Here is a 144,179-nt window from a genome sequence, read left to right as displayed (position 1 = left end):
CAAAGCAAGAATTGAATGCAGTGTGTTGTTTAAGGGCCCACTTTATTATGTGCAGGAACAGAAACGTGGGACAAGAAACATCTTCAGAAACGTGCAAAGTGACAGGACTCCCAAGCAAAAGAAAAGAACAGAGCCCCCTTTGCATTACCAATATCCTTCGAGAAAGGGTTTATTTTTCCTTTTATGGTGTGGTGTGATATCACCCTAGGAAAACAGTGACAGGATTTGTTATGCAAAAGCTTACCTTGAATTTCCCCTGCTCTGTGGCTCTCAGCTCTGTGCCCCTCCTACATAATGGAGTATTGGAGTTGTAAGTGGAGACGAAAGGACCATGGCCTGATATTACACCCTGTTCCACAGCGTCCTATTCCAGCCACAACAATCACATTGCTACTGAACGTAGACAAAAATAATTGAAAACGAACTGGGATCGTGTCGGCAAACACTGCTGATACAAAGCCACATTGCCTATCAATGAGATACAGTCATCTGGATCCAAGCCCCATCTCCATTAATGAAGTCCTATTAGTCACTCACAGCTTGGTCTTGGTGAAAGGCCATGATTAGTGTGGAATAGGATGAGTCACTGCACCCAACTTAGTAGTGGAACAGGCTGGAAAAGGCTTACGAACAAGGTCCAACTTTCTCTCTGTCTACAGGTTAGGTTTTGGATTATGAAGACAACTGAGGTTATACTCATGAAACACAGGCCAGGTAACACACTCTGCCTGAGGAAGAAAGGGGAGACAGTGAGGAATCTTCTCGAAACAATGGCGATTCATAATTAACACTGTAATATGAAAGTCTCCATTGTAACCTTCAGCATCAAATGTGATTTAACTCGGTTTAACCTAGTGTTTCTCAAAAGAATTTGACCAGATTTGACCAGAAATCAATTTTGGGTTTGCGTGATGCTTCTAATACTCCACAGAAACAGACAGAACAGTGTTGGTACTGAGATGACAGCTTCTGGGAGGTTTCCATTGAAAGTTTTAAACTGCCCCTCGGGGAGCCACATTATCCTCAGAAGCATTCAGTATTATCCTCCATTTCATGGGAAATCTTCCTTGTGGCAACCTGGTTTACATGTAGAGAAAGAGGGATCTCCCGGCTGCTGATGTTGAAGGGGAGGGAGTGGCTGTTATCCATCAACCTGTAATTTCTTCAGACAGCCAAACCCCGGGCTGCCCCGGAGATGCACTCTATCCCTTCATCTTTCTCCTCCAGCTTCTTTCCTCTTTACTTCCTCTTGTGTTCTCCCATCCCACATCTCTCTCTCTCCCTCCCCAAACTCCTGCGCTCCCTTCCACCTACCCCCTTTCCCTCTCTCTTTCTCTTCTCTCTGGTTAACAGAATCCCTGGTCTTTCCTTGCCCAGTAGGGACAGCCAACTGAAAATCTTCCCCAGGACTGTGGATGTCTTGCCCTGTGGGCACTATGTTAGGTGAGACCAAAGACTGAAGTAATGGGAGCTTTATTTTGTGCTCAGGCACAGTGTACACCCTTTGACAAGGCAAACAAGCAGTCAAGAGAGAAAAGAAAAAAGGAAGGAAGGAAGGAAGGAAGGAAGGAAGGAAGGAAGGAAGGAAAGAAGGAAAAGGGGAGGGAAGGAAGGAAGGGAAAGAAAGAAACAAAAGCCATGTTTTTTGGAAGTACTAAAGTTAATTCTATCTTTGAGTGCTTTGATCCATTCTGTTCCGTTCTGGAATTTGGAAACCGGAAGTGGGGAGGAAAATAATTAATTGACATGCTCATTCCCCAGCACCTATTATCCTTATGAGACCACTTCATCAGCCGGAAATGATCACGAGGTCACCCTGCAGCAATTTCTTCTCCGGCTCAAGTAATTCCAAGTTCTTTTCACTTTTGTTCCCCATAGGTCCATTTGCCAACACTAATTATTTTTGTTGCTCTCCGCTGGTTCATTTCCAACTTTCCAAATCACTTAAAAAAAATATAGGCCCTCAAATGGGACAAAGCCTTCCATGGTGTTGGCTTGATTGGAGCTTCTAGATGGTACGCTAGCCACTGCAGCATTTTGTGCTCAGTGGAGATTTGGGAGCATCCCCATGTTATATGAGTTTTCATAACCAGAAACTGACACCAGTGACCCCACTCTAACAGCTTGCTATAATTTGCACTCCTGCTCCAAAGAGATGTTTAAGAACCATGATATTGTAATGGTGGGAATCAGCTAAGCATCTCCCACTAAGTGTTGACATCGCTCTATTGTTTCTATGGATTTCACATCGTATCTTACTCGACTGAAGTCTAGTGAGTTTCTCTTTCAACATGACTTTAAAATACAATGTTTGCTTTCACTTTTCTTTGTGGTTTAGGTTAGGAAATGTTGTTCATTTTTGAAAACCTCCAGACTGTTTAACCAAGCTTTCAGACTTAAGGTGAGATGGTTCAGCGAGTAAGAGTATTTGCAGTGAAAGCCTGATGACCGGAGCTCAAGCCCTAGAATCCGTGTGCAGGTGAGAGGAAGGAATTTACTCATAAACTTGTCCATGCACACATGTACACCCCACATACTGATACATACACAGTAATATGTACTTTATATATACACATACTATATATAATATATATAATAACTTAAGATGTGTGATTTGCCCGTACAATCTTGACCCTTTCACTACATTGAATTGCTAATACAATGAAAAGAGTTTCACCTATATGGAGAGTACTTACTTTATAGTGCATTGTTTCCACGGTACACACTCTCCAGTTAATCACTGAGCAGTATTTACTGACTGCTGCAGAGCTTGTTGTGCTAGACATTCATGGGATAAAGTAAACTAACACATAACTGGCCTCAAGAGATTCACAGTGTGGGGAAGGGGCGTGGGAGCAAAGCACGTTGCCCTAGCATGTGGTAAGAGCTATAAAATATGGGCAATGCTTTTTTTTTTTTTTACAAAGGTCGGGAGGAGCCTTTGCAGGAGTGGTAGCAGGATGTGTAAGGTTCACACAGAAGACCCAGATCAGTGGGCTGCAGGAAGAGGAGTGCAAACAGCAAAAGCTTAAAGTAAAAGGTAGCCACAGAGTTCGCGTGCTGAGACTTGAGACAGAACCCTCATTCGCCAGTTAGAGTATTTGTCGTCACTCTCATAGATGGCAAATCTGGGGACTGGAAGAAACAAAAAGAAGACTTTGAAGAACGATCATTTCCAGCCTTTACCTTCCTAGGGCAGTTTTTTTTTTTTTTCCGTCTTTATGAAATGTCTGCTATAAAAGCGAATGGACACCTATTCTCGATTTTAGCATCCAGTATTTTCCTGTATTTCATTTTTTTATTATGGAAATTTAAGCATGTTTATATCAGGACATTTTCAAAGTAGGTATGCAGGAAGAAGTAATAAACATCAAAGGTAGTAACAATTAAAAATATTTTCTCTGTCATTTCTATATATGAAGTGGTATGCATATTTTACAAAATTGGCAATATTATGTCTCTATATTATATCTTGTTCTGTTCCTTGAACAAAATATATTGTGAATATTTTCCTTGTGCACATAAATAGGATTCAATAGTATAACTTTTAATGTCTGCAAAGTATTCTATTTTTTAGTGATTGTCGGATATTCCATCGTGTGGACATAATGACAATAATTTGTCTACTTCACGATTGTTGGAATTTAAGACATTTCTAGTAGTTTGTATTATGAATAGCGCTGCTGTTCACAGTGTTATGGGGTCATGTTTCTTAGAAGTAGCAGGTTTATGGATAGGTTTATTAGGGCACACGGAGATGTACCGTCTTGCCAAGCAAAAGGCCAGAATTTCTGTACTCTTCAATCCTGGGAAAATGCCTCCTTCCTCCGGGGGAAATTCCCTATGGCCATTCAGTATACTTCTTTTCCTCCACACACAGCTCACCCTACCAACCAAGAACCACAGGTGTCTCATCTCCACTGTGACCCAGACCCCCGAACAAACACATGGGTTTAGTCTCCCTGACCCAGTTTGACAGGATGGTTTATCAATAAAGAAGCCATTTACAATCATGAAAGATTGGAGGCACAGACAACAAAGGTCACTTCGGTTTGCTTCTAGGTGCCACATGCCAGTGTTCTGTTTTGCACACTCTCCTCGTTTGCTTTCATCACTAAACATGATTTTTAAGTTTATCCACGCTGTCACCTACAAATCTGCTTCCTCTCATGGGACTGCATATGGAGCTCTGTCGTAGGAATATTCTCGCAATTTATTTATTTTCTTACTGCTGTATGTTCAGATTTTCCAAGTTTTGCTATCTAAAAGCAATGCATCATCGAATGCAATTTTCTTCCTTTGTAACCGATAATGAACTTGTTCATTGTAGGACATACACATACTCTTAAATCCAGTAGCTTGTATTAAATTAACCTTCAATGCTGTCCAACAAGTGTATGGACCCCAATAGTCCCGCTTCACTCATCTCCCTCAACCATTGATGATATAACCTGACCACCCAGTCTACATCAAGCCCAGAAGGGGGGGGGAATAAGAGAAAACAAAAACTAAGAAATATGGGCCTGGAGGGATGGCTCAGCGGTTGAGAGCACTGGTTCCAATGGTCCTGAGTTCAGTTCTTAGCACCTACATGGTAGCTCATAGCCATCTATACCTTCCGGTAGTCTGATGGTGAGACAACGCACTCATTTCCATTAGATATAGAAACAAGTAAATCACTAAAAAACAAAAACTAAATAATTGAGTTTTCCTTCCCTTCAAGGAGAGTCAGTAAGCTTCCAACAGCATTTCCGGAACAGAATTGCTACATTTTTTCCTTACACATTAAAAGATAAAAGCCATACGTATGGGTCATTTCCACATTAACGTGAACTAAATTAACCACGGCCTTAACAACTATTTTAATTCTGCATAAGACGCGTAAAAGTCAAAGGAAACTGCAAACTCCTTTGTCCTGGGAGGAGCTGGTCCATCATTTCCTAGTCACGTGGCTGATGCATGAACTAGGCAGCAAGGGTCTTGTTCTTTGCAAGAGTTGGGCTCTTACTGAAAATTAAGCAAGCAAGGAAGGAGAGTCAGATGAGGCCTTGCTCATGTCTCTACCTGACTACCATAACCCAGGAAGCAACAGAGCTGTTAAACATCTGCCTGTTTCATTAGGGCTGGAAAATTATTAGAACTACAAATCTGGAAGAGCCTTCAAAAGTGAAATAATCCTAGTTGCAAACGTGAATGTTTAATAATAAATCTATAAAGAACATTCAGTGTTTTGGTGATATCTTAAACTGGCAGCAATCATTTCTGATGATGTCATAGATAATATAGGTAGATACTCATGCCACAAGGTTGAATATTTTCAAAGTTTTAAGAATAAAATTGATAAACTGCATATATAATATAAAACATATATACATATGTACTGAAGTGCACACATAGCTAGCTAGATAAGTTATGTAGATAGGGGCCATTTTGCTTGTATTTTTGTGTGCATATATCTTACATAAATGTTGAGATTAAAAAATGAGCTAAACTGTTAATTATTTGAATAACAAGTTATATGTAGGCTTTATTTTCTTTATTTTTCCTAAGTTTTTTGAGGTTAGACAGATTAATTTTAAGTATGTGTGTGTGTGTGTGTGTGTGTGTGTATAAAAGAAGCTAGAAGTAGGTTGAATGTTGTAATTTGATTCTGCTGTAAAGACAACCTGACATTCCGTTGGCAATTTGAAAAAAAGAGCAGCTCACCATCCAAGGTCTGCAGTTATAAATGTCAGAAAATATTTGGTACATATAAATGACTGGCTGAAGTGTCGACCTTTGTCCTGAGTTGATAGGGAGGAAAGCCCATGAATATGCAAAGCATCTCATTTCAAAATTCCAATGGTCTTTTTACAGAACCAAATAGAATACGTTATCGCCATTGACTGAAACCAACTAAATGATTAAGGTGGCAAAAACAGATTCTGCTAAAAATCACTGATCTGGTGGCCATGGACAGACATACACAGTCAGTATCAGGATCAAGATAATGAAATAACATTTCTGAGTTTTCAGCTTAGAAATTCCTCTAACTCTTAACACCTACTTTTATTTAGAAACCTGTGGAGAGATAACATATATTTATAAATCTCAGTTGCTTTTGTTGTTTGCATTTCATTTCTTCAGTTTTGAATGACTGTAAATTGCCTGTAGCCTCTGAGTGCCTTGTATCTGTCATGATAAACCATTAGGCTCAGCTGAGTCAGGAAACCCAGATCCTCAGAAAATTCCCTGTGACTGGGGGAGAAGCTATTGTTTTCTAGTCTAACACTTTACTGTTGCTGAAGAAATTCTGTTAAAAAAAAATTAGTAACTTAATTTGAAAGTGAGAAATTAAGTTAGCTAAAGGTAAGTGGGAAACTATTTATAAAATAAAATGTAGGCTGCAAATGATAGCTGTGATCTCCCCATCCAGCGCAAAGGAAAATCCCTGTGGAGATGACATGTAAAGTTCTGCTATCACTCGCGTATTAACAGGCGGTTGTGTGCATTGATAAGATCATAGTGTCTTACAGGAAAGAAACGGATCAGACATTATGCTTTTCCATCCCTCTTCCTGTAAATAAGAAAGTAAAAAACAAACAAGCAAACAAAAACCAGCAGCCTGCTTGCATTGTGACTCAAAGCCCTAAATCTCAATCTACTCTTTTTTTCAAAAAAAGATCAATCAGGCAAATACACAAACAAAACCCAATTCTTCCAGGGAATCCTACATGGTTGTCCTGTCTTTCTGCTGACTTCACACACTAAATCCCAGGAGAACAATACCAAGCAGATGCTGCACTGCATAGAGTCAGGCTGGCCCAGAGGAGCAGATGCCTCTCTGAAGAGTTCTCTAATCCAAGGACCTTTTAGCTATTCACTCTACACTTCAACTGACCAAGCCAATTTTATTTGGGCAGCAGGTGACTACAATGATGTAAAAAAATAAAGGGGGGGGGGAGAGTGAGGGAGAGAGGGAGAGACCACTTAAAATACAATTGCTTTTGGAAGGGCTATTAATATTGGAGTCCACTATAAAATTGGTGATTATTTTATGTCATTATGAGAAGCCAAGTTTTGTGTGAAAGATCTATTCTGTTGATTAAATGACATTCTTTTTTGTGTGTGTGTCATTGGGTCACATATAACATATGTCCAGTCAATTATTTTAGCAGTAGTCGAAGATTTCTTTTTTCATAGTAACAGTTTTTTTTGGCAATCAATAGAACTTTGAAGAACAATTTTTCTTGATAACAACATAGATATTTTCCATAGAAGTTTCCTCTCCCTAAGAAGAATAAAGTTGGATCATCGGAAAGGTGATGAAGTATCCTTTATTGTAATTTTCCAGAAACATCAATGGTTTTGCATTCTGAAGTGATAGCAAAGGCAACAGTTTTTAATAACTAAATGACTAAAAACAAATGGGAATTTGACTTGACATATGTCAAGTTAAAAAATATTGATAGTAAAAAATAGCCATCCTTTTTCCAGGAAATTTCATCTCTTTTTATCTTAGGAGATCAATAAGATAAATTTAAGTTCTGCCATGGTCAATAATCTAACCAGGCAAAAGATTCTGTATTAGCTATTTGAGGATTTAGTTTCAGGTCTTATTCTGATGCATAAACATTTTGCAGAATGATCTCTAACTTTTAGCATCTCTACATGTAAATTGCAAGTTTTCGATTAACTTTTGTGCTTTCTAAAGCAAAATTACATGCTTACTAAAAGAGACACTTGCATTTATCAGTATTTCTTTGCTTCTAGTTTAGTGCTCAAATTAAAGTAAATAATTCAGGAAGCCCATTGACCTCATGCTTAGTTCTTTCCTATGATTTACACAGGGGGCTGTGTAAAACAGCTGAAGGACCTAAACAGAATGGTTTACCTAGCAGTGCCTATTGACATAAACAATACTTATACTAACAATTTGGTTAAATTTGCCTGCCAATACTATTTTAGAACCATTATCCATTATGTGTGTGACGCAGTGAACTTTGGTGACCTGCCCTGACCCCTTCATGCCATTGTCTGAGCACAATTCTTGAAATTGTAGCCCATTTTCATGCCTTTTACCTTAGGGTGTGAGACACCAGAGGACAAAATTTGAAAACTGTTCATTACAGTCAGTGTCTAGAATTTATCAAACCAGGATGTGCTATGTGTACATACATAATCCAAGGGCCACTTGGCCTAGGAGGAAGAGTACAGTGCTGACTCTGTTCAATGTTTGATCACACAGCAAATGGGAAAATAAAACAAAAACCCTGTCCTGCACTGAACTGAATCTAGAAAGAAGCCACAAACAATTCTGGACCCTGACATATGGAGAATTATCAAAAAGTTACTTTTGTTAAAGAGTGATTCACTGGAACAAGTGAAAAATTCTGAGCCAGTCCACTCCAAGCGATCAGGCAATGATAAAAGGCTCCCAGATGGGAACTTTTATAAGACAAGCTGTGCATTGGGACACTCAGTCAAAGTTCATTTCCTATCACAGGAGTCTCTGTTTAGAAGGTACAATAGCACTCCATGTAGCCAAAGTTCCGTAGAAGCAGCTATCTCTTAAAAAATCTTTAAGTCCCACAGCACCCCTTTCAAAAATTACGCAAGTCTGTTTTCTGGTATCACTGCTGAGACTGTGAAACAGGGTCATGGTTGATGGATGGGGACCAGCATTATGGCAGTTTGGATTCTTTGCTCCCTCCATCTTATTCCTCAGTCTTTGGAAATTGAACCTTGATCTGAGAAGATGCCAATGGCAGATGTTTTCCCAACTTTTGAGTGTGGTTGAATTAATTGTCAGGCAGTTGATGCTAAGGATTCTAGACCAAGCAGAATCATAAATGTTGATGTCTTCTGGACATACATATATAACTGAGCTCGTTGCCTCAAGGTCTTGTTTAGGACTGTTGTAAAGATAATTTGAATATAATGGATCTCTTTACCACTAACACACATGAAGCAGTTTGGAGGTAAAGACTAGAATGTCGCAATATTTGCAACCATGGTGGGGTGTAATAGCTAATAATATATAATTCTTTCCATTTTCTAGAAACCAAAGACATAGTTTGTGCCCTACTTTATACTTTGCTACCCCAAATGGTTATTAAAAGAGTAATCCAGTCCATGGATGATCCATTACTAGTCTACCCATCAAAAACTCTTGACAGATATGCTGACACCACCTGGCACCCCAATAATAGCATAAAAGATTCTGCAAGAGCATCATGGTAAAGAAATCAACACTGCATATGGGACAGGAAGTTCTGACAATTGATGCCAAGTTTCAGTCAAGTCTCCAGACAAGTGAAGGCAAGATGAGCAAACATTGTTGCTAAGGACAGCTGAGGCAACCAAAACACTGTAGGTAGATGGGATGGTTGGTGTTCCTTAGGTATGCCTACTCACCTATTGCCTTACTCCTGTGTAGTCAGCAGAAGCAGATAACCAGTTCATAGAATCCAGTAGATCTCAGGAAAACAGGTATGCCCAGTTACCACTCTATGACCTGGGACCTTCTGGCCCAGCAGACTATTGAGCAACTGATGGAGACGATTTATTTTGGACGGTCTATTAATGCCTGAATCAATGCCTGGTCAAGGTACTGCCCAGAGTCCTTCCCATACTTTACAGGATCCCTATTATCTTAGGAAAGTGGCAGCATATCCCAGCAGAACCATTAACAATAGCTCCTTATTCTAGGCATGTCCTGGATTGCTGCCCAATCCCTGATCTATTACTCTGCTCTTTGTCTCTCTGGTTCCATTTTCTAGCTTTGGTATTTGTAACCCTTATCATTTTGGCAGCTTTCCTTTTGACATTTCAGGTCTTAGGTTCATTCTCATTGTAGAAAAATGAGGGAAAGAAACCAAAAGCAAAATAATCCACTTTCTCTCACATGGATTGTCATTGTAAGTATTTTAGTGCCATATCCTAGTAGACTTATTATGGATTTACCAATACACACTGCATAAAACACACACACACACACGAAAAGTTTGTATCACAGTGATTCTCTGCAACACAATAACTATCCATATTTATGACTTGTTCTTTGCATCACTCAGCAGCATGGACCAAATATGTTCAATGCAGGGCAAATTGTTTGACATTACACTTTTAAAGTACTGAATACATAATAGCTTTGTGCATCCTTATTATTTGCTAGTTGTCTACACTACTTTGCTTTTATAAACATAGCTCCATGAAAATTATTCAAGTTCAATTTCTATACTCTAGGAGTAACTCCCGACAGTGAAATCATTGTTTCAAAGACTTTGCATAGTTAGGATGTTTGGAATAAAAGTCATAAGTTCATAATAAGTCTATATCAATTTCCATCTTCTCCTCAAACTTGTGTTAAATGCTACAGATCTTTTGAGAATCAAACATGTAAGATTCTTGCTTTCACAGTATTGATTTTAAAATATGAGAGAATAGACATTAAGTAAGTACCAGAATAATCAATGACAAAGTTCAAAATGTACCATGATTTAAAAAAGCAAGATACTAGGGAGGCCTAGTAGCTGCTTCAGAAGCTGAGGCAAGATGACTGCTAGTTTAAGGCTAGCTTCAGCTACAGACTGAGTTCAAGGACTGTCTGAACAACATAGCAGGAAATGGTTTTCAAATATAAAGTTAAAAAAATAGAAAGGTCAGGAATGTAGCTAGAAAAGCACTTTGATGTATTGGTTATATATCAGTATGTAAGAAATTACCATATTTATAGTGGCTTAAGCAATCTTGGAGGAGCTTAGCCACACCTTCTGGAGCTATCTACTATATATATTTGGAATTAGAATTTACTCTTAGATTTCTGCCCTTGGCAAATTGACCACCGACATTAATATTCTATATTGCTACCTAATTGTTTTTGTTCTTTCTTACATATTTAATAGGTAGCAATGATTTTCTTATTTAGGTTTTAATTGGTATTTCTTTCCCTTAGTTTATAGATTATGGTGATGTTTGTTTAGAGGGTTTTATGCCTACTATACCAGCAATGTTAAGATCATTTTTATAAGTGTTAATGTTTATACTAGAAAACTGAATCAAGCTAAAGATCTTATTGATATATATCTAGAAATAGTTGATGTATGATAATAATAAATAAAAATAATGTGCATGCTTTTTTAACATATATAATGATACATTTGTATTTCTAGATGTACACATATATTAAAATGCTTATATTATAGTAGAAGACATTCTAGACCCAGGAACAATTTTCCTGAAGACAACTAGGTAGCTGAGAGACAGGGAGAAATTTATTTTCCACATATTCCTTGTCTATAGTATTTTACTTATAAGTACATATGATAGGGTTCTTAAATGAATATATGAGCTGCAGGCACTCTAGTCATTGCCTCATCTGCTTCCCCCTTTTACAATAAATAATGTTCTTATACTAGTTAAAAAACAGCAAATAATAGATTTTAGAACTTATTCTGTGGTTACCTAGTGACCATTTTATGGAGTGATATAGGAGTGTAAGTATATGTCCATCCAGAGGCAAAAAAAAAAAAATCATCTTAGAACATCCCATCTAAGAAACACGGATTTTCTTATCACTAAGAACTGAATATAAAAGTTATTGGTGGCTGGTGGCTGGGAACCTGAGTCCACAAGTAACAACAGGACTTTTATCTGTGTAACACGGTGCTTTGTGAACTGTAAACACCAGTAGAGGGTTATTCAGCATCCACTGCTGACTATGTGCCTCATCTGGACCGTTTGACTTACACCCTAAGTTCCCCTGACATCCGCCACTAAATTATTTCACTATCCCTTATCAGTTCCAATGTGCATGGCCATAAAGGGGAAGCAAAACCCAAATATATTTAATTACTTACACATGTTGAAAGGTCTTTTAAAAAGTGGGTAGTGATTAAAATACATATTTTCAATGTTTATTACTTTATTTTCATTTGAAATTCTTTACGTCAATTCAGAATGTTGCCTTTTCTCCTTTGTTACTCTGTAAAAATATTATCTGCATAGAGCATAGCCACTCATTCAACTTTCTAACCCAAGTTCCTAAATATAAACCATAAAAACTGAAGAAACAACACAGTAGCAGGTAGAGAAAAGACAGATATTCATGATCCAGGTTGTAGTGAAATAAAACAACATTAAAAAATTAATAATGTTTAAAAGGCACAAAATTATGTGGAATAAGCATGGCCTGGGGATGAATATTAAAAGGCCAGCAATAATACTGATGCTAAAAAGCAGCACCATAGAAAAACAGAGATGGCATTTCACTGGACAGCTGTTGTTCATTAGGTGACTACTGTTGTTCATTTTGATGAATGTTTTCAGATCGTATATTTGAACTCATTGGCACAAGAAAAGAATTTATGAACAGTATTGGCAATAACCACAACTAATAAATGGAATCTATTTATTACTATTGTACAACAAAGGATACCATCGGTTAAGCAAAAAGGCAGTCTACATAATGAGATTTTTTTTTAACCATTTTTTTTTCATCTAAGAGAAGGTTAGTATCTGGAGTATACAAAGAATAGCAACAAAAAACTTAACCTGAACATAAGAAAACAAACAATCCCAATTTTAAAATGGGAAATAGAAGCTAAAAAGTAAGAGTGTTCAAAGGATCAGGCACAGATGGATGAGGAACACAATAATAATAACAATCACAATAATAATAATAATAATAATAGTAATAATAATGTTATATATCCTTAGCCATTATGGCGCTGCAAAGTAAAAGTACTTTGACATTTCATCCCACTCTAGTCAGAATGACCAAGCTCACTAAAACAAATGACAGCAGATGCTAATGAGAATGGAGGGAATGTGCAACACTCTTCATTGCTGGTGGGAGTGCCAACTGGAAATGCTGCTGTGGGAATCAGTGTGGGTGTTCCTCTGGATGCTGCAAGTGGACCTACCACAAATATACCACTCTGGCACATATACTCAAAGGACTTTACATTTTACTACAGAGACACTTGCTCTTCTCTGTTCATTGCTGCTCTATTCATAATAGCCTAGATGCCGGATAACTGATTAATGGATTAAGAAAATGTGGTAATTTACACAATGCAATATTATTTATCAGTTAAGAAAAATGAAATTATGAAATTTGCAAGTAAGTGAATGGACCTATGGAGCATGATCCTGAGGTAACCCAGATCCAGAAAAGCAAACATTGCATGCTTTCTCTTAATGCGGATATTAGCTTTTAAGATTTAGATATGTGTGCTTCATTAAGAATATCCACAGAGTTTATTTAGGAAGCTAGTGAGATATTAGTGGGGAAGAAGGGAACTTCTGAGGATGGAGAAAAATAATGTAGTGTTATAAAGGAATAAATATAAATTAGAGTAGGGGGATTAAGTTCAGAGGGTGATGGGTAGGAGGGCAAGAAAATGGAGGGCAAACAGGAAGAGAGATATAGGCCTTTTAAAACACCACATGGAAACCTATTACTGTAAAGGCTTCTTAAAATATATACAAATGTTAAAGGAATTTAAATGGAGTTACCATACAATGGGCGAGGCAATTAACTAGATATCACAAGCTAACAAATAAGATATCCAGTACCATGAATGCATTACATCTTTTTGCATCATTGGCTAACAGGGTCCTGTAGATCCTCTCCATACATTGCAGGTTATTACCAATGCTCTTGGCTATTCTCCATAACCTGGTGGGAAGACCCCGACACTGAACATACCTACTTAATTATGTAATTGAACATGGAGAACTTCAGTTGGTACTCAGGTAGAAGCTTCACCCCTACTGACTAGTGTTTCTAGTGTTGAAAGGTACTATGCATGTTCCTGGAGGAGAAAAGTAATGGTCTTACACAGCTATGAACTTGGTCAGCTATATAATAACCTGCTCGTAAGATATACCCAATGGTGTGATAATGGCACATGTGTTACGGCAGTAACCAACCACTCTTTTGATTCTTCTTTTTATGTTACTTTTATTTATTTATTTATGATTTAAGACCTATTATATGTGATAGAGCTGACGCTTCTAACAAGGCCAAGAATCTGAGACTAGATAGGGCATGGGCCTATGGAGAAACCTGTTACTATTATTCTGCTAAATAAGTATAGCAGTAAAATAATTCTTAATGAAACACTTCTATACCCATAGATCAGTGCTTTGCTCGCTGTTCATCAGAGAAGCTTCTTATAGTACACAGTAATTAACATAGAGAGGCCCAAATGGACAACTGCAGAGTGAAAGACTTTGGAGTACTGAGCCCTGAATGAGATGTATTTATCATATCCGTTCCTTCAACACCCAGGGATCTAGGCAGAAGATGAGGCAGAAAGGTTATAAGAGCAAGAGGTGATACATGACTCCAAAGAAACAGAGTTTTCCAGACACAGCAGGACTGGGGTGAGGCATTTATGAACTCACAGAGAATGTGATAGCACATGCAAGATCTGCACAAACTCAAGCCAGGCAAAATCTCCACAGAGCCGGGTAAGTAGGCACAAAGCCCCACCTGGAGCCAAGATGCTGTTTGTGATTGATGACTGCTGGGAACGAGAAAATGAGTTTTCTTCAGTACAGTAGCATGCTGGACCTCAAGTCCAGAAGCAGTCAACCAACCCAAAATGGACTCCATGGTTTTGCTTTGTGTTTGTTGTTCACTTAGTTTGGTTTAGTTTTGTGTTTGTTTGTGTCAGAGAGATGAAGAGCAAGAAGTTGGTTTGGTGGAGGAGGGAAGACAAGAAAGAAGTTGGGAAAGGGAGGGATGTGATTAAAATATAGAGAGGAAAACTTTTAAAAGGAATAAAGAAAACCTTGGAAAATCTGCATTTCCCTGGCTCTAACTTCTTGTGTGGTCTCTGTGGAGGAGAAAATGACATCCTTACTTTAAAGGGAGTGCCTGACTCCAAATTGACCATCAGAACACACCACATTTGTTCCTGGTTAGCTCAGGGGACAAGTGAGGCCAATCAGAGCCACTAACGCTGATTGGAGGGAATGTTTATTGCCTGTTTGAGATATCAGAGTAATTCTTCTCAGGTGGACTAGGTATTACTGCATTTAAAGTGGGGGACACTTTTCTGTCTTAATGCCTCTATCAATGAAGCCGAGTGGAGAACAGGGTCGGCCAAGAGAACTGACTGAAAGGCACCAAGACCCACAGGGCACAGTCTGAGCAATTACCCAACCCGAACCCATCATACTCTACTCTTGCCATCTTCCAATGTAAATTCTGCTTCCACCATATGAAGGAGAATATAGATGAATGTGTGTGTATATGTTACATAGAAAAGGCATTAAAAGAAATATGGTCCTTAACAGGAAATTGTCTTACACAGATAATTTACCACTTCTTTCCTTTGAAGATTCAGTCCCAACTCCTGTGCCAGCAAAGGGAACTCTCTCTTCTACTAGGCAATGATTGCTACTTAACGGTTTTTAAAAGTGACAGACCTTTCTGTGACATCGGCCTCTTGAGAATTTATCCATAGGAGAACACTGACATATGAAAGAACATATATTTGAGACAGAAGAAAAACAGGTGAATAAAGTTGGGGTTAGTACAGAAAGAAGTGACAGTGGATTTCAGAGCAGAAGTTTGGGGAAAAAAGTATTTTCTTCTCTAATGTAATTGAAATCTCTCTCAATCTGAGAATGTGACATATGCCAGGAAAGCATTGCAAATTTTACTGTGGCCTTGCAACTTGCTAGGCGGCAACTCTCTCCAGCCATCACACTTTGAAGGCATCATCCAAGACCTGAACTGGGAAAAGTTGAACAAGATCGAAAACTCTGAGTCACTGTGTGATGCTAACTCAATGCCAGGAAGCAATGACCTTTTTGGACAAAGTCTACAGTGACATCAGTTTGCAGTGGGTCATTTAGGATTGCTCAGGGTGACAAGGTTTTGTGCACCATCCTGTAAGAGGCTTCTTACATGAAACACGAGACCTCTAATTCTAACAATATTATAAACAAACCTATACAATTAAGGCTCAGTGCATGACTGGAAGTCGAGATAAGCTAATACGATTATGAAGCAACTAAATAGCTCCTGAAGCCATATGATGACATCATGAAATTTTAGAAGCTACAGCTGGCTTCTAGTGATATTTTTGCAGTTGAAACTATGTAGCATCTGGTCTTTCACTTATCATTCTTTGCTGAAGTCGTCGTCATCTTAAATTTCCTTTTATCATGTAGATGGGGTAAGTTTAAAAATAATGTTGGAAATTTTTGATAGAGCATGTTATCCAAGTTCAAGTAAACTGCAAGCAAAAATTATTTGCTATTTCAAAACAAATTGCTTATAAAAATGGGATGTGCCCAGAGTCCCTGTAATTGTACTAACCAATTTTGTCCTCATAAAGAGTCATTGACCTAAAGCATAAATGTCTCTTATTGAGTTATGAAAGTCTAATTTTTCTTGGCATGTGTGCATTGTTGAACAAATCCGTTCTTGTGTGTTTTCAGTGGTGGATCCTGTATCCTCGCATAATAAACAGTTAAGACATCTGCTGTGGATATAGGTCTCTTAGGTTCAAATCCAATTTGCCACCCGCTATCCACATAAGATTTAATGAGTTATTTAATCTCTCAAGTTCCAGATTACTAATCCATAAAATAGGAATAATAATGATTGCTATTAAATGACACAATATTGATAATGTATTACATTTCTTCTAAATGATAGAAAATGTATAAAATTTTGCATTGTGTCTGACATCCATAAGCTCCAAGTAAGTATTATTCATTGTTAGTTGATTACCTAGCAAATATTTATTTATTAACAAATGTTTATATGACTTGAGCACTGTGCTAACCTTGGGAATTCTTGGCCAAGAAGAGAGAAATGATCTGTTAAACAATTAATTTGTACATAGTGGCATTCTCTGGTATATATCAGAGAATATACACGTATATTGGTCCACTAGAGTATCTGATTCTCCATTTAGTAGATTTTGGAGAAACTACCTTTTCACTTTTGAGAATGACACAGGATTCATCCAGAGAAATAATATTGACATTAATTAGTATTAACATCACTATGACAAAAGTACCCCAACTGCCTATGTCACATGTCATTTTTCATGCTGAGGGATGACTTGGAGGGACACACTAGAATCTGATTCAGTTCCTGCTATTGGACTAAACCAATCTCACTGGCGGCTTCTCTAGCCCTAAGTCCCTTACATGTCTGTCTTGTGGACTCCTAGCCTACAGGGATGCCAGCCATATTTTCTCTACAGCACCCTATCCCTGCCATCTCTTCCTCGGATGTCGCTTCCATTCTCCTTTTCAGAACTGTCAAAGCCCCTGACTCCCAGGAGCTTAGACTCTAACATGGCCAAGGTACACAGAAATGTGACCTTGTTGCAGCCTAGCCAAAGTAAACACAGACAGAGAAACGCAAGAAGCAAACGCAGGAAAAAAGACCACGTGTTGATAGGATGCTGCGAACACACTATTCACGTAAAGATTTTAGTGACAAACACTGAAAGACCATCACAGGCGATGACAATGGCAAAGCTTCCTAAGAAGGTTGTCATTTTGCATGTCTTCTGGAAGGACATGGCAAGTCAGTTTTTCCAAATGGATGCATGGAAGAGTCTGTATTTATAATGAAGTGCCAGGACAACTGAAGATAGGGCCTTTGACTGTCTCACTTAAGTACATTAGATTTGTTTGCCTAAGTTTTTGTGAGTGGTATCATAAAGCACACACACATGCACACATACACACGTGTATAGGCAAAACACCCATACACATAAAAATAAATAAATAAATAATATCTTAAAAAGAATTTTACAAATAGTATATTGTGGTAAAATGAGTTCTTCCTGCTTTCTGCTATTATACACAGGATTTATATTGTTTCACTTGTCATAAATATTGCATTTGCATACAAACTACTGTAGACTAATTCAAAGGGCATTTAAGCATTTGAACATTAATGACTAACTTTTATGTGGATGACTTGGTTAATATCATGCACCCTCATTATTCACCTGAACCTTTTATGGGCTTGGTGCCTTTGATCTAGCAGATATCTAGAAACATCTAGGACATGATGAAATGAGACTGTTCCAGCTCATGGTGTTTAGATATGTCAATGGGAGACCTTTAATACCATCACAATAGCAGTCCTTATCTCCCTTCACCAGAGTCGAATACAGCAGAGCATGAGAAATGCATATGCCTAGGTCTCAACAAAGAGCTCATTACCATATTAGACTTAGCTGTGCTCAGTTAACTCTGAAGGCTCAGAACACAAGCAAACGAGCCACAGAGTACACTTTATTGCCAAATGTTGTCCAAATTAAAGAGGCTGTTTTAGCAAATGTTTCATTAGTGTTTGACTTCACAGTCAAACCACTCTTTTCCTTGGGAGCATGTATGTTTCCATGAAGATGGAGAAGGCCGCAGATGTTTCCAGAAAGTTTTCAAATCTATAGGACAATTTCTCCCAACGATCAAATATACTTCATGTTCCTTTAAAGAGTATATCGAGAATGCTCATGAGCAAATTACATAGTTCAGTTCATGTCAGAGCTTTCTTTGTATTTTATATCAATTCCCTTCCACACATCATTCAGATAGGATTAAATTATACATGCTCTAAACATAAGACGTGTTGAAATGATAAGAGTCCACCTGGCTTCCCGGATGGATTAATTAAGTGTAGCAACAATCTCTAGGGTAGGAAGAACTATAAATTTGGTTATTTGATAAAAAAATGGATATTCCTGTCTTCCAAAAAAAAATTGTTCAGGAAAAGCGTTAAGACTATCTTAATCTTAAAATTTTTTATTCATTTTTTGTGTAATTGAAATTGTTTAAAATATAGGCGGCAAAGGATAGGTATTCTATTGTCTTTTGGTATAGCTATCAAATTCCTACTTTTCAAGACAGTCTTTACAATTTCCTAGAGACTTTTAATAAGGAGTCTAAAACAAAAATTTGCCACCTTGTTAACAGAGATCAGCAAATCTACAGCCTGGGTAGGCTCCCTGAAGAATGAGTGAACTCAAAGTTTCTTAAATTTTCTCAAGAAACAAAACACTTGTAGAGCTCTTACTCCAGAATCTTCTGAGAGCTAGTTCTACTAAACATGACTCTAAACTTTCTGTAAATGTGATACCATAGGAAACAAAATTCTAGATTCCCCAGTGGTAGCACAAACCATAGACAAAACATGAGAAAATGGTGATTTTGAAGGCTACCTGGGAGCTACCTTTGTCTACTATTAACTCATTTTGAGGAATGGAAAGTTTACTAAACGCAGATGTTTTTACAGTACAACTTGTGAACTGTTGAATTAAAATTTTCAGTAAGAAAGAGGTTGAGTATGATAATGTGACCTGTGAGGAGTCAAGAAGTATGATGAGCTATATCATGAAACTCTGAGAGAGGCTTGAATTGTCTACCAGTATGGAGACTATAGCTTTGCTTCCTTAACTTTGTCATTGGGGCAGGGTATTTCATCTTGGGCCATCCAGCACTTCGTCTGTCAAATGAGTTTCCAGGTCTACCTGACATACAATATACAGTGTACGCACTAACATTTTGGAAATTCTCAGTTGATATTACATCTTTATTTTTGATTCTACCTCATAGAGCATTGGTTCAGCAGATTGTATTTAGAAGTGCTGCATTAGCAAGATGCCTCGACAGACAAAGAATTAAGTGTTATCTTCAAGAGGACTAAACATTCAAGTTTAAATTTAGAAAGGATCTCCTGGGAGACAAGCTAAATGTGACAATGTTTTAGGAATATTTTTCAGAGGACCTTTTACTTACATTGTCCTTGCATCTTTATGGAAATGTGCTATAAGATTGTGTGTGTATACATTTGTATATACATTTAAAAGAGCCTCCTTCCCCCCCCCCAGTAAAATTAGAATTCTATGCCATAAGAAATAGAACCGTAGCATTGTTTAATTGATTATAATCTTCTTTCTGAGGAGTCCATGAAATATTTGATGGTGTGTTAAGGTCAAAAAAACATGATACATAGATTTACAGTGCCATTATAGTTACTGGGCAGCTAAGAGACTTGTTCTAGAAGTAAATTAGAAATATTATGCATTTTGGCATCGAAGTTAAGTTTAGAATGTTTTCCAGCTTTGTTTAAGGCCAGCCTTATAGCGAGGGAAAGCAAGGGTGATAGCAGCAACTCCTGCTGGTAAACACACAAAGTTTGGATGTGTACACAGTAATGGAGATGTTAAAAAAGATCTCTTTTTCGAAAAGAAATAACAGCAAGGAACTCCTGAGAAATGCTGTATCAATGGCAGTCTTTCCCATGGCCTAAGGGACTAAACCCTATGTTTAAGAAGAACGAAACTTTCATTTTAATTGAACATATGCACTTCATGGGAATAACCTTCTTGCTGTACATTGACACACTGGGAGGGAAGGAAGGAAAGGATTAATAACTCCAGCAATGCTTGATGGGGGAAGATGTCAGAGGAACCGTATAAAACCTGATTAGCTCTAACTGTAAGAATAAAGTAGGTGAGTAAACTCATCATTCACAATCTTGTTCAAAAGCATCTACTTAAAGCAAGAAAAGCACTGCTCTAATTCCGAAACTAAGGCTGTCTTTTTTTCCCCAATTCCCTATAGCACCTACCCTAACTACACCTTTATTAAAAAAAAAACAAACTTATCAAGGTAAATATTACAAGTATCTTCCTAGTGGGGTACCACAGAGGAAGTAACTGTGATTTGTTTATTGGGTATCAAAGAAACATGATACCGTGTACTCTTCAGATTTCTTAGGCAATTAGCAAATACTTGGTAAAAGAATGACTACATTTAGTGTATTTTGTATAGAAAAATCGCCACATTAACTCTCCAGCACATAGTTTGCAAATAAGATAGACGATGCCATTTCAGTATCATAGATCCTAGCTTATATGGACTAGAGGATAATGAGTATGCTGGGGAATTGGTGTATTCATCTGCCACATTCATCCTATCTTTATTTTTGGTAGCCCTATGTAGTGGCTTGGAAATGGCAATCATTTGCACTAAGTGAACCTTCCCTCACCGTCCCTAAATATGGTTATGTAGACCAGGGAAGACACCTGGACACAGAAGAGATGCACTGGCAAAAACTGCAGAAGAGCTGTCTATGAGTAAATTGAGTTTCTCCTTTGGAGACTTAGACAAATAACCATGGACCAAGGCAACAAAGAAGCAAGGTTTCTGCATGATGCCAGTACCGCTGATTTAGTGGGCCCACGCAGTAATGAAGACCCACTTTTAATGTGGTAGGTGGTAAACAAACAAACAAACAAAAAGACAAAACGAAAACATTTGACTGTTGTTTTCTTACCTTGAAAAGCAGGTAGTTGGCTAACACAGGCTATAACATTAAAAGAATTGGCATAAAAAAAAATCACAGTGTGGGTAGGAGGTGGCTTATAACAGAAGTTTGCCATTTCCTGCAGGTGCAGGTAAGTTGGGTGCAGTGTCACTAGAAGTGTTCTGGAATCAACAGTGGAAGAAAGCATTCGCTAGGAAGGGCATTCTCTCACTAGCTGCTAACTGCTCTGATGGAGAGCCCAGCGATGTGGGTCTTGCAGTGCTAAAAAGTGATCTGCTTTGTACCTAAAATTGAAGACGTTCTCCGCAGTGACCATGAAACTGCAGGCGTGGTGGGAGGCAAGACTCTTGCCTTGTCATAAAGCAGCAGTGAGTTTGCTGGCAAGAGGTGATAAATTGTGTTGCTCCTCCACCTAAGCCTATTATTTCAGATGATTTCAAGGTAGCCACCATTAATTTCAAGACCAGAGCATGGGCAGAGTCCAAAGCCTACTAAATAAAAGCAGAGAGTCTGTAGGCAGGAAAGGCACACTTCGCAGGATTTTCAGCTCTGGTAGCTTGTCTATGGAGTGGAAATGCATCAATCTGGCTATATGGTTGAAAAAGCTGTCTTGACAAAGGAATCTCCCAGTTTTCCTGATGCAGTTTGTGATTGTGAAAACTTAAATATACCCGTGTTGCAATACTTCAAAACCGGTGAGCTCTCCAAGGTCAAGTATGCTCCCCATGCCCACTTCAGGCATAATTGCTGGGGGGAAATTGTGGAGGATGAATTTCCCAAAGGAAGATCCCGAGACATCAGAGAGAAAGAGTATCTGGGAGAAGGACTTGGTGAGTATGAGGCCGGTCTAGTAAGACAGGCAGAGTCTTGAGTATTCCTGCTCAGTAGGTTTTGCTAATTATCATAGACTGGTGGTACATTCTTCTCCATTGCAAATCGATAGGTTTAATGAAATGATTCTCTTCATTTTCCACCACTGATAATTTATATGCTGGAGGCTGATAATATCTTCAGTTTTTTGGTTGTCTGTCCACATGGACCCATTGTGGAAGACTGAATATCATCCTATAATCTTGGCCAGCTTGATATGGTGCCATATCAAGAAGAGATTTGTCTTTTTCCCTAAAGGTGGCAGGGAGCCTGCTCTGTGCATGTTTGTCTGCTTGGGAAAACAAAGGGGTTGACCACAGCAGAAATACCACCCAACTGTGGTGGTTCGAAAACATGTCTACAAATTATTGGATCCTCCTCCCTTCAAGATGACTTTCCCCTTGAGGATGGAATGAACCCAGTGACACACTTCTAATTATAATAAAATGGAAGTAATTGCGTGTGAATTAGACCAGGTCACAGAGGACACTGTGACTTCATCATTGTGCATCTTGGATAACTCGCTTTAGTGGAAGTTCACTTGCACGGGAACCTGTGGAGACATCCTTGCTGTCCTGACTGTAGGCAAACAGTCATGCAAGGGAGGCTTCTTTGCAGTGGGTCCTCCAGACCCAAGTAAATCATCAGAGACAGCATATCGTAAGGGCATGAAGCGAAGTCATTCCTGCTGTGTTACCCCTAGAATCTTTGATATAACCATTTGTTATAAGACACTATAATTTGAGGCAACTTGTTATGCGTCACCAAGGAATAAAAACTCCAGTTGCTCCCATGTCTTTGGTAGCACTGTTTTTATCCATCATTACAGTTCTTCCTACTGAGTGTGAAATTCTGTCATGTTGTTTTGATTTGTATTTTCTTAATAGTTAATTATATGGAGTATGTTCCCATGTGCTTTGTATATATCTTCTTCAGAGAAAAGCCTATGCTGATACTTTGCTTATTAAAAAGCAAAACAAAACAAAAATAACCCAAAAAACAAAACAAAACAAAAAAAAAACCCAAAACCAAAATTTACTTTCTATATTTTTGAGTGCTAAGAGTTCTTTACATTCTCTTAAAAAAAAAACTTATTTTATATTTTTATATACTTGAAAATACTTTTTGCTATTCCATGTGTTGTCTTTTTTATATATTCTAAAACCACAAAATATTTAGCTGTCCATCTGGGTCTAGCATGCTTAGTTTCTTTCTTTCTTTCTCTCTTTCTTTTTTCCTTTCTTTCTTTCTTTCTTTCTTTCTTCCTTTCTTTCTTTTGTCACTAGTGATTTTTGTCTGTACCTCACAAGATTTTGCCTCATAAGGATTTACTAAGCCGGATTTTCTCCAGAGTTTTCTAGGTTAGTCCTTACATTTAGTTCTCTGATCCATTTTGAATTTGCTTTAAATGTGAGATGAAGAACAGGTCCAATTTCATTCTGTTCACATGCAAACATGCACATATATCTCCAACTGTCCCAACATCCTTTGTTGAGAAGGATGTTACTTTTCCATTGGACTGTCTGGAATCTTGATGAAAGGTGTTCACACACATGTGCCTGATCTGGAGAACATAGGTATCACGAGTGAGGACAATTTGGCTTGGATTTGTAAAAAGATGATTTATATAAGATTCTTTCTTAACAAAGTAAATCTGGAGAGTATATGTGCGTATCTATTTCCATTTCTTTGGAGAATTATGCAACTGCACAAATAATATGTGTATATTACAGTTCCTTTAAGCTTTCTTCACTACAGACAACTGAATATTTTGGAAAACATGATATGTAATTTGTCTTAGTTGAAAGTTAATTTGAATGTGTGTTAAAAATAAATGTAATTTTTAAAAGGTTATATCAGATTTTTTTTAAGCAAAATAAATCTAGAGAATATATGTGCCTTTCAATTTTCATTTCTTTGGAGAATTAAACAATTGCACAAATAATAAGTGTGTGTATTACAGTTCCTTTATGGCTTTTTTTCACTATAGACCCTTGAATAATTTCAAAAACAAGACATATATTTTGGTTTAATCGATCGTGCAAAATGTTAAAAAATTAATAGGATTATGTTTTTAACCGAATCATATTTCATGATACATCCCATCACACGCGCTTGTGAAATCCTGAAAATAAACTTTGGTGCAATATTTACTTTAGTTGTTTATACACAATAAACTGATTTACCATCAAAACTGGCAGACTTCCCTGGCATACGAGGGAACCTTGGCTTTCTGGCCTGGTAAACTATTCTCTGGACTTCCTTGTGGGGGAAGGAATGAGTGCCATCACTCACATTTCGTGGAAGTGTCTGCCTTTTTCTTGCATGCTTTCAGCTGACTGTAGATAATCATTTCCAGACTTGCCTTTCTTTGAGATTACGTTTTCGGGATACATTTTAGTGCAGAAATGGAGCGCCCTTATTTTGGCAGACATTGGGACTCATGTATCACGGAAAGAGAAAGGGCCCCAGTTCCATTAGGGAAAACCTCTGAGAAAGAAAACAGCCAGGGTGCCTGAATGTCTTCGCTCTGGTTCTTCAGATTTTACTCAGTACTCAGTGAGCTGCCACACATCCAAAGAGGCAGTTTGGGATGGCTGCTGGCCTCCAGCGAGGTTGGGCTGGATCCTGAAGTTGGCACGTAAGTGCCAGTAGAAGCAATCCTAGTGCTTCTGCAGCTATGATGATAACTGACAGGAACAAGGCCTGTGTTCTAGAGAAGTTTGTGGGGTTGTTGTTTTGTTTTTAGCTTACTTAACCCAAAATTTATAGCATTTTATTCTTGCTATAAGAAGTTTCCATTTATAGTCTTCCACCAAAAGTTAATAGAAATAGGAACAGTTGTAGCTACAGTGTGGTTAATGAAGACACAGTACATAAAACATCCACTCTGCTGATTCTCTGATTGGTATCAAAGCCTCCACGTAGCGAAGTGGGCTCTATTACACTGTATAAACACCAGTAACTGACAAATAAACGCTTATGCTTAACAAGCTTTAGATTTTCATTTAACAGGCTTTCTCCCCCTACCCCCTTGATGTCATTAACAGTTCCTGCAGTGGACCTTGTCCACTGTAGGACTCAATATGGCAGTAGGTGGCCACAGCAAAGGGCTGAGCATGCAAAAGCCCTTTAAACTGTGGAGTGTTGGGAGTTGAAAAGGCACTGTGATTTAGAGATGTAGTGTTCAAAAGAATAAAAGAGCTGGGCACAGTGGTGCATATTTGTAACCCCAGTACTTATCATGAGTTCCAGGCCAGCCAGGGCTACATAACAATATCCCGCTTTAAAAAAAAAAAAAAAAAGATAGTAAAATGTCTAATGTTTGTGGTGTACACATTTAAATTTTGTAGACATTGAGTTAGAGAATAAAATTCAAGTGAACAGCATTTCTTTGTACCTGTGAGGTGTAGCTACTGAACGTTTTAAATCTTACATGAAAATCACTTTTGTGACTCTGTGTTTTTGTTGGCAAAGCATGCTCAAGAGGCAAACTGCTAGTATAACTACACTTGTGGGTCCATCTGCATGTGATCAGTTACATGTATACATATAAGCACACAGTATGTGTGTGTGCAGGTCAATGGACATTTCTATTCTCTCATAATTTTCTATCGTTAACAGTCTATTTCCTTCCTAAGAAGCCCTTTCTCATTCTGCCTACTTAGCAAACTCTTTGAACCTTTCATCAGCCAGCTGAAGTATCATTTCCCCTGTAAGATGTTTTCTGGATTCCCTGGCCTCACATCCATACTTCAGATAGAAGTAAACATTCTGTCTCCTAGGGTGCAGTGACTTAGCCAGCATCTAATGAATGCCTACTATTTGCTAAGCACAGGGGTAAGTGTTGGAGGTATCTCAGTGTGAGCAATAGGGCCTTAGACCTTACACCTGCACACTCTCGTTCTAGAAGGGAATTCTGATAAGTGAATGCTCATAAATATGGCTTGAGGGATGCTGGACATGAGAGATGTAGAGAACACATCCACATTAGACATTTCTCAGACTACTTGTAGTTATGCAGAAGAAGAATAAGCTAAAAGTATTGAATTCCAGAGGAGCAAGGAATGTTTTATAATACATCTATGTTTAGCTATATAAAAGGAATGGCATCTTCTTACATTGCAAACGCTCCAAATGAGAACTGGCTTTCAAACACAAATCACGCTAGAGATGCTTGTATATTGCATATACCCCAACATCCATGCAATGACCACCTTAGCCAGGAAATTTAGATATTGTTTTTCTTTCTTTTTTTTTTTAAATTACTATTATTGTGTCACCACTGGGAGATGTCATTGAGTGAGAGAGACGTTGGCCGGCCAGCATATATGACACTTGATCCCTGAGAGCAAGAAAAAAAAATGAGCATGTATGTTTGGTGTGTGTGGATGTATGTGCTGTGCACATGTGTGGAGGTCAAAGGACAACTTTATGGAGTGTGTCCCAAGGAGAAAACACAGGTAGCCAGCCTTGTGCAGTGAGTCACTTTATCCTTGAGCCATCTTTTACTGACCCAGTACCAGCATGCTTTATTTATTTATTTATTTTGAAGAAATAACAAACATGAAATGGTCTTCACACCATGAGCATGGTACATTAAGATGAATTCCCCAAGAGGAATACAACTAATTTTTATACAAATGTGTTATCCAAAAGGCCCGGGATTTAAATGATTATATTAGAATGTGTTAGGACTGGGCAAGCAGCTTTGGTACACAATGTAACATAGAATAGCTGTTACTGTTTCACCACCGATATTAGACAGACAGGACAAGACCTGGCTTGCTGAGCAGTGTCAGCGATCTAGATCTAAAACCTGGTTAAGAAGTGAGAACATGCTTTTCAGACTGGCATTTGAGAGGCTCAAATATCTGTCCTCAGGTCTGTTACTGTGGTATGTGCACCTTTCTCCTTGGTGGGAGCATCACTGACTTTCTATTACTCAGTTTAACTTTACATTAATTGTGAAAGGGTATCTGGATTCTTAGTCTGTTCCAGGGAAGAAACTGCCAGTCAAAAGAGAGGAAAATGCTTGCCTCTTGGTAACAGAGGCTTGAAATAAAATACAAACTCAGGTGTGTGTGTGTGTGTGTGTGTGTGTGTGTGTGTGTGCGTGTGTGTTATACAGGGACTTTGCACATACTAATCAATTGCTGTAACTCTTTGTTTTATACCCAGCACTTAGTTTTATAAACCTGGTCTCTCATTTTGGAACTTAGCCCTTGAACTTGTTAAAAAGTTGTGGCTGGCCTCCAATGCTCCACTCCTTGTCTGGGCCTCCCAGTAACAGGCTAGTGCCACCATGGCTAACTAAAATCATTGGACGAGTCTACTACAATCTACCACAATGATGCTTTATAATGAGATCGACATTGAATTTTCAATAAAATGCCAAATAAAGCCCAATAAACTGCTTAAGAAGAAGGACACACTTACACTTTTGCAAGTCCCTGTGTAATATTTTTTAAAAAAATGTTTGTTTTTTTTTTAAAGATCCAAGCTCCAATTATGCTGCTCATTTAATTGCAATTATTTGCTTTTTGTCAATCCAAATAAATGATGCCCCAAAGATTTGCTGCCTTTACTAATTTGTCTTGAATAGATTTTTGAACTGTGGCATACACAAATACTATTCTGCTACATGAGATTAACACTACATTACATGACAACAGATTGCACAGGTGACTCACTGGGAGAGATAATATTTATCTTAAAATGTACCATCACCATTCCTAACACGGGCTCAGGACTGTGCTAAGATATTGCTTTATTAAGAATTAATTTGAAAAACTGCTTTCACTTTCAGGATTGGAAAGATACTCTAGACCTTGCTCATTTGAAGATTAGCTGGTTGTACAGCTGTTACATAACAGTAAAGACTACAGTTTGATCACCCGGGTAATCTTTGGTTTCTATGTGTATCAATAACTCTGTTTCCAACTGCTACCGAAAATGCATGAGTAGATAGCTTCACCCACAAAATTGTCTTATCCAGTATGTATACAGTATTTTAACACAGGCAAACACCACTTTAGAGTTCAGGGTGAACTGAAGATGTACTTTAGTGGTTTTTTTTTTTTATGACAAATAAAGCAACTTTTACAATCACTCTTTTTCTACTGGTAATTCTTTTCATGACGAGATACTGAAGTGAAAAAGGAACGTGACATCTAGGGGGGGCGCTTCACAAGCAATATTCATGAGGAGAGGATTTTAAAGCAGAAAGCACGAGAGGGCGAGATCACGGTTTCATGTTATTCTCTCCTCCCTCCACTTTCTCGCTTCACCAATCTGTAGCCCCCCTCAAATTTAGAGGCGGGTTCAGCGAGAGGAGGCTGCAGGAAACCCAGGTTTCACTGCGCTGGCATCCTGGCTTCGTGATGTAATTGTTATTTATTGAGACTCTGAACCGAGCACAGCTGCTTAAAGAAGTGTCAGCCCATCTCCTAGTCCCGTTGGGTCAGATCCTTCCTGGGGGTGGTGCAGCTTGGCCGGCAGACTCCGCTGGAGACTCCACAGTGACAAAGCAACGGAAGATAAACCCGGTTCCTGGGTCCTGCGTCCGTCTAGGGAGCCGAGCTGGGCACTCCTCAGGTCTCCTTCCCAGTTTTCCGCTTGGAATCACGCCACATTAATTACTGGGTCCTACTAGGTGCTGGGCATGGGGTCAAAATGACCTAGAGTTATAGCAGCGTCCCTTCCGGAATTTAAGCGGGACACCGATTCCTAGGAGGTGGAAAACGGAGGGTGGGTAAAAGGGAGCCAAGAGAACGCGTGCTGTGGGGTGAAATGGTTGGAAGGGAGACCCTTAAGGTGCCGGCCCCTAGGTGAAAGCCCTGGGGGAAGGGTTGGTGCCCTTATTCCTCTGCGGTGCCCCCAACGCTTGTCCAAGCCTGGGTGACATGGACGATCGCCTGGTCCCTAGGGACAATCTGTCCAGGCAGCTGGACGGTGCCGTAAAGCCAGGGCTCCGGCTCGGGGAGCAAGGAACCCCCCTCTCCCGGCCGAACTGTGTCCTCTCTACCTGCCAGGCCGCACAGCCCCGGGTCCCCCACCCGGAGCACCGGAGAGGAGGCCCGCAGAAGCCGGGTAGGCTGCCCAGCTCGAGCGAGCCGCCGGGTACGCGATCAGCCCGGGTGACAATGGGAGGGAGGGGCAGAAAAGGGTTAAGAAACTTGGCTGAAGAGCTGAATGGCGTGGAGCAGCGAGGGGAGGGACCCGGCCGCCGCGAACTCGGCGGCGGAGGGAGGAGCGCGGCTGCGGCGGGCGGGCGGCGAGCGAGGCGCTCAAAGTCAGCCTCGCAGACATTGCAGCAGAGCCCCGAACTCGGGAGGCAACGGCGATCGCGGCGCAGGCGGAGGACGAGCCGGCCCCAGCCCGCCGGTGCGCACCGCCCGTGGCCTCGCGCGGCCGCAGGGCACGGCTCACCGGGGAAGGAGGGAGCGACGCGGATCGGCGGCCCGGAGCCGAGGCGGCCTCGGTGAGTGGCGATCGCGGCCCGAGCTCCGTGCGGAGCTGGCAGAGCGGACGCCCAGCCGCCCGGGCACGGCCTGGGTGCGCGGCCCGGGGAGGTGGCGGAGGCCGGGGAGGCCCACGGGGGACGCCGGCGACACGGATCCCGGGGACAGCTTGCCGCGCCCGGCTCTCCCCGGGAACTCGCGCCCTCCCAACCCCCCCGCCCGGCGCGGCCGCCAAGTTGTGGAGTTCCCAGCCGTGGGATCGCCCGTGCCAGCCTTGGCGCGAGGGGCGCAGCCTCCCTGGCTGTGCTGTGCCGGGACCCACGCGGGTGGCCGGGTCGCGGGGCCCGGGTCGAGCCCGCTCGGCTGCTCCTGTTGGCCCCGAGCCCCGGGCGCTGGCTGCTGCGCCGCTCGGTCCCGCCGCCCAGCGGTGCCCGCGGTGGCGCCCGCGCTGCTCCCCGCCTTGAGCTGGTGCCTCCCCGCGCGGTGCTCGCCGATTCCCGGCCGGGAAAAGTGACTCGGACAGGGACAGCGCTGAGCCCCAGGCCCGGCCTGCTGGGCACCAGGTCCCCGCCTGCCGAGGGAGGGCGAGGCCCCTTGAACCCCAGGCCTCAGCCTAGTTTTCCCCAGCATCCGAGAGCGGGGTTTGCGTTTAGCGTGAGCCTGCTGAAGTCCTGGGAGACAGACGCTCCTCCGTCTGGTGCCACTCTCTCGCCTTTCTCCCGTTGTTTGAGGAAACCCTCTTCCGCGGCGGCACTCTGCACACCCTCCCATCCTTCCCAAAGTAGTTTCCAAATTTTAATCAGGAGTTGATGTTCAGACTGAGGGAACAAAGGAATCCACTGTGTTTAAAAGGCGGACAGGCAGTGTGAGCCTGACACATGTTGATCTCTGAGGCATTCCAGGAGTTTCTACCTTCCATCGTGTCAGTAATTTAATTGGACTGTGGCGGTCGTAAATGAAGAGCAGAATGTTAGGTAATTTATGTTAAGGTACTTTATTTATTATTTATTTATTTATTTATTTTTAATTAATGGGTCATTTTAGTTGGGGGAAAGTCCCGACGTTCTCAGGTGCAAGAACTTGTAACTCATTTTTGTGACACCAGGCTTGAGTTTGTCTGCTCATGTAAATGATTGTGACACTGAGGGAAAATCGTGTTTTAGAGGAAGAGAGAGACTGTCTAAAAGTAAAGCAAGATTGGTATGTGTGTCTGTGTACGCACATAAACATGCATAAATGATGTGTAGTCTGTATTTCCTGGGTTTTGTAAAGCAAGGGGCTTCAGAAATTCATTCTTTAAAGTTATGAATTACATTGAACCTGCTTATTAGTGAATCATAGGTTTTAGCGAGTGGGCGGCACCTTCCCGATGCTATTATTCAGTGCTCAGTCATCAGTTTGCCACCTTTGTCTAAGAGACAGTGAAGTAAGTCTACTTTTTAAGCAAATGGTGGTTCATGCCCATGGCCCCCGTAAATGTGGCTGCTGCCTGGAGTGTGTGGAAATGTCCTTCCACTTCCAAGTGAGTGTTGCCCTGGTTTTGCCTAGCCGTTCGGTAATGTCCATAGGGTTTTTATTGACCCGGGCTGGCTTCAACACCAATAGGAACTTTCTCAGCTTGGTCTTACTTAGTTCCTGTAGACAAAGAAGGAGAAGCAGTATGGAATGTAGCAGGTACTACTTGAGGAGTCTGGGACTGGATACTTAACTCCAGCCTGCTTTAGGCTCTGGTGGGGGCATTGCTTTCCAAACTCAGCCTGCAAAGTACAGGAGGAGCCTGAGGAAAACAGAGGTAAGAGGTAAATAAGGAGGGCAGTTAGCTGGGTTGCTGCTCTTACACAGATGAATTGCTGTGGTGCCTTTGAGATAGCTGAACAACAACATCAGGTTTAAGCCGACCAGAAGACTGAGAACGTGTGTTTTCCAAACTTTGTTGAATTTGAAATTTCTTAATTGAGCTATCTGGAAATATTGTGAATTAGCAGTGGAGAAGTGTCTGCGGACCAGGCTAGGGCTCCTCTGGGCCCACCAGTTTTAAGAGCAAAACATTGTGATTAAAAAAAATAACCTATACCACCACCTAGAGTCTGCTTGTTAGTTTATGGCTCCTAGAGTTTGCTTACATCCACATGTCCCTTATGGTTGCTGCATAGTCAAAACATGATTGAGAAGTTGAGGCTTCCCAAAGGTCATCCAGAAGAACAATTACTCAAGTCATAAACAGCAAGGGCCAATTTAAATTATCCATGCCACCTTCAGAATAGAAAATTATGACATATCAATTCAAGTGGGCTAGTCTCCAGAAGATATTAATTCAGAAATGTAAGGCAGAGCCTTCTAAGCTTAAGCCCTAGGGGTGGCTGTGTCTGCTGAAAGATTTTCTGTGTTCAGAGATTCAAGAAATATTACGAAATAAGTGTTCTTAGCGCCTTTTGTAGTTCCGGGGAAACAAAAGCAATGAATGAATATATATATATATATATATATATATATATATATATATATGGAGGGAGGGTGGGAGGGAGGGTGGGAGGGAGGGAGGGAGGGAGGAGTATTACCACTACAAAAATTTCTAGACGTTGAAAAGGTCAGAGAGAATGTAGACAGTAGTTGAATTTGGGTTTGGGTTCAACTATTGAGAATACAATCAATGTGAAACAAAGTGACAGTCTGCCCTTCTGGTGGTGGATCTGCAATAAGGCAGTCTGTTGAACAGGAGACCTTAGGGAGGCAGCCTCTGCCATGTGGCTCAGCACACTGTCCAAGGAGGAAGTAATGTTCCTCCTTTAAACGGGAAGCCTAAAAGATGGCCTCCAAGAACTTTAATTAAATATCAGTTGAACAGAGAGAACTAGAGCACTGGATTAATTCTGTCAAACATCACTATTTTAGAACATTGAGGACAACTAAAAATGAATTAACTCATATCTGAAAGCAGAGTTTTATGGAAGGTGACAGATGAGGCAAAATATGTCAGTCTAATGGAACACATAGGGAGATGAGGATAGATATGCCATCCTTGGCTCTCCAGACAGTTGAGGGGAGAGCAGGTTATTATTAATTGTGTAGATCTCATCGCCAAGCCAGCACGGAAGACCATGGCCTGGAGATCATTTTAAATCAGAGTAGCCTAGGATCTGTGAGGTCAAAAGTCATATATATATATATATATATATATATATATATATATATATATATATATAGCGTAAGCCTGAAAATTGTAAGCAACTTCTGTCTTCCAGAAGAGCAATAACACTTTGGTGCTTGAAGTCAAAAGATCATTCAACTAAAAATATGTTGAAGACATTGGAATTTTAATCAGCAAAAGTTACACATTTTCCATCGTGATGAGTCCTTTTATGTTTTAAAAGGTTGGTTTCCTGACGCGTTTTAAAGCGTAGGCTAGTCACTCAGTTTCTCTTTCTACCCCTACCCTCCTTCCCTTCCTCCCCCCCTTCTCTCTAAAATAAACAAATCACATGTCTCTAGCCATTTTCCTCTCTTCCACGAAAATCGTTTTTAATTTGTGAATTTTCCTTTGTGGCTGTGTAGTTTGTTTTGTAGTTTTTCCAGCCCTCCATTTCAGGTGACTGCTACACAGACACGAGTGGATTTTGTACTCTCAAGTAAGCATCGACTTCTAGAAGGGTGATGACTGAGGAAAACACATTTACTGTCACTAGCAAAACCCTGTGTGCCAGCGTCTTCCAACTGGAGACATATGTTCATTTAAAATATCTTGACTGCTGTTGAAGAGCTGAAGTATTTTCAACAGAACGTGGTAGGGTGGCTGTGGATGTACAAAGTTGAGTCCGTGGCTTTAACAGCTTGGGATTCATTTCCTTACATTGTAGTTTTTCAGGAACCAGGGGATGAGCATGTTCATTCTGTAGTATTTAGATAACAATGGTCAGAAACCTCACACCAGGGTGGACTTGAGGAAGGTGAAGACCAGGCATGTCAGAGGATGAGGCAGGCCGGTGGGATGGAGCTGGGACCTGGACAAAAGCTGGGATGAACAGAAAGTAAATGGAGGAAGAGGCCTTGTTTCCCATTCTGTTTGCGTCTGACGCTAACGCAGGGACATGGATTGCTGATGGTAATGGAGTCCCTTTTATGAGGCCAGCAATGTTACATAAATAGTGATTGTTGGAGGGAATGAAGTGGCATGTTCTCCATTTGTACAGATTCACAGTGAGTTTGGAAATGTTCCTTAAGTGTATCTGAAATGGAAGGAAAAAATTGGGTACCAGAATAGAACCAGGAGAGGTACAGTTTACTCAGAAGAAATGAATATCATCTCCTTTTTTGTTTCATCTTTTTTTTTTTTTTTAAGAGCTGTAGTTTTGAAAAGTATTGTGGACATGGAAAACTGAGTGCCGAGGGTTGGGTGATGCCATGGGCATCTTTTAACAGAACCTGTGATGGAGATGGCTTGGTGTAACTGCCTAAAGGAGAATGCTTTGTTTAAGTGCATTGTCTTATTATTCAAGGGGGAATGGACAGTAGGGAGACCAGAAGTCTCATCAGGGTTTTTGTACAAATAATTTATATAGTTGCCCATCATTTTTCTCTTTTCTTCCTTCATCACTGATATTTAATACTACATATATAGTGTAGAAATTCTAAAAATTGGATTGGAGTTTATTTCGAACAAAAACTTTTGTGTTGCTATGGGTATGAAAGATACATTTTCCATCATGAAAGCTGGTATGTAAACTACTAGGAAGTCATGTCTTTTTTTTTTTTTTTTGTACTATTACTATATATTCTGTATCATGGCCCTTGGCGCTCTAATTGGTCCCTATACTTTCTTGCAGTCACGTGAGTCAAAACATTATAAAGTTTGTGGTGTTATTGATCATCGATATGCCTTAAGACAAGGTTTATACAATGGAGAATAGAAGTGGATTTTCAAAACTGATCATTTTACAAGAATAGTAGGATTTTGAATCATGCTAGGGCTATTTATCCTAGAACTCTAGGGGCGCTATAGAGAGAAACAAATCTGAAGAACTTTGGCAACCCAAAGAGGGGGAAAAAAAAAAAAGCCACTTGGGTACCAAAGCAAAGCATATTATCTGCATTAGTAAGCTGAAAATATTTTAATGTTATGATAGTTTTTAAAATAGATCATTCTTGAAGGTAATCAGATGGATAATTAGAAATTATGATTCATTTGTTTTTCTTTTGTTTTTGGTTGAAATAATGCCCCGTAGGATGGCAGCATATATTGAAACAAAGGCTGGAGAGGTAATTGTGACATCCCCATACTGATAGCCCCTCCCTCTTTCAATTAATGGGACTGGGGTGAACCGAGGATTTTGTTTAGAAATTTGGAAACTGAATTGAATTAGCATTGATAGAGCAAATAGTTGTGTTTGAAATTTCAATCATGGTTCACTCTCCCCTCAAAGTTTTCGCTTATCACACTAAGAAATTAAAAGCTTTAAATCAAAAACCCAACTTCTGTTGTTGTGATGTAGTATTTTTTTTTTCCTTAAAAATTACCTTTAGGGTGAAAGGAAAATATCTTTTATTTGCCTTAAATTTTGAGTGACTAACCCAGGGTTTCAAGAAACATTCAATTAGAAGCCACTAGGTATTTAAGTCCTTGGCATGGGTTTCCCACCCATACTAGGCTGCTCTTGCTCGTGTTTACTGAGAACTTTGGTGGAAGGGAATCTCTTACTTTTGAACTTCTAATTAAGAAAGACCGTTTTATCATAGGCAGGGTTACTCCTTTTGTAGCCTGCAATTTCCATCTGCTGCAAATGATTGAGGGCAACTCCGAACCTATGGAGTTTGGAGCTTGTATTGTTAGTTTGCTTTGACAATTTTACTTCATGTCCTTTACCAGCTCTGTGAAGGTACAGGGTAGCATTGTGGTGATGGCTTTAGACTGAGCTAGAAGGAGCGTTTATGGCTGCATGCAGTGGTTAAGCTGGCTGCTGCTGGTGGTTATGCGCTTCCAATGGTTGAATTTGCCTACACATAATTGTGAATATATTAAATATCATTGCATTAAAAATGTCAGATGCTAATTTAGTATTACAATAATGAGGTGGGGAATTATGCTTATATACATGCTGAAAGTGACAATAATATTTATAACGTAGTTTTTTTTTAATGTGGACTGTTAATGGGGTGGGTGAGAGCCTGGCATATAATCTTAGGATCAAAACTTGAGATTTGGAAGTTCTGTACAAAATGGGGCTTCTTGAGGAATTTCTCTAACAATTGAGATCTCTCTCTCTCTCTTTCTCTCTCTCTCTCTGAGTGTGTGTGTGTGTGGTTGAGGATTGAACCTAGAGCCTTGTGCATGTTGGGCTTATATGTTCTCTATCACCTAAGTACATCTGCAACCTAAGAGATGATACGTTTAAGAAATGGATGGTAACTGGATGGGAAAAAACAAAGTTTAGGTTTTTGATTCCTGAACTTTGAGTTTTTGGTAATGTAGTGACAGGGACATTGATCTCTGTGCCAGCAAAGAAGCAAATTCCAGAAGGGAAGACGAAGGAAAAGTATTGGGAAGCATGAGAAAACTGTAAATTAATTAATTACCCTTAAGAGTATTTCACCCAAAGGACCATTTATGCCAAGGGTCATGCAGTTCCGGGTTTGATTTTTTTTTTTTTTTTTTTTTGGCCAAAAAAATGCATCAAAAATAGTACTTCTGTTTTCCGCTGTACATTTCTTTTACTAGTGCCATCTTCGACTAAGTCAGTATTGCATTCTGCTAAAAGGGAAGTCCTTTAGTCTCCCTGGGCAACAACATCGGTAGCACGAGAGGTCAGATGTGATTTTAAATTCCGAGGTTCTGTTGCTGTGTGTCAGTACATATTGTTCATGACTTCAAACTGGTGATTTGAGAAGGAGTAGAGATGATTGAGTGAAAAGTTGGCATGCGCAGAACTTGTATTGCTACATGCCTTTTGCTGTCTCCCACCCCCACCCCCACCCCCAGAAGGAGGAGGAAGAAGGCTTAGGGAAGGGAAGTGCACTCATCCTTAGGAGGCAACTGCTTTGTGCCAGGCACTGTTCTGGCCGATTTACATGCATTTTTCACTTCTAATCCTTGCAACTCCCCTAGGGACTCATAGAGATTATTTCCTCTAGTTTATAGATACAGAAACCCAGTTTGTGAGTTGCCAGAGTCACTTGCCTGAGGTCACACAGCTAATTTCATTTTCCACTAGAATATGCCATCTTTGGAAAGGGAAACTGGCGGCCAGCTGACTTTCAGGAAGCCATTAGGAAACCCTGCTCTTCTACCTGATAGCCACAAAACCCAGGTTCCAAGGACAGACCTCCCAGCTTGATAATCACAACCCAGTTTCTCTGGGAAGGCCTCTCCTTTGTGGGTTCCTCAGCTGCCTACCCTTGACCAGAGGGAAAGTTAGTCCCCCAACGCTAGCTCTTGGGATGTGTACCACAGAAGTACTGCAGTGTTCTTCAAGGCATGTTTGTTGTCATGGTCTTAGTCCTGGTGTTCCCAAGCTGTGTTTGTCCACTTTATGGAGATGATGTAGCAGAAGTACGTTAGCCTTCCTGGTTGCAAAATTGCAGCTCTTGACTCTGCTTAATGTGATTTTCTTTTTACTGCCTTTTCTTCAGCCACAATCGTTTTGTTAAAGACTATGATATGTTAATCAAGTACAGTCTGAGCTCCAAACAGGAAGTGGAGAATGCATTTGTGAGTTTATTGGAAGGACGGAGATAAGGGACAATTGGCTTCATTTGGGAAGTAGACCTTGGTGAGGAGGGTACACTTGGACCTAGGAGGCTGGTGGCACAGAGTGCATTTTTAAGTACACACCAGTCATGTGCTTTTATTGTTGAGGCAAAGAGAAACAGAGTTATAAACCTCCCCACCCTTTAAAAAAAAAAAAACTTGATTCATTTAAAATGTATGGTATTTGGAACCCCAAACTACTCTGGGTGGTTCCCTAATCACTGAAAGGTGCAAACAATATTGGAGATGTAGAATGAGATATAAAGTGAAATGCATATTTTTTGTATGCTTTGAAAGTTGAATTGCTAAATAAACGTTGGGCAACAAAGGATTCCCACAAAAGCTGCAAAAGAATGTTTGCTTGTCTTTTAGTAAGAGACTAGGTATTTTCTTCTGGCTAAGCAAGAGAGGGACTCTCAAAGTGAACAATCTGGCAAGGGAAGTCTTCTGTTTCAGATTATGTATTGATATTATTTCTCTAATTCTTACTTGCCTTTACTGAGTTAATTGAAATAGACTGGATCTATGTGATAGGAAGCATAAGGCGTGGACTAAGAGCTTTTTAATTTACCATCTGGTACGTTCTTAGTGTTTACATGCCTTGTATCAATGAGGCCAAACCCAAAGTAGAGAGCATAGCTCTGACTCTGAGGAGGAACCCCCCCTCCCAGTGTTCATCAGTGACACAATGTCTTCACTGAATTTTGAATCTCCACAAACTGAAATAATATCGTGTTGTGTTTTCAGGCTGGGAGAGGACCTGATAGAAAACCATATGGGGTGAAGTTAAGCACACCATCTAGAGTGTGTCTTGTCCTGCTTCCTGCTCGGAACAAGTACTCACATGTACTTGGTACTTGTGTGTGGTTTTTTCTTTTCCCTCCATCCAAATCCTTTCTGTTTAGTATTGTTTCCCTTTGATGCTGGAATTTCTCTGCTACCCACTCCCAGGGATCCATGCTCCACAACTGGACGAACTATTACTAAATCTTTTAGTACCTTTGTCATTGTTAACTTCAGAATGTCCCAAAGGAAGAAGCCAAGCCCGTAAAACTTTTAAGTTAACCATTAAGGGTTACTACGTAGTTGGAAGTGGGATGGACCCAGGATGAAAAGTCATGTCTTGATTTCTTTTAAACTCTTCTTGTTTCTATTTTTGTTTTCTTGATGAAGTTAGGAAGGAAAGAGACGAGTTGGGGTGAAGAAAGAGTAGCAGGTGTGATGGAACCAGTCTTTGGCAGTAGCCACATCAGTAAAGTGCAAGTAAGGCCAAGGCCAGTGCCGGGTCTCAAGCGGTCAGTAGTGGGCAGCTTCATCCCTGTGGTCTTGATACTTCATTTCCTTGTGGCCCTCTGAGTAGCCTTAGGATTTTTTTTTTTTTTTTCCGTAGTCCTATGACTTGAATATAATGTCCCAGCCATTTTGTAGTACAGGTATGTATGCATGTTCATGCAAATACATTGTTCTGAATCTTCATATATTTTTCAGTTCTGTTTAACTAGCAACAGGGCTGAGCTTTCCTGAGCTTTCTTCCTTCCACATTAGTGTGTCATTTGATATCATTCTTTTTCAAGTGTGTTTTAGGAAGTCCCGCTGGTGAGACTTCAGGGGGTAGCTTCTGTGACATTTCTAGGAGACACAATCTCAAAGCAAACTCCTCCATCCGTTGGCTTTTACAGCCTTTCTACCCGATCTTCCAAAATGATCCCGAGCCTTTGGTTCAGAGCTCTGTGTTTTCATCAATTGTGGTTTTCTGTGGGGGTCTGTGTCTGTTGCAAAGAGAAGTTTCCTTGTTGAGATGTGGGCACTACACTTATCTGTGGGTATCAGGACACATATTTAGGATGTAGTCGGCCATTATGCTGGCTTAATAAAGGGATGGCTGTAGGTTCCCCTAGGCAAGGAACTGTAGGCAACTAAGGAATGCTGAGAGATGAAGAAACAGTCTTTCCTAGAGAAAAGCATACCCATTTGTTAACCTATGAAAAATGGTCAGCTCTGAAAATGTACATGCAAGTACCGCTATATGGGCTGAGCAGGCTATATTTATGTATTTAGGAACACACACACACATTGGGATACATAACCCATCCACCACCGCCAACAATGGCAACAACAATCCAAGAAAATGAGGCTATGAAATTTAAAAGAGAGCAAGGCAAGATACATGGAATAATTTTAAAAAGCATCAGGGGAGCTTCCTATTTGCAGACTTAGCAGAACCAGGCACCATTAGTTGACTGGTGAGACCAGACTACACTCAACCAGCCCGACCAGTGTTCTAAAACTATCAAAGGGGCCGCTTGGGGTCTTTTCAGTATACTGAGAATTCAAAACCTGTGGTTTTATGTGCTTTGGGCCAAGTCTTCCCCTCTAGAAGAGAAGAAGGGGGCAAAGCTAACTGTGTCCCCTTCCACAGTCCACAAGCGGGCCGAGTGCCTCACCTTGGAAGGCAAATCGGACCATCTTGCTTATGGTGACAGTGGGCAAGACAGTTCAGAAGCTGCCTGCACCCCTGCAATCATGAGCTTTCCCTCACTCTGCAATATCTTCACCCATCCCAATGGCTGCATTTTGCTGGCGTCCCTTTTCTGTAGACTATGAACTTCTCGCAGAGGAGCAGAGCGTGTTCATTGATAGGGTGTTCATGCCTTAGGGCCTGCCACGAAACAGACTGTCCAGTCCACGAACATTCTTGACTAGAATCGCACCAATCTCAAACTTTTGTTCATGGCGGCTGTTAATTGTTATATGGAGCTTACGAACCGTGGCTGTTCTGCATTTCTCTACTCTATCTAAATTAGCACTTCTGAAAGGAAATATACTGTATGCTTAAAATATATCTTCTTTTCAGTTGTATTAATTACGAGAGAGAAAAGTGAACACAACTGTTGGTGACATTATAAGTGATTGACACTTGAAAGGAGAATTTGTTTTATAATAAATACTGTCTTCAAATCACACAAATTGGATTAGAAAAACGTTTAGCGAAATCTGTAGACAACATTTAATTTCTTTCTTCCTAATTTATTTTTGAGGAAGCGAAACAGTATTTCTGAAGCTTTTCAGTAGTTTCCTTAGTTTACTTCTAGTAGCCAAAAGGATGGACCAGCTGAGCCCATTCAATCATGGGGATTTAACTGCTTAGGAAGATGGACACGTCTTTAAAAGAGATCTCAAATTTTTATGTCTAGTCAGATGTCGTGATGAAAGAGATGCAGGGACAGGCAGATTTCTGGGAGTTCTAGGCCATTGGGGTCTACAAAGTAAGTTCTCCAAGGTTATAGGAGGGAGGCTTGTCTAAAACAAAAACAAAAACAAACAAAAAAAAAACAAAACAAAATGTAGGCATAGACTTAATTTTGAGGATAGGAATGTGGTCAATGGGACAGTACTTGCCTTGAGGTTTATTTTTTGTTTGTTTGTTTTTGTGTTTTTTTTTTTTCTGGTTTTGAGGTAGAGTTTTGTGTAACCATGGCTGTCCAGGAACTACACATGTACAGGAGTCTGGCCTTGAACCTCAGAGATCTGCCTGTCTCTGTCTGTTTAGTGTAGGGGTAATTTTGGTTTTTAATATCCTTACAAAGTTAACAGATCAAAAATGGTTGATGACGCAAAGACGTTGTAGGATGTTGTTAGCTTACGAAGCCGTTTGTAGGGTTTAAAGACAGACAGGTCTTTTCTTCTTTGGCCATGGATCCTGTTATAGTAGCGTGTGTTGACTGATAATTATTGCTGATGGGAGGCTGAAAATAAAATTATGTGAAAATGGAGTTTTAGGAAAATGGAGCCACTGAGAGATTTAGTTTCAAATGCTAGATAAAACATACATGATCTAGGTATGTACATATTATTAAAACATTGTTATTAGTGTGAGCGTGTGTGAGTGTGTGTGTGTGTGTGTGTGTGTGTGTGTGTGTGTGTGTACCAACAGGGCACACTTGTGGCTGTTGGTTTTCTTCCACTACTTGGGCTGCAGGGATTGAACCCAGGTTGTCTGGCTTGGCAGCATGCGATTTTGCCTGCTGAGCCATCTCACCAGCCCAAGACACAATGTTTAGAGAGCACAGCTTCACCTGTACCGGGCAGTGATTGTCAGGTATTTCTTGAGTTTGACCAGTTATTCATCCACAAGTTTTTTTTTTTTTTTTCACTCTTGTATATTTCTCCCAATGATGCTCAGGAATTCTTTCTTTGAGGGCATTTTTCAAATAATATGAATCCACTGACTATTTTCATGTTGTGTGGGATCCCCACCCTTAACATTAGAATAATTAGTTGTTTTGCACAAGTCTAAATGATGCTGCCTTTGCAACTTACATGTTCCATTTAATAGTAGGTAACCTTAAGCTTGTGAAGTTCAGAATTGAAAGTAGTTAATAATGTTACTTAATATAGAAATGAATTTAAAAATTGGTCCTTTTGGCCGTGATCAGAAAGGTAAAATCTTGGTTTTCGCTCTTTGAAAGGCTAAAGGTAACGTGTATTAATTTATTTTTATGTATGGCTATGCATGTGTGTCTGTGTGAGTTTATATGCACCATGCATAAAGGTAGAGGCCAAAGGGCACCAGATCCCTTGGAACTGGAGTTGCCCTGGCTTGTGAGCTGTCAGATGTGGTGTTGGGAACAGATATGGTGTTAGGTCTTCTGCAGGAAGTCACCTCTGCAGCCCCACAAAGCTAATCAATATGCATTTCCTCCTAGTTGCTATAGACATTTTAAATTGTATGTCATGGATTATGTTTTATTGTGTCACAGTGAGAGCAATAAAGAATTTATTTTCTGCAGTGGTATGAAGGCTATGGAAGGAGAATAAATAATACAGATTGCCAGGTGGTGATGGTGCCAGACCTTTAATCCCAGCACTTGGGAGGGAGGCAGAGGCAGGTGGATCTCTGTGAGTTTGAGGCCAGCCTGGTCTACAAGAGCTAGTTCAAAGAGGACAGCCTCCAAAGCTACAGAGAAACCGTGTCTTGAAAAGCCCCCCCCCAAAAAAAACAAAAATAATATAGATTACTATGTGATAAAACTAGCATGCCAGCTAGGACTGCATTTGAGTTTATTTTACTGTAGAGTTTAAAAGTTTTTGGTTCTGGTTTTTATAATTCTTGTAACTGAACAAAAATTATTTATACACAGACACACACACATACTATCCACTCAGAAATATATATGAGCGATAACGTGCTGTTGTGATGTTGCATTCTGTAGCTCAAGTTATTGGCCCATTTGAACTTGTCAATGAAGCCTCAGAACAAACTTACCTTGCACATATTGCCTTGGGGGTGTTAACAGCAGTCCTTGACAGTCTTTGGTTACCGTGGTCTTAGGTTTTCTAAAGTGGTAAAGGAAGTGGACACACAGAGGAAGTGTAGTCTTGGAGGAGAAAGGAAAAATCACTTCGAAACTATAGTGAAGTCATGGTTTATTTTGTTTCAGGAATATATATATATATATATGTTTTTTTTTTAAATGTAGCCTAAAGGACACTGAGAAGTAAAATAGCATTCTTAATGCTGTGCGGGGTAGGATAGTTGTTAATCATAGGCACCGTGGTGTTTGATAGCCGTGGCGAGGCTATGAAATGGGTGAGTCAGTTAATGTTTTCTGGCTTGTTCCTTTTATAAAATAAGGAGGTTGGGTGAGAATGGTAATGTGGTTCTTCTCAACTCTGTAAAACTCAGCGTGACTTCGTTCGGAAGGAAACTCAGAGCTTGGATTTTTTTTTTTTTTTTTTTTTTTTTTTTTTTTTTTTTTAAAGAATGTCAAGGTGTATAGAACCTAAAGCTAGGATGATGCCCCTTGTGATTTTTGGAGCTTGGCATTTAATATTTTACAGCAAAGTTTTTAGTTTAACATAATTGAACTTGTACTGGATAGGGTTAATAGGCTAGAACAAAAGGTCAAAGCATAAGGCATTAGGCTTAATTAAGGGAGAGCTGGAGTGGCAGGGGTGTGTGACAGTTAAATGGGTTTCCCACAGACTAATGTCGGTTACAGTGCAACCATGCCTCAACTTAAGTGGGTTATTTTGTGCAAAGGGCAGCGGTGATTAGCAGTTTGACATGCCAGACACTTCTGGCCAATCCCATCTGTTTTAGAGGTTAAAAAAGCACACCTCTGCGAGCTGATGGATTGATTTGTGTGCCCCGTCTGGTAAAGATTAGAAGTCCAAGGCCGGTGCTGTAAATGTCAGTTATGGAATATTGTACTTTCTTGGTTGGCTCATTGTCTTAACCGTCAACTGTTTTATAATGGGGGATAACGGCTGTTTATGGGGTTGCATGCAAAATGGGCGGGTGAACAGGTGAGGTAGGAAGGGAAAATATTTCCTAGGGGAAATTGTGTTTCAACACGTTCTGTAGCAGGTGCCTCTAACTGTATGGCGTGCCTTTGACCTCTCCTTTACAGTGTGTGTCATTTTTGTCCTTTTGGGTTACCTGAGCAACACTGTCGGTCCTGGATTTAGAGGCATGTGTATCTCGGCGCCTCTTTTTTAAGCAGGCGGATGGCTTAGCCTCCTATCATTATGTGCATTTTACAAGGTGGAAAAGGAAGAGGAAAGAGTGAAAGGAGCCACACAAGCGTGCACATCCTGCACGTGCACACACACTGGTTTACATCGGGGATGTACAGAAAATGAAGTTACTGTCCTCAAAGTCCCCAGTACACAGCAGGCCAGGACCCAAGGAGGAGCAAGTGGGGAGCCTGGGCTTTGGTCTTTATTAGAATTCCCATGGGACAAGCATTGCAGGGTTGGGCAGAAAGTAACCAAGTTCAAGATGAGATAGTTTTAGCAAACAAAGGTTCGATACCAGTGAGCTACATCTTCTTATCATTAACAGTATAATCACCGCTATTGCACAGTAGCTCTGAATTAGCTCTGCGTATACAACTGATATACAGGAGTAGCTTTAGTTTGCTTCGGTGGTGTGAAGAAAGCAGGAGAGTGTTGCCCCTTAGACTGTGGAGCCCCACAGACTGGATTGATCACTGCATAGAGGAGGTATGCTGGGATTGAGGCCTTTGCTCCTCCAAGGGGACAGACTTTAAGATAAAAAGATCGTTAAGATGTTGCAACCTCACAATACACAGAAAATGAAGAGTAAGATGTGTAAGCTTTGTGCACACATGCTTTACCAGGGTGGACTTCCCTAGAGCCATTTGAGAAGGAGGTAGAGAATCTGTGTTTCTTTACCTTCTCTCTGCAGAGAAAGGCCAGAACGATACCTGTGTTATGGACCCCGCCCACTTCAGCTGACAATTCTCCACAAAGAACATGGGAGAGAAGGCATACTTAAGTTACATTTCTAAATACACTCCAATACCATGAGATCACTTGGATCTCATATTATTTTTCATTTTGTGTGTGATTTTGTTTTCAGAAAGCTGTGTGATACTCTTAATACAGTTGGATTTCAGTTCAAGATTATAGCAGTATCTCACAATAAATGATGATGAAATTGTGATTATAACAATTGGCGTCTGCTTGTTCTAATAGTCAAGGAGTGGAAAAATCTGACTGTATGTAGATGTTTTAGAACTTAGGATAGTGTCATCATTGTAATTGATGTGCTAGAAAACTTGAATCACTGTCTCATGAGATGGGCCGTGAGAAACAAGATGGCCTTTCTATCAGAAGCCAGTGTCCCATCTGAGGTGTTAGTTCAAATAAAGAAATGTAATCAAGGACATTGGAAGCCATGCTGGACTTTCCTCTTCAGCCTCATACTCTTTCTGATAAAAGAATATGAACCAGAAGTCCCTTCTACAAAGCTACAAATAGTCTGACCTTGAATTGTATTTCAGAACCAAGCTCGTCCAATGTGACTTAATGTATAGATATAAACGAAGCCCTTTAATTTATTATTTTAAAAGGATAAGGTTGGGGGCAGAGAAAAGTCTGGCGTGTTTACTGTGTAAGCAAGAGGACTTGGAATCAGAGCCTTGGTTGGATCCTGCTGTCATCACCCTTGGGATATGGAGGGTTCATCCATGGTGTTCTAGGACCAGTTAGACTTGCTGGATGAGTGAGCCATGAGTTCAGTGAGAGACTCTGTCTCAAAAAGCGCAGTGGAGAGTAATAAAGGAGGACACCCAGCATCAACCTCTGACCTCCACACTCGCGAGCACACAGAAAAATCAAAACTATGCAATCTCATGGCATTGGAGTATATTTAGAAATGTAATAGTAAGTAAGTAGTCACTCCCGTGTTCTTTGTGGAGAAGCATCGGCTGAAGAGGGCTGTGTCTATGACATAATTAAAGTCTGGCTCTTTAAGGCAGCAAGAGGTGAAGACACATAGATTTTGTAATGCCATTGTTTTTCTTTCCCTTTGTCCTTTTTAAAAGATTGACTTGGGTGATATAATGTAAAAGTGCTTGGCTAGTGAATTAGCTTTAGAAGATTCCCCTAGCTTAACAGACAGGAGCATCTTAGAGAATTTCCTGTATATTATGTTAAACCCCAAGCATGTGTTTGATGCTGTACATTGGTTCTGGTGTATGCACTTTCTAAGTATCTTATAACCCACCTTTATGGTTTCCTTCCTTTTCTTGGGGGCAAATTCAAGTGTTGTGGTATCTAATTTATTTTAGAATTGCATTTTATTGCAGTAGAGGAACTGTTTTGTGTGGCTGTTGTTTTAGCGTGTTTTGATATGTTCTGGAATGTTGAGGAACACTCCTTGTGCCCTGTCATTTATGGTCATGGCTTTTTCATTCTGCGATATTTCCTTCCTCTTATTAATGCGTTGTTATTGGACTTGATGCATGGGAAGCACAGTCCTCTAGTCAGCCCGTGGAACTTATGCTTGTTTCACTTATTAAAAATGAAACAGAAACTCTTGGCTTCTTTTTTTCTTTTCAACTGGGGCTGGAAAGGTCTTGTGTGTGCTATGCAAGCACTCCACCAGTGAGCAACATACAACCCTAGCCTCCTAGATCCCCTTTGAAAGAAGAAAGAAATTTTTAATTGAAGTGTAACTACATCAATTTCCCCCTTGGTTTCCCAACCCCTCCCATTGGAAACCCCACTTGCTCCCATTCAAATTCATGACCTCTTCTTCTTTAGTTGTTAGCATAATGTATGTTTGTAAATACAAGCATATATAAAAACAACCTGCTGAGCGCCTTTACTGTTGCTTGTGTGTATCATTTCAGCCCTAGACACTTGCTATTGGATAACCAATTAAGAGACTCATCCCCAGGGAAGACTATTTCTCCTGTTCTTAGCATTTCTTAGTAGTCTGTAGTTCTTTGTCTCTGGGTAGGGCCCTGTAAAATTCCCCTCTTCCATGTTAGCGAGTTCATCGGTGTTGTCATCATTCAGATCTTGTTTGGCAGTCCTATCGTTGATGATTCGTGGGTGAAGCTTCCCCGTCATTTTTTAGCAGATCCGATCTCACAGGAGAGTTCCTGTGCCTCTGGCTTTTTTAGTCTTTTAGCTCCCTTCTTCCATAACATTTCCTGAGCTTTAGGTAAGGGAGTTGTCTTGTAAATATGTCAATTAGGAAAATGATTAGAAATGAAGGATGTTTTATATAATATATATACATATATTAATGAGTTAGCATTTTAATATACCTAACATCCTTCATTTATATTTTATCCTAAAACTATAGATTTTACCGATTACCTTTAGCTTCCAGAAATGTTTGTGGGATGGTAGAAAATAATAGCTGTGTTATGTCTTTTGGTTTGTTAAATGCTGCTAAATTATATTGAATTACTCTTTGCCTCAATTTAGGCATGCGGATTTTAATAAGAAAGCTACGGTATGTGATAGACTGTCTTGTATATGTTTATAAAATTGGTGGGTTTGTGTGTGTGTGCACAGATGTCTGCACCTGTTGATTGCATTAAGCATTTGATGTCTCCTAATGAGGGATGGAGAAGGTGCTTCCATGCCATTTTAAGTGGATCATTTCTCCGAGGTGAATTGCATACATTCTTCATTTTGTATTCTGTGACCTTGCAGTCATGACTTCAGCCCAGAATAGTTTCAAAGTCATGTAAATGAATGCAATTAAGGTATTGCTTATCATCTTACATAGTTCAGATGGAACCTTACTGGATAGAGAGGTTTGCTGGCCTTATGAGGAAGGTCAGAATAAGGTTAAATTTTATTACATAAAATGATACAGCGATGTTTTTATTTAGCTGATGGAAAACTAGTGTCATAGTATAGTAGAAAAATCATAATGCCCCCCCCCTTCTCTAATTATCTGGATGTGTTCATCGGATTTTTGTTTTCGGTTGATTGGTTCTTTGTTTTGTTTGCTTTATTTCTGTCTAGAAACAAACTCTTTTAAGGAGATATACCTTTTGTCTACTTGAAAAACACATGGAACATCATACTGAGAGTTATAATTCTAGGTGTCTTTGACTACCACATAGAAGCTGACATCTGGCTGCTGATGGGAGATGGCTCTGGGCTTGCTAAGTAGATGTCCTAGGAGGACTTGGGATGTGACAGTGGGCACAGGAGTTTTAGCCTATGGGAATTAGAGTCCCACTGCATGGGTAGGCCGATTGTGGGCTGGAAGAAGCACTGTCTAGACACTGGGAGACTATGCTGAGGAGGAAATGGAAGGGAGTGTGAATGTGTAGATGTGAGATGTAGTGTGCTAGCATGGGAAAGCACCCCACCAGGAAATGTGGAGTCTGTGCCCGAGTCTCCGGACACTGGGAGATCCTAGCACAATTAAGATGAGCTAGCTGCTTTGTTTTGGTAGATTCCTGTTCTGATTTATGGATTTATTTTTAGTACAGCCGTGATCCCGGAGAACTGATCATAAGTTATGGATTAGTCAATGAAGAGGTCAGCAGTGTAAACTCTTTGTGAGTCCAGTGGAATAATGCTGTAGTGAGATCAGGGTGTGTCTACCATACCTTCCCTGTCTCTGGCTGACTGCCTTGTTTGCCAGCCCATTGATCGGCATAACGTTTACAAAGCCAGATTGTTACAGTAGAAGCCATGCCTCTGCCGGCTAAATGCTTCCAGCAGCTGTAGCCTTTGGAATGCCTGCACCCCAAGATAGTTATGAATAGAGCCCAATACAGAATCTTAAGTACTCGAAACACAGAGAGACTTGGGAGAGAGAGGGGGAGGGAGGGAGGGAGGACAGGCACAAAAGAGAGTCAGTTGTGCAGTTTTTGAACTTGACCTTGCTAAGCTGGGATTTCAAAAGGTTGAGCACCCCTGCAACTTTCTCTTTGTCACTATCATTCTGAGTTGAGGATGGTTCTAATTCTGAGTTTAACTTTCTATTCCTACTGGGAGGGAAGCAGCCAGGTGTTTCAAACTCTTCAAAGAATGTCAGATACTTCCCATGTGGTTTCTTCCAGAAATCCTTCCATGGTCCACATTCTTCTGCATCATCAATATTGGCTTACACCCCAGAGAGCAGGGGGCAGTCTACTGTTAGGGTGAAGACAGTTTTTTTTTTTTTTTTTTGCAGGTAATTCTGTAACACTGGTGCCTTAATTGGATGTGGTCAGCAGCCACACTCAAGAAAAGCCTGAGTGCCTGAGACTCTGTCCCAATACATGTTTGTTTTTGCCTGCCTCTTTGAGACTTTGAGATAGCTTACTTTAGGGTATCGTTAATACCCCATTTTCAAACACATTATTGAAATCATTACCTGCACTCACAGTAACACATATCGTTCTTTCTTTCTTTCAGAAGTGTGTGGATTGTGAGCTATTACAGAACTCAGTTCTCAGGACCCATTATTTTAACATTTGGGAGAAACACATCCAAAAGGTATTGTACTGTGTCTCATTGCTCCATTTTTAAAATAAATTACTTATAGTCAAGCCTCTGAGTGATAGGAACATGTGACTATTGTGCTTTATTCTGTTATTTTCTTTAACTTTGATCTATTGATAAATTTCCATTCCATCAACAGCCCCATTATTTCTTGGCTTGTTGTTTAGGCTATGATGGCTGAGATGTGTTGGAGCAAAATGGCTCACCTCTTTATGGATGGGAGGGTAGGTGTGAGGTGGGGGGTTCAGTGGGGGCTGGGACATGCCCTTCAAAGCCATAGCTATAGCAAACTACTTCCTCTAACCAGGCCCACCCTCCTAATCACCCATTTTGTTGTGAATTCATCAGGTTTTAATCCCTTGATGAAGTTAATACCCTCATGATCCGGGTCCCTCTCAAAAGCCTCAGGAGCTGAAAGGAACCTCTAACAAACAAGCCTTCTTGGGGACCACTTCATAGCTAAACCCCAGTGAAAAGGGTTCCTTCTTAATGGCCTGTACATGCTTCTTCTGTCTCGTGTGTCTCCATTAAACATCGCCAGTTTTCTTGCTTGGAATAGAAATAGATCGTGGAGGGCTACATAAATACAATTGATAATATAATGTATCTGTTAATGTTATACTGAGTAATGAGCTATTAAACAATGCATTCACTAACTGAATATTCACAGTCTACATTCATGTGAAACAGCACATACCAGTTTTATAAATTAACCTTAATCATTTCTCAAGCAGTATGAATACTGAGGGCAGGATGACTATTGCTTTGTTTCCCAGAATATGGGAAATCTTCGTTCTGAAATGTTTTGCTCCGAAAGATTCTTAGGCTTTTTACTGTACTTTTGGGAAAAGATTGTATGTTTAAAAATCTTGGAGTCTGAATGAATTTGGAATTGTTTTTAACTAACCAAAGATAAGAATTAACTCCTATACTTGCACATTTAAAGACAGAAGCATCTAAGAGCAGTGATGAAGAGGGTTATTCCACTTCTCAAGCTCTTGTTTATGAAAATGTGTCATGTTCTCAGAATAATTGTGTATGGTGGAGCATTGAACTGGATGCCACTATTAAAGAGAAACTCACCATTGCACTGAAGAATTATGTGGACAACTCCTTTATGCATTCAGAATAGGAATTGTTTGGAAGTCATTTCTTTGAAGATACAATACATGACTCATGCTCTTTTCTAAAAAACTGCTCACTTAAGGAGACAGTCTAACCCCCAGTGTAACTTCATCCCTTGAAGGAGCCGATCTTCCTTGGGAGCGCTGCTGTGTAAGTGCGTGCCTCCGTTGTCAGGCTCCATGGGCGTGCCCAACTTTCTTGTATGCAGCGTGCAAAGCAGCCTCTTGGCACTTGTTGAAAGTCACGTATGACTGAAATTCCATCTGGTGAGCACAGGACGTCCCTTCCTTACCCCTTTAGCCATTTTCTAGCACGGCCTCTCCTCATCGTGGTTACTTTGATGTCAAATGGGGATTATCATTGGAACTTAACTTTTGTACCGAAATGGTGTGGAACAAATACAATCCCCCTTTCCGGCAGCGGATTCGTGTCAGCCCCCTGGGAACCACTGAACAGTAGTTTTGATTTCTATGTTCTGCCTTCCCCTGTACATCCATGAGCGCAGTGTCCTTTCTCTCGTAATTAAGCATTCCTTGTACCCATGACTTTTGCTGTATGAAGTGTTACAGCAAAACTGACACCAATTTCTTTTTCACAGATTCTCGGGTAGATTTGTGCTTCTCCAACACCACTGCAGGAACCTCAATATGAGTTTTTTCCTAATTAACTCTTACTTTTCCATTGAAGGAAGCATTTTATGGTTCCTTTGAAGTACAAAGGATCATTACTAAGTAAATAACGTGATACTATGACAGTGACTCTGATACCAAGTTGTTTCCTGCCAAGCTGGCAGGTTACATATACAAAGTGGTTTGCTGGACAAAAGCAGGCTTCACCTGGTGGAAATAGGCGTCAGAGAGTTCATCATGTTCTTCAGCTGTGTGTGCTTTAAGACTGAGGAATTATTTGTCTTGACTTTTCGAGCTAATATTTTCAGACCATAGTTGATCTGAGAAAAATGCATCCACAGGGGAAGAAACTCTGATTTGTTCTGGGACCTTACATGAAAATCCACGGATGATCACACCTCTTACAAAGGGCGGTAGCGCTGGCACAGAACCCACTTCATTCTTACTCGATTTTAAATCACCTCTAGAATGTGTACAATACAATACAAATGGCGTGTAAACAGCTATGTGTGTTATAGTTTTGAGAATAATGTCGTAATTACTATTGCCATCATTAATATTATTATATATCGTTATATAATAAGAATGTCATTACTCTCTAAACTGTATCAGGGGTCAGGACAGTCTGTATACGCTCAGGAAATAGACCACCCCCACTAAATATTTTTCATCCAATTTGTCTAAATCCACAGATGCAAACCCTTTATATATGGGGATGCAGGCATCCATACTATTTCTCTTGGACCTGTGTAGGCATGTGCGGTAACCACATCACAGCCACGTTTAATGTAGCTACATGGCGAATGCTGGCCCGGAGGGACAAAGTTATATTAAGCCCAAGTGCTTCATATAGACTCTTCATTAACGAGTTCTTAAGTTTCCTGGTATGCAAACCGAGAGTACAGCGCACATCACTAGAACATTGTGAGAACTGAACAAGAAAACAGAACGCGTTGTCCCCGGTGGACTGTTAGAGAAAAAGAAAATGCTGTGGATACTCTAGATAACTTGACATTTTAGACGATCACTGAGACTCAGTTGCACACCCTTGTAAATAAACCAAGGCTTGTCATTCATTCCACACATCGGCTTTTCTTCCTTTTCTTGTACTTTTAAGTGTTGTCCCAACCCCAGCTATTCTGTACTTTTTAAATCCCCTTCAAGTCCGAACCTGCAAATTTCTGCCTACTGCTGGCGTTTCCTGGTCCCTCAGCTGTCCTCATGCCCCATTGCTTATCAAGCATGCGGTGTGTAAACCTCCTTTCATTCCTGCAAACACCTAGATCACATGGGGCTAGAGATGGCGGTTTCTTGAGTTTGAACTGTAATCTAATGGGTAAATTGGAAAGAAAGATGGTTTTTTACAGTTTTCCTCCCAGGCAGTAGTTTTCAGGTAAATAATTAGTAGCCTCTCACCTGGATTTGATTTCCCCCTCACGGTAGGTTGCAGGTTTTCAAAGTGATTTCTTCTGACATATCCAGGTTAAAAGAAGCGTCTCAGTGGAAAGGGTGAGTTGGGAAGTTGGCTTACTACACATGGAGCTGCTTCAAAACACATGCCCTGAACTACTGTTTGTATTCCTATAGGTTTATAGTTTTGCTGACTACAACAAAACGAAAGGCCTGTAGTTCTTACTGGGTCAAGATGTATTTTAAAATATCAACCTTTTTTCAGATTTTTTTTCTTTTCTTTTTTCATATTTACAAAAAAGATTTTCCTGCATAAAGGTTTTAACCCGCTTTATTCCAGTAAGGAAAATCCAGAGTGTATATGTCCTGGTAGTAACAGAAGCAATGCATTTGCTAAGTTTTCAGTGATGAATTGTCGGATCTAGAGTACCCTAAGAATGTGTTTTTATTCATGGTGCCTAGTGGGGTCTTCAAGGACTTGGATGTATATTTGTGTTTGTGGCACAGCTATTGGTCCAGAATACAGTGGTTTATGAATAGGTTCTCAGTCTCTGATGAAATGAATGAATGGGAGACTGGCTGTCCCATTTTTGTGGGACAATATGGAGGGTTTGTTTGTGGTGTCTGTGACTGGCCTTACAAAACCAAACTGGCTCAAGTTCAAATCCTAGCCCTGCCTCTTACTTATAAGATCTTCACATTTGCTGGGCCTGATCCTTATACTTGGTTACTATCTTTTTAAAGCTAAACGAGGCAGTATTTGACTTAGCACTAGTGGCAATGATGAATACTGCCCTAGTTAGTGTTACTCTGATGAAACAAAATGACCAAACAGCTTGGTAGGGAAGGGTTTATGTGGCTTACGCTTCCATTGCATCTCACCGAAAGAGGTCAAGACAGGAACTCAAACAGGGCAGGAACCGGGAGGCAGGAACTCACACAGAGGCCATGGAGGCGTGCTGCTTACTGGCTTGCTCCCCTTGGCTTCCTCAGTCTGCTTTCCTAAACAGACTGAGTGACAGTTTTAAAGCTGCATGCACTGTAGAATTAGCTCCATGCATCTGTTTGCTACCAGGGGAAATGATGAGAAAATATTGATGGAAACATCTGCTTTAAATATTGGCCTTAAATATTTTTCCCTGTGCTATAGTTAGCCATTTTTTTTTTTCTTCAAATGATAGCTTAGGGCCAGTGAGATGACTCAGCAAGTAAGTAAATGTATTTGCCACAAAGTCTCATGACTGGAGTCCCATCCCTGGGACCACATTCTGGAGCGAGAAAACTGTCTCTTGTGATGTCCACATATGTACCCACCTGCACACTGCACACACACACACACACACACACACACACACACACACACACAAGAATCAAATAACTAAACTATAATCAAATGGCTATTAAACATGAGAGTTAATAAAATGTTGACAAGTAGTCCTGGTCTGAATTTACAGATACCATAAATGTAGGGTTGAGTTGAACCTATAGTAGGACTTTTTAACATTGTCTGTTTTGGTTCAGTTATGTCTAGAGTAAGTTCTTTCACTAGTATAAATTGGTAAGGTTTTCTTACATCATGATGCTTAGGTAATTTTATTGAGACCTGTTAAACCCATTTAAACAGACAGGACATTGGGCTTTGTGACTGACTAAAGAGGTTTGGCTTTATTTAACAATCAAAGGGTTTTTTGACTCCAACTGCCATTTACCCACCCTCCCCCACTCCACCATGTCTGCAGTCTAGGGTTTCTTTGGGATAAGGGGTGGCATGGGTCGTGAATGGCAGTGCCCTGGGATTGCCTTCTAAAGAGTATACACACACGTGGGGAGCATAATTATCTCCTGTGGCTTTGTTTATTCATCATCCCCTTAGTCTATTTGCCCTTGAGACCTTCTCTCCTATGTTCTCACTACATATCATTCCCCGTCCCCTTTCTTCCCTTTTGGATGAACATTTACCGTTCTGCAGAATGTTTTAGGCACACAGGCATTTGAGCATGATTTTGCAGTTGAGGTTACATTAAATAATCCATTTGGATGTCTTCTGCTCTGGTCATCTTTCCTTTTTAGTTCTTTTTGTTTGTTTTGTTTTATTGTTTTGATACAGGGTCTCATTATGTAGCCTTGACTGGCCTGGTACCGACTATGGAGTCCATGCTGCCTTGAACTCACAGAGATTCACCTGCTTCAGCCTCCTGAGTGCTGGGATTAAGGACATGCACCACCAAGCTCTGCTAATTTTCTGTTCCTAGGACGGTAAACATCATAGGGATGTTTATATCAGTACCAGAAGAAAACGGCTTTCCTTGTCATGGGACATGCTCTATTGGCATGAATCATAACAAGAGTTAATTAAAAAGCTCCGTGTCTATCAGGTGAATGTATCTACTTTTTAATTTGATCTAGCATATTGTAGGGACCCGCATAATTGAAAAACGTTTCTGCGCTAACTAAAGTGCATGCTATGGAATTCTGTCTTCAAAGCCGCTTTGGGAGTGAGTAGAAACTGTGAGCAGTTCAGTTTCCAGGACGGTGGAGCCTGGTGCTTTCCCACTCGAAGCCCTGCCACATTGATGGCCTCAGCTTTGAAACTCATCGTTGTTGTAAGATGGCCACTAGCCTATGCTGTTCGCTAGTTATTTAAGAGTGAGAAAAAAAAATTCCCAGTAGACTCAAGGGGCAAAGTCTCATTTTCTCCTCATACTATGACCTTAATGATCAGAGAAAATACTTCTCGTCAATCATAGGTAGTTCGATGTAGTCAGATTTAATTGAATTCCTCTCCTGAGCAAAGGTGCCAGATTTTGGCCAGCTAGTCTGGGAGGGATACCAGTGGAAACTTTGGTTTGTTGATTTCCAGAACCTGCCTTGTGTGATCACAAAACGCCATGGCATTCAAGCTGTGACACTCTATTCTAGTTGTTCTCTTAGGCTGTGGGGATGGAGAGCTCAAAAGCCAAAAGGTTTGCTGTCTTTCCAGAGTGTGCCGGTTGTTGGTGAGACAGACAAAAAATTCAGCCTTACTGGGTCTTATGAAGTGCTAGGTAGAAGCTGAAGCCCATAATGCAACATGGAAGACTGGGAGGACAAGTTTCGACCGTCTTCCAGAAGGTCTGGCTGAGCTGAAGGCTGACATGGAAGCTGGAGATGGCTCTTTGGGTAGGAGCATTGCTGTCAGGAGGCATGTGGCTGCTGTGGGCGAGGGAGGAGTCACAGGGGATGAAGGGGGAAGGAAAGGAAGCTGTTAGACACTTTGCAGCAGCAGCAGAGTGACCCGATATAGCATCTTAATGGATCATTTTCACAGCAGTGTAAAGCCATAAATAAACCTACTGTACACATTTATATAAAAAAATCCAATGTAAATAAAAAAAAGAAAGACGTTTTATAGGGAGTGAGTAGTCTGTGTTCCATTTAATAATTGGAAACAAGAGAAATAACTTTAAAGTAGGCAAAACATTAGGATAGTGAATGTAGATTTGGCGCCCCTTTTTTATTCTAGCCTTAAAAATTACATACTAAATGTGTTTGTTTGAATCAGTGCCACCCTTTTGAAGTCACAAACCTTGTGATAGACATGGTTTTTGATACCTCTCAGAATCAGTAGTATGGATTGTTTTTACATCCTTTACAAAACTCAGTAATGAGATGTAGTAAACCTTCTAAAGTTTAAACACCTAGCTTTTTCCTAGTTGTTGCTTAATAGTTTTCTCCGAGATTGAAACATTCTATCCTGCTCTGGAGCTCCTTGGGCAGGTCTGTAAGCAACTCAGAATATTTTCAGGAAGTCCCCGATACCAACCAGATTCACTAGGTCCCATCTTGCCCGAGTCAGCAATAAAATCTGAGAGGCCCTCAGACACACAAATCTACAAAGATTCCCAGGACCATAGAGAAACAAGCCAGCTGAGCTGCCGGGAAGAGGTTTAGACCTACTGAGTGGACCTTTAAGGGCCAGGGAAAGAACATGCTGACCGCTACTTGACCCTGAGACCAGGGCTAAGGAAAGAACACCCTGACCCTGTCTTGACCCAAAACACCTGGGCCAAGGAAAGAACTTCCTGCCCCTGACCTGACCCCAAGCCCAAGACATAGAACAAGGAAAAATGCACTACCCCGGCTTGACCCAGAGCTCTGAGTCTTGGAAATCCCTATGCCCTTGCCTCGGGGTTAACAGCCAATGTTTCCTGTAGTAGGATACTCTGCCACTAAGCTCACTCACTGTGCATGATCTAAAATCCTAAAGCCTTCCCTGCTGTCCAGACCTCTGCTGCCTATCTCTTCCCTTTCCGAAGCAGCCAGTCTTCTGTTCTTCCCAATCTCTTATGTGAAGTTTTTGGCTTGGGTTGGCTTTGTGGTAACCCTCCGCTCCTGACTGCCAAGATGCTCTCGCATTGGAAAAACCCATACACTGGGACACCTAGAAAAGGCACTCTCCAACCTGCTAAGCTGCCTGCAGGCTGTGCAGTGTGTTCCAGGCTCTCTCCCCTTTGTAAGCTGTCACATGGGCCTTCTTAAAGCAGCTGTCTTGGAGTCAGTTTCTGTGAGCAACCCCTCACCCATACTCTTGTAAGCAACCCCAATAAGGCTCACTGGTTCACCAAGTTGAACTTTGGTGGTTTCCATACTTTGGTCTGTCACAGGATCTCAATCTTTATCTGGAGTCAGTAGACCAGTGTGTTGCATCACCTCAGGAAAAGCTTTGTCACAGCACATAATTGGCACCAGGACATAAGAGAACCACAGATGAGTTTGGAGGAATGAGCCGATGGTCCTGGCTATGGGGCATAGCCAAGTATGCGATCAAGGCCAAGCAGTCTGGAGAGAGCTTTCCCGGGAGACATTCTAGCACAGTTGTCTTATCCTATGTGGTGTGTGTTAATGTGCTTTTGTGCTATGACAGGGGTGGCATGGTTCTTGCTCTGTGCAGTGAAACCTGCAAGTAAGGCTGAGCCATCTGGATTAGGCGTGTCTGTGGGAAGAATGCCAAGGTGGCAGCCTTTGTCTGTGTGGCATGTGGTGGCATGTTGGCTGGATGAGTGGGGTCTACCGTGTGAAATGGAGGTACCCTGGAAACAGTCAAAGGTTTAGTGTGCAAGGGTGGGGCTGGTCAACAAGCAGCAGCAGCAGCAGTTGCCTGGCTAGTTCAGAATGGACCTGAGGCGGTGGCTAAGCTGTACTTGTTTGCGTATGTGAGCAATTGCAGTAAGGAAGATGTGGCTAGCATCCTCTGTTAGCTTCTGATCTGGAAAAGTACATTAGCTATAGCCTCTTTCTCTAAGAGAGAGCTGATAAAGAGCAATAGAAAATATTCCTCAAGCCCATCCTTCAGTGGAAAAAGCGGGGGCATCTGTGGGTCAATGTATAGATAGATGGTCCAATACAAGAAACTAATGTGATCAGGAATACTCAGGCCTTGCGCTGTTGGAATTACAGAAGACTTTTATACAAGCAATAAAGCCTGTCACATACAACCTAGCTAGTGAGGCTGTGGGCCATGGGAGCGGACTGGATCCTCCTGACTGCCGTGGAGGCAGAAAAATGGTAATATACAACTTTCCACCCTCCCTTAAGACAAAAGCTCTATCATTGGAGACAGTGTGAGGGAAATCCGTACCTGATGGACCGGCTTATTAAATCCACATGGTATTTCCATCTGAGATCCCATAAATAGCAAGGGCAGGAGGCTCGTAGAGGAGGGATAGATGCTACCGAGGAAACCAGAAATAAGGGTGAGGGACCATCCGAGAGGAGATAAGTAAAAAGTAAAACGGAGAAAGGTCTGCCTGGATTACTGGAAGACAGATGTGACAGATTTGTGTCTAGAGCTCATATGGAAAAAATTGACATAAAGCCAAGTTGTGTGCTAAGAGCTTTCTGGAAGACATGGAAGCCTGTGGAACAGTTCATGAAGACAGCCATGATAGAACGATATGGGTGAAAATGATGAAGCCTGTCCCAGGGATGGTACCCATCCAGAGTAAGCAAGGCTACATTTCTCTCCAATAAGAGAGTATGCTAGGAATGGAGATGGTTTGCCGATCCAGAAACTCCCCAACAGCCAATTATGGTGAATGGAGAGGGGACAGCTTCAGCTATAGTCACTGTGCCAACCCAGGGCCACTCTGACCCAGGAAGTCATCAGGTACAACAGGGGAGAGCAGGCCCCCCCCTTCCTCCTTGGCCCTGAGTAGGTCTGAGCAAATCAGGTCATGGGGAAATATAGGGGGGCTCCATGGAAGAGCTCCAGTGCATGGAAACATAATGGCTTGAGAGAGAAAGACTAAGGACTAACTTTAGCGCTCCAATCCAATTTTGACCTGTGGAGGAAGCTGGTACTAAAAGGTGGCTAAAACCTTCCCATGCTGTATTAGACCTTGCTTTGTTTGTCTTTAGTATAATCTTAGTGGTGAGACTCTGACCCTTGCTCGGAACAGATGACAAACGACTTTCAGAGTGCTTCCCTGTGACCGCACCATTTCTTATGGGATGCTGGTTCAGGATGTTGTCTTGTCTAGCCCATCCTCTGGAAAAAGATTGTGTTATACAGATGATGTAATGATGATGTCTGAGTATTTCCCATATTTGGAAAGCCATTGTCGAGACAACCAATTTCCATGCTGTGCACACCTACTTCATAACCGTACTTACTGGGACTGGGCTAATTGAGAAAGAAAAAAAGAAATCAAGAGGTACTCTATCTGGCTGGAACAAGACACACCCAGAAGCCATAAGGTTGGTTATTGAATGAAAACCTTGGTGCCAGAGGTAGGCTATCTCCCTGTGAACTGTTGATCAGGGAAGCCCCTGAGGCCCCTAAAACTTTTTATTGCTACTATGGCAGTTGTATGCCAGACGAGATGGCGAGCCCTATTGTTGAGGATGCTGCACGTGCTTGCTCTGGTTCCAAGACGTGAAGAAATTAGGCTGGGACTGAACTGGAAACTCCAGTCCTGGAGGCTGCTGTTAGAAAACTCACCAGCATTGCTGCTCAGCCATGGCCCCTGCATGCTAAGATACCACATGCCAGGCAGGAAGTGTCTGCTTGTGCAGTAATGACTTGGCTATCACAGGTACAACCAATACCCTTCTAATGGAATTTAAGGCCTGTTCAACAAGGAGTTCACCATGTCTGGTACTGTAAGCCAGGATAAAAACCTGTGCCTGGAAAGGTCATAGAACCCAGTAGAAAAAGAACTATATTTTTCCCCCATGATAAATGTGTGTTTACACCTGTAGATCACTGTTGTTGTGGGCCTCACCACATAACCACTGGCGATGCTCCTTAGAACACGTGACTGTCACTGCAGTACGATAGCCTATTTCTTAGCCATAGATGGGCATCTGTAGTCACCCCACACACACACACACACACTCCAAGCCTCAAAGTAAGCAGTAAAAGCTTAGAGTCTTGCGACAAGCCAAGCTGCAAGGAAGACTCATAGACCCTGGGAGAAGCAGAAACCTACTGAGCTTCCTGGAAGAGGTTTAGACCAACTGATGTGCGTGTTTGTCTCCAGGAAAAGTTTTGTCACATGACATTAGTGTAGGATGAAGGCTGCTCACCTACAGTTCAATGAAAGCTATCAAAATTCAGTGCTGTATCATCCATGATGGTGAGATACGTGGCGTTCATTCCCTTCTCAAGAGTTAGTCCAAGTTGTCAGATTACTGCACTTGAGGGGGACAGTAGCTAAGAACGTCAGTGTGCACACTCCATGACCTGCTCAGAGCATTTCAAAATACCTATCATGTGGTAGACATGGTGGGAGTATTTAAATAGAAAATGCGATCTAGAATATTATTACCAATTTATTTAAATTTTCAAAAATAATGATAGGTGTCATATAGTAGTTTTCCCTGAGTGTTATGCCCTACCTCTAAAGCAGTTTCATAGCGAACATTGGACTGTAATGGCTCTGGGGCTAAAAGCAGTCTATAAGGCTATAAGGAATTCATTGTTGGGCAAATACTTTACCATGAAGGATGAGTTAGGATTCTATCATGACCCTTTTGTTCATCATGACATATCTCTCACTGATGGCCTGTGTCACCAACTGGGAAGAAAAGCTGGTGAAGACCCTGCCTGGGAACTTCTGAAGAGCCTTGGGTGACTCCCATGACCCTCTTCCATGAGCCACAACCAAGCAGGCGTTTGGATACTTTGGAGACCTCAGTGACTGACGATGATGGAGTAGCCTCATTCTTAGATTAGTAAAGCTGTAAGCTTCTGTCTGCAAGTCCTGTTCATGTTCTTTTGCATATGTGCTTCTCTTTATATATTCCCCTGCTTTTATTTATTATTTATTGCTAATTAAGGAAAACTCTATTGCCTATCTGGTAGCGTGCATTCCTGAAAACTTTGGAGATGCATACCCCAATTGCTTCTTATCACAGTCAAGTTCCATTTGCCAATTGCAGCTGCGTAGTTGCTTACAATCATGACTCACTGTAAATGGGGGTACACTTGACTGTCTGCTGTCAGGAGTGCTCCGGACTTCAGAGTCCCTGATACTTTTGAATAGAACCCAACAATACAAGCTGCTCCCAAATCAGAAGCTCTTGAAGCATTTTGGGTTTCAGATCATCCTTCTCAAATGAAGGATGCTCATCTGTGCTCATATTATGAGATACAATACTGAAATGCTATCCCGAGAGCTGGCCACCTTCTGCAGAGAGAACTTCACTAACTCAGTGCTCCCACGAGCTAGCGTCTCTCCATACCCACATCTTTGCCTTACCACCGTTTGCAACCCTAGACCACCTTTGAATTTTATATAAATGACTTAGCTCGTTCTTAATAGTGCTGCCTTTTCCCCCCATCTGGATGCTTAAATAGTACAAAACTTTAATTTTATGCGTTTGTTGTCTCATGAAGTCCTGTATTTTGTACATAGTCTCCTGAGATGTGTTCTTTTTAATTTATTCTGGTTTTTTATTTTCAATCATGTATTCTGCTTTATTTATAGTTCATTCATTTTCTTTGCTGGATAATATAATACTGTGCGCATATATTCATTCCCTTGTTGGTTGATATGTGGGTGCTTTGGTTTGCTTGATGGTTCATTTTGGTTTTGTATTTGTTACTTCCCTGTTGCTGTGATAAAATACTATGACCATGACCAACCTACTGAAGAAAGAGTTTATTCCAGCTTTCGGTTGTTCCTGAGGTTAGAGTCCATGTGGCAAAGGAAGATAAAGCAGCAGGTGGCAGGGGCAGGAAGCTGCCAGGTCCCATCTTTCATCCATACACAGGAAACAAGGGGAGGGAGTGCTCACAGGAAGTGAGAGGGGGCTATAAATCCTCAAAGCCTGCCCTGACACTATACCTCCTCCAGCGTCCATCCAGGAGGCACCACCTAAAGGGTTTGTGGCATCCTTAAACAGTACCACCAATTGGAGACCCAGTGTTCAGTTATATGAACCTGTGTAGGACATAACTCACTATGAGCACAACAGCTATGTCTGTATTGATACATTGATACACACACATGATGCACTTACAGTCATATATCTACCTATATCTATATAAAGATGGATATGCATATACATATGTATTTATTTGTATGTGTGTATGCATGTACACATACACCCACACACAAGTTGTTACAAAGCATTGGTGGAGTCAACAGTGGTTTTGTGTGTTTTCACCCAGGTAAGACTATAGGTTACATACCCAGAAGAGAATGGTGGACAGTGTTCAGTTATTTGAGACTGTGCTGAAGTGTTTTTAGGAGGTGTTAGACCAACTTATGTTTCCAGTATTATAGCAGAAGCTGCCATTCACCTACTACGGCTTTGCCAGATCTTGGCACTATCAGGGACCTTGACTTTTCCCAGTTTAGTAGGAGCAAATAGGTTTTTCTTTTTCTTTTTGAAGCTGGTTGTGATTTATGAAGTAAAGAAGTGTTTTATTTTACTTTATTTTATTTTATTTTAAGGAATGGTGGTAGCATATCCTGAGGGCTTCAAGAGAGAGGTCTGGGAGATGGTGTCTTTTTGTGGCATTCATTTGCTTTTCTGTGCTTCCTAATGAGGTGTGAAACATGGTTTTACAGCATTGTTTGCCACTGTTATTCTTCATGAAGTGTTTATGTATGGGTGGGGGATATAGCTCAGTTGCTACAGTGTTTGCTGGGCATGCGCAGGTCGTTCAATCCCCAGCACTACAAATAATATCTTAAAGGTTGTTTTTTTGCTTTTGTGTTTTTCTGTTATTGTTATTTTGGTTTCTTTTTTTAGAGGAGAAAAGAAAGGAAATCTTATTCTTGTCTTCCCAAACTTTTCATTCAATAATGCCCATACAAATTGAAGACTACTTAAGGCTACCCATCTGCATTTTATTTTTAAAATAAAATTTTGTGGGAAACACATGTACATTTATTTGCATATTATACAGGTACTATTTTTTGACCGTGAGTTTTGTGATTTTTGTTTTTCTTACAGTTATTAATGAATGGATGTTTTTAATGCTAATGCAATTGAATTTATTATGTTTTCTAGTTAGCTTTCTGTGTCTTAGGAAGCCTTCCCTGGCTGTTCATATACTTCCTATCTATCTCACTTTCTTGCTTTCTCTCTCTGAGACAAGAGCCAAACCAGCTGTGAACCTGCTGTGTAGCTGAGGATGTCCTCCAATTCCCCATCTTTCTGCCTCAGTCTCTGAGACAAGAGCCCAAACCAGCTGTGAACCTGCTGTGTAGCTGAGGATGCCCTCCAATTCCCCATCTTTCTGCCTCAGTCTCTGAGACAAGAGCCCAAACCAGCTGTGAAACTGCTGTGTAGCTGAGGATGCCCTCCAATTCCCCATCTTTCTGCCTCAGTCTTCACCACTGCCAGGCTCAGGGTTCATAATCCCTTATGTATTGTTTGTAAAATGTCAGGCTCTTGCCTTCATCTCTGAAAGCCTAATTCCTCTGGAATTTTGTGTTTTGTGATAACCATGGGGATCCAGTTTCTTTCTTTCAGTCAGTGGGTAACTCATCGTTTCAGGACTCAGAGTGTCTGACTTATTTCCTCCGTCACGATCATCTCAGTGCAGCTCGTGTGTCTATTTCCCCAGAGCATGCTAACTTCCCTGACTTCACTTTCAGAGCTTCACAGTGTTTGCCAGAGTGGGCCCCTCTGTAGTCTTTGTGGCTCAATGAAGCAACTCGATTGGCAGCTTGAGATCCAGTTAGAGTGGCTTTATAAAGCCTTTTGTAGTTAGGTTGACTTTGTATGGCATGCATTGGCTAGGTGTGAGAGGATCTGTTTTGTTCCGCTGGGGCTTCCTGCTTACCATAAGGTGGGTTGTTTAATTTCTACTGATAATGGCTCTAGCATACTTTCCCAGACAACAATGGACGGTGTTGAGAACTTACTTGTGTGCTCTAGGTATTTTTGGTTATTGAGTGTCTTCATGCCAGTTTCTGTTTTTATTTCATTAAAAAAAAAATTTTTTTTTTGACTGACTTGTTTTCAGTAAGTGTAATAAAGTTTGTCAAATGCAGCAATCCGTCATTCTTTTTTTATGGTCGAATACTATTCCACTGGTCAGACTCAACACATGTTATTTACTGTTTGGTTAATGGGTACCTAGGTTGTTTCCAGCTATTTGAATAACACCAGTGGGATAATGGGAAGCCCTGTGTGGACAAAGTTTTCATTTCCTTCCTCCGTGTACCTGGGAGTAGAATTTCTGGGGGATGTAGCAACTGTTAAATTTTCAGGAACGGTTTAACCCTTGGCAGAGCTGCTGTACCATAGGCTACATTTCCCCTGTCATGTTCAGGGTAAGTCGCTTGCAAGCCACCCCGGAATCCCCTGAGGAATAATTGTAATATATTATGTTTGTGTTAGATTGTGATTTTTTCCCCCCCTTTAAACGATGAAAAACAAAGCATGGCTTTTTAAAAATCAGATCCCTTTTGAGGCAGCTTAATTTGCTAAATGTTATAGCAGCCTGCGTTTTCTTAAGTCTTTGCTCCAGCTAGCACTGTAATCGGGACTGCACATAGTTCACACACTGGCAGATATTGGGTCTGATGATTTCAAATGAGGTTTACAGATGTCAGTCATTCTAGCTTTTGTTTTTTAGAAGACTGGGGTCTCCCCAATGTTCCTCTATTCATCTGCAGTGATGTCCCTTCTGCCCAGGAGGTGATCTACTCTCAGTACCTCAATTCAGCTCTTCTTGATGTATCTGTACGTGGACTAAGGCAATACCATTATGGAGCTTCCTTCCCTGGAGTATCCTTATTGTCTGAGCCTTGTTCCTTAGCCATTATAGACTTTGGTTTGTTTTTGTTTTGCTTTTGGTTACCACCTTAGACTTATCCCTTCATCAATGGATGTTTGCTTTGCTTACTCTCTGGGCTAACAGGATTGATACTGATCTCATTTGCATACAAGTTTTGGATGTACTTTGATTTCTCTTGCTTAAATAGCCATGTGTGACATTGTTGGGACATTTCGAATGTTTGCATTACCTGTGTCTTCACGAAACTGAGCAGCTCCACTCCCCCCCACCCAAATGACCAGGCCCCTTATGTTCTCACAGGGAGTGTAGGAGTGTGCCGTCACTTTTATGTCAACTTGCTCCAAGCTAGCTATGGCCTTCTAAGAAGACGGAATGGAAGGAAGGAAGGAAGGAAGGAAGGAAGGAAGGAAGGAAGGAAGGAAGGAAGGAAGGAAGGAAGACCTCTACCAAGCTGGGGCCATTTTCTTGATTGTGATTGGTGTGGGAGGGCCTAGCCTGTTGTGGGTGGTGCCACCCCTGGATAGGTGGTCCTGGGGTGGGAAACAAACTGAGAGAGAAAGTGAGGAGGAGCAAGCCAGGGAGCAGCCACCTCCATTGCCACTGCTCCAATGGCTGCTTGACTTCCTGTCCTGACTTCCCCGTTTGTGGACCCTAAATGGGTAAGATGAAATAAAGCTCCCCCTCCCTTTGTGTTTTTGGTGATGTTTCATCATGTTAGGAAGTGAGTTAGTACAAGAACCATCCCCATCTTTTCCAACTTGATGTCTTTTAATTAAAAATAATGATAGGTATTCTAGTGTGTTTGTGGTGTGATCTGTCACATCATCTGTGTTTCCAGTGAGTGATTTTGATGGTCACCTTGTCCAGCCTTCTTTGAAATGCTTTCCAATCCTCATCCAGTTTTTATTTTTATTTGGTTAGATTATCTCATTCTTCAGTCCTAGGACTTTAATACGTGCTGGATGCAATGTCTTTATCGGGTATATGAGTTGCAAGCCTTTTCTCCCGCTCTGCTGCAGGCTTTTTAGATAACCGATATCTCTTAGGGACTTCAGGGAGGTTCAGTTATTCCATTTTTATGGGTTGTGTTTCTACTACTCTACATAAAGCATCTTTCTCTAACCTGATTCTCCCCTTCCTTCTTCTAGTAGTGTTGGTCTTCTTGTTGCTCCAAACAGTGGTCCAGATGATTAGCTTCATGGGTAATAAACTAAGGGTCAGTGCTTACTTATTTACTCATGTGTTCTTATGTTTTTCTCACCATTTACATACGAGATTGCACTTTCTCCCTTGAATTTCTAAGGCACCTTTGTCAAAAATAAAATAACTTTGAGTTTTGTTGTGTAGATCTTACTTTATTCCTTACTACATACATTGTGTTTGTTTCAGAATGGGTTTATAGTGAGTTTGCTTATTATATGATTTTACATCTTTTAAAGTTAACCTTTATTTTTTTAAAAGGTGTGTATGTGTTTGTGTTGTGTGTGTGTTGGTGTGTGTGTGTGTGTGATGTGTATGGATATGTGCACATGAGCACAAGTATTTGAAGAAGCCAGAAAAGGGTGTTGGATCCTGTAGAGCAGTGTTTCTCCACCTTCTTAATGCTGTGACCCTTCAATACAGTTCTTCATATGCTTCATATGCATAAAATTGTTTTCCTGGCTACTTCATTAACTGTAAGTCTGTAATAATGTAAATATGGAACTTTCATTGCAATTCAAAGGCTAAGAACCATTGCTGCCTTAGAGCCAGTCCCGGGCAGTTGTAAGCTGCCGAACACTGGAATCAAACCTAGTTTCTCTGCAAGAGCAGCAAGTGCTCTCAAGCACCTAGCCCCCTCTCCAGCTCCCATTTCCATGCTCAAGATAATTTTAGGCATCCTTGCCTATGTAAACTTCCACATCCTTTTCAGGACTAATGTCTGCTAAAAGAAAAAAAGTCATGCTGGTGTTTGCTGGATCAATTTGGAGAGACTGAGAAAAATCATAGTTATTTTTGTAGTCAACTGAATGCATAGTTCATTAGAAGAACAATGGTGTATATCTTTGTTTCCCTAGATCGTTGTCATTTCTCTTAGCAGTTTTTAGCAGGTGGCGTTGTGCTGGTTTTTCACTGATGGCAAAGTTGTTCTTGTCTTTTATTCTTTTTGCTACTACTTTAGCAAATATGTCCAGCTTTTGCGATCACTTTATTGTTAGCAGGTAGATGAGATGCAATTCTATTCTTGTCATCTATCATATGCATTTGTAAACTTTTTCTTAACCTTAGGAGATATGTAGTAGATGGCATACAAGATCACACTACCTGCAGACGGATGATAATTAAAAGAAAAGATTATGCATGGGTATATGCATGTCTGTCTGTCTAGGCACCTGCATATACTTGTGCTGCGTGCCTATGAAGGCAAAGGAGAACATCAGATCTGGAACTGGAAGCACAGGTGGTTGTAAGCCACTGTGTGGCTGGGTACTGGGAATCTAACCCAGTTCCCTTGGAAGTGGAAGAGCTCCTACCCTCTGAGTCATCTCTTTAGCGTCCAGTTAGGACAATCTTAATTTTTCCCAAGCTGTCTTCATATTTCTTGTATTTGCCATTGAGTAGATTGTATTTCCCCATCTTGGAGAGTAAAGTCTGCCATCTTTGACCATTAGTATGATGTTAACTGTTTAGACCAGCAAGGAAGGGTTGTTTTGACTTTGAAACAAATAGTCCAATACATACTGTTAACGGAAGACGGCATCCCCACATGATGTCAAGAGCTATCTAGTAAGAGCAGCTGACAATGTCCAGCACAGAAGTAAAGCGAATGAACAAACCCAAATGAGGGCGGACAGATGCCCCACTGATATCACAGCTGATAGTGGATGATTATTTTCCTCTCGAAATGTGTTTCTTATCGTCGTAATTCAAAACAAACCTGGAACATTGAGTCATTGACTTGTGGATGAGCCTAACTTAAACATTTATTTGCATAAGGACTTTGTAAATTATTCATCTGTGAAAGTTGCTACTCCAGATTAACCTTTGTTGTTATGTGTAAGTATCTTTTCTCCCTGTGGTCATACATAGCTCAAAAGATGTATAGCAAGGCTTCCCGAGAATGGTCACTTAAGTAAATAGTCTTAGAATATGTAGTAAGTATCCAAACAGGTGGAAACTTGACTTTTACCTCCCTCCGTGCAATATACAGACTTCATCTGCTACACTGTTGCTGTTGTTATTATTATTGCTATTATTATTATTTTGCAATGTGTATGTAATTGGAGAATGCTGTAAACACACATTACTACAGAATACCCACTATTAACGTTCCAGATAACTCCTAAGGTTTAGAATTTTTTTCAAGTAAAATGTTCCCAGGATTTGGTTTCTTCTTTTTCCTTTTGTTTTTGTTTCATTTTTGAGATGAGACTCACTACATAGACCAGGCTGACCTTGAATTTATGGAGATCTGCATGACTCTGCCATGAGGTACAAGGCATGTATGGCCACTCCTGGCCAGGGTTTGATTTCTTCTTCAGCTTCCTTTAGATTTGTGATTGGGATAACTTAAAGTCAGTTCTTTATCCATCAAATAGCAAGAATAATTTTATAGGGCTCTTTTAAATTGCACATGTGCAGAAGGCTTCGGGTTGTGCTGGGCTGTGATAACTGACCTTGAGAATGTAAGTGAGATTCCTGCTGTGAAGGCTCCACTATTTTCACCAGAAACTGGTCAGCCATTTACTGTGTTCCTTTACAAATCTCCACTTTCCCTCTGGTCAGGAGTGGGTATTGTTCTGCATGGAACATTGGTGTTTGGAGACAGTACTAAGGAAGAGATTGCTTGAAGCAAAGAACTGTAAAGTTCTATGTTTGCTGCATTCTTAAGCACAGATAGAACTGGGTGGTAGTGGGCCATCCCTCTATTCCCAGCACTCGAGAGGCTGGGCAGATCTCTGTGAGTTCGAGGCCAGCCTGGTCTACAAAGTGAGTTCCAGGACAGCCAGAGCTATAACACAGAGAAACCCTGTCTTGAAAAACCAAAATCAAACTAAACAAACAAAAAAACCCCACAGTGAGTCCATGCTCTTCTTCCAAGTATAAAGAGCAAGTAAGGGTATTTCTCAAGAAGAGAAAAAGTGTAAAAAGACTGAAAACCTACATGTAGTAGGATGTCAGGTTTACTATTGCCTTCTAAGGCAAGGTGGACTTAGAACTTATATTTGGCATAGTTTTCAAGGCTAGGAATTAGGATGTAGAAAATCACCATGGTATCTATGGTATTCTAATAAATATAATCGCAAATTCGGTTGTGTTTAAGTGCATATGTGGGTAACTTCCTTCCGTATATAGTCAACAAAAATGATCTCCTCCACCTTACTACCTCTGAGAAATCCTGTCAATGTATGGTCAAGGTCAGATTTGATTCCAGAATATAGAATATGGGATCCTCCTCTGTTTCTGCTACCTGTCAGATACCTTTGTTTTATACCTCTACTAGGCAGGTACAATTTTCTATGGTTGTTAGTTTCTTGTTTCATTTGTTAGTAATACATGTTCATTGCAGAAAATTACAAAATATCTCTCAGCAGAAAGGAAAAAAAAATACTACTTTTGAAAGCAGAAAGAATGCCTTTATTTTTGTAGTGTTAATGCATATGTCTATTTATGCTAAACACAAGATTGTTTCTTTAGTTCTTAATAGATATCATTCAGTATAACTCAATTTCCTTAAATTCTATATAAGATATTGTATCTTATATACTATATAATGGTATAATAGATTATTTAACTACTTTTAGCCTTTTTTGGGAAATATGATAGCTTTTTTCTAATTTTTGCTGTTAGAAATAATGTATATTGTAAGCATTCTTTTTTGCTAAATATTTTTACATACCCTCCATTGTTCTTTATTTTCTTCTAAAATTCAGTTAAGTGTTAGGTTTGCAATCGCCATGTTAAGGGGCATAAAACATTTTGTGGCATTTCAAGTCAAAATGAAACCCATAACCACAATGTAAGCTACCTGTTGAATTTCCTCCTGGTTTCCTCTCTTTTCTCAGGAAACTCATTGTCTTAATTTTTTTTCATAGTAGATGAATTTACATTGTCTGTGATTGTATGCAAATGGAATTAAACTCAGCATATTTGCTTTTAAGTAGTTAATTGTTCAAGGATTGTTTCCCTGGTTAAGATTTTTATGTCAATAATATAGTAGTGCTGGGCTCTACACTTGCCTGGACTTGCCACAGTTTACTGCAACTGAGCATTGTAGTTTGTTTGTTTGTTGTTTTTCCAGTTTGATGCTGTTGGCACCAAACCTTTCTAACTTTGCTACACTGTTTTTGTATAAATGTAAGACAGCTGATGTCACTGTGTTAGGCAAGTTAAATTGTTGGTATTTTGAAACGGAAGAAATGAAACATAAGAAAATTTACTGTTATTTTCTTTTTTGGAGATGTCTTTAGGAGTACATTGTTACCAGTAGTTTTTCCCACAGGCCTGGTCCTAGAGCCCCTTCAGTCCCAAATAACACATAGAGATGCTGTATTAGATATAAAGCTGTTAGCCTATTACTAGCGTTTCTTATTGGCTAGCTCTGTCTTAAATATTAGCCCATTTCTATTATCATTCCTTTGATAAGCTGACACTTGTAAAGCTTTTATATTTACCTCTCAAATGACTCCTTTTGCATTGAATTTGAACTAAGAAAGATTCTGAGATCAATATATGCATTGAATGTCACAAAAATAGTATTCCTAAATCTGGTTTGGAATAGTGGCTGAGCTGTCCTTTTCCTGTTCTTAAGGTGTGCAGTGGACTGAGGAGGCCAGGACAAGCTGGGGACTTCAATGACATCAGAGCTACTTTCCAGAGACTTTCCCAACTTCCTCTCACACACAGCAGAGACTCAGCCTTGGAGGCAGAAGGTGAGAATCCGTTCCCTTGTTCTTTGTCTTCATCATTGTGGCTTTAATGTGTTTAGGTGGTGCCTTCTCAGTTGTGAATCAGTTACCAGATATGTATGCTGTGTTTTATCTGTATGAATTATCTCTTTAGGCAGTGTGGTTAAGAATTATTTTTTTAGGCAGTGTGGTAAGATCCAATCTAAGGAATTTATAGTAGAGAAATAAATGTTACCAAGTGGTAGAAGAGGTTAAGTGAACAAAAAAACCAAACTTCTTCTGAGTAGAAATGGATAGATTGCTCCTGTAGAGCTGGATAGAAAATCGTGTTTGTGTTGATGGTATTTAATTTGTTTTTATCCAAAACCCTAGAAAATGTAAAGTTAATATTGGAAATAGTAATACTGCTTCATGTAAAAAGTTAATTGCTTGGAGACGAAATAGAAATGTTGAATCATTGTGGCCATGTAGAGCTGTGTAAAATGGTTACCTTCTATAGGCATTTTTGAGATGTGGTAAAATATTTGGTTTGAGTTAACAGAAGAGATGAGTGAAGAGTAAACTCCAGTTGAAATAACAGGACTCTTTTTCTAGTTTAAGTGCAGCCTTGAACCTTATGTAATTTATTCCAGGGTTCCAGCTGTCCCTGCAAGCTAGGAAAAAGCAAAGTGATGCATCATTGTGTTTGCAAGTTCTCAGTAAGAGTTTACTTTCAGCTTGAGAACTGGAAACTCTGGTCCAAAAAAATTAGCAGCTGCATCCTAAATTCACCTTGTTTTAACTGAATTGATTCTGGGTAGCAGGGATGATAATTTTGAGGCAACTTCTGTTCAGAAAATGTAGGCCTGAGAGAAGCTTAATTGTTCTCTTTAATGCTTACCTCATTTTGTCATATTTTCTTGCCATCTCATCAAGAAAATCCATAAAACATTCTGTTTTAAAAGATGCATAGACTGCTGGGAGTTGGTGGCACATGCCTTTAATCCCAGCGCTTGGGAGGCAGAGGCAAGCAGATCTCTCTGAGTTCAAGGCCAGCCTGGTCCTCAGAGTGGCTCCAAAGCAATACAGAGAAACCCTGCCTCAAAAACAAACAACCAAAATAAAAAAGCATAAATTTAGCAGTGTTGGGTCACTTGTTATTTTCACATTTTTATACATTCTCTTCCTTTAAATTAGAACATATATCACCTCTGCTTCTATTTATTAACCATGCTTATTTCATCCATGCATATTGTATGTTTTCACACTGAAATCTGTCTATGTGTTGAAACCTCGAACTCCTCTCTCAGTTTCTAAGTGGGCCCCTCCCAGGTGTGAGGAGTTAATTGGTGTTTACCAACACCCTTGTTTGACTGAGTTACCAGAAGCTGCAGTCACTTGAAGTTGAACCGGACACTGAATGTGAGCAGATAAACATATAGGCAATAAGGAGTTCTTAGAAAATCAGCACATTTAGCTGCTGGAGTCTAAGTCAGGGTAGTGTTGAGTTCCAGGCCAGAGTGGTGATGTCACCAGTAGTAGTGAGGGACAACCTATCTCAGGAAAAGAAGTAGGCGAGGGCAAACTATCAGTGCAGATTTTCCTTCTGAGTAAAATAAGATTATCGAGAACAGTGGACAACTTTGAAAATATACAAACAAATCATCCATAGTGACTTATTTATTCCTTACTTTAGATATTTTACAAACACTTAACATGATTCAAGATTTTTAAGGTGATTATGTCTAGGCTTTATTTTCTAAAATGTGTTCATGGGGATTGGGAGTGTCGCTTAGTTGATAAAGTACAAGCACAAAGCACCAGCCGGGTTCAATCCCAACATTGAAAGAGCCAGGCCGAGTAGCATAGGCCCTGCACACTGAAGACAGAGGCAGGAGAATGAGAACAAAACCACCCCTGGTTACACAGTAAGTTCCAAGCCAGCCTGAGATGCTCTGTGTGTGTGTGTGTGTGTGTGTGTGTGTGTGTGTGTGTGTGAGAACACTTGTTCGTCAGAGCCATGGTCAAGTAATCTTTCATATGGCAGGGTCATGATTTCTAATGTCTTTAGCCGGTTGCCCATCAAACAGTGGACAGTGTCACCCTAAGCAAGATCAGGTAGGTCAGGTTTGACAGATTGAGGATATTTATATGTTTTCTTTACCACAGTTTATCATATAACCAGACTCCAAAAAAATTTTTTTATACTTTTAGTGAAGAAAAGGATTGAAGAAACAGTTAGAATATTAAATATTGAGAACCATATAAATGGAATGTGTATGAAGCTTTTAACGTCCTGTGCTAGTTTTTCCATATTTGTTAGCTCAGCTCTTTCAAGAAATGGTATCATTTCATGTAGTAACTAACAAAAGAAATTTACCCTTGGTAGGTGAATTTTATAGGACTCTATACACTCAGCTCTACTCACTTTGTCCAATATTCGTTAGATTATTTTTATGAAGAAAGCAATTAAGCAAAGAAGAAGTATCTTGGATAGAATTGATAATTGACTGTGCCTCAGTTTAGCTTAAGTATCTGAGCACAGGACATGCTTTCTGTGGTAGGCTTTTTCTCTAGGAAAGTTTTTCTAGTCTGATTAAGTTGTGGGTGACTGAGTGTTCAACTTTTATGTTAGAGAAAGAGATTCGTATAAAGACATAAAAATAGCCAGAGATTTAGTTGGTTCCTGACAGATTGGAATGCTAGATTGGTTGGGACAGCAGGGAAAAAAATATGGAAATATCTTTCTAAAATTTGAAAGCACCTCAGTATGTAAGGGTGTGGTCTGCCACACCTGAGTTTTATCTCCCAGACTCGCGAGGAAGAAGGGGAACACTTACAGAACTTTTTTTTGTTCAGTAGGACCCACAAACCATGGCATGTATGTGCTCACATGTACATTCAACAAATGGGAAGAAAGAATAGTAATTCAGACCCCAAGACCCCCAGTGGAGGCCTGACATTAATACAGAATTCCCCAGGTACCATACACCATATTGTATGCACACACCTATGATAAAGTCTAATTTAAAGCTAGCTGTAATAAGAGATTAACAGTACTAACTAATGATAAGGAAGAATAATACAGAAATATGGTGTAATAAACCTTTTGTGGAGATGCCGTTATCTTCAAGCACTTTACCCTGTGCTAACTGTGTCTGGCCAAGGTTACTTGACTTAAACTGGAAAGCAAACCCTTGGCTACGTACGTCATGCATTGCCTTTTCTTAGCACATAACAGTTTGTGAAAGCATTTCAACTTGTGCACAAGGCCGCAGGAATGTGGTCCAGGCAAAACCCAGATCAGTCAATTTAATTGAAATTAATTGCCATAAGTCAAGTTGGCTGCCACCAACTAGTTTGGCTGCCCCCTTGGAGCTTCGCTGGCTATGGTCAACCCTGGTAAGAGAATCTACATGCTTGGCTCAAATGAAGTGTTGGTAATTTCCAGCATTGCTTTCATCTACTTATAATTCCCTTCCTCACAGCCAGAGGCTTAGCCTTTACCCTTTACTGAGGTCCTTGCCCTTACGTCGTAACCACCAGCTTTTCCCCAAACTCCAATTTATTTGTGTTGTTTTGGTAGACATTTAATACTTGAGTGATTCTCACAGCTTAAGGATCACAGAAAAATAACAAGACTTTCTTAATTAATCCTGACTTACCATTACAATGGGAAAAGCATAATTAACATTTCTTCTAAATTTGATGTCTGTAAAGAATGGCTTTTCCTTGACTCTTCTGAATAATTAAAATGACTAGCGTCATTTGGGAGGGAAATCCCTACTGTACTGAACTTCCGGATGTGCTTGGAATTTCGTCCATTCTGTGACAGGTTCAAGTGACATAAATGAAACAATGGAAAACTGCGGAACCAGCTGCAATCCACTTTCTTGCTCAGACCCTGGTCTATTCCATTTGGGTGGCTAACTGAATCTTCTTGATGACTGCCATCCAAACTTGGCAGTGTATGCATACTGAAGGCCCAGTTTCTCTTACGTTTGCAGCCCATTTCAGTGCTATAGTGCATACACTCTGGTTTTCAAGGATTCTGACGTGTCAGAGTGACAATTAAGCAAAAGGTGTACAGATTGTGTGTCCTAATGTGTCCCCAGACCCAAGGATCTCATATTAGTGTCACACCCTATGAAAGTTCCTAATTACTAACAAATTGTGTTCTCCGAGGAGCTAACTGTGTTTCTAGAATGTGCTGTGTTCCGTGTACCTGGTTCCACATACCCATATTTACCTTTCTTGTTCTCATGGTCCTTCTACTCCCGAAAGCCGTCCAGCTGGCAAAGCCCCTGATTGTCTCCTAAGTCAGCACGTGCCACTCTGTAGACCGCTGCTTTTAGAAGGAGTTCCCTTCTCTTTTTCCCCCTCTCTTCACCCCATAAATATATCTTCAGTGCTTCCTTCATTTTCTTCATGGTGTTTAACTGGTGTCTCAGTATGGTGTTGATTGAAAAGCTTGTAAAGTTGGTTCCAGACGGGTTTCTCGTCGGTTACCCTTGCAGCCTCACTCAGTTCTTACCACACAGCCATTCCTTTATCAGCATTTACCATACCATCTTAATGATAATGGCAACTTCGGAATGGTGCTGACTGCAAAACACGGCAAACGTTTCAAGCCCTCCCTCATCTTCAACTCATTTTCTTCCAAGTAAACCTTGGGAAAATTTCATCATAGAGGAAATCCCCCCTCCCCCCTTTCTTTTGTCTTTGTCTTCTATAGTACCAGAGATCGAACCTGTCTAAGTATTTGTGCATTTTAGGCAGGCGCTCTACCACCGAGCCACACCTGAGCTGAGGCCATTCTTTCTCCGTCATAGTACAGCTGCCTAGAAAGCAAGTACTCCGTGTAAAGAGGATCAAGATGCTACTTCTTAGCATTCGCCCCCTTATCTCATCAGGTGATTCTCAGACTTCTCAGGACAATTTTGTATTCTTAACCAGTTGAGGACCCAAGTGAGTTTTTCTCTGGGTCTGCCATAGCACCTGTTATTACCATTTGAGGAAGTAACTGAGAAACATTTAGAAAAGCAAAATGCTTTTCATTAGTCATTAAAACAGTGGTGTGTGGCTTCTGCATGGCACCATGTACACACATTAGAAAGATGTGCCCAAGCACATAGCATTTTAGTATTGTGAAAGTAATCTTGACCTCTTGTGCATCCTGAAGCATTGCCGGCCCATATTCTGAGACCACTGTTATGAAAATTCACTTTCCAAATTTCCAGTGGAGGGTTCTATACTTTTATTTTTTTCCTAACGTAACCTAACTTTTGTGTTTCCGGTTTGTACGTTTTCTTCTTAACTTCAACTGAGCTCATCATGTTACCCACTCTTCTATTAATGTCTAGACATAGAATGTGCTGGAACCTATTACCAGTGTCAGCTTGGCAGTCATATGACAGAGATGCTTACTCAAGGAGTCATTTTATTTGTGGATCCTCATAAGGTCATTCCTAGTCATGCACTGTCAGTAACCCTGGCTTTCAAGAGCTGTCCCTTTTTATGACTTGTGAAACTCCATGTCCTTCTCCTGTGGAAATTCGTCTCACTTGAGAGATTGTGGGGGTTTGGTCACTAATGAAGTCTTATGGTGAAGTCTGTGTCGTCTTTTTGGGACAGTGGCGGCTCCCCTTCAGGGCTTTCATTCTCCTCTCCTCTCTGTGCCCTTCCCTTGCCTCAGCCTGACCCCTGATGCTGGCTCTCCTTTTGCTCTCTGGCAGATACTTTTTTGGCCCTAGTGACTCCTGATTTTTTTTTTTTTTTTCACTCCCTGCTGTCATACCTTGGCTGATACTCTGTTAAATTCTTTCTGAGGTCTTAGCAGGACAGTCAGTCTCTAGAGTATTTAACGACTCTTCGTTTCCCTGAGTGAGCACAGGGTCTTCCTGAGAGTTCTGGGAATGCAGCTGGATGGTAATCCCAAAATGGCTGCTCATCAGACTCTTGATTGACTAACAGCTCATAGTCTCTTAGTATGTGGTGATGTCATGATGGGAGCTGGAATCTGGGGACTTACTATGATTACCAGTGATAATCTCAAAGCACAGCATGAAGCCCATGGAATACTGGGAGTCTTTTAATCTTTTAATTTTTTTTTTTTTTTGTTCTAGACATAGTAGGCTCTTTGTAAAATTTTGCCAAGTAAGTTTTTTTTTTTTTTCCATCCTCACTAGTGTTGTATTTAACTCCTAGCTTCAGCAACTGCATAATAACTTAAGGTAGACCAGTATTTCATGTACTCATTCCTAGCCAAAGGAGTATGCCTTCTAGCCAGGTGCAGTGGCATATTCCTGTAATCATAGTACTTCAGAGGCTTCAGCAGTAGAATGATGAGTTAAGGCCAGTCCAGACTGTGGAGGATATAAGGCCCTTTCCCAGGTAAACAAAACCAAAAGAAAAACAGAAATATGCCTTCACAGTATTATAAATCGGCATACACTGCTCTTACAATAAACAAAGCCTTTGTCTAGTAATAAAGATTGTATTTGAATTACATACAACTAGTATTTTCAATTCGTCTACCAAAATTTGTGTTTTTCTTGAAATTTCATGCAGATCATATCACCACAGTATTTTATACACCTGTGCTAGAAATCTAGTAATTATTTTGTCTTCATCTTTTGCTGTTAAATAACATCTATTTTGTAGCACTGTTTGTGACACAAATTGCTTCCTAAATAATCAATCCTGATTGTATTATTTTCTGAGGTGTGTTTAACTTTGCTGCCCATGCCTTAATTTGTCTGTGATTTCTTCTCTGCACCAACTGGTCTACCACATCTTTTCTGTAAGCCATCAACAACCCCCACAGCTTCTTCTGTTTGTTTTGTTTTAAAAACATCCTTTAATGATATCATTTCCTATAAACCTTCCATTCCCAACAGATAAAGGCCTAAGCTCCTTGGCATGGCCTTGACTCAAAAGTCCTTGGTCCTAGTAGCATTGTTAGTTTAATCTCCAGTCACAATAGTCACTTCTTCCTGTTTCACTGGAGTTCTGCTCAGCCTTCCAGTACATTTCGGTGACCTAGAATGTTGCCATTCTTTTCTGGTGGGTTAGCACTCACTCCCATCTTTAGCCACCTTTCACAACCATCTGTATACGCACAGAGAACTCAAACCTGGGCTGCCTCTCAATTTGTGCGACAAGTGTCTTTACCTGCTGAGCCATCTCCCTGTACAGTAACAACAGTGCCCAGTTTATCCCACTCATTCTGAGTGCTAAGGCTGTTTTGTTTGTTTGTTTGTTTGTTTTATCTTCTTTTTGTTTTAGTTTTAGAATCATGATTTTACAACTTGCCTGCTGTAGCTTCTAGATTAAAATACCAAGCCATTGCCTGAGAAAGACAAAACACCCTCTTCCTTTTAGTCTGTTTTCTGTTGCTCTAACAAAATACCCGAGACTGAGTAATGGAAAAGGAATAAAAGGGTTTCTCAGGGCTCTATATACCAAACAAACAGTCTGAGAGCATTTGCTGACATTTGCTTGGCATCTGGTGAAAGCTAGTTCCTTCCTTTATAGTGGCCTCACCTCTGAGACCTAATTCCTTCCTGCAGGGAAGGCTCCACCTGCTTAGTACCATTAGTAGATGAAATTGAGGGTGCGGTTTCTAACACTTCAGTTTAGGGGAGATGCATTCCAGACATGGCAAGCCTCAACTGCCACTGCCTTCTCCTTTGGCCTGTGTATGAAGATTCTAAGAACAGTGACAAAAACAACATATTTACCTCAAACAAGAAACAGGAGTGAGCTTTACCATGTCTTCCTCATGTTCAGTCTCAGTATGCTAATGCTCCTTCCCAGTGTATCTGTCCCTAATTACATGATACCATTTGATTGTCATTTATAGCAAGGTATACACAATTGCATTTACCAGTCCAAAGCTTATTTTCCGAATCCTGAAATTGCTAGATTAATGTTAATGGAGTGGTTTCCATAAACCCATCCTGTCATTGTGCTACAGATCTAAAAGATGTAACTGTAATTTTAAAGTTTGTCTCTACAGCACTAATACATAGTCGGGAAAAGAAATATCCAGCTTGAATTCATTGTAAGCAAAATGGGAGGACTATTTACTTTTGAAGACTACTAGCTTCCCCATCCTTTCTGTGATTTCTGGCTTACATAATTTGTTATGAAAGACTGCTCTGAGGTGAGCCCTCTCTCGAATGCCCCCGATTTGTTCTGTTCTGCTCTGGAAGGGTTAAGAGGAGACAACATCCTGTCAAAGACCTTGTTTTTAATTTTGTTTCTCACACTGGCACTGATCCTGCTAAGAGCAGCCCAGATTAGTTCGGAAAACCTTTGAAGAGATTTAAGATGTCCTTCAGCCAGTTTGAAGGTTTTTGTCTTGCAAATCCAGTACAAGGGCGCCTGCAGGCATCTCGACCCTTGCTGGGTTGCTGATGCAGCTCAAGGTCACAGTAACCCGCCCTGTGACATTCAACAACAACAACAAAAAGAAAAAATTATGCGGTGAAACTGCTTCAGCATTCAGCCAACCAAAAACTTCCTCAGTGAGGAACTGGGGAAGAAGTCTGCCCCCCCCCACTTTCTTTTTTGGGGGGCTTTATGAATTTTTTTTTAATCCCGGATTTCTGGTGTGTGTGATGACAAGGTCATTTCTTAATTAGAACACATGTAAAGAACAAAGCTAAATGGCTTCAAAACAGCTTTGTAGTTGATGGAGAGGATTTAAATTATTTAAAGAGATAGTCACCCATGTATGATGGAAACTGAATTCTAAAGGCATTAACTCCTCCCTTCCCGTCTACTTGCTTTTTGTTTTTTGTTTTTTTTTGTTTTTTTGTTTTTTTTTTTTTTTTTTTTTTTTTTTTTTTTTTGCATGCTTCATGTCTGACATTACAGGGTTGCATTCTAAAATAAAGAAAATTTACACTAATGTCTAGTTTATATTTTTTTTTTTTTTTTGTTTTTTGAGGCCAAATATAATCGGTCAATCTAATCCTGAGATAAACTTTGAATTGGGTTTTCTCTCCCTGACACTTATGTCCTGGAAATGTTATCAAATGGCCTGAGGAAGAGGTAAGGATTACAGATGCACCCTTTTTCCCTAGCAGCTGTGATATATTTATACTGTACTGGAGGTGAGGAAGGACAGACTGCTGGATCACCTTCTTTTCTCCTCCCAACATTACCCACTTCTGATTTAGGTGGCTCGACGAGCATTTTAGTCTCTGTTTCTTTTAAAATCACTAGTCGATATCATTCAGGGTTTTCAAGTTTCGAAGAATTGAAATCATATAAAATGGACCTTACAAAATTTGTTTTTGAGTGCAGTTGACATTTTAAAGCTATTATCACTATTTCTATTACAGGGAGTTGGTACTCTACCCGACTCCCTTTCTGTTGTGGTTTAGTGCAAACTAACCAGTACCCAGTGGGGGAACGTCCAGGGAAGTTGGCTTGTTCTTCTTGAGACTTCATGCATGACTCTGGTGTAGTATTGAGGCCCTATAATGAAGGACTAATTTTATTGTTGTCATCCTTATAGATATTTTACACATGTATACATACATACATACATACATACATACATACACACACACACAAGTGTGTGTGTGGAACCATTAAAATAGTTATTTCCTTATGTGAAAATTACATTTGGGTAGAGAAATTTTGTTTCGGTTTTGTGATATTAGCAGAGCATTTTCCTCAGACTTCAGACTCCATTGTTTCCTCAAATTGATGTTTTTCTGCAAATAGGACTGAAGTGGACTCCAGCCAACTAGCTTATAACAATGTATAGTAATTTCAGCTTGACTATTTTAACAGATATTTTTGATTTTTGTAGCCCACACTTTACATTTTTAAGTTTGAGTGGATAACGTGGTAGATTGCATATGCACTGTCTAGAATTCATTAGGCCTGTTGTTCTGAGGGATTTGTTTCCTGTCAAGAAACATTTGTCTGAATCCAAGAAAAGAAAAGGGACCCACACATCAAGAATCATTTTTAGGTATGGCTATCTTACAGGATTTTAGGTTTGTCATAAGACATGTTGGAAGGGAATCTATATGCAAGGACACAGGGTGATTAAGTGAGTCTTGCCCTTGCCTGGAGTCTGGTGTGCCCTAAATGTCATATATGACCCAAGCTCACCTGCTAGTCATTTCTAATTTACTGTCCTAATCCATCGATTTGTTATCGCTAATTGTTCTTCATTTACTTCTGTGTAGTTTCCAGTACCTAAAGGGTTGAAAGGTGGCTGTAATTGGCACCCGCAGCTGCTCTTTCTGTTGACAGGGGATAATTTTGCAGCCTATGCTTTGTGTGACAGCTGCCTAATTGGGCATTCTCCCCTTGTAGCAAGCCTGCCTCCTCCAGCCTCCCTGCTGACAAATGGTGGTGGATTATAGATGAGGACAAGCTGACCCATTCGACCTTGCTGAGACAGCGGGGAGGGGCCTCCTGCTACTTGAGGGAAGCTTTAGGTCATTTAGAGGACAAGGTCATGAGCCAGGTGGAGAAATGACATGATATCACATGACAGTAGCCTGATGACATGGTCAGCATGTCAAGGACAAAGGCATCAGTATTGATTAAGCATTACTGCAATACTTCACCGAGTTCCCTAGTATTTCTTAATTGTTGCTACTGTTTTTCTTTTTCTTTTTTAAGAAAAGGGAAGAAGGAAGAGTAAAAGGAAGAATACAGATAAGCAGTATTTTAACAGTGGTAGAGCATTTGTTTATATGAAAATAGACTTGGTTGAGGAAGCTTCCTAATGAAGTTTGTTCAGTTATATGGAGCTTTCTATTCTGTTCTTAATTATAGCCTAGTTTGCAGCCCTTTGAATATCAGGACTTTTCAAGGTATTCCAACATTAAGGCAGACAAGTTGAAAGGAGGTAATGTGTGTTGTTATAAAAGTATTTAACAACTTCTGTCATCACCCTAACCCAATGACTGGCATGCCTTTTGTGTGTCGAATAAAAGAAAATAAGCCAAGTGAAAAAGCCTAATTAAAAAGAACCTTAAAACTCTAGATTTAAGAGACCAAATACTCTACTGTGCTTCCGAATTACAAAGTGTTACAGATAGTCTTTAAACCATTTCCGAGACTTGAAAAATTTATTTTATGTAGCATGGACTTATACTTAGTGTAACAACTTCAAAATAAATGGAAATTTTTCACTGTTATTATTAAGGCACATGCTCTTTTTGAAGTAGGTCTGAGCTATTCCATTCTAAGTGTAAAATCAGAAGAATCTATGCTAAATCTATTAACCCTATCATAATCCTTGTAAGCTATACCTGTGAGTTATGTAGTGGATAGCATAATTTGTAAGAATGTCTCATTTTTTAAGAACAGGGAGCATCTTAACAGAACAGATCATGGTTCTCTTCAGTGGGGAAAAAAATTCTTTTGGATGCTGTTAGGTAGAAGCCCTCGGATGAACAGGGAAATTTTATCTCCCTGAGATTAAAAACTGAGGAATGATAAAAATATGATGAAATATCTTACAGAAGTAGACATACTGTGTTTTCATGGTGTGTGTATCTCTCTCTTTCTCTCCCTCTCTCTCTCTCTCTCTCTCTCTCTCTCTCTCTCTCTCTCTCTCTGTGTGTGTGTGTGTGTGTGTGTGTGTGTGTGTGTGTGTGTGTGGTGATTTTGCTTGTGCTGTGCATGTGTTGAGCTGTTCTCCAACCCTGACTCAGGCTTGGAGAATCCTGTGCCCTTGTACATGTATACTTGATTAGTAGCTGTGGTTATCTCAGCAGAAGATATACCGCCCTCTTCCTTGTATTGGTCGGGACCCAGGCATTGGGGAGTCAAGGGAAAGGAAAAAGAAAAGAGGTTTTGCATTAGTATTCTATGAAAGCCTTGCTGTCTGCAGAGCAAATTGATTGCCCCGGTGTACCTGTGCTTGGCACCACTGCTGTGAAAGAAAGGTAGGGCTGTGATCTGTTTGATTGTATGACATATTGTGACACTCCAGGAATATTTAGCATGCGCTCTTTCCGTGGCATGCACTATAAGTCTAAGGAAAGAAGAGAGAGAGAGAGAGAAATGAATGAAAGTGTATAGGAGGAGTAGACTACAGCTTGGTTCACTTCAGCCGTGAGTTCATTCGAGTAAGATAATTTTGCTAAAAGGCAGCCACTGGGAACATAGCCTGATTGGTAGCGAAACCCTGGAAAAATCTTGAGGCACTAATGTGTTTCTTTGCTCGATATGTGTCAGGTAAAGACAGGATTCGTGCTAACTCTGTGAGATCTTAACTATGAAGTGGGAGGGATCATGGAAATGGTTATGCACATAATTAGTTTAGGAAATTATTTTCAGTACATCCTATTCTTAAAGGTCCAGTGCAGAGCGGAGGATCTGGAAGAGAGTTCTCATTTTAAAAAGAAGAGAAACAGCTGCTGTGTTGTCTTAAACTACATTTAAAAATGTATTTAGTTTATTCTTTCTGCGGTTCTTCTATACAAACGTTATATCCTTAGATTTCTGTAGTAGAAAGAGAAATTATGTGATCTCCTTTCTGATAGGTTTAAAAAACAAACAAACAAAAACCATGAATTCTTTTCCGATAGGGACCTGTAGTGGGCAGTTGGGATTGTCTATATGAACTGAATGAATGTTGTACTATTTTTAAATCTGATTCATGTATCTGCAGTTTGGAGTTGGATCTCTCAACCTTCCGAGGCATTCATGAAACATGGTCACTGCATCTCGGGGGGGGGGGGGGTAGGGAAGGGATCTGTCCTGTGAGGGAAGAGAAGTGATCCCTCTTGTCCAAGTCTCTTGCTACATGTGAACTGTGGGTGTCTTTTGCCTCCCCTGCCCAAGTCTGTCTGCTGAATACAGTCCAAACACTAGATCGCACAGTAGAACAGCATTCTGTTAATACAGTGATGAATTAAAGTTGGCTCATGGTTGACTTTTATATTGTTGAAATGGATGTATTGTTTTGCATGCTATAGATTAGATTTTGCTTTTGTGTAAATAAACACATGATTGTTCAGCTCATACTAACTTTTAAACCTCATAAAGACTTCCAGATACAGATGGACCTGCATAGAGTATAAGCAGTGATTTTGATTTACCCTCGTATAGTTTTAAGGGAAATGGGTGAGCAGGGGATCATTTCACACATTTGCTAAACTCAAACACAAATATACAAATTCTGATATAAAACAGTAAGGAAAATAAGCCACATCATATCATGATGCCTGGTAAGGATATGCTATATTAAAAAAATAAATAAATAAAAACTCCTTTTATATTACATGGCAAAATTAGCATTATCAAGTAACAAATAATATATATATAAGAATAAATATAAATAAAATAAATAATATAAATTGAATATAGCCATTGACTGTCTTAGTTCTGTATTTTAATGCAACTAGTTTGTGAATTTTCTTACTATCAGAAAAGATAGAGAAAACAGAAGTACAGAAGTAAGAACAAGAATATTTTATTTTCCAAAATAGAAAAAGTTGTTAAAGTCCTAGTTTCAGCCTTAAAATTTTTAGTGACTTTAAAATTTTGATGAATGTTTGGAATGTTTTACTGCTTGACATTTTTTACTTTGTAGTACATTTGCTCTTTGACAGTCATACACACTATATAACATGTTCTGGTTACTCTTCCCACCCCACCCCTGTTCACCATCACATTCCCATTCCTACTTCCAACTCTTTGTGTTTATGTTTTGTAACCCAGGTTGTGTTAGGGATGACTGTGTGACCTTGGGTTTGGAACTGGTCATTGGAGCCTGGTGGGCTCACCTTAGCAACAGGACTGAAGTCAAAGGCTGCCCTAGGGTGGAGATTGGGGGAGGGGGTGAAGGAGGAGGGGTAACCCAAGGATTGAATGACACCCTCCTGGAGACTTATCTTATATATTAAATATATAAGATAAAGTAAGTTAGAGGGATGGCATCATACATGGCCAGAAGATGCTATGACTGAAAGCCAAGGGTTATTAAAACAGAACTCCCAAAACATCCCTTAAGAGTTGTTCTTACACTTTCAAAACAAATTCCAGATACACACACACACACACACACACACACACACACACGTGTAATTACGCACATATTTACATATATACCATAATAATTAGCCAAGGAAAATAGGGATGACAGGTTTGGTTTTTATACTTTCTTGTTTCTTAACAAGGACAAGGACTGTTTTGTTCTTCAGAGGGACCATAATGCCTAGAAGTTGCCTGACACTTAGTAGCTGTTGAGTCAATTGTTTTTGAACAACTGAAGATAGACGGTCTAGACGGCCTGTGAACCCTCTCCTGCCCCACATCATTTCCTTTCTCCTGTCTGTTTTCGCTGTCAGTTTGAACTCTGCCCAGAGAAGTGGATTTTTAGTGTCTGTTTTGCTTCTGAACATTTTGTAGGTATTGAAGAAACGGGAATTCATTTTTTTTAGAACCAGCCCTGATACCATGTCTTTGTCTTCTCTGGCTTACTAGTTTCCATTTCTGACTGAGCCTCACATTGGTCCTCTGTAATTGTATCCATAGCAGTTGGCTGCTTTTTTTTTCCTGCTCATATGTTGACTTATTGTGACATTGAATATTTCTAAAAACTGTTTCTTTTTTAAGCTATGAGACTTTCTTGTAGTTTCACGTGTGAGTTTACATGTCTTTTAACTAATATCAACCAAAAATTGAATTAAAAGTTCAGGAATATTGTATGCCAACTTTAGTCAGAGAGGCCTAGATAATTAAGTTAGGAAGAAAGTAAATATTTAGCCATAATGATTAATTGAAGCTATAGAGTGAAAATTATTCACTAGGATGTTGTTTGTATAACACCTTCCTAACCTAAACCTACTTAATAAACAATTTTTTTTTTAATTTGGCATTTAACTTGACATGGGCACGGACCAGTACTCTTTGAGTCCAGAAACAAAAATAAATAAATAAATAAATAAATAAATAAATAAATAAATGTGGAAGACTACAAATACCAAAGAGAAGTTTGATTTTTATATTTTCTTATTTCTTTTCATAGAAACTGGTCACGCTTCACTTAGGTTGCTACTTAGCTTAGCACCTAGGGTGGGCCTGACACATAACCGCCTAGCTTCTTGAAACTATCTGTCATATGAGATCAACTGTGTGTATTGATTTTCCTAAAATATTAGTATTATGATAAAAGTTGAAGGGAACCTTGCATGGATTCCATGGCAGGCGAGGGTGACCGAGGTGAGGGACAAACACGCCATATAGACAGAGCTTAAGTGAGGAATTTTACTAAAAAGGAGGGGGGGGCGGAAGGAAAGAGAAGAGAGGTAAAGAGACACAGAGAGAGGACAGAAGAGAAGAGGGAGACAGGAAAAGTCCTGTCTGCACCAGGGGGACCTGTGGGAAGAGAGCGTGAAAGAGAAAAAAGCAGAAAGAACAGGAAGAGAGGAGCCGGAAAGACAGTGGAAGTAGGCAGAGGTCTGTCTTTTAAAGGGATCCTTTGCGCCTGCGTGCAGACTAGTAGTCATGGAACCCTGGGCTGACCAGAGTACTGCATTCTGCCAGGTAACAGGGACAGGACATCATGATGCCTGAATCTTTACAATCAGTAGTATTCAAGTTTTACACCTGTAGCCACAATTACATTAGTTTATGACTGAATAGAATATAAATCAAAGTAAAATGACACTATGCATGGACCTATGCATGTGTGTCTGTGTGTGGTGTGCTATGTGCATATATATGACATATTGCTACGGGTTGCTTCTTAAGGATATAAACCAGAATTACTTTTATGCCAAGGATGGGTGACAAAATATTGTATATCACCAAGAACAATAAAAGCTTTAATGAAGATTTTACAGAGACCTGTAATAAACTTCTGAATAGTACGTTCATAAACACAGGGTAGTCTCTTGATACCTGAAATGTTAGGACAGTGTTTTCTTTAGTAGTGTAGTCATCCCTGAGCCGGGAAAGGACGCTGTCAAGGCCAATTAAATACTGAGCTGTCAAAGCCAAGAAGCATGCTTACTATGATCTCAAAGAGGTCAGGCTGCTAGGGTGTAGTGGGTGTCTGCAGGATTGTCCCTGAAGATAGGAATCTGAGGCGGTCCACAAGCGAAGTTCAAGTCTGAACAGTTGACAAAACTTGATGAGTGTGTTAATCCTTCATCCTTCTGGTTTACTGGGTTGACATCTATGACTAGGTTTGTTTGTTTGGTTGGTTGGTTTTGTTGTTGTTGTTGTTGTTGATTTTTTGAGACAGGGTTTCTCTGCATTGCTGTGGAGGTTATCCTGGGACTTACTCTGTAGACCAGGCTGGCCTCGAGATGTTTCAGCCTCTGCCTCCCAAGTGCTGGGATTAAAGGGCTTAAAGGAATGAGCCATCAGTGCCCGGTTTCATTTATTTATGACATAAGCTTTACTTACAGGGAGAAATGAACAAGGAATTAGAGATTCTCATAGAAGGCCAACCCAACCAAGCATGGAAACAATGTGGAAACCAGTGTGCGATGGACATGTGGTTGGGAACTTGGCCTGTCATGTGAATAAAGATCAGGTTATTAGCTTCTGTGTTGTGGGTTGGCAGTTTAACTGTTTCTAACCCTTCCCACTGCATTGCATTGTGGAAAAGAAATCTCCAGGCCTGGTGCTTTGGTTCAACAACTGGACCAAGTGGCCAAGCTAATTAACCTCCAGTGCAGTTTCCCCTCTGCAGAATGGGCTGTTTCAGCCTCTCCCCTGGCGTTACCACGAGGATCAGCTGGAAAGTTGTAGAATAGTCGCGGAGCATCACTTACGAGATGGTGTCTCTGCAGAGTCACATTTCCACTTAAGGCAGACATGTCTCCACTGGCATTTGCTTATTGTACTTTTTTGCACTCATTGCAGAGGGTTTCACCAGGTCTCTGTGCTGCATTCATTTAAGAGCTGTTCTGCAGCTTCAGAGTCATTATGCTGTTTTTGCTGGTTTTACCTCTTAACTTCTGCTTAGATTTAACATAAAGTCTGTGGCTTCAGTAATAATATGAATCTCTCCAATGTGCATATTTTGTCTGTTTTGTCATTTTTTTTGTTTGTTTTTCGAGACAGGGTTCCTCTGTGTAGCTTTGGAGCCTGTCCTAGAACTCACTTTGTAGACAAGCTGGCCTCGAACTTACAGAGATCCTCCTGCTTTTGCCTCCTGATTGCTGGGATTAAAGGCGTGTACCACCAACACCCGCTTCTGTTATATAATCTTTATTTGTATTGTTTTTATTAAGATATTTATCAAGTCTGCACGTAATTTTTAGTCAGCACATCCCCGTATGTCAGGTAATTATGTGTCTCAGTCAGAAATACAGTAATATTCTGGAAAACTGAGCAGCTGCAGTAGAGAAAAACCGACTCAAATCATAGCTTTTGCTTTCTTTAGGTCTTGCTCAGTTAACAGACTTGGGGCTCTTTATTTATTTATTTATTTATTTATTTTTTTACTTTTTCTTTAGTTGTAGAAATTCTGAGCAATTTAAGAATTCTTAGTAGTCTTTATTATTATTATTTTTAAAGAAAATCGGGGTGATATGTCTTTACAAGCATAAATGCCCAATGGAATAGCAGTTGGGCAGACTGCTGCAACAGACTAGAGAATGGGAATGTTAGACCTACTTTGTGATTTGCTGGAAGTTTAAATGCAGCTTTCCTTTTTATCTGCAGCACTCTGGTTGTAAAAGGAGTAATTATTAATACTGTGGGGCATACCAGTGTGGCACTTAAAAATACCCATTTCAGTCACATAGTGTAAAACCCCTTCATTTGGTTTACACGGCAGTTTATGCAGTTGTGTAGATCTCTTCCTTTTTACCCTTCCCCTCCGCCCCCGGCGGGGAAGCTGTATCCATTGTTTCTCGGAATTGTGTGCATGTGTTTGTGTATAGTATACTGCATGACCAGACATGCGTTTGCTCAACAGAATGTGCCTCAGATGTCTTAGGGAGAACAGAATAAAAATAGCCTTTTCCTTATAACAACGACTTTCGTCTGGTGGTGGTGGTGGAAGGTGGTGGTAACTATTTTTAAAAAAAGCAAAGCAGGCAGAAGTTAGTCTAGGAAGAAGGCCCTACAGGGCCTCCTGGGCACTTTTTCAGGGGTTATGGTGTAGAGACTTTAGTTGTGGAAAGGCTTGTTTCAGGAAGTGACATTTAAGCTGACTAGGGGGAGGAGGCTGTGGAGTCAGTCATGAGAGGAGCCCTGAGGTAGGAAAGCCCTGTCCATCCATGGTCAAGGATGGGAGGGCTTGTGAGCAACTAGAGCTGCTGGCCCTGTGTGACAGCAGAAAGCTACAGAAGGCTTTTCCCAATGGAGAACAGTGAGGATGAAGTACGCACAACAATATACAGCTGAAAGAATCTAGTAAAGCTTAAAAATGCTATTGGTTTTTACATAAGATTTTTTTTGGGAGGGTAAATAAAACGTTCTCTAATTTTGCTTTCCTTTTAACATTTAACATTGAAAGAGTTTCCCTTAGGAAAGTGCAAATCCTATCTGTGGTCTCCTTTACCGTTTTGCTGAACGGGACTGGGTAACCTGAAGTCATTCTTCAGATTCACTGTCCAAGTCAGGCCCTGGATTCTCACTAGTAGGCTAGAGGGGTGTCTCAGCTTTACTCCAAATGCCGTCAGGAGGAGGGGCAGTAAAACATGCATGCGCAGGACAGCAGTAAGGTGGTCAGCACAGCAGCTGTGGGATAAAGATGTCAGTGTTGACCTGGGGTTGGTTCACAATTGTGAGAACCATCTTCTTGCCATGTTCAGGGCATATTCAAGATTTCCCAAGTCAAATCTCTCCCTCTCTGAGTCTCCCAAATCTCCCATTAACATAAACACCACTGCTACAAAATAGTGTATAAGCACACATGTATGATATAAAGTGTGTCCTTATTTGATGGTCAGTTGGGAGCTGTGTACATCTTGGATCTTCAAGGCCTGCGCATCTATTTGTTTCATTTTGCTGGTGGTTTTTAAGTTTGTTTGCTTTTGCTTTGTTTTCCTTAAAGAAGGTCTTACTTGTGACTGAGGCTCACTGTGTGGCCAAGGCTGCCCTAGAGTTCATGGTAGTCCTCTTGCCTGGGCGTTCCAAATGCCACTACATGAACCACTTGCTACCTCTGAGGTTTTTATAGAAGTTAACTCATTGTTGTTGTGATAACGCTGCTAAGTTTTTGTTAGTACCATCTGTGTGATTACTTGTATGTGTGTGTATATGATTTTAGCTGCAGACGCCTGAAGTATCTAACCCCTGTGGCTAGGCATCCCCTATAGTTATGGACAGTTGGGAGCTGCCTCCCATAAATGCTGGGAATCAAATTCAGGTTCTCTGCAAAAGCAGTACATGCTCTTAGCCACTGAGTCATCTTTCCAGTGCCCCGTATTAGTTTCTTCACTGAAAGAAAACTTGGGATCCTACAGAAATGCTTTCCTTTTAATATCGGTCATAATGATCAGTAAGCTTGACTACAAATAGTCTGTGGTGCTACCCAGAAGTGCTGCTTCTTCTGTAGAAAAGGGGAAGATTGACTAGGTCTTTTATTCCGTCTGGAGTAGGAAGTGCGTGCTTCTGTGGGGAAGGAACATCTATGCTAAAGGGCAGAGCAGAGCAACAAAAGGCAGAGGGATCAGATTCAGCTGTGCTAGGCCCTTTGCAATAAGGAGGTAAAATAACCAGAGCCCAGGAACACGCAGAGGAATCATCAAGAGGAACTTTTGGAGCCTTCTGCTTTTAAATGAGTAAAGCAAAGGACACAGAGAAAATAATGCGCTTTTGTTTTTCTACAGTAGCTCTCTGTAGCACCAGAGTTCAAAAACTTGGCCCCCATGGCCTGATCTATGCTTCGGTCTCTCCTCTGCAGCCGAGTACTGCTAGCAAAGGGCTAGATGCAGGAAGGAAGCGATTAAGTGCAATGTGGCTAGAGCCCTCTCGCAGTAGAACTTCTGCCTCTGTTTTTCCAAATTATTCTATCATGGAACAATTAATACACATAACTGTAATTTAGCAACTGTCTAACCATTTGGGGCCAGAGCTGTAGTCTAAGACTGGGAACTTCCAGAGTTTAAAAGAGCTGGAGACGTGTAAAGGCCCAGTGGTTTACTGGCACAAAAGAAATGAGCTGTGTCTAGTAGCCTTGCCTGGCCCAGAGTAACCCTCCTTCCCATTCCACTTGGTTGGTGAACTTTGAGACGGCGTGCGGCCTGCTTGCTGTCAGAGGCCATGCCTACTTTCCACTCAAAGTGGGGTCATATTTGTCTAATGATAGCACAAAGTTGACTAAATAATGATCTATCTCACCATCTGAGGAAGGAACATCTGGCCTTTGCTAGCCAGTGTCAACTTAACATTCACTCACCATCTTTTCCAAGTTTTGCTTGGAATTTTGCACATCTGCCTACCCACTCAGCTTGAATTCCTTTTAAGGCCTCATCCCCTCCTCTCTGGTTCTTACTTTTGTCTCCTGGCATGGACTCTTAACATATTATATACATAACATGAAGGCTTAGGAAATCCTACTCTCAACCATAGTTAAGCACGAATATTTGCGTTGCTTAAGAGGAGCCCACCCGTAGTCTGGAGAGATGGCTCTGCCATGAAAGGCTAAGCTCACTACCAAAACTATAAGAGTATCTCATGCTGGCGCACCATCCCCCAGTGTGTTCATTTATTCTTGAAGTGTCTTCTTGCCAAATAAAAAACTAGAACAAGGTGCTAATGCTGTAGTTCTTCAACTACTTTTCACTTTGTGTTAGAAGCCTTTCTAGTTCTCAGTGGCAGGGGTTTAAGCCCTGAGAACTAATAAAGTGGAGAAACAAAGAGTAAACCAAGGATGAGCAGGAGTGGAGGCGGGCAGGAATAGAGGGGAGAAAGGAATGAATGCTTGCTTAATGCTAGTGGCACTAAAAATCATGGCTAATCTCACTTGATGGATGTCCCCCTGGTCTGAGATACTGGGCAGCTCTCTTGAAATTAATTGTCACTTAGTAGACTTCAACAGCGAGAGAAGGGAAATGAACAAGGAAGTAGGATACCTGTGTTGTCTCACATCTCCTTTCTCTTGGGTTGAGGGAAGGACCCATATGTTTAGTTTTCATGTGAAAAAAATTGCCCAAGTCTTGAGTGTCTACTGGCTGTAGTCTTAATCGTCTTCTTTGTGAACATGAGAGGTTTATATACAAAATTGCAAGCCCAGCTCCCTGAACATCACCTCTACTCACACATGCGTAGGCACACACGCAAAACCACGCATGCATGCTCGCTTGCACATGTATGGTACTTTTCTTCATGTGTATGCAGTAACTTCGAAGTCACTACAGTTGCCTGGCTTGTATGAAGATAAAGATTTATCTTCTTTAAAACTTTACAGGGTAAGAATTACTAGATGCAGGTAATGAGGACATAAAGATAATTGTTTTTCTGGTCTGTCTTTGCCATGAAATTGTGTTGTTGTTTTTGGTGGCGTGCACACAAACATATTCACTAATGTAGTGCAAAAGCCACTGTGCAGCTTCCTAGCTTCAGAATAGAACACAGAACTCCACTGAGATGTATAGACTTTGGGTCTGGTTAAGGTAATATATAATTCTGAAATACATTTACTATGATAGAAGGGAAGTAGTAAAACGATTTGAAGTAGAATGTTCTTCAACATCATTGAGTTTCACACAGCTGCAGGGTTAACTTCAGGAAAGGACATGTGCAGCCAGATGGCCTGTGCTGGCCTCCTTCCCATTCCTGCAAAAGATATGTTATTCCCTCCCAGGGTAGTGCAGGCAAAGAGCTGATTATGGAATTAAAACAACCAATGTCCAATTAACCCCTGTTTTGGTCAGTGTTTCCTACACAGTTTGAGTAATTGGCATCCTTTCATTCCATCAGGGGAAGCAGCTGGATTCTTGGTTAGTGCGGACCCCTGGGAATAAGATATCTGAAATGCTGTTATCATCAACTTTGCCCCTAACAACTTAAGTGTGACCTTGGACATCTTATTTTCTTCTTTGTGTCATTAACTTCCCTTATTTGAGGAATGGAGCTGTGTATTGCTCTTCATCCATGAGAGGAAGGCGCTTTAGGGAAAAGTGAGAACAATAGCACTTCTATTGGCAGAATTCTTTAGGATCATAGCGTCCGTGTTTGCTTTGTTTTCTACTTTATGGATAAAGTATCTCAGCAAAGGTGTGGCTGCATGGGGCAGACAGACACCTCCTCAACCAAATTCAAGTGCAGGGCAGTTTATAAGGGCATACAGCATCTTCTTCAGGGATATGACAGGAGGCTTCTGTTGCTCCCTGAAGCAGGACTGCCAGGTTCCATTTCCGGGCTGGCTTTCTCTCTCTTCCTCTTCTCACGGTGTGACTACTCCACTCTTCTACCTTTGTATACTCATTCTTCTATGTGCCTGTGAAATGTGACTTTATCAACGCCACAACGAATGACATTGTCTTTCTCTGCAGTCCACATCCTAGAGGAGCAAGTGATCGGTCCATTTTACTTGCTTAAGTTTGCAAGTGGTTTAAGAAGAAAGTGTGAGGAAAGGAAACTCATTAGATTCCTTTCATGCATGCAGTTTCTCCTTGATTTAAATCTGTACTGAAAGTTGATAAGATTACAGAATGTCCTAGATTAACTAACTTGTGTCAGGTATCCACATGCTTCCACCTCACAGGTATACATTGAATATACAGAAGGACTCAGTAGATAATTTTCAGTGCCGGCAAAATACCAGGCCTGGGAATACAAAGGCATGTACAGTTGACCCATCAACTAGGAACTTGACAGGCAGTGACAAGCAAGTCAAAAAACAAATCAAAAAATAAGAAAGGAAGAGAGAAAGAAAGGAAAGAAGGAAGGAAGGAAGGGAAGAAAGAAGGAGGGAAGGAAGAAAGGAAGAAAGGAAAGAAAGAAAAGAAAAAAGTCAGCCATGGTTTGTATTCTCCGCACTCAGAAGGGCTGAGGCAGACTTGTGAATTCAAGGCTGGGCTGTGCTACATAGTAAGACTGCCTAAAACAAAACATAACAAAACAAACAAAACAAAACCAAAACCACATGGGAGTAGTTCCCTCCATCTATAAGTGCCATCCATCTATAAGTAACAATTGTTAACAGTTGTCTAGAAAATAATAGGTAAATATAATCAATATTTACAGTAAATACGTATGTGAATATATACATATTTGTGCATTTATAAGGTACATACTACGATTCCTTTTATACAGTTTAAAGAAGCTGAGCCCCATACCAGAACAATAAATTGGCCAGGGTCACTGACCTACTGAGCTGCAGAATCAAGAATCTAGAGGCTGCACTTTGTAGCTTTTCTAAAATAAAATTTAAAAAAAGAAAAAGAAAAGACATTAGAGTAGCAGAGAAAAGATTGTAGAACAGGAAAAGTAACCTTCAATTTTCCAAGTGCTAAAAAAGCATTTGGTTGGCCAAACATTTTCAGCACTTTTTTTTTGTATTCTTGGCTGTAGTGGTCTGATGGAACAAGAAAGGCTGGAATTCCAAGGAACTTCTTCCGTTTTGGGTTAGCCACTGACGGAAGCCATCAACCAGTCTCTTAGCTGTTCTGAATGTTAGTGCCCTTGCCTGGTAAATGTTAATGAAGTTAAGTAATACACCAACCACCTCCTGAGGGAAATCAAAGAAAATACACCCCAGTATTTCCTTGGAGGAGGGGATACAGCGCCGCATACCCATGAGGACCAGAGCTTGGAAAGGCATAGCACACTTAGTAGGAGTCAACAGTTCGTGACACAGTGTTCCCACGAGTTTTTTTTTAAGTCACTATTTGACCAGTCAAGGGTTTATTAAAAAAAAAAAAAAAAGTCACTTTACAGCACCCAGAGACCTGGGGTATTTGTCATCTTTTTAGTGCCCTTTGATAGACTATCAGCAGTAGATTTTTACTCTCACCTAGACCTCCGGGTTGAGAGAGCTCTTCAGTGGCATGACACTGCTGTTTGAAATGACTGGCCTCCTTTCTGTGACACCGAAGGGACTGGTGGTCAGACTGAAAAAGGCCAGAGTAGGGGCTGTGGAGGTAGCTCAGGCAGTAAAGTGTACACCGCGTTCAGCATGAGGCCTTAGCTGGGTCCCAGCACTCAGAGGCCGTGCAGCATACTAAGGAGGCCGAGACAGGAGGACCTCGGGGACTCACTGGCCAAGCAGCCTCGCCTAATTGTGAGCTCCAATTCCTATAGAAGACCCTGTCTCAGAAAAGGATGGCTCCTAAGAAAAAACACCCAAGGTCGACCCCGACCTCCAGACACACACCAACACAGATGTGAACACACACAAGTTAGTGAATGAAAGAAAGAATAAATTAATACGTGCATAAAACAAGAGACAGACTATGTGTGGTTCAGTTCAAGGAAGAATTTATAGTTTCATGTGTGCCAATATAAAACAAATTTTCTGATCAAGGGCTCCTTCTGAATCCCGTGCTATGTCCAGGCTGTATGTGTTTAGTAACATTTACTCCCCAAGATGGTTTAGTGCAGTTATAAATAATAACACACTTTATTCTTTATTATAAATAATTCTTTATTATAAATAATAAAGAATGGCCAACTTGCCCAAGGTTAAACAGTTGTTAAATCAAAGACCCAGAAATTGAACCCAAACCTCTCAGCCTTGAGCTTATGGTTTAAGTAAAGTTTAACACAATAATAATAAGTCTGTTGCAGACTAATTATTGTCTTTACCTGGAATTTTACAAATCACAGAATTAATTTTATTTAGTAATATTCCAGAATGCCAACAAGAGTGAACCCGGACCTTTGTTTTTTTAAATACAGGACCAGGGATGGCTTTCCTCGTATTTCTACTGATGGCCACAGACCAGTGCTTTAAAGGCACAACAAAGATGTGGACATCGTCTATGTCAGTATTCAAGAAAGTACATTTGGTTATGTTAAACTGGTTTGCAGTTTCCCTGATTAAGTCCCTAAGGGGTGCTTGATTATCTATGCTTATTCATGTGTGCTTGTGTATTCGTGTGTGTGTGTGTGTGTGCGCGCTCGCGTGCGTGCGTGCTTTTGCATGTGTACAGTGTGTGTGCGTACACATGTGTGCCCAAGTTCATGTTGTAAATGCCAGTGTATACATGCCAGGATGTGCATGTATGGAAAATCTCAAGAGTGGCCCCTAACCCTCTCTCTTCTTTTAGACATGTCCCCATTGTTTTTCTGCTATGAATGCCAGGCTAGCTGTCTCCCCCCCCCCCCCAAGGAGTCACAGTCTCTACCTTCTATCTCTCCTGTAGAAGTGATAGGATTCCAGATACTTCTGTGACATGTCAGCTCTTAAGTGGGTTCTGGGGACTTGAACTCAGGTCCTCACACTTGCACAGCAAGCACTCTTAGACACAAGCCGTTTCCCTAGCTCCACGTTTGCATATTCTGATGGAACCATTTTAGGTTAAGATACTAGTTTTGTTTAGTCAAACTAAGTGAAAGAAAAGCACTGAACATGGTTCTCTCTCCCATACCACACCACTTTCTCCCTGTTCCTTGTGCGCATAAAACAAATTATCAGTTTATATAAATGTTCTATTTGAAAGCCAGTGAAAACAAAAACTCAAAGCAAAGTGTAAATATGAAGAACTCTTACTCCGGGGATTCACGCCATTTCAGAGTCGAACAAACGGACAGTGAAGTAACCACCATAGTCTCTTTACCCCTGTCCACACTGTCCTCCTGCCGGAAACTGACAAAGCAGCCTAGAACAATGATGGGTGATTTCCATAAAGCTGAGGAATTTAGTTCTCTAGCAGTGGAATGATTCATTTTATTAAGTTATACAAATAGTAAAAGTTAGGCAATTCTAATTATCTTCATTGTTAAATAAAAACTCGTTCACGAAGGTTCTCAGCCCCGTATGTGAAGTCCAGAAGCCTGGCCCACTTACAGCATGGCTCTTACCTTTCTCTGGTCGTTCACCAGAGTGCTCTGCTAAATCCCCCTTCCTAGCCCGTCCCCAGTCCTCATCTACTTCCCATTGGCAGCTGCCATGATGACGGCAATCTGCAAGCCACCCCTATGGCAGAGACTTCCATCTGAACAACAGTAAAGCTGTTTCAGATTAGCAGTTCCAGCTGTGGCTACTGAGATCACTTCAAGCCCCGGGTCACACACACAGATGGGCAAGGGAGAGAGATCAAAGAAAAGTACACATGGCAATTTCTTAAATAAATTAGGAAAGCACTTAAAGAAGCCTAATAATGGTGTGCCAGTAGCTCCCACTTACCAGCTGAAGGACAGTTACCTGCTAATATCTAAAGGCATAGACCTTCTCCAAAAACCTTGGGCATAGAGTGTTCTTGTTCTGCGTTAATGTTTGGGCTCAGGTTTATAGATAGCCTCTCCCTTTTACAAGCGCCCTCATCCTATCCATCCAGAGTTGGATCTAGCGATACCTGTTCTCTATCCTACTGACACTTTCAATCTAAAGATATTTGGGTTCTGGGCCAGCACTGGCAAGAGCAATGGTACATTATGTTTACCATTTCTGGAAAAGTATGGTCTGTTCACAGCAAGTCAGCACTTTTACCCAGGCAATATGTAAAAAGGAACACATCATTCACTGATAAGTGTTCCCACTAAGACAGCTTGGATGACCTGTTTTATGAGGAATTTTCCTTGTTCTCCAAAAGAACTCATCAATGAGACGTCCATTACTTGGCAGAAATAGATTGTAGTTTTTATCAAAATAATTAATGTATAATACTTTATACATTATACATTAAGCTTTTTTTATTTTTGTTTGTTTATTTGTTTGAGACAGCTTCTATTATGTAGTTCTAGCTGCCCTGGAACTTGTTATGCAGACCAGACTGGCTGCAAACTCATAGAGATCCAGCTGCCCCTCTGCCTCCAGAGCTCTAGGATTAAAAGGCGTACACCACCATGCCCAGCTCATTAAACTTGCATCTCAAGCTGATAGGGCTGATTTAAAATTAACTTACAGATCTGTGATTGTACCCTGTTCCTTGCATGCCCATGATTTTGTTAGGTAATTGCACCTTGATAATAATTCCATTATAAAGCACTTTTGTAGCAATTGTTGATAACTAAATTTTCTTCCCTAATATATGCTGGAAATTGTGATGTAAATATCACAAAACATTCCTGTAGAACCACTATCTTAACAATTAAATCTATACATGGTCTGAAATATTGGGAAATTCAGTATTAAATTCAATCTCATATACATTGAACCTGTGAGGGAGCAGGATGTGTTTAGGGACATATGCAAGTTAAGTTTATTTCCAAAGTTACCACATGAGAAAGATGAATTGCAACAAACAAAAAAAGGCAAGCCTAGATATGCATATGTATCTGCACAAGGACACATTCAGAATTCTGAGACACAAAGAATTCTCCTACTCTTGATTTGAGGCAGAATCATGCTTTGTAATGAACACCATATATGAAGATCTTATCTTCAGAATGTAAGGAATATTTTTAAAGTAGAGTATATCTTATGAGTAAAGGCACAATGTCTGGGAAGTGTACTGGAAACCCTGGAGTTTTGATCAAATGCCAGCTGTTACATCAGTTCTCTTGGTGATCTTTCTTGCTGATCTGTGACCTTGAGCTTGGGCTGCTATCTGTATGTCACATCTATTTTAAGGATGGAGAAGCTGTAGTTGAGTTCAGTGGAAATTGTGTTTCAACCTCAAAAGATGTCCCTGTGTACACATATTATAAGCAGGCAATGCCTAGAGAAAGGGGCTGGTCTTCCATGATACTCATTATTTTGATAGAGATTGGGAAATAGACTTTGAAAACTAACAGAATGGACTGTGTCCTTTGAGGAAAGGTTAAAGAGAGCCTTAAGAAACTGTCCTCTGTGGAATTATGGATTTAGACTTAGAAAAAAAAAAAAAAGAAAGAAAGAAAGAAAGAAAGAAAGAAAAGAAAAGAAAAAAAGAAACTAGTACTACCAAAGTAATTTGTCAGTGATTATTTTTCTGTTGTTTCAAGTCTTCTAAAGACTGTTCAGAATTCTATTACATCAACTAGACATACTCCTGTCTGTCACCAGGATGACTGTGCGTGTCATCATCTCTCTTGCATTTATCTGGGTACTCAAAGATCCTGAATATTTTCTTGGCATTTTATTTACTCTCTAACCATTATGAAATAGGTAAAAGTTCTAATGTGAATATAGATTCATATTTAGCTTTTAAATAAACACAAATTTAAAATATTTGGACTTTCAGGAAATAAAATGTGGGGGAATAAAAAATATTGGTGGGGATTGAGTGGACTTCAAACCATTTCCTTCCTGTGGGATTCAGTAAGAAGGTCATAAAATGTGTTTCATCTTTTGTACAACTCTTTTGACAGAATATCCTTCTGGTTAAAGTGCATGTTTCTCAGTCAACTACAATTGAACAAATTGCTTGGGATCATGGAGAGTTGCAGAGGTCCTCCATAGGCCAGCCTGTGGTGAACACTGAGTTAGTCAAGCAGCTATGTCTCCCAGGGAAGCTTTTTTAAATGGGGAATTTAGGTGACAATTTTAAACCTGTGCAAGCCCCCAACAGGCAAGTTCAAGCCATGGATCTGGAAATTAGGAGCAACGGTGGCCTTAGGCAAAAATCTGTAAATGTGTCCTTCCCATTTCCAGTAGAGAGCAATTTAGGAGTCCTTAGACTTATTTTAAACAGCATGCTATGTGGCATTATAGATGTCAAGTCATTTAAGTGTGGTTTTAAATGGAGAATTTGATTGAAAGGAAGATATTGAATCTAAAAGCAATTGGCTAGTGGTCTTTATAATTTATCTTCAACCAAAGATAGTCTTACAAGCAAGAATTCAGTTAGCTATATTTTTCAATATCTAAATACAACCTCAGTATTTGGTTTCACTGTTTTGAAGTATATAAAATTATAGCAAAATTTCTCCTCTCTTGATAAATAATTTCTGAATGGAGAACATAAGACATCACTTTGGAAATAATCTAATTACTTCAAGGAATCAATATTGTGCCCACTTGTGAAATCCTCAAATATGAACTACTTGCAACTATTTTTTATTGAGAGATCCCTTGTAAAACACACACACAAAAGCACACTTACACGCACACACACACACATACTTTTAGCTAAACTTAATACTTTTCAAGGACTTTGTTAACTACCCAAATGCATTATTTTTGAAAATATACTCGTACAGTTCAAACGTTGATAGGTATTTCATTAAGACACTCCATGTGTTGAAATATCAATCTAAGCATATGATTAAGATTCCATAAACTTTTTCATAGTTTAATCTACTTTTTTTTAGAATTCTCTCAGAAATACTATTCTTTCCTTCTAGTAATACTGAACCAGTAATTTTTTTCATAAGGAAGATCTAAAAGATACTTGTATGCTTATAAACAATATTAAACTAATAAAAGCAGGTTTACTTTACAATTTTAATATTGACTAACTGACATGAATTGCATTAAATTTCTGTGAAATGAATTAGTACCTGGAGCACTATCATGTGGTCTTTAGACCCAGTTCTAGTTTTTAAGACTTGTTTAAAAGTTTGGTAGTGGTAATAAATATTGCATTACATGAAATTCATTTTTAAAGTTCCATCGATCTGTGTGAGTGTGTGTACATATTTATATGTAGTGCTAAAGATCAAACCCAAGGCCTTGGGCTATACATTGTACATCTGAAGCAAGTATTTAACACTGAGCTATGTCTCCAGCCCCAGGAATGTGTTTATAATGGAATACTTTTGTGATTTTTTAATGAGTTTTCTTCTTCTTTTAAGTGTTTTGTTGTTGTTGTAGTTTTGTTTTGTTTTTTGTTTTTGCCATTTTGCTTGTTGTAGGAGTGGTGTGAGACTTTTTCATGCTACTGTGTCAAAATATCAGAGCAAAACAACTTAAGAATAGAAACGTTTAGGCTTACGTAGCTCACACTTGCAAAGGTTTTGGCCTTTTGGATGGAGAGAGGCTCACATCACAGTGGCTAGGAGCAGAGTCTGTGCTCTGTGCAGCCTCTTATTTCCACTTTTATCCCACCTGGGGTCCTAGACCATGGGATGGTGCTCGCCACATCCAGGGTGGCTCTTCCCATGTAGTTAATCCTCCCTGGGAATGTTCTCACAGGTCCACCCAGACTTTAATAATCTAGGTGTTTCTCAATAGCACCGAGATGACAAGATGAACTCTCGTAGCAGTTTGCTGTACTTAAAAAGACAAAAGAACACTAATTGAGTCCCCAGCAAAATGAGGCAATCCTGCAATGTCTTCACCATTAAAAGCCATCTGCAGAGCCATTGTGTAACCCGTTGAACTGCATCACCTTTCAGAATGTAAAGACTCTCCAAGATCCCACTTTGTTACTCACATTTAAAAGTTTTCATTAAGCACAAGTCATAATTCAATCCTGTTTTCATTTTCTGTTTATAATGTGTACCTTTGAAAACTTGCAACATCTTCTTATTCTGCATAGATGGCAGAAACCTATCTCATAGTTGGAAATTTTTTTTTTTTTTTTTTAAGATTAGCTGTAACCGCAGTAACCAGTGCAATAAGTGATCTCATTGTCACATCTCTGTCCTTCTAACATCTTTTGTCTTGGCTCTCATGAATTTTGGCGCTCAACATCTTGAAAGTCTGGAAGATGCTTGCATAAACGTGGTAGACAAATAGGTCCCCGCTTCAAGCTAGTAAGAACACTGAATGATGAAGTCCCTCCGACTGAGGGACTAATTGGATGAAAACACTGTATCTCTTGTTATCTTTAGAACCACATTGCTCACTCTTTTAACTCTTGAGTTTGAGAAAAACCACCTGACTATTAAGATATCTGAACACGTTAGTCAAAGGGTGGCATATACAAGCCAATGACATCATCATCATTCATGACCACAGGGGTAGGGAGTCAGCATTCAGCTTATGATTTATGTATCAGAAACCCTGCCACTATCAACTCTCTTTGGTATTTTGGGCAAAAAAGAAATGAAAACGGTTTTAAAGAACATTTTTTGTTTTACTTTGTTTTACTAAATTTTCTACTTAAAAATGTAAAGCAGTCTTAAATTTTTTTCTGGATCAATTTACTTTTTAAATGTATCTTATCTATTGAGCATGTTAGAAGAAATAGAAGGGTTAGGGAGAAAAGGATGTTATGCTGAGACTGATCGAGGAATGTGGGTACTGGCTCAGCTTACCCAGTGCTGTCGATCCCTATCACAGCTCCCGTTTTTATATCATTCCACAGTCCTGAAACAGTCTCCATGAAGACTGCAAGTGGAGAGATTCAGACATCAATCTGAACAAGGTGAACACTCAGGATGGCCTCTTCCTGCCATTCCCCTGTGGGATGCAGATGAGGTTACAGTTGGGACCTCAGTCCTTTAGCTTCGCAGTCATCCAGACTTCAGAGGGCAAGAACATGTGTTCCTGCATGTGTGTTTTTATAACTGTTTTCCTTTCTAGAATTAATATATGAGGTTTTCTGTCTAGTGTGCTTTGTGTGCTAATTACAATTAGCGGAATTGGCCTCGTTCTGAAGGAGTTTTTAGATGTCTTTTTTTGTTGTTATTGTTGTTCCTGAAGTTAAGCTAAACATCCAATGTGTTTTTGGATTTAGGAAATGATTATTATTAGCCTGTCATCAGGTTCTTCTGGTGAGGTAGGAAATGAACAAGGTAAGTGAATACAACACTGGAGCCCATTTACAAATTATGCTGTGAATAATTGCCCAGATGTTCACAAGCCTTCATCACATCCTTCAGTTGCAAAGAAGTGTTTTTAAGAGGACTTACCTACAAATCACACATCTGATCCATGTGGCTGGCTGCCATGTGTATGTGTGCACAGTATATATATGTATAATTTGTATACATAACCTCATGATGCTGTATTATGTTCCTTATAGGTAATAAGCATGACCTGGTTCTGTACCTCCTTAACTATTTTTATTTACATATTTTTAGATACCGATACGTGCATTTGGTGAACAACAAACGATGAAGAAATAAAAACAGCATATTCCCTAAGGAGTGTTACCTGCATGCCACTGCACACCTCTGTATTAAGGAGGGAGCTCTCCAGCTGCTCCTTGCCTAGCTGCTGATCAGCGCTGGGGTCTGTCTTGGAATTTGCATGCGTCTTACCCGCCACTGCCAGATGACATCCTGGTCAGAATGTGACAGCACACCAGTCTCCGACGGCTAGGGAAGGTGATCGACTGACATTGACTTCCTGGAGTTGGATTGCACAGACAAAAAGAAAAGCACCCTTAAAGTGAACAGAAGCCGGGCCCCTGTGAACACGCCTATTGAACATGACTCATGGAGAAGAGCTTGGCTCTGATGTGCATCAGGATTCCATTGTTTTAACTTACCTAGAAGGATTACTAATGCATCAGGCAGCAGGGGGATCAGGCACTGCCGTTGACAAAAAGTCTGCTGGCCACGAGGAAGCAGAGCAGAACTTTAACCTCCCTGGCAGTGCGTTTCCCACCTGTCAAAGCAATGGTCCCACTCTCAGTACACACACATACCAGGGATCTGGCATGCTGCATCTCAAAAAAGCCAGACTGCTCCAGTCCTCCGAGGACTGGAATGCGGCAAAGCGGAAGAGGCTGTCTGATTCCATCGTGAATTTAAACGTAAAGAAGGAAGCCTTGCTGGCTGGCATGGTTGACAGTGTGCCCAAAGGCAAGCAGGATAGCACGTTACTGGCCTCTTTGCTCCAGTCGTTCAGCTCCAGGCTACAGACTGTTGCTCTGTCACAGCAAATTAGACAGAGCCTCAAAGAGCAAGGCTATGCCCTCAGTCACGATCCCTTAAAAGTGGAAAAGGATTTAAGGTGCTACGGCGTGGCCTCAAGTCACTTAAAGACTCTGTTAAAAAAAAGCAAAACCAAGGATCAGAAGGCAGGTGCCACCCTCCCTGATGTGACTAAAAACCTCATCAGAGATAACTTCGTGGAGTCACCGCACCATGTCGGACAGAGCGGGACAAAGGTCATGAGTGAGCCCTTGTCATGTGCTGCGAGATTACAGGCCGTTGCCAGCATGGTGGAAAAAAGGGCTAGCCCTGCCACCTCACCCAAGCCCAGCGTTGCCTGCAGCCAGTTAGCACTGCTGCTTTCGAGCGAGGCCCATCTGCAGCAGTACTCTCGGGAACACGCTCTAAAAACCCAGAATGCGCATCAAGCCGCAAGCGAAAGGCTCGCCGCCATGGCCAGACTGCAAGAAAATGGTCAGAAGGAACTAAGCAGTTTCCAGCTCCCCAAAGGGGTGTCTGGCCATCTCAATGGGCAGGCCAGAACGTCATCATCAAGCAAACCGGTGGCAAGCAAGAATAACCCTACAACATTTCAGAATCCAATGGCTGTTGTTCCCTCTTCCCCCAAAAACACGGGCTATAAAAACTCACTGGAAAGAAACAACATTAAGCAAGCCGCTAATAACAGTTTGCTTTTACACCTTCTCAAGAGCCAGACCATACCCACGCCCATGAATGGGCACAGCCAGAATGAGAGAGGAAGCAGTTTCGAAGAGAGTAGCACACCCACCACGATTGATGACTATTCCGACAACAATCCCAGTTTTACAGACGACAGCAGCGGAGATGAGAGCTCCTACTCCAATTGCGTTCCCATAGACTTGTCCTGCAAACACCGCGTCGACAAACCCGAAGCCGACAGGCCTGTTTCTCTTGAGAACCTCACTCAATCCTTGTTGAACACATGGGACCCCAAAGTCCCCGGTGTGGACATCAAAGAAGATCAAGATACCTCAAAAAACTCCAAGCTGGATTCACACCAGAAAGTCACTCTTCTCCAGCTGCTACTTGGCCACAAAAGTGAAGACAATCCTGAAAGGAATGCCAGCCCTCAGGAAGTCCACTGTGATGTGACGAAGTTCAGTCCGCAGAACTACACAAGGACTTCTGTCATTGAAAGCCCCAGCACAAACAGGACTACCCCAGTGAGCACCCCGCCGCTGCACCCTTCCGCCAAAGCCGAGTCGCCCATCAATCTTTCGCAGCACTCTGTGGTCATCAAGTGGAATTCCTCACCCTATGCCTGCAGTACTCCCGCTTCAAAACTCACAAACGCCGGGGCTGGCCACTTGATGGATCTCACAAAAAGCAAAGAATCCCCGGCAGAGAAACCAGCCCCAAGTGAAGGTGCGCAAAATTCGGCAACCTTTAGTGCCAGTAAACTGTTACAAAACCTGGCACAGTGTGGGATGCAGTCTTCCATGCCTGCGGAGGAGCAGAGACCCAGCAAACCGCTGTTAGGTGGAAACCCAGAGAAACCCCTCGGTATGATTGATAGGTTAAATTGCCCTCTGCTCTCCAATAAAACAAACGCAGCTGAAGAAAGCAAAGCCTTCAGTGGTCAGCCAGCGGGACCCGAACCGGCACTTCCTGGTTGTGAAATAGAAAACCTGCTGGAGAGGCGCACCGTGCTCCAGTTGCTCCTGGGAAATTCCACCAAAGGGAAGAGCGAAAGGAAAGAGAAAATAACTTCTCGGGATGAGGGTCCTCAGGAACATCATCCAGAGAGGCCTGGAAGCGAACAAATACTGATGGTGAAAATCAAATCCGAGCCTTGTGATGACGTCCAGATTCACAACACAAACTTGCATTTAAACCACGACCCTAAGAGCGCCCCATTCTTAGGTGTCGCTCCCGCCATGCAGAGGAGTACAGCTGCCTTACCGGGGTCCGAGGACTTTAAATCAGAGCCCGCTTCACCTCAGGATTTTTCTTTCTCCAAGAACGGTCTGTTGAGTCGATTGCTGAGGCAGAATCAAGAGAGTTACCCAACAGATGATCAGGACAGGAGTCACAGGAGTAACGAGTTGACAAACCTCGAGTCAAAGAGCTTTTGCATGGTCCCCAAGAAAAGGAAGCTTTATACAGAACCACTAGAAAATCCATTTAAAAAGATGAAAAATAGTGCTGTAGAGACTTCGGGTAGCCACAATGCCCCGGAAGTACTCTATGGGCCCTTGCTTAGTCAGGAAGAACTGAAGTTTAGCAGAAATGACCTTGAATATAAGTACCCCGCTGGGCATAGTTCAACCAGCGATAGTGAACATAGGAGTTGGGCCAGAGAGAGCAAAAGCTTCAACGTCCTCAAACAGCTGCTTCTGTCCGAGAACTGTGTGCGTGACCTGTCCCCACACAGGAGTAACTCTGTTGTCGACAATAAAAAGAAAGGCCACAAAACCAACGTGCCCAATAACAAACCTGAATTCAACCTTTCTTCTTTAAATGGATTGATGTATAGTTCCACGCAGCCCGGCAGTTGTGTGGATAATAGGACATTTTCATACCCAGGAGTGCTAAAAACTCCGCTGAGCCCTCCTTTCTCAGAGCACTTGGGCTGTGTGGGGTCCAGACAGGAACCTGGGCTTTTGAATGGGTGTTCTATGCCCATGCCCAACGAAAAGGGACCCATTAAGTGGGTCATCACAGACATGGGTAAGAATGAATATGAAAAAGACTCTCCAAGACTGACCAAGACTAACCCAATCCTCTATTACATGCTTCAAAAGGGAGGCAATTCTGTTACCACTCGAGAAACACAGGACAAAGAAATCTGGAGGGAGCCATCATCTGCTGAGAGTGTCTCACAGGTTACAGTCAAAGAAGAGTTACTTCCTGGAGCAGAGACTAAAGGTTCTTTCTTTAATCTAAGAAGCCCTTACAATAGCCATATGGGAAATAATGCTCCTCGCCCACACAGTACAAATGGAGAGGTTTATGGACTTCTGGGAAACGTGCTCTCGATAAAAAAAGAGTCAGAATAGTGTGTACCTGCCATACCACTTTGGATCTTTTTAAAATTAAATCAGTATGAACTCGAGATCTGTATAAATAAGAGCATGATTTGAGAAAAGCATGCTATAACTGAAGCTTCTTCATTTTTGAAAGTATTGGTTACTGGTGATGTTTAAATATGCACACTAATTTTTGCTTAACATTAGATGTCATGAGGAAACTATTGAACTAGAAGTTGGTTGTTTAATACTTCTGTATGCATCAGATAACAACTGTGAGTAGCCTACGAATGAAACTATTCTATAGTCATAAATTAAGAGGCATTTGTTCAAATGCAAGACTCCATCAATAGTGGATTAATGCAGTTTACTTGTTCTCTTTATTAGGGTACTTCATTTCCCATCTCAGAAGTCAGCCTACATAACAGGTTTTTAAAGTCCAAATTGTTGACTCTTTGAAATATAATCAAATTAAGAAAAGCCCAGAAGCCTTGTGCTGCTTCCCATCTCATCAGTTCAAAAGGAAGAAAAAGTAACCCGACATTTTTCACTTTTGCTAAACAAAAATTCTTTTTAACTCTTGCAAGGGGTTTTGAGATTCCCACCGTGTCAGCCCCACGCCAGACCTTTTCAAAATGGATTTCTTTAAACCTTGTACTATTTAGTAAAAAATTGATTACAATAGAGGGGAGTTTAATAGATCCTTCAAAATAAAAGACAGATATCCATTTTTTTATATTTTGACTACTTTACTAAATTAATACTCCTCCTTTTACAAAATTAGGGAAGGTAATGTTCATCTTCAGGCAGTTTCCTGAACAATTGACTACTTAGAAATAGTTTTTAACAAAAGCAAAAATGGGTTTTCTTTGGATGGAAAGTTAATCCTCATTGTTACTGTGGCACCTGTACCTCTTAGGACCAGGATTTCTTAATTCTGGGTACAGAAACCACATTAGGACCGTCTGGAGTAGTTGCTTAAAATGCAGGTTGCTAGGCAGCATCTCAGGTCTACACAACAGGGTCTCTGCTAGACCTGGGAATCTTCCATCTGTACCTTGACATGTTCTGTGTGTGTTTGAAAACCATGGCTTACAACCTTTCCAGAACATGGGACTATCAAGAAACTATTTGATGCCTATATTCCCCCCTACCCCAATACAGTACAACTCAAAATTTGCAATATTGTAGTTCCTATATTGCCGTTATATCTTTGGAAATCGGGTTCAGAATACTTTTTATGACAAAAAAAAAAAAAAATCAGGTAGAGGGGATAACTTTCCTATCTGGGTCAACATCTCAGGAAAATCTGTGATTATTTATTTGTTAGTAACATTGACTTAATTAGCCTTAGGGATGGAATAACAGGGCCACTTAGCAAACTCAGGTGATCCCAGGAAGGTTGGGAAACTTCCCCTGAACACATCCTTACCTTCTATTCAGACCATCTTCTGCAGACCAGTGCTTGTGAAGATCCCAGTTTAAACCCACGAAAGATGTTACCCTCAGATTATCCGACCACAGATCAAAGGGCACGTATCCATGACAACCTGCACAGTCACTTCAGGACATACATCAAATCACTTTAAATATGTATTAAAAGTAAATGCTGATACTGTCTTGGAAGAACTTAATATATAATTGAGCCATGTGGAATTTCAATCTTGAAAACAAGTTGGGTTTTAAGTTCAGTTTCTATAGCCCATAATTCATCCACCAGACAACATTTTACTTTCAGTTTTGAACCAGGTTAGCAACCGACTTATCAAAAAAAGAAAAAAAAATTATTGTGTACTCAACAATTAAGTAGGAGGAAGTCTATTTGAGGTTGATATATGTACTTGAAGTTGTTTCTAAGATTTTTTTATATCGAAAAATGGACATTATTTCTTAATTGTTTAAAATTCTAAATGGTTATTTTTTTCTCAAGATGATTTGTAAATAGTTAATGGCTATGTTATATGGTAATTGGAGTGTATATTATGCTACATCAGAGGGAGGGACAGGTGTGTACTTATTCTGCTATGAAAAACTCCACTGGCCAGTGAAGATATTTTACTCCATGTCCATACTGTGACAATCTCATTGTCTACACTATACAAATAAGCTTTACACTAAGTCATTTTTCTCTGTTATAGTGAAAGGGTTGGAGCCTTAGAGATACATTATAGGATGCTGGTGTTCGTCCTCCCTTGGAGGCATTGGTCTTCTTACCGTGGAGTGGCACTTAGTTCAGGGAAATGTCCTGAGCCAACATTGCTTTGTTTGCTTTTGTTGGAAGAATGGGAATATGTAATACAGAAATAAATATGACTATAAAGAATGCCGTTCTGACTAACTACAGAACACCCCCACATTGAGTTTAGAGTCATCTTAATGAAGAGAAAGGGCATACATACATACATTCACAAATTTACTTTGTTTATGTATATGTGGTTTCAAATTTGCACACTTACACATTTTCAAGGACTATTTTCGATATCTAGGCAATTTCTTCCTAATAAAGTCATTTGTGAAAGGGTACTACAACTTTCATTGACATCAATAAGGTAGCATTACCTGTTTATTCTCTGCCACATCTTACAGAAGAATGAACTGGTGAGAGCATATATTTTCTATATATATATATAATGTGTATATATATATATTGACTTGTTACATGAAGATGTTAAAATTGGTTTTTAAAGGTTATGTAAATAGTGATTTCCTTAATGAAAAAAAGACATATTTTGTATTGTTCTAATGCAACAGAAAAACCTTTTAATTTCTTTGGTTCCTGTATATTCCATGTATAAGTGTAAATATAATCAGACAGGTTTAAAAAAATTGTGCATGTATGTATACAGTTGCAAGTCTGGACAAATGTATAAAATAAAACTTTTATTTAAGTTGTGATTAACTGCTGCATGAAAAGTGCATGGGGAACCCTATGCATCTGTGCATTTGGCAAAAAAAAAAAAAAAAAAAGTCTTACCAAGTCAGATCAGATATCCATCCCAACCTGACAGTATTCCATTTCTGGACATGATTTCTGTGGCTTCAGCTCTGTGAGAGATTTTGCTCTGAATCCCAGGGTCTCAATTAAAAAAAAAAATCAACCACTTTTCAACATAAAGAATTCACACAACTTCACGGATCATAAATTCCCGTTGGAAACATTATAACCAGGAGTACTCCAGCATTCCTAAATGCTGGAATACAGGCACAGTGCCATTCATGGTAAGAATTCTGGGGTTTACAGCCAGTTTTGATGCAATTTCCTTTAGTAACATAATTTGCCATTTTTATTAGAAATTTAATTTCTTCATATGATGTCATGAATTGTACATACTGAAGTGTGAATTTTTGTTTTGTTTTTTTAATCTCTTAGTGTTTATTTCCTGCAGTGAATTTGAATAAATGAGAAAAATGCATTGTCTCTAATTTGAAATGACTTATTTTTGTGGGTTTTCTCTGGTTTTTTAGATTTTCCATTTAAATGTCAAGTCCCAGGTCATTTAAAACGAAAAAATTAACACAAGCAATAGATTTCTGTCTGTCTCAGAAAAATGAAGGGAAAAAAATAGGCAACTGACCAGAACGTTAGTATATTTAGAAACATGTAATTAAAGCGTAGCTCAAAATGACAGTTGGCCTGTGCTCTGTCTTCCATTTCTCAGTATGTAACTGAATGACCATTACTACATTTTTTTGTTTTTAGACTGGAGTTTATACAATGTTCCAAAAGAAAACTAATTAAATACATATACTTTGTCTTAAGATTTTTATCAGGTGTTTTTATTTTATTTTTAATGGGTCTTATTTGTTTTTAGTGCAACAAAAAGTTCAGGTCACTTTCCAAATAAAACTATGTACAGGAAAAGAGGTAACCATGATACACTGTGCACATATGTGGTCCGTGATGGAGACCGTTTTACTGTATTTGCAATAGTGAAGACTGAGCCAAGCCCCCATCTGGGCAAGTTTTCTACCACCAAGCTGTATTCACATTATTTTTACTTTTTATTTTGAGACAAGGTCTCACTGAATTGCCTAGGGTAGCCTCAAACTCACTGTTGTCCATACAAGCGTTGACCTTGAATTCTTCTTGCTTTGACTTCCAAGAGAGCTAAAATTTATAGATCTGAGCCATGTGACTCAGCTAAGACCACGTTATTTAGGAAGAAGAAAAATAAATAAACCTTTGTACTGTCCCAATTTCACACATTAGCAGTTTATATGTTCATAGGAGTTGTTGGTAATACAGGGAGGGGGGAGGCATTTGCCCAGCATTAAATTCCATTCCCTGGGACTAAAATAGTTGTATAATCCCAACAGGTATCTCCCCAGGTATATAGCCATTTAGGCTCAATGGCAGAGCCCTCTTTAGCATGCACAACAAAGCCCAGCTCAGATTCACTATCCATCACTGCACATATACACAAATAATAATGATGACGATAATGTTTAAGTCTTAAAGACACACCTTGTTATTATTGTACACTTTCTGTGTATTGGCAGATTTCATGTTGCTGGGCACACATAGATGCTAACTTCATAATGAAAGGTGGAAAGCCATGTTTTTATTTACAAGGTGAGAAGGCCTAAGTGCATTGCCTGTGATGGATTTTTAAAGGAACCACCTGTTAATACGGTCTTTGAACTTTAATATGAAGAGTCTTTGAAACCAAGTCGAGTTAGAATTACCCACGCTATGCAGGGTTCTGGTTCATGCTTATTGGTACGGTAATGCCAACAACAACAAATTGAAATTTCATTGCCTGCCACTGGCATCACTAGACTGACATATTTGGCTACGGAAAATGGATTTTAAATGTTAAGTTGGTAAATGTACTGTACCCTTTTGCTTTTTATTGCACGGAATTTGTAAGCGAGCTGATGCTATGCTGTTTCTTGTTGGCAGCATGTAGCATGGGCATAGTTAACGCAACACTATTAACATTTTCAAGATGCTACCTTCTCAAATAAATTAAAGTCCCCTTCTCTGAAAGTTAGTTAGTGTGCTCCTGAGCTAACAAAACAATTGGAAATAATCCTAAAATCCCCTCAGTTCTGCCACACTTGACCCCTCCTAGGAGCATCTATAAATAAATCTATTGGAATTTTTGAGCCCTTTTGCAGCGTTTTTTAATGACTCAGAAACCCAGAGGAGCTCCTGCTTGCCTGGGGTTTTACCAAATATATTGGACATTTCCCCCCAACTTTGAGAAAAGTGTGTAGTCCTCTACTTATCTCGTCTCTCCCTTTTTGCTTATAAACTCTAACCTTGGAGATCACATATACAGGAGGAAATGTAACACATAGGCATCCTGTCTTTGGAAGGCTGTGTGAGTGAACATCATAGAGAAGAGGGCTGGTATGGGCTTTGCTGCCTGACACTATTTCATTCAAGGACAACAGTAGGATGGTTTTCATTGTTTGTGTTAGCCGCCTTGCAGGGTGCCTGCTTGCCACTTTGCCTTTAGACTGATTTTGTGAGTTTGTTTTAGTATTCTTCCATCACAGCCACATTCGCACCTTTGAAAACTAGTTGTTTCTTGAGGAGAAAGTGAGAGACATCCTGGTTCTATCTCTTCATAACTTCAAAGATTCCCTGTGGGCTGGCTAACTATGCCAACTTGACCCAGGCTTGAGTCATCTAAGAGGACAGAATCCCAGTTGCGAAAAGGCCCCCAAGGGATCAGGCTGCAGGCAAGCCTGTAAAGTGTTTTCTTAATTAGTGATTAATGTGGGTAGGGCCATGCCGGGGGCAGGTGGTTGTAGATTCTCTAAGAAAGCAGGCTAAACAAGCGATGGGGAGCAAGCCAGGAAGCAGCGCTCCTCCAAGGCTTCTGAATCAGCTCCTGCCTCTAGGTTCCTGTCCTGTCTGAGTTCCTGTCCTGACTTCCTTTGATGGTGGACAGTGATAAGTATAAAGCCAAATAAATCCCTTCCCCTCAAGTTGCTTTAGTCACGGCGTTTTGTCACCCTAAGAGACTGTCGCAAACCTGATTGTGCTCCTTTGCTCCTTCCTCAAGCTTTATATTACGGATCTCTCTTTTACCACAACTCAGGGCAAAGAAGCATTCCTTCACTTATTCAAAGAGAAGAGTGCTGAAGACTTAAACATGCGTGTAAACAGGACTCGGTACAGTCATGAGACACTTTCCAGTGAGTGCAGGAAATGCTGCAGCTCACCAGCATAAGCTGTGAACTTCCCCCGAAGTCCTTCCTTTTTCCTAATTGGTTTTCTTACTGCTCATGGAAACAAATTTTCTCTCACGAGATCATGGCCTACCCCACTTTATGGTGGTCATTTCCTACAAAGCCTTTAGGAGGAAGGGGCAGGGCAGAGTCTTAAAGTGTAGGCTGCCCTAAAATCTGCAGCAACCTTACTTCATTCTCCCAAGGGCTGGTACTGCATGCATGAGCTACCATGCCTGCTCATTCTTTCTTCACTAAAGGCAGGTGGCTAGACTATAAGGAGCAAGTATCTCCCATTCCTCCCCACTTGCAACAACACACAGATATTTATACATCTTAGATAAGGTCTAAAAGCGGGTCTGATAATCTTCGAAGAGGGTTACCTAATACTTCACATTGTCAGGTCAGTACAATCATCTTTCTAACATGAAAAGTATGAGATGGCGGTTTTCAGACCCCTTTGGGCTTGCTTGCCACTCATGAGATGTTAGGCCCTCATTATCAAGCCATCTCCTCTGCCCTGGAAGATGACCCTCTGAAGGGGAGGTCTCCTGTTCACTTTGGAAATGTGTGCTTAGAAAGAACAGAGCTGCTACAGAGAGGAAGTCATGGCCCACTTTTCTTGATGTTGTGCTGGTACGTCTATGATGGGACTCCACAAATCAAAGATCACCCACTCAGAAACCGGGGCAAACAGAGGCAAATACCAACTGCTGTCACTGCCTCCCATCCTGGCCTAGGACATGTCAGGTTTCATAACCCCATGTCTTTCTGTCCTCTTCAGAATGCTAACATCATCTCTGTTCAACATCCTCTGCCATTAAAGCTCCTTCTTCCCGTATCTTTCAGAGATACTAACCATCCCTGTCTTCAAACAGCCCAGACTTCGAGTTCTTTCTAGTTATATAGCCATGCTAAGGTTTGTCTGTTTCCTCTGATGTATGTGTATCTATTTACCTTGTCATATTATTAACATCTGAACTTTCTCCAGTCTTGAATTCATCGTGCATGCTTTCTTCCATTTTATTCTAACAACCCTTTTCTCTGTGTTGGGAAACCATTCATGTCTAAAAATTTTGTTCCTCTGTACCTTTAGATTATGGCGAGTATTGTTCACCTGCAACTTCCTTAACCTGATGCTCCTGGCCCCTTATCTATGCCATCACTCTGAGCTTTAGCACATCCCATCTCAAGTCTTCAGCATCTGCTTGGCCTTCCTCCTCCTGTCTCACTAAAGACATTATAGTTCAAAAATGTTTAAGAGCCCACTGTGCTGTTAAAACAATGACAGTGGATGACAACTGAACCCTAGCGTGAGTTCAGTTAGATAATTCCTTATTACTCAAGGCCTTAGACTTCTAGCCCTGTTCTACATCTTCACATGTTTGACTTCCCCACCCTCTCACACTCTTCTCAATCATGCAAATAAGAAACTTTGCAAATGGCTCACTGTCTCTGAGCATTCCCGCCTCCATGCCACCGGTACATTCAGTTCTTCAGCATCCTTTGCCAAAGGATCTTCTCCTTTGCGCACATGTTCCCATTATCAGAGTAGTAAACTACCATTTCCTTTCAAAACCTGCCTTCTTCAGGAAGCCCTCCATATCTCACTGCTGTGTGACAGAAGTGTTGTTGAGCCCTCTGCAAATCCATAGTGCTTTCTATAAACTTCTTGTATTGCACTCATTAGAATGAATGATATACTCCAGACTCCTTTTAAAAGGCAATAGATAGGCAAACACAGTCCTTAATGATAAGACTCTCAACCACATAGACACTTCAATTAATTAACCTGCTTCAGATCCCCAAGGAAACATGGATTCTTGTGGATACAGAAATGCCAACTAGTACCAAATACTAATTAGTTCACTAGTCACTTGGTGGAGTATTTTGAATGTGGCAACTTACCTATGATGACCAAATGACCAGGATTTTGGTGGCTCAGTCCATGACAAATAAATGTACATGGGTTGATATAAAGCTTATCTCACATATAAAGCTAGGCTGCTAGATATGGTCTCTCTTTATTATGATTCCACAAAATTGGCATAAATGTGTACATTCTGTTTGCCCAGGATCAAGATAAAAATTCAATTCCTGTCCCTCAAGTGAAGAAATATGATCTTGTCCGAAATTTTTTTGTACTCCGAATCTTTGCAACTGGCCCTGGAAGTGTAAATCCAAGCACATTCAGGATAAGTAGGTGGCTTCCATTAAGATGAAATAATAGTTCAGTGTCTGCAGCCAAGCAGTGCTGGTGGATGTCATTCCTGACTTCTCCTCATTATGGGGCTGGGCGTTGTAAAGAAGAAGGAAAGAAGGAATGGGTATCTGGCTTCAAGGCTTTTTTTTTTTTTTTTTTTTTTTTTTTTTTTTTTAATAAAGGAGATAATTGAAAGTTAGTCTTTGTGTAGTTGAAAAACCATGAGGACAGGTGGGTATAGTAAGAATGAGGACAGCCATTACAAGTCCAGGGTCCCTGCCTTTGCTAAGAGTGAGGTCATTTCCTTATGTTTTAGGTTTGATTTCCAGGACTGAAAAGGGAAAAAAAAATCTCTTTCTGCTCGAGAAAAGCAGGATATCTTTTAGACCTAACTATTTAAAGGATAATCCTACTTCCTTCCTCAAAGATAAGAAGTTTGTTGAGAATCCATACATTTAAATCAAATTTATTTCTAGTGTCTTTTGTCCTGGGGAAAGAGTGTAGAATTTGGATCTGGAATGTGCCTCCAAAACCCATGTGTTAAGTGCCTGGCCCCCAGAGTGGAATGATTGAAAAGGGGTGGAGCATTAGCAGATGTTACATCACTTAACAGGAAGTCTTCATGTCATCCCCTTCATCTCTCCTCGGCCACAAGGTAAATGGTTTGTTCTGTCATTTGCTCCCTGTCACATCGTCCAATCACAGACCCAAAGCAATAGGACCAGTGAATCACTGACCAACTCTAAATCTACAAGCCCAAACAAACTATTCTGCATCCTAAGTCAATTGTCTCGGGTGTTTGTCTCTCTCTCTCTCTCTCACACACACACACTTTGCAATATTTCAGTAGCTTTTCAGTATCTGCCACATTAAAATACTCTCTATTTTTTAAAGTCACAGAAAAACTGAGCAGAAGCAGCCAAGATTTACCATGTACCCCATGCAAGCTTCTCTCCTATTAGTAACATTTTGAATAATGTGGTGCATTGGTTATAAGTGATGAATCAAGAACACTGTATTGCCAACTGACGTCCATAGTTTACATTGAGTTTTAACCTTTGCATTTGTTCATTATATAGAATCGTGTGTATTTATGATGTGTATGGCCCAGGTATATTATCATGTAGAACATATTCATCACCCGAAGACTCTTCCATGCCCCATGGCCCCCTCCTTCACCCTCGTCACACACTACCGACAATCCTGCAGCACAGGAGTCATTCCTTTTGTAGGATGTCCTGTAGTCGGAACCTATCAACACGTAGCCTTTCCAGAGGTGCTTCTTTCTCTACTAATATGCACTGAAGACTTTTTTTACAGCTTGTGGTTTGATGGCTCACGTCTTTTTATTCTTGAAAATTGATGCATTTCTGAATCATACCAAAGTTTGCTTATGTGTTGACCTATTAGAAGATGCAATGGCTGTTTCCTGGTTCCCGCAATTGTGAGTAAATGTCTATAAATGATAGTGTGTGATTTTTTATCAGAACCTTGGTCTCTCCATTTCTCTCTCTCTCTCTCTCTCTCTCTCTCTCTCTCTCTCTCTCTCTCTCTCTCTATTTGTCTCTTAAATGCTTCACAGAAAGCCGAGCCTTTCTGAAATTTAAATTTCCCAGCTTCCTGACAACCAAGCGATGCATAACTGCCATTCCAAATCAGTCAGTTTCATTGGCTGTATCAGAATAGGCTAAATTCAGTTGCAGTATTACACAACCCTAGACACATGGTGACTAGGAACCACACAGTTCTAGTTCATATTCCTGATGCTTGTCCATCCTGAATCAGAAGAGGCTCACTTCTACCCTCTCCTCATCACATTGTTTAGCAATATGGTACATTCACCTCAAACTATCAATGGGCTAGTTACAGTACAGGGGAGAGAAAATGCTAAAATAAGTGATGAATTTTAAAGAACATAATGCCATATTATGCCAACCAGTACATTCTGCTTTGCTCCAGTGGGATAGGAAGTGCAATTATATATCTTACATGGAAGAAAATCATAGATGTTTACTAATACATTTTAATACTTTGTTTTCTAGTGCATAATAATGATCTTTTAGTTACCACATTAAATTTGTTTATACTTTGATGTTTGCCTTTCTTCTTCCAACTGTGGCCAATAGTGTCTAGACACAAAATTTATCCAGCCTTGAGATTTCACAAGCCCAGTGTCCTGCTGCAGATCAGAATATAGCTCTCAGCAGCTTCGCCAACAGCATGCTTGCCTGCCTGCCTGCTTGCCTGCCTGCTAGCATGCTCCCCACCATGATAGAGTGGAGTAACCATCTAAAGCCATAAGAAAGCCCCCAAATAAATGCTTTCTTTTATAAGAGCTGCCTTGGTCATGGAATCTCTTCACAGCAACAGGACCATGACTGAAACAACATCCTGAAGAACTTTAATTCAAAAGACAAGTTTTACTTAAGACATTTCACTTCATTGCCCTTGAATTCTTCCCTTAAATAAGTGTTTTCCTCTTCAATATTTGCTGGCAATTTCTGAGTTACAATAATCTAGCTCATGAAAGTTCTTTATTGTTGTTGGAAGCATTCTGAGAACTGGATGCCTGCTCCTTTGTTCGTCTGTCTAGAGAAGCTTCTCTTGCACCCTAACCTGCTGACCTTGCATGATGACTCTCCACTTCCCTCTTTCTTTCTCATATGTTACCACATCATTGCTGTCTTCCAGAACAATCCATGTCTCTATCAGGCCCTCCCAGTGCCATCTGAGCCTCAATTCAATAGGACAACAGCTGCTGTTCCTACTTAGGTCCCCACAACACAAGAATAATCCCTTGGTCCTACCTCAAACTTCCCTTTTTTCCATATGAGCTTTTCCAGAAACTTCTCCAGGGTTTTCAGTTCCCTGTTTCCCCAACACCTGCCTCTAGAGAGAAAGAGGCCTGGAGCAGGACACTCTGATTCATGAGTGAGGCAACTAGGAGCAGGGAGGAAACCAGAGCCATTGTCCTTCTAGTGTGGTGCCATTCCAGCCCATTTTACAGAGAGGCCTCGGGATCTAAAATACAGTAGGACAGAAGCCTTTGACTCTAAAGCCTTGAATTTAAAGAGCTTTAAAATTAAAGTTAGTCTCCTTGGATTTCAGACTTGTAGTCTGAAAATGACCTTGGTACTCTGAATAACGACAGCTTCTTTAGCAGCATATCAGACAAAGTGGGCTTCACCTCCTCTAACTATGTCTATGCTTTTAATCCTAACAGCTGTATCTGTTGCTGAAAACCCAAAATTTCAGAAGAGTACGTGGAAAACAAATTGGGATTCATAATTCTGCCATCACTAGGCTTGAGTGCCACTCTATTAATATGAAGTAGTATTGTTATTTCCTTTAATATTTTAAATAATTATGCCTGTGCGTCCCTGTGTGGCAGACTCTGTTTCCCAAAAAATGGACACATGATATCCCTCAGCAGGGCCGAACCCCACGATTGCCTTGATGACCAGATTTTGGCACAATTGACCCTGTATTATCCCATAAGGCCGAGTCATAGCAGGTAATGCAGCAGCTTCTGTTGGCTCTTGTGCTTAAGCCACTGGCCCTGAGCCCCCGGCCACCATGTTATGTGGAAGGCTACGTCACAATGAAAAACTGCATGTAGCTTTTTTAGTCAACATATCAGTTACAGTCATGAATAAGCAAGCTTTGGATGATTCCTGCCTTAAGGTGACTTTAGTTAAAGTCAAACAAAATGGAAAGAAGTGCCCCTACAAAGCCATGCCACAATGACAGATTCATGAGCCAAACAAATACTGTCATTATTTCAATTAAATCCTGCACGCACATTTTCTCGCGTTTGTCACAATTTTCTATCAGCTTAATGTGGGGCCTGTCAGTCATGCCATATAAATCTCTCTGTGTTGTTGTATGGTTATGTTACCCTCTCCTTGTATGTGCTTGTCTGGTTGAGTGGAGGGGCTAAGGAATTATCTCACTACATAGTTTAGGCTGACCTCAAACTTTTCATCCTTCTGCCATCAGTCTCCCGTATCCAACTTTCCTATTGCTGTTGATCCATATGATTGCTAAAAATGTCTTTTCACACATTCTTTCCCCTTTGGAGATATAACTTCAGTCAAGGAATGGAAACAGCATGAAGAATCGCAGATAACAGAATCCCAAAGATCCTTAAAAAAATAGGTTAATCTCACTGTGGTCCCTAGCATGTCATAAAACATCAGTGCACACTGCCTTCCCCTTTCCTTCTTTCATGAAAACTGTCCCTTTATTGTCAAAGTCTAAAAAAGGCAAGGACATACCAAACGAATCTGCAGTGATGTCTGAAAAATATGCCCTGACACATTTGGAACATACTCACTGTTCAAAATCTGCATGTTAAGACACGCTGATCGGAAGCCCGGTTGGCCCATGGGAAGCCCCATCCAGGTACCTGTTACCTCTGCTGTGGGCTCTGCCTGGGGCCAGCATGACCCCAGTGTTGACAATTGTCTCTGAGCTCTGTGTAAACACCAGGCTGCTGTGGTAGTGTCAGCCACACTGGTGATATAAACAGGGAGGGAAAGCTGTCCTGACTAGATAGTGTGAGTAGCTAGCCCCCTTCTAACCACCAACCTCAGACGTTAGAGGAGCCTCCTTAATGAAGAAAACATCCTGGTTTGCCTTGACTTTGCAAGTTTATGTATGTCTTCATTTGTAACTGGAAAGTATTCAGCTCAAACCTCTTCTGTGAAGTTTGGAACGGAGAGAAAATTGGAGTGATCGTCACTGTTGGTGTGTGGATGTAAAATAAAAAGGAGACTTCTAAGATTGGCCCAAAGCCCTGTGCTCCATCACTACACAGTAGACTTTCAGTGTATTTATATCCCCCACTTCCTTCCTTAGGGTGAAAAATAAAACCTGCCAGATTTCATTTAGCATGTATCATTTTTACACTATAATACATTCTGAAATAAATCATTAATATGATTATGAATAATAAAACGTATAAAAAGTTCTCCAGGAATGAAATAAGTCAAAATGGAACAATTGATGCTGTAAGCCATGGGCAAAACAGTCATGATCCATGGTATAGAGAAATTCTTGTCAGAGGAAAAGCAATTCATACATATATTCATTCATTCAACAAAAATGCTAGCTAGCATCCACTTTATAACAGCACTGTGCAAGTTCTAGAAATTGAAAAGACTAATAGAGAGCTGGTGTCTGTACCCACACTGGAGAGTCCAAATAACTACCAGTTAGTGAAGGTAATGTCTGGTGGGAAACCATCCAACCCAAGCATGAAGGATAGTCACACTTTGTTAGGGAAATAATATTTCCTGAGAACAGCAATTCTCAACCTCCCTAATGTTTCTTCACCCTTTTAATACAATTCCTCATATTGTGGTGATCTCTGACCATAAAAAATTATCTCATTGCTAATTCTTAACTGTAATTGTGCTACTGCTACAAATCGTAATGTTAATATCTGACATGCAGGACATCTGATATGCAACCCTCCAAATGGGTCGAGACCCACAGGTTGAGAACCATGGCCTTAGAGCTTAGTAAACAGAAATAGAATTAGCCATTCAGAAACAGAAAACCTGAAATGTGGAGCTGGGCGGGGCTGCGTCATAACTCACTAGTGCAACACTTGCCTAATGTGGTCCCTAGCAAAGAGAGAGACAGACAGAGAGAGAGAGAGAGACAGAGAGAGAGAGACAGAGAGAGAGAGAGAGAATGGCATATTAAAAGAACTGAACTGAAATGAAATGAAATGGTATCTTAATGGCTGAGATCTCTCGGTATATGTCTTATAGTAAAGGAACGAAAGAATATAGAGGTCATTCGGTGGTGGAACACTGGTTAGTTGATGCGATGCAATCTATTCTTCATATAAAGGTCACCAACCACTATGTAGGGGACAGCTGAGGTGAGCATGTATTCCACTGGAGGTAATGGCTGATGCTGAGGATGCAGAGATGTGCGGAATGCAAGGGTACTTGTGGAATATATTCAGAAGCAGAGAAAAAGGACATACAGAGGATGACTTCTAGTTTTCCGAATTGATGATGTTAATGGACTCAGTTTCAGATATTAAATTGGATGTGTCTCAGTTAGTTTTAAATATATTCAGCAAAGAGTTGGATAAATGAGTGATTTCACAGAAAAGATTTTTGGCCAGAGTTAAATAGAGTCTTCGGCTCTGTCTGCCCACAGTCAGTCGATTATGAAAGTCATGGAGCCTAAAAGATCCCTCAGGAACTGTTAGAAGCACACCATGCCAGCATGTCAGAAATATAGACAAATATGTCTGTGTCTTTCTTCAATCTCAGATTTAAAAAAAAAAAACTTAGTGGTTTAGCAGTTTCAGTGACAGCAATTTGTCATAAGATCTATTTTACATAGTAGCCTGACCGAGGCAACAAGCAATTTCTTTATATCTTAATTCCTAAAATTAACTCTCACACAGTAAACACCCCCCTCTGTGTGTGTGTGGGGGGGGGGTGTCTGTGTGATATGTATATATTGGGGTTCCAGAAGGAATAAAAGTTAAAGAGGTTTCAGAAGCGGGCTGAGAAAGAGTCTGTATTAAACAGATAACAAACGGGCATCAGGTTGAGAAGAAATCTGCAGAATTCAGCCACAAGGTGAAAAGTCCTTCATAGTCTGAATCGACAAACAGCAGGTGATGGCCGAATTCAGATGGACAAACGGTGGTTGGGCAGCAGTCAACAGTAGGAAGCAGGGCTGATTTGCACAATGGATGCAAACACCAGGGATCACTGATAGTTTGCTGTGAGACCATGCCATTGTAGTGTTGGGGGTCCATTACTCTATAGGGCGCAGGTGAGGGAGTTACACTCATTCCTTGGTATGGCTACTTGAATAAATTCTTTGACCTGGTATTTCTGATATGAAATTAATACACCTGTGTGCCCTCTCAGATTCATTCTCCTCAATCGATGCATATGGCGGCTCCCTTTCTAGTCCCAGGAATGAAGTCATTTTTCTGTCTATCATGGATGGGTGGTTCTCGAAGAAGGTGTAATTTCTAGGTTCACACAGGGATGCTGGCATCATTCTCGTCCCAAAAGGGAGTCAGAGTAGCTTATAAGAAAGGGAAACAGGGGAAGGAAGGAAGGAAGGAAGGAAGGAGGGTGGGAGGGAGGGAAGGAAAAAAGATGAGTATAAAGGGAGTCTCCTAGCACACTGTGCAGCCTAAACCACATGTTGTACAGGACAGTGTAACTGAGATTGGTAAGGTGACCTCATTAGAGAGCTTGTAGTTAAGAAGCAGCACACATAAAACCTTAGTAGATTTTGTATCTTGCAGAATGAGGGGTAAAGAATCTTGTAAGAGACATAGGTGATACACGAGAAATCGATACATAGGTGTAGCAAGGAAACCCAAAGAAAAAGTATGTTGAAAGATGGGACAGTGGCCTACCTGTTAAATGCCACCTTGACCAAAGGTGTGCCCGGTGCGTGTGACACTTTCAACTGTTCCTATTACTCCATGAAGTCCTTCGTGTTATGAACACAGATGAGTCAGCCGTCATGCTTGTTTTTCTTAATCTTTATTTTAAAAATGAATACACTTTCAAAGGAAGACTTTCCTATTCTAAGGGTTTTATTCAGATTCGGTACATGTTTTCAAATATGAATTTTAATTCATTCCAACCAACCAAGTAAACAAAGGGCTTCTTACAGTTTATACTCCTTTGTTGTTTCAATTTCAAATACTGATTGAAAAAAAAAAAAAACTATTGGTAGCAAAGTGACAGAATTAACCTATTTCTGTATCATTGTCTTTGCAGTCTCTGGGTTGTCCTTATTTATTTTGGAACCAGTGATAAAACATAGACTGCCCACTGCTGCTTTATGCAGTACAGAATTGGAGATAAACTCAGCCCAAAGCCAGCTTTGGTGACTCCAAGTCATTGCTAATTTTCATTCACAAAGGAAGACAGGTTGGTACATAGAAGGAAAACTGAAAGGCTCTTTGCCATGATGACATGTAGTTGAGTCCATACGTATCAGTTAGACAGTGTGGCTGCAACCTCCTGAAACAACTTTCAGGTATATATCAGGCATACTTAAGAATTCCTGAAAGTATACTTGTTAGAAATGTGGGGCTGAAAGCATGACTCCACAGTGAAGACAGTTTGCTACTCTTCTAGAGGACCCAGGTTCAATTCCCTCCCCTCACATCTGACTTAACAGTAGCTCTGGAGATCTAATGCCCTCCTCTGGCCTCCAAGGGCAGTTGAACATGTATGGTACATACACAAAGAGACACACGGAAACCAAAAGCAAAAATCCATGGTGTTTTTTTTTTTTATAGAAACTTTACGGTAATGCACGTTATGACATACACTATGTCATACAGGAACATACGTAAATATTAATGGATTCTTTAATGTAAATCTAACTACAATGCCCTTTGGTGAGTTTTGGGAAGATATTTTTATACTAGCATTGCTTAGAGTTTTCATGCATCGTGATCATTAAAAGCTGATACATTTTGATCGGATTATTTCTATTATTTTTAGAATCTCTGCAGACAGGGAATCTCCTTAGACCCTGTATCCAAGGTGCACTGATACCTCTGTCCAATCTTTGTTGCAGTGATGACCTATACAACAATAGTAAAACGAAACCTGAAAAATCACCCCTGGAGAGATCATAGGACGTCACCAGTCACTTTGACAATAGCAGTTTAGAGGAAAGGAGGGACTCAGGCCTTGTCTAGCATGGTGGGTCGAGAGACCAGTGTGTAGAAAAACAAGCCACACCGGTCCTATTCTTCTACCTTTATAGCCATTGCTTATTCTTCCCCTCCTGGCCGGAGTGTCCATCCTACTCTCTAGGCATTCTAAATATCTCTGTGGTTAGGACCACAGTGAGGACCTCCAGTGTTTAATGCCTCAGTGCTCAGGACCCTCAGCAGCTGCTGCTCTCACTGCTTAACGGAGGTCCTTCCTCCTGGCTCATTCCTTTCTGCTCTCTTTGCCATTGTTCTCGTTGACATTTCCCCAGGTCAGTGGCTCCACCCGAAGCCCAGACTCTCCTCTGAGAAGTTCCAGTTGATCCAGTCTGTCTTGGGATCTCCTTTGCCACATCTGGCAAGGGTCATGTGCTTTGATTACAACCCCCCCACACACACACACGGTTAGCATCAAGCCTTCCTGTTCTACTCAAAGATTTTTGTTGAGAATACAGATGGGAGAAGTTAGGATGCATGAGCAAATGAAAAATAAAAGAATACAATTAGGAAAAAAGCAAACAAACAAATTGGTGATGAGTTAGAAGTCTATAGGACTAGTTAAGAGAAAGAAAACTCTTATCTCCTCCTGGGGAGAGGGGGGAGAAATAGCCTTTCTCAGTCTTCCTTCTGTATTCTTAAATTAAATAAAAGTTTACAAAAATAAAAATGATTACTGATTCATCTATGCTTACAACAGAAAGGATTTTACCTGGAAACGGAATCTGTGGCATGTGTCACATACACGATGCACACCTTGGGCAAGGTAGAATTTGTGTCCTAGATGTGTAGCTACCAGACTGATAACTGGGTTGGGGGCAAGATATTGACAAAAACCAAGTCACAGGTGAACTTGGTTCTGGAAGATGATTATCTAAACCTGAATAGTGTCGTAATACCACGGATAAAAGTGACGAAAGTGTCAGCCTGAAATAGCCCTTTCGGCTCCCAGCCACTCTGTCACCTGCCCTCTCTTCTGAGTTCCGTGGTTTTCCTTGTGGGTTTCTCTGGCATCAGAATCGAGAGGCGAGGGGCACTGCGATTCCATAAAGAAAAGGAACCAGGGCCGTGTTTCTGTCAACGAAGTTTTCTTAGACCAATCGAGAAAGTCATTTGAAGGAAGCAGAGGTGATTGCTGCTTCATCTGTCCTACCTGACCAGGAAAAGCACTCCTGGGTTTTCAAAATGAAGGATTTCCAGGCATCTAAGGATTTACATTTGTGTGGCCAAGACTGAGATTACGGAAGATGATTTGTTACACACCTTTCCCCTATTATCTCGGCCTCTCTTTTCTTGGGCTTTGTTACGAGTTCAATGACATATAACCAGGAGGCACATGACAGTCTCAACAGCTCCAAGCAGGTCGCTACTCCCCCTCCCCCCCCTCAGGCCAATCATCCTCTGACATCTGGAAGGAAAACTGGGTTATGACTTTATTTCCTAATACCTCAGACTGAGGGGTTTCAGGCCTCTCCGCTCACCACGCTCTCAGTCCTTTGAGACATTGAAATATTTCTATGTCATAGTGAACTCAGAGTCTTGAGGAATATGGACCTGCTGGAGTTCAGTACACAATGGGCTCTTGGTTGGAAATATTTATTTTCTGTCTGTGGGATTATGCAAGCTGCCCCCTTCCTCTGGCTTACTCCAAAAAGAGCCTTTAGAATATTCTATGCACTTCTTGTCACTCAATACAGATGAATGAGCAGCTGAATAAATAGGGAATAATCAATATCTCTAAAGGAACAGTTGTACTCCATAATATCCTTTAAAGTGTGGCAACCTCTATGGCTTGCAGATACTAGAAAATCTTAGTGCTATGCAATGTGGACATTATGGCTCAGATACTATAATATTCATGAGTGAATTATTTTCTCAGGAACAAAGCTCTGTGTTTTGCAGCCATTCCATCTACAGTGAGAGACACAGTTGATTGTGAAGATAGATGGCTGAATTCTCCTCATTCAATTTCCCCTCAACGAGTTGCTCGACACACATTTAAGCATTCTTTAACTTGGGCTAACCCAAGCCTCGCACACATTTCTGTAACTTACAAGGGTCACAGTCGGGATGAGAAAAATAGAATCTTCTCATGTGGTGATGAAAGCCTGGGAAAGGGGCATATTTTTGCTAAATGAAACTTGAAAAGTATATTGATTATTAGAGAGCTTGACTCCAGTTCTTGACTATTAAAGTTACCTACCATGTGACCTTAAAGAAATCAATTCACATCTCTGGGATTTGCCTTCCTCATTCTTACAACCAAACCACCTAGATTAGACCAACAGCTTTCAACTATGCCACTGAAAGCCATGGACTCTTTTAGGTGACAAAGTCACTTGCAGTTTGTCTTTCCTATGACGTGTCTATGGCTTCAGTTTCCTTGGAGGCTGTGCTGTACTTTATTTTGTAGCGGGTCAATTGGGTTTGAATTTTGTTATCATTTGCGGTTCACTTAGTGTTTTCCCTTTTTATCAACTGTGTGTCTCCTTCCATCTGTCCATGTCTCCTTAATAGCCGTCACCTGGATGGGAATGAGAGATAGTTTATCCAGGACCAAGTCTGAGTGGTTGTGGCCCAGGAATAGGGATTCAGATTGTACTAAATAACACAATCCAGTGTGTACATGGTTAGGTGAGGATTTAGAGTCAGATAATAGAAGCAAGCCACGGATCAAAGTTCTTTTCAAATATGTTGGTGGGAATATCTGGGGTATGGCAAAGCAAGAACTCTCTGTTACTGGTTTCAGGGGTGATTTGTTGACTTTTTAAGCTTTTGGGTTAGTAGAAAGTAGTGATTTGTTAAGTTAATATGTTCCAAAATATTTACTTGATAATTGAAATGATGTTAGGGCAGACACAGAGGTGGAGCTATCTGCTAAGACAAGGTGGGCAGAAGCAAAGATAGTCCCGGAAAAGTTGACCTTGGAGATACAGTATTCAAACTCTCCACCATCCGGAAGCCCCTTATAAGCAGCCTTATAAGACCATTAAAAAATTAAAACTTAGTTTCACATATATGAGTGGTTTTCTTGCGCATATGTCTGTACACCCCGTGTGTGTCTGGTGCCCATAGAGGCCGAAAGAGGGTGTTAGATTCCCTAAAAGTGGAGTTAAGACAGTTTCTAGCCATATGTAGGTGCTGGAAATTGAATCCAAGTCCTGTGCAAGTTGAGTCAGTGCTCCTAACTACTGAGCCATCTCCTCCCCAAGCAGCCCTTAAGGAAAGGAAGTATCTCTCTCTCTCTCTCTCTCTCTCTCTCTCTCTCTCTCTCTCTCTCTCTCTCTCTCTCTCTCTCTCTCATCATATATCTGAAGACTCCTAAACTGCCTTCTTTGCTACCTTTATTAGCAACCCAGTGCATACAAATTGTTGTATCCTTTCTGTGAGCCTCAACAAAGCAAAACTCCCTCTCTTTCTTTACGCTGTTTTAATTCTCTCTCTCTCTCTCTCTCTCTCTCTCTCTCTCTCTCTCTCTCTTTCTCTCACTTTTCCTCAACAAGTTGTTTGCAAAATCTATGAGAGCATGGTGGTAGCAGCTCTCCATTGTCTCCCTGATCCCCATGGGGCACAGCTCAGTGGAGCCCTTGCCCATGTTTTCATCTGAAACTTAAGATTCATGAGTGGTCTGATCTGGTTATGAGAGTCCTAATGCTTCTTCTCAGGCTTTCTAGACCTGAAGTTGACCCTAGAATCCATTTTGGGGTAGCAAAGCTTAAACCAGTGAAAAGTCTGTAGGAGTCATTAAGGGAAAGAAAGCTTTTATAAATAAAAAATCGTGTCCCTCATTCTTCCTTCCTTGACTATATGCATGATGCCTGGAATGGAACCAGTCATACTGCAAGAAAATGTTAGAGACATATGACTCTGCCCTAACCCTGTTAAATTATAAAGCTAATGACATTAAGCTGCCATTGGAGTTTTTTTTATGACAAAAGTTTTTTAAGTAATAGTTAGAATATATATACATGTTTGTGCATCCATACACTACAAACCTTATGATATTCCTATAATACCCTAACTATATTTGAATAAAATATATTAGAAATTCAAAACATTAGTCTCTTGTTGTTGTTTTTAGAATCAGGGTTTCTCCATATAGCCTGGCCTTGAACTCACAGAGACCTGCCTACCTCTGCCTCCCAACTGCTGGAATTAAAGGCATGAACCATTGTCACCACCCCCCGCTTAAAACATTAGTTTCTATTTTCACACAGTTTACATAGCACTTTCAGCGACTATGAAAGCTAGCCAGCAGGGAAGAAGCCTTTAGGCCAATTACAGCCTGATATCTCTGTATCACACCATCAGGGTGTGAGGTGTCTTCAGCAACAGGTTTTATCTTCTAGTTCCAGTGGGCAATATAAGATAAAGCATTTATCCTGGCTCACCCAGTGAGTGTATCATGTGAGGAAAGGTGTGGTAGCAGGAATGTGAAGAGGCTGATCTCCTTGAATCTGCAGCCAAGGCACAGAGACTTGAAAGCTGGTGCCCAGTTTGACTCTAAAAACACTTCATATAGGGCACCAGCCAATGGAGTGGTGTGATACACACTCCGGATGAGTGTTTCTACCTCTACCTCGGTGAAACCTCTCTGGAATACCATTACAGACATGTCTTCTGGAAGATTCTAAATGTGGTCATGCAATCAAAACTACCTATCACAGCCATCGTCCAGACATGCAAAGCAGAGTCTCAATAGGCTCTGAGTTAGCAGAGACCTACTCTGCTAAAAGCAAGTGAAAAGCAAGAGGGTGGGGAGAGGTCTAGGCACTCTAGCCACCCATTGCAATACTCTAATAGAGAAACTATATTCTTGTGAAGCACAGTTGGGATTTTTAAAGATATTTTTGTCAGGGGCAGATAGCTCAGTGGGTAGAGCCTCTACTGTGAAAGAGAAGGACCTGAGTTCAGGTTGCCAGTAACCACATAATACGACCAGGTGTGATGGCAAATGCCTGTAATCCAGCCCAGGCGGGTGATGAAGAAGCCTCAGAGTAGCATGCTGGTCTGCCAACCTAGCCTGTCTGTGAGTTCTAGGTTCATTGAAGGCAATAGAGAAAGCCACCTGATGTTGACCTATGGCCTGCAAAGGGGAATGCAAGGTTGTGCACACCTCATGAAGGACTAATTCTTACTTGGATTAGGATTGCAGTAAAACAAATGTAAGTGGGAGTGATGGTTGAACTTTATTATAAAGTTGGCTGCACTGAGCGATAGCTAGAAGATCAGTGTAGTGTCATCTGGTCTTGCCAGTGAATTGGTTGCTATCAGCAGCCATGCCCTTTATGGCATGGCTTCAGGTGACCGGAAGTAGAGAAGCAGAAGCAGGTAGGCTCTCTCTCTTGGGTCTCAGATGAGATCGGGAGGGCAGACTGCATCTTCTGGAGCAGGAAGGCTTTGATGGTTCTTTATTATTATTATCTATGTAAGCTGTTCCCCAAGATGTGTCTCTGAGAGTTATCAATAGGTAGACATGCAATTAAACATAGACATGTCCTTGGATGTAGGCAGTGCCTTCCAAAGTCTGGATGGAGTAAAAAAAGAATGGAGAGTGAGGATTCCATTCTTCATGTGTAAACGTGTTTGTCTGTTGGGTTTGCCTGTGGATGTTAGGCATTTCTTCTGCCCCTTCAGTGTTTTGAGGTAGACTCATACCAAAGAGGCTGTACGGAAGCTGTGGTCCTCTGACTACTGCTACATCACTGGGGCTTCTTATTCCGAAGCTTCCAGTTTGGTAGAAACAGCAACTAGAGTTTGCTGCCTCTCTTGAGTGAAAACAGCCATTATAAGACTATCCGGCATCCAATTCAATAATACCCTCCTTTACAATTGCATAATTCTCTGCATGCAGTCCATTGGTTCTGGTCTTCTAGGAAGTGCTGACTAATTGGGTAGGAGAAGTTGTGTCTTCCACCTCGGCTCCTCCTCCTCTACTTCTTCTTGAATATATTTTAAAGGCAGTGAAAATAGTTTTGCAATAGTTTACTTTTACAAGCACGCGCACGTGTGTGTGTGTGTGTGTGTGTGTGTGTGTGTGTGTGTGTGTGTGTGTGTTGATGGCAGGAGGCAAGAGCTTGTACATATGTGAATAGGTGCCTAGGAAGTCCAGAAGAGGATTTGCATCCCTTAGATCTGGAGTTTTAGGCAGTAGTGAGCAACCTGATATGGATGTTAGGAATTGAAATGGAGTCTTCTGCAAGTATAATATGTGCTCGTAATTCTTGAACCATCTCTGTGGCCCCACGAAAGTATTTACTAATACATCAGAATAGAAGTTATTAAGTACTAGCATTTTTGACAGTGCATACACATTAAAGATGAAATAAATATTACTAAATATAAAATTCTAGTCTTTAAGTATAATGGATTGTATGAAATTTTTACCATGCAGAACTTGAAGAACATCTTATTACACATTAAAATGTAACTTTGCAGGCAATACTTGTATGAAACCAAATACTTATTGATTTTCAAAACTTAATCCCATTATCTCCTTTTAATCCTGTTAGAGTTGCATCACAAGTAGTTTGAAGAACTTTGCATACATGAGACTCCATCTGTTAAGGAATGTTTCATAAACACAATGAAACAAATTACATATCCCATTCTTTTTTGTTTTCCTATCACTGAGCTCAAGTTGTTTTATATTTATTTATTTATTTAGCAAGCTGCCTTCTATTTTAATGTAGAGGAAAGGAGCAGAGTTTAAGCCGATCATGAATAAGTTTGACTTATTTGTATTTAGTGGAGAAATTTGTTAGAACACCTTTGAAGAGCCCATCCACACCATTCTGCATTAGTTATTTGAGTTCCTAAGAAATACTGAACATTACAAGAATACTACCATATTTGTGTGTATGTAAAGTCTGACCTTGGAAGATCAAATTGAAGGAGATGCTAGAAGGTAGTTACTGGTGAGCCAAGAGTAATAGCAGACAATGCATACATCTAATAGCATGTGAGTTGCCCAGTGTGATCTATGGGGTTGGGCTATAAAAGCAAGGGCAACATTTTTAAAATTTGCAACTGTCAGTCTTTGAAGAATGTTATGCTTGTATCTAAATGGCCACCAAGACTCACACATTCAAGGCTTCTTCATTAGCCCAAGGCTAGAAAAGGTGGTGCTTTGTAGAAGTAATTTAAGACATGACAGGCAGGTACTTGAAGGGGATATTGGAATCTTAGCCCTCCAGCATCTTCTTTCTCAGACACAATGAGGTAAGTGGTTCTGTTCAACTACCAGCTCCCTACCGTGATGTCCTGCTCCACTATAGGTGCAACATAACAGGGGACAAGCCACCATAGACAAGAACCTGGGACCATGAGTCAATGTAAGACCTCTCTTAAGTTGGTTATTTTAGGTATTTCCTCCAAAAAAAAAAAAAAAAAGTCTGACTAACTCCATGAATTAATCAAGAACTGTCACCAGAAACACAAAGGTCCTTCAAACTTTTAAAAAGCTAAATATATGGGAAGAAGCAGAAGCAGAAATCATTACCAGGTCTTTCCCTAAAATATAATGTGCAAGTTATTGATTAAATATTTATCTATTCCCCTGTGGAGCTTCCTGCTGAAACATTTAGTTTGATTTTTTTTTTTGTTTTTGTTTTCAGTCTAAGGAATGATCTTTTATTTATATTTAAGGAAGATATGAAAGCTGGTCCAGTTCGGAGTTCTGTAAATGCAGCAGAGTGTAAGATCAATACTGTTTGCAGCCTCATTTTTTGTTTGTATTTTAAATATCAAAATAGGCATGGGAGTTATAGGGACGTCTGTAGAAGCTTCCATGAGCTAAAAGATCTGAGTTTTGGGGGGGGGGGGGATATAACTCCTGGGACTTTGTGATTACAAAACCTAGTTAAGGAGAATTCAGGTTTCCAAATGCCTGTCCTTTATTCTCACAGAGAGATACAGGTGGTCCAGGAGAGATCATGTCTGGGGAATGGAGGCTCTTAAGTTAATTAGCTAATTTTCCAACCATATAAATACATTTTTAAAGATTAAATCAAACGAATATGTAAACATTTAGAAGTGGATCTTGGAATCAGCCCATCATATTTTGGAAACTTGCTTTAGTGGTGCAACTAGGCATAAATAATGCTGCTCCTGATGAGACTTGTTTCATGATTGCAAAACTATCCTCACCCTTTCTAAGCAGCAAGTAGTTTGGGATCGTTGTCTGTTTATTCTGTTCCCCCTCTATAACTGTGATGCTAAAATGGCCCCCATAGGGGGGAAAATCCATTCTTTAATTCTTGTCTACTTCTTAAAAAAATGTATTTGTGTCATTTCACAGTGTTGCTGAGAAGCAGTTCAGAATACTGAGAGGCACTAAGTTAGGCGTATCCCCCACACACACACACATAAAGTTCCTAGAGGCTACTTTCTCACTTTACAGAGTGGCTTTCTACTTAGTAGCTGAGAGGAATTGAATTAGTGACTTAACCTCTCTGAGCCTTAGTTTAATTGCATTGAAAATAAGCCATACAAGCTGGGCATTGGTGGTGCATGCCTTTAATCCTAAACCCTCTCAAAGCAGAGGCAGGAGGATCTCAGTGAATTTGAGGCCCGCCTGGTCTACAGAGTGAGTTACAGGATGGCCAAAGACACACAGGGAAACCCTGTCTAGAAAAACAAAACAGACAAAGGAATAAATCCTACAGTTGCCAGAGAGCTGGGGCAGTTAATTGCAGAGGACCGCCATTCCCTGCACTCATGTCACGGTGCCCACAATCACCGTAACTCCAGCTCCAGAGGATCCGATAGCCTCTTCCGAATGCCATGAGCATCACATGCATGTGTGCAAGCCCACACTTGCACATGCATACACATGACTAAAAAATAGAAACTAACAAGGGAGTAGCAGGTCCCAATGGGATCGCTGCAAAGATTGTATTAGTACACTGATTAATTACAATGGCATCTAGACATGGTCAAATCCAGACAACTGCTGTTCTGAGAGTGCTCACAAGTGTGTATTAGCAGGGCATCATTGCGCAGTATGAGCTGTGAGTGTTTCTCTGTTGCTGTGCATCTAGCTCTGCCTGGTGGAGCGGTGTGGGCTAAAGAGAAGTAGACATTTTCAAGCCTGTCCCCTTCCCCCTCGCTGTAACCCCTCTCACCTTTCCATTAGGGACATCTTCCAAAACAAACATTGACTGTGTAGGGTTTTTCTCCTTTCGCAAATCAGTGGGCCCCACTCCAAACTTCAGCTTTCCTTTTCTGCACACCCAAATGTTCAATGCTTGGTACCCTTTGAAATACAATGCCGGGTCGCCTATTCCCTGGGGCTCTCAAGGAGGAAGTAGATATCCATATCCTCATGACGCCCTGTTATGTGAAGCAAGGCGCCCACCTATGTGCTCTTGGTATCTGATTAATTCTTTTGTAGTTACACAGCAAAAGCTTGGCTTGTGAGGAGAATTAAGTGAGTCTCCTGTTTTTCTTATTTTCTTGCCAAGGACTAGATTCAATATATAACAGATCTTCTATTGTGGGATTCCTGTGTGCTGATATAAACCAAATATCTGCTTATCCATGCATGCTCTGCACTCTGTTTTTGTCAAGTAATGTCAAGTCTAGGTATCGCTCATACCTGGAACTGAGGGGCAGGTCGATTGCAGCCCTCTTTCAGTAGGACACCACTGATTTCTCAGGGTTATTCCATTAAATGCACATGGAAGGTTTTGTTTTACACTATTTATGGATTTTGTGAAAATTGATGCAAATTATAGAGCTATTGGCAGAAAAATTGTCATTAATATTGCAGGTATATATGAAAAACTAGGGCTTGAGATACTGCTCAATAATAAAGCACTTGCCTGGAATAAATGAGGTACCGGGTTTAGTCTTCACTACTACCAGAAACCAGACCCAAAAAGGAAACTAATATTTCTGAGTAACATAGAGATTTGGCTTTTGTTCAAGTCCACCCTTTTCCCAGGATCCTTCTTTTGAGCCCCTAAAAAGAGCTGTTCCTTTTGTAAATGACAGCTTCTGGAAATACACTGGAAGGGAAAGAAATAGTGATTTTCCTTTTCTGAGTTTGGCGTGTGTGGGCAAATGACTGCACATGTGTATTCGTGTGTCAACATGGATATATAGGAAAAGCACATTCTACATCCTAAGACATATTTCTTATCTCGGGGATTGTCTTTCAGTCTGGAGACTGTACCACAATGTGTGGGCTGAATGCTTTCAAAATCTTGATAATTCTGTTGGGGACCAGTGCCACCTCTCTGGCAGTGGCTGTAATGGGAGACTGTACCCAACCCGTGGATTAAACTTAGCTTGAAGAAAGCTAAAGCCTCAGACAGCTTGAGGTAGATTTAATGACCTCCTTTACCTTCAGAGAATTGTAAGTTGTCAGAGCATTCTTGGCATTGGCAAGGTGCAGCATGGATCGTAAAATAATACACATTAAGAGACAAATGGCTAGCAACCACTTCAGCAGGGGGGAGGCACTCTGCAGAAAATGACCACACTTGGCATCAATCTCAAAGGCATAAGAGAAGACAGGAAGCATGACCCTTTCATAGAAGTATGTTTTTCTAAGATACCTTTATAAACACTGGTTGGGAAGCTATACATTTTATTCTTCTTTCAAGTTTAAGCCTAATTTTGAGAAGTTACAGTTTTTTTATTGATATACAGACTTATTTAATATCTATAGCCATCCCACCCAAAAGGATTTTTTTTAAAAGACTTCACCAAGGTGTGTTTAGTGTGATTTTTATTTCCATTAGGTTTTGCTTTTGTACTCTACATCATCAACTGTAGTAGACACTCTGCTTTCAAGAGTTTAACCAACCATGAATTGAAGATATTTGGGAAAGGGAATAGCAAGTATTTCTCATTATTTCCTCACTAGTATAGTATAACAGCTATTTACATTTTGTTAGGCACTCTAATATATCTAGAGATGATTTAAAAGGCATAGGAAGATTTGTAAAGGCTATATGCAAATATAGACTATTTTAAAAGTGTTTTGAGGGTCTGCAGATTTTGGTACTTTTTAACTCGGGTGTCACTTGGCTGGTAATAGGAGGAAAGGCTTAAAATCACACCTCCTTTAATTTGGGAGATGTTTATTTCTTATCTTTTTGGGCTGTGTTGTATTCTTGGGAAATTATACCGATCTTTCTCCTTCTGTTTTCAGATATGTTGTAAAATTTCAATTTTCTTATTTTTCTCCAACATCGTCTAACACTATCTTTTATTTTCTTCTAGGCTCTGTTTTAGGTACTTGGTGGCACTGTCTGTGAAGATTTGGGTGCTTCAGCCTTGCTTCAGGAAATACCTGACTCAGGGCTGATGTTGAGCTGAGAAGTTTTGCACCTCTTCCAATTTGCTCTGTCTGGTTTGGGCCTGTAGTTGAGGCTGGGAGTTTTAAGCTCTCTTCTCTGGCCACCATTCTTGCTGCTTGCTGTTATATCAGGACAGACTCTTCTTCCTGCATAACCATAAGCTCAAATAAACCTGTCCTTCTGTAAGCTGCCTTGGTCATGTGGGTGTTTGCTTTGTTTTGTTGTTTTGTTTTTTATTGTTGCTTAGTTTCCTTTGTTTGTTTGTTTGTTTGTTTGTTTGTGTGTGTGTGTGTGTGTGTGTGTGCCCACATGTTTTATTTTTTCCTTGTTTGTCTTTTGAGACACAGTGTCTCTGTGTAAAAGCCCTGGCTCTCCTGGAACTTGCTTAATAGATCAGGTTGGGCTTGAACTCACAGAGATCCACCTGCCTTTGTCTCTGGAGTGCTGGGCCATGATGTTCTATCACAGCAGCAAAAGACAACTAATACAGTCTCTCCAAGTCCACAGTGGCACATGTAGAGTGGCCTTTTTTAAAGCCTGTCTAGGAGCTTCTAATTTGAAGAGTTGATCTATTTTCAGATCCGAGAATACTTTTCTTGATGCTTATTTGGTTGCGTATGTCACTGCACTTCACTGTCTTCCTTCTTATTCTGAAATTCTTACGATAGAGATTTGGGGATTTTCTTCCGCTCCTCTATCCATGGGTACTGCTCCATCAGAACATGCCTCAGCTTAGTGTTTCAAGCCAAGAAATGTGTTCCTGACACCATTGCCCAGGCATCCATATTTCCATGTCCCCTGTTCTCTATTTGTCAGCCCTGAGATCCCTAAGAGGTCCATCTGCATACAGACAGTTTCAAGTCTTTCTAACTACAATGTAACTTCTTATGTCTTTTGCTAAAGTTATGGTCTTTCCTGGAGGTGGGCTTGTTCTTAGTTTTGTCAATGCCTTCTTATTATCCTATTGACTTTTTAAAATGTTGAAGATTCTTGGCTTGGCTGCTTAGTATTTGACAATCACTATTACATGACATTTATATTACTAGCGCCTGTGTCCAGTGTTCATGAGGTATACTTAGAGTGAATATTTCCTCTGAATACGTGTAGATTTACGTGATTTTTAAAATTGGTTACAGAAGCCATCCACAGTTGTGATCTTCTCCTGTAGCCAATTGTTAAAGTCATCAGACACAGATGGTGGACAGAGGAAGGAATAGACTTAGCTGTCTTCCCAAATGCAGCTTCCAATCGGCTCTCTTTGACTGTTGCATGAGTTGCTCATAAATCTTGACGCTGTTGATAGTAGGCTTCATACCTTGAAGCCTTGATTTGTGCACAGTAGTACATCTTCCCCATCTGCCTAAGTTCCCATAAAAATGTGGTTCACCGATTCCACTTTATACTGAAGCAAAATGTTTTGTTAGTCAAAATAAATATTCAAAATATTTTGATTTGGAGTGAGAGGGGAAATGTAAATACAAACTCAGTCTGTCCTCTTTTAAGAGTCATTCTTATGAGAAGAATTTACGAAAAGTAAATTTCATTTTCTCCAAGGTCAGAGATGACCTTTTGATTCAGGAGTTCATGTAGCTTCCAGTGTTGGGAATCTGGGCGTGGTAAACCATGTACCACAGTGATCTTGGGTCACAAATATTATCTTCCATCTTACTGGAAGATGATAAGGTGAAGAGAAGGTGCCTTTAATTCTTCTCTTGACCTTATACCCTGCTATTTTGAGATGGTATTTCCTAGCAATGTTCTCATTATAATAAAGTTTCACCACAACAAAAGCAAAATCTCCTTCCAGTTCATTGTAATTGGTGGAGGTATTAATTTTTAATGGAGTTCTCATGAGGACAAGGATGTATCCTTTGGGATTATGTGGTGGTTTTATCCTTAGAGAAGATGAAGTCATTTTGAATATAGAGCATCCCCTCCCATGCTTAATGGGATCATTGACCAGTAACTTTCTATCAGTGACCTGACTTGACTTCAATGCTGAGTTGTCTGAAATATATGCAAGACTGTGACATTTAATTACAACACGGATTTCAGAAATAGCATCATTACATGTTAGCCACCGGATCATGTACTTTTGGCAGTGGATATGGTCTAATTTCAACAATGCAAGCTTCTTTTTATAACTGCAGTTACAGGGAAAGCACAGACGTTTTGTGCTTTCTCCAGAGCTAAGGCAGTAGACGTGATGACTGTAGATAGCTGATATTCATGCTGAATACTGATTTCATAGAATTACTCCTTCTCTCCCTCCAGTCTCACCTGTGCTTAGGGCTACATCATAAAGGATGTAAAATGGCCTGCTACCATTCTATAGTATTTATATCCATTACAAGAGCACATGTACAAATGGGAGGATCACTAAAACTGCAAATAATAAAATCACCCAGTAATCCATAGTTAACATTTAACTGTTGCTCCTGTACTCTGTACGATAAATAAGAATGACAGCATTTCCTTACTTAGGGATTGGCTATAGTAGAAATATAGTATAAATTTTGCTGACTAAACAATTGATTCAACAGGATTGGATTTTAAAGTACTAATGATGGGGAGAAGAACATTCAAAATAGTAACTTTCGAATTGCTATATTACATTTGACCTTTTTCAGATCCAGGTCAATCAGAACATCATGCATTTCTTCTATCTGCATATTGGCTAGTTAATATATTTAAAATTCCCATTATGAGACTCATGGTTCTTCTTTTATTTTATTAATAAGATTAGAAAACTCACTGGCTTCACTCAAGTCAGATAATCAGTCATGGGAAGGTCCAAAATTAAAAGTCATAAGATCTGGTAGAAATTGAAATAAAACATTTCAAAGACACAACAGAAAGTCTAGTAAAAGGCATATGAATTCTATAAATCTGGAGGGTGGGGAGAAGCAAAGGAGAAAAAGAGAGAAGGGAGGCAGAGGAATGAAGGGAGAGAGATGGAGAGTGGGAAGTGAAGGAGAGAAACATCATAATTCAGAAATCTTATTCTGAATAGAACTTGTGAGGGGGGTGGATGGATGACTCAGGGGTGGAGGCACTTCCTGAATACATGATGACCTCAGTTTGACCTGGATCCTCAGAGAAGAGAGTCTGGCTCCCAAAAGGCATCCTCTGACTTCCTGACATACTTTGGAAAGCCTGTACCCCCCACTCCTCCTCCATGCACCCACAGTACAAGAACAGCATGTACCCCCCCCAACACTATCCCCATGTACCCACACTACAAGGACATCCCATAGCCCCTAACCCTCCCACACACACCCACGCCACAAGGACAACATGTACCCTTCAACCTTACCCCCACACCCCCACACACCCACACTACAAGGACAACACAGATCCCTGAACCCTCCCCGCTATTTGCCCTTACTACAAGGAAATTCCTAGGTGCTGCTGAAGAAAATCCTGTCTCCCTTTCTCACATAATTTTAAGCCTTTGGTAAACTGGCTTAAAGCTGAAAAGAAAAAGTCCAAACATAGTTTTGTTAAACATCAGACTGACTCAACTGAGGAAACTCCACTCAGACTTGACAAAGGACATGAGTCTTTTATGAGAAATACTGTTTTTCTTTAGTCATTTCTGTTACTTCTTACTTTATTAAAAAAAACAACTAAACAAACAAAAGAAAAAAATACATGCAAGGTGAAAAGAATAAAGTACACTGTCAATGTACTTATATTGTCAAAACAATAAATCAATACACTGAAGTTGACATTGTCACACAAGACAATTAGTGCAGTCAATAAAGGAAAGGCAAACATTATGTAGCAACAGAGAGGAGATTTTATTTTAGATGGGAACATTTTATAGTGCAGCGAGAAGATGAAACACTCAAGATGAAAAACTGTGGGGTGAGGTACTCGTTTAGTGAACATGACAAGTGAACAGAAGGTAGACAGGGGATTGGGGAACTTAGGTTTTGATCAGTAGAATCACCTAAGTGACACACAGTTGGAAAAACAATTAAAACAATGGAACAGACTAGCTAATAGCTGTGGGTCAAAACTCTGGTGATTTAATATGCCTACCTTGAACCTGGAGAGAGGAGGACAAAAACGGATTAGAGGAAATACGGGAAGAGAGAATGTGGAAAATGTTTCCAAAGGTAGTTGGAAGACATTAAAGAAGTACAGCCAATTTCTGTTCAGTGGAGTGGGTAGAAAGCAATTTTATCTAGGCGCAGCATAGGAACATGACTGCTCACTGAAAAAAATATAGAGAAATATAGAGTATAGAAATAGACAGTTGACAAAGACAGCTGTGTGCGAGGAACAATGCTAAGAATAATGGCTACCTTCCTACCAGGAAGGAAAAAGAACTGAGTAAGGTTTTTGAAATGATTGGGAAAAAAATTTGTCAGACTTTAATTTCATATCTGTAAAGATGACCTTCAGAGATGAAGATGAAATAGTTTCTGAAGGATAAAGGACGGTTGAGGTGGGCAGGGCTCTCATCACTGCCCAGCCCTATCCCTCTTGCACAGTATGCAAAAACAAAACAAACAAACAACAACAACAAAAAAACCTGTTTTCTTAAAAGCAAGTGAATAAAGAAAAAGACAGAAAAAAATAAAATCAAGAAGTGTTGAGAATTTGTTGTAGATCTGCAACACAGTAAATATTAAGAGAAAAAATTTTTGAACTATATAGACATTACACCATGAGGAAGCCCGAATCTGAAAAAAACTAAAGAAAAAACTAAAGTCTATAGATAGTGCTCATGTTGTCATTGCTGAAATCAAGTTCTTACTAATGAAATAAAACTAGATGAAGAACCACGAGACAGACATATATATTCGTATATTAGAAAGAATTGAACATATCCTGATCACACATGACATGTAGTGTAGAAGTCCATGTCATTCACATATACATACCAATAACTATCAAATGTAGCTAAGTCTTGAGATAAGACTAATACTTAAGATCAGTTTTATTTTCTACTATTAAAGGTGACCAAATATGAAGTATCATTTTAAGATGACATTTTTCAATGCACACCATACAAATTGGAATTACAAAAGCCAGGAGTATAGTTCAGTGGTCAGCTGCTTACAAGCCAGTGAGGACGTGGCACATTAGTAAAAGGGAAAGCAGAAAAAAAATCCACTAAATACATAGTAAAAAAATTTTTTTTAAAAATACCCAAAGCCTGTATTCAGAAACTAGAGATCTCAAAGTTGTTATGGTAGCTGTGTCCCTAACATAATTTATACATTTGATACACTCTCAAAATTAAACAAACAAAATTCCACAGCTTTTTTTTTTTTAAATCAAGTCTAAAGGTGTAAAGGGTGAGGGAAAATGATGGGTAAATAACAAAATGTATGTATTATTAGTACTTGCATGAAGTCAGCCCGATATTGGAAAAAACAGATTTTAGGAGCAGAATATAAAATCAAATGTGTATTTTCTTAAAATTCTAAAATCACACACTCCAGAAAAGCATAAAAAGGAATTTGGGGTGTGATGGACCACTGCTCACTCTTGGATTTCCTCTCAGTATGCCTTCTGAGCACAAGGATGCTGAGCACAGGATTTTCAGGGCTCAGCGAGGGAGAAGGAGAGCTCGTGAGGTCAGCGCCACCTGTTTCTGGCACTCTCCTGACCAGACAGCAGATTGCCCAGTGGCTCCTTCCAGCTTTTCTAAGCACAGGGAAGGTGGCAATAATACCAGGGAGCCTTATGCTGACAAGATGGATACCATATGTTTTCACCAGCGTTTCGTAGCTGTTCTCATCTGTCTCCTCCCTTTGCCCTTTTAGCGCCTGAAATCTGGTGACTCCCAAGAACTTAATGGAAGAAGATACTGTGAATATCAGTATTTATTTATTTATTTATTTATTTATTTATTTATTTATTTATTTAGTGAACATTAAGAGAAAAGTTACATGTGTTTATTCTCTGCAGTTTTGGATAGTTTTTACCTATGATGTTATTTCCAGGAGTTTCAGATTGTATTTTAAAAGGAAGATGCTTATAAAACGATAGTTGTAAAAAATGATTACTAACTCCAGGACACATTATTGAGAGGACACATCACAGGCATTACAAATTAAAAATTTATCAGAAACAATACCAAATTCATTTGTAAAGGAGACACTAAAATGAGAAATTATGTATCTGTGTATATTATTGTACATATGGACTTTACACGTGTGTGTGTGTGTGTGTGTGTGTGTGTGTGTGTGTTTATGTGGCCGTCAGAGGTCAAACTCAGGTGAATTCCTTAAGAGATATCGTCCTTGATTTTTTTGAGGCAATGTCTCTCACTGGTTGGCTTGAAGCTCATGGATTGGGCTTGGCTGGCTGACCAGCGTGCAGCATGTGACCTGCTTGTCTCTACTCTTCATTGCTGGAATTGCAAGCATGTGCCACACACCTGGATTTTACATGGATGCTGAGGGTCAAATTCCAGTTCTCATGCTTTCATCACAGGCACGTGGCCAACCAAGTCATCTCTCTAACCCCAAGAAATAATTTTGTAAATGGTTCACTGAACTATTAGGTTTTGTCAGTTGCTACTTAGAATGACTGGATTAGGATTTAATCACAAAATAGTTTATGTACAATTTGATATTTTTCTACTTCTGCCTTCCTCCTTCCTTTGTTCCATCTGTATGCTTTCTAGAAGATAGATGTGTCCTTGGGTGTTGCCCATAGAAATCTGTCAATTCATATCCTGGAAATACTTGAAGAACACTGTCTTTAGTCAACTAAAGACACACAGCAACTTTTACAAAGGAAAGTATTTGTTTGGGGCTTGTTTATAGTTTCAAAGATTTAGTCCATTATCGTCATGGCAGGGGGCATGGTGGCATGCAGGACATCATGGTGCTAGAGAAGAAGCTAAGAGTTGTACACCAGGATCCACAGGCAGCAGAAAGAGAGAACCCATGAGGTCAGGACTAAACCTTTGTCAATCAAAGCCCACCTCTAATGACGCACTTCCCCCAATAAGGCCACACCTACTCCAACAAGGTCACACCTTCCCAATCCTTCTCAAGAAGTACTGTGCTAATAATGTACTAATAATGTTCAAATCCGTGAACCTATGGGGGTCATTTCTCTTCAAACACCACACAGCCAAAAGAAAAAGATGGGAAGTCCTGCACGTTAAGGGTGATGCAGTCAGGATGAATGGTGGAGAGTGCACAATCTGAGGACTGGTTTGTAACAGGGTGGGTTTGTCTCACATTATGGAACTTGATTTTAACTGAATCTTAGGACATTATCTTGTTTGTCACATCTGAGCTTCTAAAACTCTGCAAAGAATCCCACCATTTTGAAGCTTACCTCTTCTCAGCTACTGAAAGTATTGTTTGATGTTTGAGTCACACACTGTAGCAATAGAACAAAGCTGGCTAGCATGGTGGCTCCATCATAAAAATGCTTGCTATACAAGATTGAGTCCTAATCCCCTGCACTGTGTCAAAAGCTGGGCCTCGCGAGGTGTGCATGCATTTAATCTCAGCATCAGGTGGAGAGACAAGAGGACCTTGCTGGGCTGCTAGTATCCCTGAATCAGTCAGGTCAAGATTCGGTGAGAGACTTTGTATAAAAAAAGGAAGATGAGAGCAGTTAAGGAAAACACTCCCATGTTGGCTGTGGGCTCCATGTACATGTGCATATACTTGTATGCACAAATAAAGAAAAACAATGCCTTTAAGTCTCCTTTTCCCCCACCCCTAATTACAATTCCAGAAACACCCAGAAAGGGCATAGAACAGTCTGTATCACCTTTCTCTCAGTGTGGGAAATCCGCCACCCCCGAAGCCTAAGGAAATAGCTTCTCTCCTACCTTATCCACAAAATGACTTCTTTCCCTCATTATTTTATCGCTTTATCTGTTCTCCTACACTGTCTTTCTAACTTCCACTTTTGTCTCAGCCCACTCTTGCTTTCAACTTTTTGATGTGCCTGATTATAACTATTTATAATGTTCAGCTTTGGATCAGTGTGTTCTTAGGTTGTTACAAAATATACTGCACTCAAGAACAATTAGTAGAAGAGTAGAGTACTGCCACAGGAAAATAAATGCTGGTTAAGAAACAAGCGCTAGGCCATTAAGGAAACGTTTTCAGGTCTTAGCTGCAAATAAAATTTGAGCGTGGTTTAAATGAAATAACAGACAACATCAAAACTTGAGTGGTGAGGGACTGCTCTTCACTACCTTTGGAAGCCCCTGGTTTGCAAAAAAAAAAAAAAAAAATGACAAAGTGCCACAGCCTCCCAGATTCTTATATTTCTAATCTGAAGTAAAGTAGGACTGCCCTTTTTCTGTCTTCTCCGGCAGCATGCATTTTGTCAGAGGTCACAAAGGCAGAGGACTCCTGTGCTATTAGGCTAGATTCCCACTCCCTCCACCAGCAAATGTCCACACAGTGGGCCATGGCCTTCAGGATGTGTGGGAAGCTGTCCTCGTTAGAATGTTGAATGACTGTGTCTGGGCTTGCAAGCTCCACAGACTATATCTGCACACCACCACTCAGCCTGATTCTCTTTATTATTTAGTTCTTGTGAGCATCACGTTTTACATGTGTGAGTTTTTAAACTTATTGGTTGATTGTTTAGTTGTCAAGGAAAAGCAAAGACTGCACTTTTTAAAAAATGCATTTTCTGTCAGAGTTTGTCTTTTAGTCAAGACCCCAACATGTTTTATAGTCTGTAAAGAGTAATATTTCTCAGAGTGATGTTTGGAGTTCATCTGTTTGTTTTTGCTTACTAAAATCTGAGCCCGAGGAAGGATGAATTTGATCATTCTGCCTGCCCTATGTCCCGTCAGGTTTTCAGAACATTTGAAGCCTTTTTAGGTGCTCACAGTGTTAACTCAAATTTGTGTTTCCTGCAAATGCAGTTTGACTGGTGAGCCTGTAGCAGTCTGGAAGGAGTGCCTCCTCCCTCTAATTGAGCACTTCTTGCTTTGGCTTGGCTTATAATAATCCATAGATATTTTGAGTGCAGCTTTCCTGATGGTAATTCTGACCCACTTACTCTACAGAAACTTTTGGTGCTGTGAAGTGCTGCAAATATTCTTTATGATGTAGTTTATAAAGTTGGTGCAGGCTATATTTGGCCATATTAAATTTTTATTGTGTATAATCTGTTACTCCTTACTTCTAAATATTTTGGGCAACTTGGGAATATGGCTTAAAAGAAACACAGATTGACAATGGGTAAAAACTTACATGGATCAGAATGTATTTCATTGACCCTAACCTACTTGTAAAACAACTAGTTAGCATGACTAATTAGTAATGATATAAAATGATATAAATGATAAAACAGTATCATATAAAACCACCATAGGGAGACTATTCTAAGTATTGATAAACCCAGTTTAGAGCAGAAATTAACAAATAAGGAGGTAATAGTGAAGAAGGAGGGCTGTGTCCCAGAGTGACACTTTCATAGGTCTAGAAAGGCTTTCTGTTGGCATGCTCGGGAAGAAGGACTTTCAGTGGCATCAGATGGGAAATGAGTAGAGCTGGAGCACTGTTAAACATCTTATAACACACAATGAGACAGTCTTCACCATTGAGCCTTAGCAG

General features: G+C 40.5%; 1 protein-coding gene across 2 annotated transcripts; it reads left to right on the top strand.

The window, feature by feature from the left end:
• Positions 1–29,509: 29,509 nt before the first annotated feature.
• Nrip1 (nuclear receptor interacting protein 1) lies at positions 29,510–109,610 on the top strand. 2 transcript variants are annotated; one of them, XM_051191768.1, is made up of 4 exons: positions 29,510–29,657; positions 49,064–49,144; positions 70,347–70,467; positions 102,379–109,610. In XM_051191768.1, the coding sequence occupies exon 4, from the start codon at positions 102,729–102,731 to the stop codon at positions 106,215–106,217; it is 3,489 nt and encodes a 1,162-aa protein (XP_051047725.1). In that variant the 5' UTR covers positions 29,510–29,657; positions 49,064–49,144; positions 70,347–70,467; positions 102,379–102,728; the 3' UTR covers positions 106,218–109,610. The 2 variants fall into 2 exon arrangements, with proteins under 2 accessions (XP_051047725.1, XP_051047726.1); XM_051191769.1 differs by lacking the exon at positions 49,064–49,144 and having other exon boundaries at positions 29,531–29,657.
• Positions 109,611–144,179: the final 34,569 nt, after the last annotated feature.

This window comes from Phodopus roborovskii, unplaced genomic scaffold (genome assembly GCF_943737965.1).
Source record: "Phodopus roborovskii unplaced genomic scaffold, PHOROB, whole genome shotgun sequence".
NCBI lineage: Eukaryota > Metazoa > Chordata > Mammalia > Rodentia > Cricetidae > Phodopus > Phodopus roborovskii.
Note: the sequence above shows the minus strand (reverse complement) of the source record. Positions and strands in the feature narration are given on the sequence as shown.

Coding starts and splice junctions, on each gene's coding strand:
- Nrip1 (XM_051191768.1), top strand. CDS start 102,729: ATGACTCATGGAGAAGAGCTTGGCTCTGATGTGCATCAGGATTCCATT.